This window comes from Eublepharis macularius, chromosome 3, assembly GCF_028583425.1.
Source record: "Eublepharis macularius isolate TG4126 chromosome 3, MPM_Emac_v1.0, whole genome shotgun sequence".
NCBI classification, from domain to species: domain Eukaryota; kingdom Metazoa; phylum Chordata; class Lepidosauria; order Squamata; family Eublepharidae; genus Eublepharis; species Eublepharis macularius.
In genome coordinates, this window is record NC_072792.1 from 99,503,916 (window position 1) to 99,648,094 (window position 144,179).

The 144,179-nt window shown below is 41.1% G+C and overlaps 3 protein-coding genes across 3 annotated transcripts; 2 read left to right on the plus strand and 1 right to left on the minus strand.

Annotated features, from left to right (window-relative positions):
* Positions 1–8,556: 8,556 nt before the first annotated feature.
* URB1 (URB1 ribosome biogenesis homolog) lies at positions 8,557–89,863 on the plus strand. Its single transcript, XM_054973596.1, has 39 exons — positions 8,557–8,707; positions 9,800–9,939; positions 11,490–11,641; positions 14,656–14,788; positions 15,806–15,902; positions 18,914–18,999; positions 23,209–23,334; positions 23,796–23,926; positions 26,537–26,732; positions 30,542–30,679; positions 31,846–32,019; positions 35,619–35,754; positions 45,547–45,669; positions 47,071–47,183; positions 48,177–48,296; positions 52,584–52,700; positions 54,831–54,969; positions 55,149–55,322; positions 59,300–59,493; positions 59,673–59,897; positions 60,262–60,441; positions 60,812–61,667; positions 64,073–64,274; positions 65,006–65,189; positions 66,481–66,539; positions 69,834–70,027; positions 71,040–71,150; positions 72,027–72,090; positions 73,330–73,501; positions 74,286–74,388; positions 78,340–78,500; positions 79,129–79,240; positions 79,637–79,743; positions 80,856–80,999; positions 82,652–82,761; positions 83,774–83,941; positions 85,079–85,320; positions 87,647–88,237; positions 88,911–89,863. Exons 1-39 carry the CDS (start codon positions 8,557–8,559, stop codon positions 89,126–89,128), a joined length of 6,843 nt encoding a protein of 2,280 aa, XP_054829571.1. The 3' UTR covers positions 89,129–89,863.
* A 2,448-nt stretch (positions 89,864–92,311) lies between these two features.
* Positions 92,312–97,827, minus strand: MRAP (melanocortin 2 receptor accessory protein). Its single transcript, XM_054974410.1, has 4 exons — positions 97,678–97,827; positions 96,038–96,218; positions 94,815–94,914; positions 92,312–92,456 (listed from the first exon to the last, which is right to left on the minus strand). Exons 1-4 carry the CDS (start codon positions 97,825–97,827, stop codon positions 92,312–92,314), a joined length of 576 nt encoding a protein of 191 aa, XP_054830385.1.
* A 4,055-nt stretch (positions 97,828–101,882) lies between these two features.
* Positions 101,883–111,515, plus strand: MIS18A (MIS18 kinetochore protein A). Its single transcript, XM_054975129.1, has 5 exons — positions 101,883–102,176; positions 107,179–107,245; positions 107,826–107,948; positions 109,342–109,435; positions 110,521–111,515. The coding sequence occupies exons 1-5, from the start codon at positions 101,981–101,983 to the stop codon at positions 110,599–110,601; spliced, it is 561 nt and encodes a 186-aa protein (XP_054831104.1). The 5' UTR covers positions 101,883–101,980; the 3' UTR covers positions 110,602–111,515.
* Positions 111,516–144,179: the final 32,664 nt, after the last annotated feature.

Genomic DNA, 144,179 nt, shown 5'->3' on the forward strand with positions numbered 1-144,179 from the left:
GAGAATCAAGTTCTCTTCGTCAGATGCATGGTACAGAAATTGGTCAAATATAGAAGAGGAGGGGGGAGGAGGGGAGGAGAGAGAAGATGCAATTGGGGGGGGGGAGAGGGAGGATGCAACCAAAACATTCCTTTGCTAGTAAATGTAAACATCTCCTTTTGGAGTGGAGATTAATTGGCTTGTGTGAGGCTTCAAAGGAGTTTGCCCTGTTGGTTTGTAGCAGCAAAACAACCAGACCATCCAATTCCAATGTAGTATAAGCCTTCAATAACCACAGCTCTCCCTGTCAGATGCATCTGACAAAGAGAACTGTGGTCCCCGGAAGCCCACGCCAGGTGCCACTGGGCTCCCCCAGACCCAGAAAGATGGAAGAAAGGCAGGAGGTAAATTAAAATGACGCCTATGCAATTTCAATGGAGGAAAAATAGGCACATCCTCAGGCGTACGCCACACTGTCAGCCATGACAAAAATGCACAGTGTTTCACAAATGACAGTGTACAGTTTTTTTCCAATATAGTGATTATTACTTTTTGGGAAACGCGTAATACATTAAGTGGCCAAACAATGCCCCCAGGCTCCGACGCAGTCACCCCAGAACTATTGAAGTGGCCAAACGAGATTTTTGCATCTCTCTCTCTCTCTCTCTCTCTCTCTCTCTCTCTTGGAAAAATTGAACTTTTTCAGGTACTGAAATAAATAAATTTAACTTCTTTCTCTTCCTTTTTTCTCTTCCTTTTTTTTAAACTACAGGTAACTCCTAACTTGAGAGTCTTTACTTCAGATACTACAGTACAATATATTTTGCATCTCTTCTACCTCCCTCATTAAACTGAGTCAAGCTGATGTTTGAATTTCAAAAACAACATAGGTACCAAATTCTCTGAAGTGTCACAGTGCTCAAGGGTGATACCACAGTATCGCTATCTTTCCAGGCCTCCCTAAAAACAGGTCCAGCTTGGTTTATAACCACGTCTCAAATATTGGGAATAAGTTTTTTGGAGCTGCGTGCTAAATGTATACTAGAAATGCTCCTATCAAACTATGTGGCGGAGAAGGCCTGATTTGCACTGAGGCTAATAGAGGCAGCACACTCTTCTTTTTTTACTCCTGCCATCACAGAGAAAGCCTAAGTCTTTTTTTTTCCCTTCCAGGAATGGAAAAAATTGGATGAGCTTGTCTTGGATATGAAGAAACCCAGGAGCCAGGTCAACAACAGGAATGTACAGCAGAAGGCTGTTTCTTGTTACTACAGGCCTAGAACTTAGGTCAAAAGTTCTCTCACATGTGAACAGAAGTGCCGGAACACTCTTCCTCAAAATTAGAGCTTTCCAGACCCACTAGAACCAATTCACACGGACAGGAGCAGTATTGCTGAATAAACTTGACTCCCATGAATAGATGATGTATCTGATAAGAAAGTTCTATGTATGGTAGCTAATTCACTTGATGGCTATTTCATATCACTAAGGTATCAGAAGAATGCACATTTTTAAAAATATAAGGCATTATTACAAAGACACACGAAAAAGCCAGTGAGGTATCGCAGTGCCAGACTAGAATATGGGAGACATGTGTTAAAATCCCCAATCATACGTGAAGCTCAGCTGCTACTCTGGACCAGTCATTTTCTCACAGTCCAACCTACCTCACAGGATTGTTGTAAGAATAAAATGAAGGATAGGAAAACAATCTATGTTACCTTGAGGAAAGTGAATAAATAAAATAAAGGCAATTTCACTTATTTAAACATTTGTACTGGTGCCTATTGAGGAATTAATGTTACAGGCAGTGCTTTTTTTCTAAAAAAAATGTTTAGGGGTACTCTCAGTTTGACTCAAGAAAATCACCATTTTATAGTTCAAATCGGGAAAAATAAATGCAGTCAATGGCCAAAATTACCAAGAACATGCATTACCTCATATTACACAGCTCACAATAACTTCCAGATTGGCATGAAACACTTGCTTCCATCTGAGACTCGGGAAACACCATGAAAGGATATGACGTCAGAAGATTGTCGGTGATGAGAATTATGGATATCAATATTGCCAACCAAGCCCCTCTATTGTTACACGTGCGCACAACCAAAGAGTTTCAGTATAGACAAACTCTTTGCACTCTTTGTGTAAAATGTACACAGATACACAAATTGGTCGCCGCCATTGGGGGTAGCAACAAGACTGACCAATCACCGTGCTCTATTCCAACTACCAGAGCTCCAAGTGGCTTAGAGAAGACTTGTTTGTATTTGTGTGCACCCTAACGATCACCGATTATGCCAGCGATCTCAGCGTGTTCGATGCTCAAAGACGTTCCATTTTTTGTAAGATGAACAGCGCTCCTAGTGAGTTTAAATATAACTAAACATCTTTGTTGCTAACACACGCTACATAAAACTTAACAAATCACATAAATATCCATAATAATACGTTTGGAGTTGTTTTAGCGGGAATTCCAACATTTTAAAAAATTTTCTCTCTCTCGTTAGATTCACAAAATGTTTAGGGGTATGTGTACCCCTGCGTCCCCCCAGAAAAAAAGCACTGGTTACAGGTATAGAGATGTAACATGCAATGATCCTGTGTCTATACCTATGTATAGACACATGAAGCAGGGGTCACTGGGGCAGTTGGGGGTAGTTGTAAATTTCCTGAATTGTGCAGGGGGTTGGATTAGATACCCCAAGAGGTCCTTTCCAACCCTATGATCCTACAGAATGTTAATTCTGCCTTTCATGTAGCAGTTTTGTGAGCAATAAAGTGGCTCTAATATGGTTACCAACCTCAAGGCTGTTTTGGAGGCAGCTGGAGAAAACAGCTGTTTTGGAAGGTAGGCTCTAGGGCATCACATGCTTGCTGAGGACCCTCCACAATTTCAACCCCCAAACCTCCAGGAATTTCCCAACCTGGAGCTGGCAACCATAAGCCCCAGTGCCAAAGCCAATCCACATTTATTGATGATGTATTTACTTCATTTATCCTTGCTTTTCTCCCCACTGGGGACCCAAAGAGGCTTACTTTGTTCTCCTCTCCTCCATTTTATCCTGACAACAACCCTGTGATGTAGGGTAGGCTGAGAGTATGTGGCTGCCCCCAAGGTCAGCCAGCAAGTTTCGATTTTATACTGAGATGGGGAAGGAGGCTCTGTGATAGCCAATGTTGGTATAAAATGAAATGACATCAATGAAACTTGTAACTCTTCTCAGGAGTGTCCTGTTCTTGTGCAACTGCATCTTTTGCATAAAGAGGAGTTTTTAATCATTAAACTCTATAAATGCTCTGTGGGTTTCATTTGGTATAGTGCTTAAGAGAGCAGGACTCTAATCTGGAGAACTGGGTTTGATTCCCCACTCCTCCACTTGAAGCCAGCTGGGTGACCTTGGGTCACTCACAGCTTCTAGGAGCTCTCTCAGCCCCACCCACCTCACGGGGTGTTTTGTTGTAGGGATAATACTTTGTAAACCACTCTGGGTGTTAAGTTGTCCTGAAGGGCAGTATATAAATCAAATGTTATTATTACTATTGGTAATAATTGATACATTTTAGTAACAACATTTTATGCTTTTAATTTAAGTGATAGTTTTTGTTTTTAATTGAGTTATGGGCCAGTTCACGTACCCACCAAACTCTCAAATTTATACAGTAATTGGCCTTTAAAAATTGCTTTTGCTTAAGTAGCTGTTAGTGTTTGTCTGCTAAAGTGGATTTTAAAGTGAGTTTCACAGTCCTTTACAAGGCAATCTCATTTAACGTCTAGTACATTTCATAAGCATCCTGGCACCATATTGGCAGGAGTAAGATATACAGCTTTCGTGTTTGTATTTATTCAGGTTTTGTTTTCATATTCCCCAAATTCATATTGTCATGCTGATTCAGACACGTATTAAAGGGTGACAATTTCTCAGTTTCATCAGATTCCTGACTACAGAATTAAAAACCAGAATTTGGAATCTATTAGAAGTATCTTATTTATTTAAATTACTGCCCTTAAAAATAAAACAGGAAGCAAAAATATTTTTAATATATCTGCAATGTGTAAATTTTTTAGACATCTTGTCATTATAACCCACTAGAAACTTCACAGTTATGAAACAATTTTCATATTACATGTATGTTCTTTAGTTTTTCAGTTGCTCTTTGTCTTGCAGTTTGAAACTCGTGTCACGTTTTGCTCTTTATAAATCCAAATGAAATTAATGCTGTCAGTTTGATAAAAGGAAGGCAACAGGGTGGAAAAATAGGAGGAACAAGAGACAGACTATAGTAGATAGTAAAATTTTTACAAGGGTACAATTATTGCACCATAATAGTAACAGAGCACTTTAGGTTGTGGTGGTCTCTTGTCTTTTCTTCAAAGATAGCTGATGTAGTTGCACCATTTAAAAAGTGTCTCAGCTCTTTTCTTTGTCTGAATCCAATCATGGGGCGGGGGAGCTTTCTCTCACAAGTGAGGACCTTTTAAAGCACTTTATTTTCCTGCTCTTTGACACTGAGTAAATCAAGCCAAAAAAAAGTTCTAACAACTCTAATGCCATTTCTGGGACTGTTTCTATGGAAATGAATGTTAGGCTAGTTGAAACATAGCAAGTGATTTAAATTAATCGCTATATAGTGGTTATTTAAAACAAGGCACCCCACGTTTTTAGATCCAGCCTCTTTCTCTCGGAATGGGAAAACAGCAATTCACATAACTTATATGACATGTCTGTTAACAGAGGTTCTCCAAAATCTAATTTTTATATACATTATAAGATAAAGTTGCATCAGTTGCAGTGATTGCACTCTTCATGCATAAAGCCAGACCCTTCATTTTTCAGTGAAGGAAATAGGTTTACTTTCAATTACAGCTTTTTATTAAAGGGGTGGGGAGAGATGTGGGAGGGATGTTCCTATTAAACTGGTGGGTGGAAGGGGGGAGGGAACCCTAACAAAGCAACTCTAATATGTATTTTTATTGATTTCAGCGTTCAGTGTTCTATGACTATTTGCATAAAGTGCCTCATCAAAGCTCACATTTTCTGTATGAGTCTTCGCTGTCTTCTTTGGAGTAGCAATATGGTACATGTTATGTATTGGTTTTCTGATTTTATATGAGGCATCTTCCTAACCTCAGATCCTCTGCAATCCAATTAAAGTTTTTTTTATTTACCATTCTTACTATGCACTGAAAGGCTATTGTCTTACTAATTTTATGAAGAGAATCAATGAAGTGGGAACAACAAACAGTGATCCAGTTACAGGCAATTTTCTCTTATATATACCATTTTTATTCACAATGCTCAAAATGAAGAGTATTTATACTAAAGAACCAGTTTGGTGTAGTGGTTAAGAGTGTGGGACCCTAATCTGGAGAGCCGGGTTTGATTCCCCACTCCTCCACTTGAAGTCAGCTGGGTGACCTTGGGTCACTCACAGCTTCTATGAGCTCTCTCAGCCCCACCCACCTCACAGGGTGTTTTGTTGTGGGGATAATAACGGCATACTTTGTAAACGGCTCTGAGTGGGCCTTAAGCTGTCCTGAAGGGTGGTATATAAATCAAATGTTGTTATTATTATTATTATTATAAGATTTGGATGAATTTTCTCTGTGTAGTTGGGAGATTTTCATTAATTACCCTGAGAAGTTTAGCGCTCATTCTATATTTTATTTTGAGTACATTAACATGATTCAGCCAAGGTTTTAACAGTAGTTCTAAGCAGAGTTACATTCTTCTAACCCATTAATTTCAAAAGGTGTAATAGTCTATAAAAGAAGGTTGTAATACTGTTAAGGATTCCATTGCAAGTCTCACTGATTTTGGAAGACTTATTGAAACATATACTTAATAGTACAATCTTTTTTTTTTTTAAAGAAACCCTCTTTTCCTGGAAGTAAGCCCTTTGAATTGAACCAAATAAGATTTTGAGTTGATGTGCTTAGGATTGTTCTCTACGTTTCCCATTGAAATTAACCTTCTTAACACTGGCTGTTGTTTACCCAAAGATGTTTGGGGAGCAATCCTAAGGGAGGTCTACTTGGAAGAAAAACCCATTCTATTAAATAGAACTTACTTCCAGGAAGAGCCCCGTGGCGCAGAGTGGTAAGCTGCAGTACTGCAGTCCAAGCTCTGCTCACGACCTGAGTTCGATCCCGGCGGAAGCTGGGTTCAGGTAGCTGGCTCAAGGTTGACTCAGCCTTCCATCCTTCCGAGATCGGTAAAATGAGTACCCAGTTTCCTGGGGGTAAAGTGTAGATGACTGGGGAAGGCAATGGCAAACCACCCTGTAAAAAGTCATGATGTGACGTCCCCCCGTGGGTCAGTAATGACTCGGTGCTTGCACAGGGGACTACCTTTACCTTTACTTCCAGGAAAGTATTCTTAGCATTGCCATCATTGATAGGTTGTTTTTCCTTAAAATGAGCATTTAATGGTATGAAATAACATTAAACTGTGTGGTTTATCTTAGCAATCCTTATCCACTACCAGTAGCACAATACCCTGCTATCATATAATGGATAAAGAATAGCCCTCTGCAAAACAATTTTGCTTCTGGAGCAAGGCTTGGATGGGATGCACTGAGAACAAACAAAAAAAAACACCTATAATGATTTTTTAAAATACAATTAAAAAATGAAGGTAAACAAAAAAGGCCCGGGCTCGATAAATTATGTCACTTATAAGTTATAACTATTGTTAAGGTAGAGAATCAGTAAGATGCAAAGAGCTTGTCCACTAGGGAATGACACATTTTAATGCGCATTTTGAGCAAAGGATTTACATTCATTTTGTAGGCAAATTGTTTTAAGCTCATAAAAATGACCTGATAACACACTATCCAGTTTGGTGTAGTGGTTAAGAGTGGGGGACTCTAATCTGGAGAGCCGGGTTTGATTCCCCACTTCTCCGCTTGAAGCCAGCTGGGTGACCTTGGGCTAGTCCAGTTCTCTGGAGCTCTCTCAGCCCCACCCACCTCACAGGGTGTTTTCTTGTGGAGATAATAGAATACTTTGTAAACCGCTCTGAGTAGGCATTAAGTTGTCCTGAAGGGCGGTATATAAATCTATTGTTGTTGTTGTTGTTGTTGTTGTTGTTATTATTATATGAAGTTCATCTATAGAATCAAATGATTTTTAACTTAAACCAATGGTCCCCAGCCTTTTTGGTATGGTAAATTACTCACAAATCTAAATTTACTTGGTATAGTAACCCACTGGGGGTGGGTGGGACACAGCATTCACTAATTAAACTGCAAGACCTTGGAACCCACTATACAGGCTTTGTAACTCACTTTGGGGTTTATAGGTTAGGAAACACTGACCTAGACCCTAACAGATTAGAATTAATTAACACTTGAAGAAATACACTGCCAACTTTGTTGTGCCATTACACAACTAAATATAATTTCTTAAGACTCAAGGTGGATTACACAGTATAAATCAATATGATCAACAGCTAGTGGATTTAACAAATATAATAGGGGAGACTGCACAAATTTGAAAACAAGTGTAGATCTGAATACAGATATGAAATATTGCAAATTATAATACATCATAACAGAACAGTTTAGCCTAATAAATAAATGAAATGTTTGGCAAAATGGCAGATAGCTTCTCTAATGTGCTAAGTGTTCTAGTTGTCTTGAATTAATCAGTCTTAGAGTACAAAGGTGTGTGTTGCTTTATGTATATGGTGAACATTTTAGCTAAGCATCCTCGTGCTTTCTTGTTAAACAGCAGCGCTAATAGGCATCACATACAAGCCCCTGTACAAACAGTGCAATCCTATGCAGTTATTCCAATCTACATCCATTGAAATAAATGGAATCTGCACCGGATTACGTTGCAAATCTCCCATCAGCAGTTGCCCCACAGCTAACCTCATAGAACACAGCGCTTCGAGATCACAGAACTTAAATTTTCACATTTAAGGAACATCACAGAAGAGTAGGGTTGCCATCTTCAGGTTGGGAAATTCCTGGAGATTTGGGGGGGGGGTGGAACCTGGAAAGGGCAGGATTTGGGGAGCAGAGGGACCTCAGCAGGGTATAATCCCATAGAGTCTATCCTCCAAAGCAGGCATTTTCTCCAGGGGAACTATTTTTTATGGCCTGGAGATCAACAGTAATTCAGGGAGATCTCCAGCCACCATCTGGAGGCTGGCAACCCTACAGAAGAGACATCAAGAGCAGGGTGACCTTACTAGTGAAAAACCTTTCATAGAAATGGACACTGATTTTATCTTCATGCAAATACCAGCCCTGCGCAGAAGCTCTCGAGAAGAACGTGGAGAGGGGTGCTGGGAGGGTGGTGGTGATGGCACTATACGAAGGGAACAGAATTGAATTGCTGTGCAGAATTGAAAACAATTGCTTAGTCCGGTGGAACTCTACGCTATTGGGCTCAAACCTCCTGCTTCGCTTTGGGATGCAGACCACCCATTACCGAGACTTGCACCTCTTTTGCTAGGAACCATCTCCGCCTTACTTGCAGTTTTTAGAGGGAAAAACGGGCGACGGACCGCTTCCGGCCGCGAGTGGCCGCTTCGCCTAATGCTGCCAAGCGGGCCGGCGACAACTATGGCTGCCAAGCGCAAATGCCCGGCTGCGGCCAAACACCAGGAACAGCAGCCCAAGCGAGCCCGCAAGACCGAGGCGGCGGCGGCGGCGGCGGAGTTCTCTGGCACTCAGTTCAAGGGCATGTTGCGCGAGCCCAGCACTGCTATGAAGGGTGAGGGGGACGGGCGCTGTTGGGTCTCCACGTGCTTGCTACATACGGCTGTTGCTTCCTTTGCATTTCTGCTCCCTTCTTGCCCGCACTTAAACTTACGGCCCAGGCAGTATCACTTGGGACCACGATAATGCATGCAGTGGTACTCACTTGCCCCACCAAAGCAGTATACCTTGATGTTCGTAGCTGAGCAATGATTACCTCACCTTGTCTCTGTAGCCTTGTTCACAAGCCGCATTGAACGAATGTACAATCCGCCTGTGCTTCATTTTTCTTTATGTGTACATTGAGTAATTCTCATAATACATTCTATGCATGATTGAAGCCTCACATTTATAGTGGTACTGGTCGTCGGATTCATTGGTCAAATGAACAACATGCATTGGCTTTTTCTTACAAACAGGCTGTATGTATGTTTGTTGTAACATGTTAACAGATTTAGTATTAAATATGGACTTGATACCTCCTCAATGAATTTAATCTGTCCTGCCCTACACCCAAGCAATATCATTGAAGAGCCTGAAGAGTGACCCAGGAATGCTGTCCTGCATGGGTGATGATGAACCTTTTAGACAAGCAGGAGTAGTTATTCCAACTGCTTTTTATTGGAAATTTCATACAGTAAGCGGTATGTGCATGCGTTCGCTATGTCTTGTGAACAGTGTTCCAAAATAAGCAGAGATTTTCCACATATTGCTCTTCTTGCATTGTTGGAATACACTGTTCCACATTCTTTATTGTTCCTATGAGATATCTGTTAATCTATACATGTGCATTCTATGCATGCCACATTCCTCATGCATCAGTGAGAGGTCTAGTGGACAAGTGCTAAAACTTAAAAAGGTTCAAATCCTACCTGAGCCATAGCTGAGCCAGGAGTTTTTAAAGTAGGATTTGCAGTATTTATCAATAAGCAAACAAGGCCTGTTAATAGGCAAAGTAACTGGTTAGTCAACTATAGTTGGTTCTTGAAGGCTTATGCTACAGTAAAGTTGGTTAGTCTTAAAGGTGCTGTTGGACTCTTTACTACAGTGAAGAATGAAATACTACATATTCAGCGATGAAAGTTAAAAGACCGTTGTTTTGTTCCAGGTTTGGAAACATTCATATCCATAGCTAAATTATTACCATCAGCAGAACACTACGATGTAGTGGAAGGATACATAAAAATTTCTGTTGAGTGTGCAGAAATTTTAAAACTTCTAGATGGTGAAAGAAGGCCAGAAAGTGAGGTAAGTTTTTCACTTAGTGCAGCTGAACTTCTACAATAGAAAGTGTATTAGCAGTGTATGATTTGCAGCAAGACAGCAAGAGAGAATAAAACTCTGGTACCTGGGGTTTGTTAAAATAATATTCACTGATTGTCACTTTATTGGGGTTTGTTTGTGCAAAGTACTCTACACATCTTCTCCTTCACAGTAAGCCCATAAAACAGGTCATTAAATTGTAGGGCTGGGGAAATCTGTGTAGTTGTCCCTGCTGTTATCCTGCCTCCTTTGACGCTAGGTATCTATTGCCAGAATTCTGCTGCATTTTTCCAGCAGTGCATGCATTGTACCTGGAACAATGTGATTCTTCCCCGTATGCCACAAGTGTTGCTTGTGGGATTGCTAGTTGAGATGTGATTTCCTTCTTCCTTGCAGATCATGATGAACAAAGGACACCTCTATAGGCCTGTGTCATTATGTGAATTTTTTAAAATGTTAGTGCCAGGAGGACCTTTGAAGTCTGGATTCCAAAGCACTCATTCAGAACTTAAAAAACAAAAAATCCAAGGAACAGCTTGATCAGTTATTCCTGGAACCTGTAGTTTTAACATTATGGTAGGTTAGATTCCAAGATGGGCAGATGTGAATTAAGGTATAGGTAGAATATCCTACAGTTTTCACAAATCTCCCACTTAGGAAAGTTCTGTTCCATTAACATAATTCTGTTAACAGCTCCTTAGAGATCCAAATCCATTTCTTACTAGTTTTGAAACCCCTGTGTCAAGTCTGGTAGCAGTACTCCCCCGCCCGCTTAAACCAGTTGCAAGTAGAAGCTTTGCTTTCTTGTTCCCCAGGATGGGATGTTATATTAGCAGCCCTGGGAGTACTGTGTTCCATAGAAATCAGTCAAGGCCTTCCTCTGTGTGTGATTTTAAGCATAAATAGCTTTCTCCTGAGCTGTACCTCTCTGCATGTGGGAAGACTGCAAAAGGAGGAAGGAAAGTAGATGATTCCTAGAGTTACACTGTTCTAAGTCCCTTGAAGTCAGTGGGCTTAGAACACCACTGATGTGCACCTGCTGCTAGAGGTAAAGATGCCGTGGAGGATGTGATCGCTACCCAAATGTGCTGAGAGTATGCTTCATTAAATTGTCTACTTGCCATCAAAATCTTTTTGTCTATACTTAACAGTTTCCATGCAAAGGTGGGTTGTAAGTCTCCTTTATCTGCTACTTCAGTGTGAAACAGTCTGCAAAGATCAAGTCCAGCACTGAGATTTAGTGTGGTTGCAGTCCAAAGCTACTGCCCCAAAATAGCTCGCCAGAGCACTGGAGCTTTGGTTGCCAGTTTTGACATAATACCAGAGTAGAAATTGTCTTCTTACAAATCCTCTTTCATTAAATTTTGGCTTCCTTGCTTTTATGTTCCTAATTGACCATTATAGGAAATGATCAGAGTATATCTGGAGCTTACTTTCTAGCTCTAGTATAGGATTTTGTTCACAGCTCCTTAAGTACCTTTGGCATCATTTGCTGATTTTTCTATTGTAATCTTTAAAATATTTCTGTATGGCAGATGCTGCTAATCTTTCAAGCTCTGGAAAGCATTTTGCTGCGAACAGCAAGTGATCTTTCCCATTTTCGTGTTGTGGGGATGAACATAGTAAAGAAGCTGATCAACAGCTATATGAGATTAATTTACTCTGCTCTATATTCTGAAAATCATAGGTAAGTTCATTGTCAAAAGTACAACTGATACTGTTCATCTGAGAACAGTTCCTCTACATCCGTTGAATGAGACCTTGGGATAATATGCAAAACATTGGATCCAGGTATTCCATTCTGCTAAAGGTGCATCCCTCCACTGGATGATCATGCCATGTGTCAGAGGAATGCTCCACCATTTCCGGAACAAAACCTTTGTATCCAGCCAGGGTTCCAATACACTTGAATTTTAGTTGAGACTTTTTATGTTCTGTTGTTGCTTAACTTCAGCTTCCAGATAGATTTGATTATTAAATATATAATCTGCCAACATAGATTTAAAAATGCTTCAGGGTAGGATTTTTCTGCTGTTACAGAGACCCCTGTTTCATTGGTAAAATATAATTTTAGTTCCCTTACAGTTTTAATCTCTTTTTAGTATAGTATTGGAGAGATCAGTAATGTAGCTTAAAGTTATTGTGCCAAAATGTAGTTTGGTTTCTTGGACAAAAATGATCCAAGACATTTTGTTGCTTGAAATAGAAAATCCCTACCTCCACAGTAATGGAAGTATCATAATCATAATAAAGTACATAACTGGAAACTTGCTACTTTTTAACAGCACCCCAAACTCTAGTGCTTAAAGCAGGCCACCTCACCCTGCCTTATGATAGGGACAGTCCTAAGACCAAAACTTAATGGTGTTCATCCTTCAAGACTTAAAGTCTTTGCCTATGATTTTTTTGTTATCTGTAATATAGGGTTGTTTCTTTGTAAGACTGTGATATTCATACAGGCATATGGGGAAAAAGATGGCTCTAGTTGCCAGTCTGTGGCAGTCACTAAGTTATGGAGCGGGTTTTGTTCCTGACTTTCTTGACTCGCAGTCCATGCACTGTATTGCATGATGCTATTAACAACCCTCTTTTAATGCAACTGTCATGGTTTCCCAGCACTACCATCTCTCTCTGGAGCAGAGAGAGCACACACAGAGTCCGGTGACTCTTTTAGGCAGAACTTACAAAACTGACAATGAGAGACTGTTCTCACAATTGCTCTGATTGCTGCCACCAGTCCCTTTGTTTATCCCCAGGCACTGGAGTAATGGGACAAATCTCCAAGCCTATCAGGGAACTAAAATAGAAGGTCTACCTTGCAAGGTTGGCTTGCAAGCAGAGTTCTTGAAACAAAGTTTTACTTAGTAGGTGGTCCAAGAGGTACACAAAGTAGGTTCAACAGAGGGATTGTGACTTCGAGGTTTCAGAGTCAAGAACCACAACAGAAGTAAAAATATAATTATTTATTTAAGGTGCAAAGATATTCAAAATAGACAAGACAGACTGTGGGGAATAAAATAACAAAACCTACAGCATGTAAGCACTAACTATACATACCACAGTATTTCCAGAAGGCAAAACAGGAGTTAGGAGGTTGTATAAATATCAGAGTCTCTTTCAAAGAGGCACACAAGACTTCAGATATTCATCACAGCAAAGCAGAAAGTTGGTTGCATAGGAACTTCCATCTTATAGAATCTGAACCAGAGTGGAAGCCATAGGAAGGCTGCAGCTTAGGTTGCTGAAACCAAACTAAAGCCTAATAGCTCCATGTTGGTTAGCTATTTTTATGCATTTTGGGGAACCTAAGTGGCTCAAGCCTGTTAGCCAATCAGGAGCCCAAAAGCTTATGTCACCGTTGCTAGATGCGTACACGAGGAGGAAGGAGTAAGGCCGAATCTGCAGCTTTCAGTATCACCTCCATCTCTCACAGGTGCAAATGTGCTGCTTGTTCAAGAATGTTAATTGGCTCAGAAAACCATACCACGGAGGCTCTGCTAGTGAGCTAACACATTATCTTATCTCCAAGGTCACTGCGTACTGAGAGCTTCTGAAGCTCTGCAACTTTCTCAAGCAGGTTTCCCAGAAAGACCTCTGAGCCTTGACCAAAGTTTTAGAAACATGGCTACAGTTTGAATAATTTTCTTCACAGCATCTCAGGAACCAATGGATTGAGAAAGTAGGAGACATGTGAATGCAAAAGGGCTATCTTCTTCACAAGTCTCTGGGTCAAATCCTTGAAAAAGTATGAGATTCCTGTACTTTCCTGCAAAGCAATGTATTTTTTTGCTATTGTAAAAGTACCACCTTTTTGATGTATCAAATTTTTAGTACAAGTGCTGAAGTATTTATAAACATTTATGAATAGTGTTTTGCTTGTTGCTAATGTGTAGTTTCTCTTTTGCTAACTGTGCAATTTGTTTGCCCCTATGAAAATATGGAAAGCTTGCTGTAGATATACTTCCTTGAAAAAGTCTTGTAGTTGGTCCAAAACCTGAACACATTACAGAATTTGGTGTCCCTGATGCTTATCCAAGTTTATGCTCTACCTGGAAATGGAGAGTAGAAATCACATTTCACTGCATTTGACAGCAAAAATTAGAAATGGATTAATGATTATGCTTAGTATTTTTAGAGTGTTCTGATTGCTTCATTTTCATTTACTTTGGTAATCCTTAGAACAAAGGTACTATCATGTATTGCAAGCGGCGGGCTGGCACAGAAAGTATGGCTTGGTCAAGCCTTCCTGGGAAATACATGCCAGAAATGTATAGAATTGGGCTGCTTGTTGCTGTGGTTGCTTTTTGGCACTTGATAATTAAGGTTCTCCACTTGTGGAATCTTTTGATTGAAAATCAAATTATATAATTTTAATAAAGTAAGGGCAGCTAGACTTCTGTCTGTGTTAAAGGAAGTATGGCTTTCCTGCTTGCAATTTATGTAGGTATGCATGTTAGAGACAGTTTATTTAATTTCTTGTTCATGCTAGCCTTTTATACATGAGAGAAATGGGATATGTGTCATATGGTTAGTTAAGTTGGTTATGTTCAGACTGACAATGAATACTACTAAGCGCCTGCTGCCTTATTGACATACCCTGCACCACTTTTATACTAAAAATGTCAGTTCTTAATTTTTCCATTGGTTTGTTTGCTGATGTATTGTTTGAACAGTACCCTCTTTCCCTTTTTATTTGTGCAGAATGTCCCGTGTATGCCTCACATTGCTGTCCGCAATGGTGACACAGGGGCCAGATGCAGCAAGGGATGTCTACAGCCACTTTGATTTCAATAATAAGTTCTTGTCTGGATTGGTGAAAAAGAGAGATTATAAGGTAAGAGGAAAATATCTGCAGTCAGTGAACAGTGATTCGCTGTTTTTTTCAAAATACTTCTCTGCTGGTAGTTTCAGGTGGATAGCAGCCGTGTTGGTCTGTAGCAGAAGAGGAAGCTTTGGGTCTAGTAGCACATTAAAGACCAACTACTGGATTTGAATCTTACTCAGCTGCTGTTTCCCTCCATGTATTACAGAGTGTCTTGTATATATGGATGAGAGGTAATTTTCAGCTTCTCCTTGGCCTTCCTGTAATAATGATACCCTTGGAAAAATCTTTCATAGTTGCCCATTCGGGGATAATTATTGTGCTTTCTTTTGCTGGTATAACTGCTGCCTCCACAGCTGCTCCTTTGCTTGTCCAGGTGCATGTAAACATTTTTTACTTCCATGGTTTGTGTTCTTCGCATAATGATATAACAGGTAAATTAGTGGCACTCACTCTGTGGCACATGGTGAGCCACATTTGTAATTACATGAGTTGAAAAAGCCACCTTCCATCCCTAGCTCGAGGCCTGTAACTCAGGGAGATTCCCAGCATACCCATTCCTCTGGTGGCTATTTCAAAGTGTGAACTACCTGCCAATCACAAGCCCCACCAGCAATGTCTTTGTTCACTTTCCTGAAATATGAGTCAGATGCCACTTTAGTGGCTTCCAAGCCACTGAGGGAGTATCACTCAGGTAAGTGATGTCTTCCCTCCTGAGAGGTGTGTTGCTGCATTTTATGTAAATATGCAAGGAAGGCATCAGTGGAATTCTTTGTATATATACGCAGACTGATCAGAGAAGACAGCAGCACTAGTCAATATACATGTAAAGGGGGTCTGTGTTAAAACAGGAGAACTAGCCCACCTGACCCAATGTATGTTAAGTGTAAAAAGTAGTTTTAATGATGATGAATTGTCTGATTGAAATTATAAACATATCCTTTTATATGTTTTTAGCATTTCATTTTTCACTAACAGATATGCATTTGCCTAAAATATATTCTGAATGCCTCTTTAACATTTACCTAGGGCAAGCCTGATGTCCGTATGGCATACATACAGTATGCTCTCTCCTTCTTAATTACTGGTGACAGCATGACCATGGTACACATTCTGGAGTTGAAAGGTATTTGACAAATATATTACTTTTTCTTAAAGGCTTAAATCATTCCCTCTTAGTAAACCGAGATGCCCATATTTGGATGTCTTGGTGGCTTAAATAAGAAGAAAGGCAGGGCAGTATTAGATAACTCTACTCTAACAGAGGGGAATAGTAAGTGGTCAAAAAGAGCATCTCCCTGTTTCTTTTGATAAACCCTGGCAACATTGGCTTTGTCCGTGAGCCACGTCAGCTCAAATGGAGAAGACAGTTGTGTGATGAGTACCAGAGACTTCAGCAGAGAGTTGCACGCGCCCATAAGCCTGACGCTTATTGCACACATCGGATTCAGCAGCTGAGATGCTTAAAAGGAGAATTTGGCAAAGCCTCTGCCACTGTTCATGGAAGGGATGGAAGAACTCTTATCATGTGTCTTGTAGTTTGTAGCTGAAGGCCTGATTTAAAAGTGACACTGACTGCAGCAAGACACTTGCCCAAAGGGAATTCGTTCATGCACTGAGTCTCAGCTAAGCTCTTATACCCATACAAAACAGTGTGTGAGTCATTTTGGCTCAGCCAGTGCTGCATTAAAATCAGACTTAAGTTACATAATGTTACTGTTATTTCTGGGGACAGCCCCTTGTCTGTGTCTTAGCTAACTGGGTAAAGTGACTGTGTACATAAATGGGCCACAATTACTTATTTATTTGTTTCATTTATAGTCCACCTTTCTCACTGAGACTCAAGGCAGATTACATAGAGTGAGATTAGCATAGACAATATCAGGGACATTTTAATAAACAATGCCAATAAGATAAATAAATGCAAGTTTACAGAGAAAGAACTTTAGCAAAAATTCAATGCAAAGTTGAAAAAATGCTGAAACAGAGCAGCCCCCCCCTGCCTCGAGGCCAGCCACGAACTGTGTCTGAGTTCTACACTAAAAGATTGCCTTGTACGTGTGCCTCTAATACATGTGTCAGTTTCATATCTGATGCTGCAACAGACTGTGTCAGTTTCCTGGACAATTGCTTTCAGGACCCTTGTGTGGCACAGCCCTGTTCAAGCTTATATTTGGACTTTCCCTTGTGGTTCTACCCTGCTACCAATCACGGACTGTGTCTTAGACGCTGCTTCCTCGCCTACCACGAGAGCTTGCCTTACCCTGGGCCCCAACCACGATGCTAGCAGCCAGGGAGATCTTCAGCGAGCCTGACCAGGCGCCTCCTGGCCAGCTCCCACTGGGAGCCACCCGCGGGCTGGATGCCAAGCTCGCCCTCGCCACCGGGCAGCCTGCTAGTAAGCCCTATCCGTGCCCAACCGGCAATCATGTTCTCAGGCAGCCAGGAAACCGAGGGGAACTGCCTGCTTTGGGAAGCCATTTCGAAGAAGCGAGCTGACCACGTACACAGAGAGAGAGCTCCACTCTCCTCTGCATATCTTAACACCTATCCAGAATGAAGATTGATCACCTGTCAGCCAGGGCAATCAACAAGCGCACATCAAAGCAACCTCTGCACTCCGGACTTGATGGCACCAGGATGAGCGCTGTTAACGTGCAAACCGCCCGGATCCCCTTCCTTCCCCCATCCCCTCTCCCAAAAGGTGTCATAATATCAATCAGACTTCAAACAATGTCCAACCAAGGCTATTCCGATAGCCCCAAATCCTTTGATTAAGTCGTGAGAACCACTGAACGGGGCGTCAGCCCCTGGGTAAGTTGAAAGTATATAAGCTGGTCTCCCAGCCCACATGGTGCGCGCGCCATCCCCATCCCGATCCCCTTGCTGTCTCTCCGTACGTGGTTCTAGTGCGGGCACTAGACCACCTCACTGCTAGAGCTCTGATCCACCCCAGGATTGTAAGTATGCCTTTGTCATCATGGGGCTCCTGCTCATGCATCCGTCTCTAATTTTCCTACTCTGTATTTCTTAGCTCTTGTATGTAATCTTGTATGTATGTGTAAGTCAGGCATACGCCACACTATTAGAAAATACACCTTATTGATTGAATAATTGTAGTCTGCCTCTTTGTCATGTGAGTCTCTGGAAAAAGGACCTTGGTATACATTGGTTGGATCCCCGCTAATTTCAGTTCTGGACTGCTAGCTAACTCCCCATCCAAAGAGAGAGCAGTTCCGGTAACAAGAGTGAGATTAGCATAGACAATATCAGGGACATTTTAATAAACAATGCCAATAAGATAAATGCAAGTTTACAGAGAAAGAACTTTAGCAAAAATTCAATGCAAAGTTGAAAAAATGCTGAAACAGAGCATAAGCAATTCTAGGACTGACATTAGACAACATAGAACTACCCAGCAGGGTCATAGTTAAAGTTACAGGTGGTACATAGGAGCAAATACAGATAGTACGTATGGCAACATAGTGGTGAAGTCTATAGTCCCTAACCCGTTAGTGAAGCATCTCTTTGAGACCACCTCCCTCCAGTACAGCCCTCCTATCTGAGTAAAAAAGCCATTTTGAATAATTCAATCTTGCATCGTTTGTGAAAAGCCAGAAGAGTTGGGGCTCTCTTGAATTCCTCAGGCGGGGCTGTTCCATAGGGCAGGGGCTGCCATGGAGAATGCACATGTTTGGGCAGCTGTTGACATGTGCAGGGTGGCACCTGCAGGAGACCCTGTTCAGATGAGCAAAGCTGCCATGAAGGGACATAGGGAGAGAGGCAGTCCTGTAGGTATGCCGGACTGAGGCCATGAAGAGCCTTGTATGTAATAGCTAATATCTTGAACTGAACATGGTAACTGATAGGTAGCCAGTGGAAAGAGGGCTAAAGTACAGGCCAGACAGGAGGCAGATTGAGGCTCCAAACTGCCAGTTTTGCATATTCCTGATATCTGTGTTGTAATTAAGTAAGTTCTTAATACCAACCATCCTTTACACATGTTCATTGTTTATTCTGAGCATTGCCACTTTACAATTTAATGTACACTTTTATGCACCAGCGACACTGAGTTTATTTTTCAAAACACTTTCCATCTACCAGTTGCAGTTTATAACATTTTATATTGTCTTATAGATTTCATTCCTGATATTTTTAGAACTGGATTGAAGGAAGATAGAATTTCTACAATTAGCCTTCTGCTTTCCACATTGACTGCAAAGGTATATCTTTGAAATGGCTTTGTCCTCCAACATTGTCTTGGATTTCTGAAAATAGCTTTACTGTGGCTTTCCAAAGAATTTCCTGTTACTGATTGCTGCAATCTTTTGTTGCAGTTTAGGATTATCACTCTGTTATGGACTCTTTGTTGAATCATAAAGCACTCTAAGAGCTGGAAACCTATAATTCAAAGTTGCTTAAAGTTTGGTGTAGTGGTTAAGAGCAGTGGGACTTTAATCTGGAGAACTGGGTTTGATTCCCCATTCTTCCATTTAAAGCCAGCTGGGTGACCTTCGGTCAGTCACATCTCTTCCAGAGCTCTCTCAGCCCCACCCACCTCACAGGGTGATTGTTGTGGGGATAATAATAACGTACTTTGTAAACCGCTTTCAGTGGATGTTAAGTTGTCCTGAAGGGCGTTATACGAATCAAATGTTGTTATTATTTTAGGCAACCAGGACACTGATACTGCAGTTCAGTAGTTAGGAAGCTGTGAATACTTTATACATATGCAAACATCTTTTGTGTGATGAAGGGGAGATTGTAATGATGGCACTGGATTTAGTTAGCTGTGGTGTGGATCTTTTCTCTCTGGAATTTTCTCTAACTGGAATTTAGTGAGAGTTTTGTGTAGAAATCTTTTCCTCCTGCCTTCTGTTGAGTGAGTGTTTTCTTTGGGAGGCGCTATAGCTGGGTGCTAGATGGTCTGCTTTGCATGTTAAACAGTCTCAGGTTCAAACTCCAGCATCTCCAGTAAGGTTGAACTGTACAATCCTATACAGAGTTTAAGTCCATCTATTTCAATAGGCAAGCCTGCATCAACTCTGTATAGAATTACTCTGTTAAACTGTTTTAATTTTAATTTTTAATTTGAACACCCAATTATATATTATTGTGTTTTTTTTATAGTGTTCTCCTCTTTCCTGAGAGTAAGCCCATTCATTAGACCTGAGTAGGATTTTGAGTAGAGATGTTTAAGATTGCTCTGTTAGGAACTTTTCACACAGCCTTTGTAACCTGGTTGTTAGCCTCCATGTAAAGCAATGTGAGGACAACTTTTTCAAACAGCATTTACGTCCTTTTTGAATTGTACGTGAATTACTGTGGCCATTTCAAACAGCTCCACTTTTTTGGGAGGTGGCATCACACTTTTTTAAAACAGTTTGAACTTTAGTGCTATAGCAACAATGTACTAATATGGTGATACTATACCATAGGTGCAGTGCCACTGTGCACTGCTGTGGCGCTATAGCACTATTTCAAATATCACTGTTCATTTAAAAAAAAGAATGTGCTGCACATGGGTGAGAATATAAAAAGCTGACACTGGAGGAAGTTACAGACTTTTCACACAGTACACTGCAGCGGCTCAAAAGGCATAGAAGACTTAAGAATGGGAGAAAGGGGTTTAAAAACCCCTGGCTCTATCCCACATTATAAATGGAACAGGAGTGACTTGGTGTGAAAGGGGAAGATCTGCAACTGGCAGTCAAACTGGTTGTGTCTGTAATGGCACAAAAATCCACTAGCAACCAGCAGCCAAACTGATTTACAAAGGTTGCATGGGGAAAAAATTAGAGAAAACCCGAATCCCAAAGGGACAAGCCCTTCAGGTTCAGGTAGTTAAACCACTTTGGGATTGTTGTTGGGGGTTTTCCGGGCTGTATTGCCGTGGTCTTGGCATTGTAGTTCCTGACGTTTCGCCAGCAGCTGTGGCTGGCATCTTCAGAGGTGTAGCACCAAAAGATAGAGATCTCTCAGTGTCACAGTGTGAAAAAGATGTAGGTCATTTGTATCTACTCAGGAGGGGTGGGGTTGAGCTGAGTCATTCTGTAAGAGTTTCCCAGGGTGTGGAATGCTAATGGCGGGAGGCTTCACTGAATCCTGAGGAGGTTCTTTTGCATATGGATTGGTGCTTGATGTGCTAATCTTCTCTGCAGGGCTATTGTCGGGTGTGGAGTGTTTTGTTGGCCTGGTGTTTTTCAGAACTGGAGCCCATGCTCTGTTCATTCTTAAGGTTTCTTCTTTCCTGTTGAAGTTTTGCTTATGCTTGTGAATTTCAATGGCTTCCCTGTGCAGTCTGACAAAGTAGTTGGAAGTGTTGTCCAGTATTTTGGTGTCCTGGAATAAGATACTGTGCCCTGTTTGAGTTAGGCTATGTTCAGCCACTGCTGATTTTTCAGGCTGTCCAAGTCTGCAGTGTCTTTCATGTTCTTTTATCCTTGTCTGGATGCTACGCTTTGTGGTCCCGATGTAAACTTGTCCACAGCTGCAGGGTATACGGTATACTCCTGCAGAGGTGAGGGGGTCTCTGCTGTCTTTTGCTGATCGTAGCATCTGTTGCTACGATCAGCAAAAGACAGCAGAGACCCCCTCACCTCTGCAGGAGTATACCGTATACCCTGCAGCTGTGGACAAGTTTACATCGGGACCACAAAGCGTAGCATCCAGACAAGGATAAAAGAACATGAAAGACACTGCAGACTTGGACAGCCTGAAAAATCAGCAGTGGCTGAACATAGCCTAACTCAAACAGGGCACAGTATCTTATTCCAGGACACCAAAATACTGGACAACACTTCCAACTACTTTGTCAGACTGCACAGGGAAGCCATTGAAATTCACAAGCATAAGCAAAACTTCAACAGGAAAGAAGAAACCTTAAGAATGAACAGAGCATGGGCTCCAGTTCTGAAAAACACCAGGCCAACAAAACACTCCACACCCGACAATAGCCCTGCAGAGAAGATTAGCACATCAAGCACCAATCCATATGCAAAAGAACCTCCTCAGGATTCAGTGAAGCCTCCCGCCATTAGCATTCCACACCCTGGGAAACTCTTACAGAATGACTCAGCTCAACCCCACCCCTCCTGAGTAGATACAAATGACCTACATCTTTTTCACACTGTGACACTGAGAGATCTCTATCTTTTGGTGCTACACCTCTGAAGATGCCAGCCACAGCTGCTGGCGAAACGTCAGGAACTACAATGCCAAGACCACGGCAATACAGCCCGGAAAACCCCCAACAACCATCGTTCTCCGGCCGTGAAAGCCTTCGACAACACTTTGGGATTATTAGGGACGATTCAGCCATTGTTTCTAATGGGAAACACCACTCCCGGCTATCCGGGATACTGGGGGGCATTTTCTTTCCCAATAATCCCAAAGTTGCTGAGGATCTTCTCCTAGCTCTCCTCTCACAACCCCCCAAGTTTCAGAAAGATTGTACTTCAGGGGACCATGTTATGCCCCCCCCAAGAAGTTGCCCCTATCCACCTCCAACCTCCATTATTCCCTATGGGGAAAACTAGGGGGGCTTTCTAGGAGGCTGGGGGTGGCATTTTGCAAGCAAAATGCACAAAATTAGCCAGGGGCCTACCTGTCCTCTGAAGAACCCCCAAGTATAGGGATATTGGACCCTAGGGGGCCATTTTATGGCCCCTCCAAAGAAGGTGACCCCAGCCACCCCATTTGTTTCTACTGTGGGAAAAACCAGACTCCCACAGCAGGAACATACGGATTGTGGCATGGCCACAGGCACACTTCCACTTATTGTCTACAGCCCAACAGAACCAAACTGAAGCCCCCCCCCCCTCAGAGCAGGCTGGCCAGCCATTCCCCATTGTTCTCTATGATGAAAACGTTGAAAATGTCTTTCCCAGGAGCATTTATGCACAGGGCAAGGATGCCACAGCTGAGGCACGCTCCTGAATGCAAGATCATCCCTGGGAAAACCCAACAGAACCAAACACACATGCCCCCAAAATCCCCAGCATCCCCAGAGCAGGCTTCTCAGCCATTCTCCATTGTTCCCTATGAAGACCAACCTTCACATCAGAGAATCACACTAACAAAAAATTAATTTAAACAAATTTTATTTATTTAGATTTCTTGCACGCCTTCCTCACAAGTGGGCTCAGGGTGGGTAACAGTATTAATGTTACATTTACATTACATGGACCTTATACATAGGAAGGTGTTCTTAGTGTTGCAGACTAAAAGTGAAATCTTAAGAACTCTATCCTAGAAGCAAGGCCCATGAAATAAAATTGGATTTACTTCTGAGTAGACCCACTTTTGATTGGTCCCTTAGTAAGTGATTTTTATTCCTGTTCTACTTTGTTAAATGAGAGAAACAAAAATTAAAGAAGTGTCAATCTTCTGTGTTCCGCTTAAAAACATTGAGACTGTTGTATTTTTTGTAGGTGGTTCACAACAGAAGTATCAATAAGACCCAGAAGGTGCGTTTTTTTACTGTAGATGTGTTGAACAACATTGCTTCTCTGTACCGCTGGAATGGAATCACTGATGTCAGCACTGAAGATGTCAAGGTATATCTCTGTTGTATTATCTCCAGAAAGAAAGGTCTGGCCCTGTAGGTGTGGTGAAATGATTTTATATGGGGTAAGGAGTAGTTTTGATCAGTGCAATTTTTGATTTGCATGTGTGGGGTTAGGATTTGTGTTAGAGTTAGGCAGGTTTGTTCAGTGTATGTGTCGGCCCATATTGTTTAGAGATGGAAATGCTAAGGGAATTTGTCCTCATCTTTCTCTTCTCTGACTGATAGGAATGTTTTGATTTTTTTCCTCTCTGTTTATGGGCTGGTGCAGTTACTATATGTATAATATCATACTGATTTCTTTTAGGCCCTCTCATAGCTTATTACCAAGTATAAGGGTATAACTCAGCAGGGACTCACACACTGATCCTTATTACTGCTGTACTAGTGGTACAAAAAGGCTAGTTAAATCCTAATTCCTCCCCCCCCCCCAATTCTTTCTGTTCTGTACAGGCAACCCAAGACCCTGAAGAGGCAGGCAAAGTCATGATAAGGGAATTGGTTCATAACTTCTTAATAAATCTCTGTTGTTCTCTGAAGCATGGCATTAACTTCTATGATCCAAGTCTTGGCACAGCCGGCAGGTAAAGTATTCAAGTTGCTCAGGTGCTTAAGATCTGTGAAACTCCCCCCCCCCCACTCACAATTTTTAAGGCTAGAGTTTAATCTTTTGATTCTGAATTGAAGTATTTTCTTCAGCTTTGTCTGATGAATTGTGGGCTGGAATTGTGGCTCTACCTGGTAGACTTCATGTAAAGTTAAGGGGTTGAAGGTATACCTGAGACTTCCATATCCTCAGTCAGAGGCACAACTCACTCGGAGACACAACGCTGAAGTCTGGCCAGGGTCACATACATGGTATTCACTGCCACCCTTCTGCACTGGGTTTGACAACACTTGGCAGCTTCCTGGCCAACCTCTCACACTTTGCTTCATTCCCTCAACTTCCTGGCAAGTACCTGCAGATTGGGCAGTGTGGCTTGCATATGAAACCAATGGCATTTTTGTGTAGATTCCAGGTATTTGTTAAGAATTGTGGGAAACTCTTGCTTTGATTTAATGAGAATAGATTTCCAATAATGTGTTTTCCATTGCTGGAAAATCATTGCTGTTCTCGAGTGAGGGGCTGGCTCTGAAGCTTTTATAGAGTGTGTGCAGGCAGTAGTCCTTTGAGGGAAAATAGCTGACCTGTCATCATAAGCCTTATGAATGGTCTTGTGGAGAAATGCTTGAAGGCATGAAGTTAGAAAGGTGGAAAGGTAAACAGGGTGTTCTGAGTCAGAAGATCATAGAAAGAGTAACAGAATCATTTGTCCAGAGGAGTTAGCCGTGTTAGTCTGTAGTAGCAAAATCAAAAAGAGTCCAGTAGCACCTTTAAGACTAACCAATTTTATTATAGCATAAGCTTTCGAGAATCAAGTTCTCTTCATCAGATGCCTGATCAAAACTGGGCAGATACAGAAGAGGAGGGGGAAAGAGAGGGAAGGAAGGGGGCATAAATCACAAGAAGGCAGAATGCAATTAGCATAGAGGCAATCAAAACATTCCTTTGCTTGGAAATGTAAACATCTCCTTTTGGTGTGCAGTCAGTTTGTAGCAGTGAAGGTATCCAATTCCTATGTAGTATAAGCCTTCGGTAACCACAGCTCTCCCTGCCAGTTGCATCTGACAAAGAGAACTGTGGTCCCCGAAAGCCCACACCAGGCGTCACTGGGCTCCCCCAGATCACGCCTCTGTAAAGAGAATCTGTTACCTGTGGTAATGTGATAACCATTCATAGTCTCTATTCAGTCCCCGCTTGACAGAGTCAAATTTGCATATGAATTCCAATTCAGCAGCCTCCCGTTGGATTTTGTTTTTGAAAGGTTTCTGTTGAACCACAGCGACCTTTCAAAAACAAAATCCAACGGGAGGCTGCTGAATTGGAATTCATATGCAAATTTGACTCTGTCAAGCGGGGACTGAATAGAGACTATGAATGGTTATCACATTACCACAGGTAACAGATTCTCTTTACAGAGGCGTGATCTGGGGGAGCCCAGTGACGCCTGGTGTGGGCTTTCGGGGACCACAGTTCTCTTTGTCAGATGCAACTGGCAGGGAGAGCTGTGGTTACCGAAGGCTTATACTACATAGGAATTGGATACCTTCACTGCTACAAACTGACTGCACACCAAAAGGAGATGTTTACATTTCCAAGCAAAGGAATGTTTTGATTGCCTCTATGCTAATTGCATTCTGCCTTCTTGTGATTTATGCCCCCTTCCTTCCCTCTCTTTCCCCCTCCTCTTCTGTATCTGCCCAGTTTTGATCAGGCATCTGATGAAGAGAACTTGATTCTCGAAAGCTTATGCTATAATAAAATTGGTTAGTCTTAAAGGTGCTACTGGACTCTTTTTGAGAATCATTTGTGTCTGATAGTAACCATGTCACCTGGGCTCTCATATTAGGCAGTTCCATATTTTTTAGTAAAGGGATGATTAAGCTAGCCCCCTCAACTCATTAAATATAGGACACTCTGTAATAGAGATGGGCACGAACCAGAAAAAAAATGAACCGTGTGGTTCATGGTTCATTGCATTTCACAAACCACGAACTTTCATGAACCTGCCCCGATTCACAAACTGTTTTGTTTGGTTCATGAAAACGTCACATCCAGGTCAGCAAATTGTGACTTCCAGATCAGCAGAAGGTCACTTCCGGGCCAGCAGAAGGTTTGCAGGAAGTCCATCCCCTGTTGCCTAGGAAACTGATTGATTGTCGCCAGGCTGTCTGCAGTGATGAACCAAAAAAATGAAACTAATGAACCAGCCTAAAGTTCGTCAGAAATGGGCTCTGATGAACCGCTGGTTCACGAACCATGAACCACCCGGTTCATCATGAACTTTGGTTCGTATTTCGGTTCGTGCCCATCTCTACTCTGTAATCATATGTTCAAAGGTTTCAGTTTTATCATGGGCATCTGCATGTTCTGTTAACATATGGTACTTTCATGCATCTACCCTCCAAAACGGGAGGGACCACGGTAACTTGATCAAAATCTGTATTCTGAGTTTCCCCTATCATTCTGTGTTCCACTTAAAACCATTGGCAGAATCTAATCCCTTATTTATAATACTGTTAGCATTTGTGTCATGAATGTAACTTGATAGATGCTACCATGGTGATTTTTTCCCTCTGTTTGTTTGTATTAGAGGAGGGAATTTGGTGCTTCTGCATTTTCTCCTGTGTTTAAAGACTGCTGTGGAGGATGAGATGGTTGCTGACCTTATGGTGAACATTTTCAAAGTATGCCCAGATTTACTGAACAGATTCTTTAAGGAGTCTCAATATTCTTTTATACCCAGACAGAAATCAGCTTGGCTGCACAATATTAAATTGTTAAGGAAGGTAAGAACTATGCAAAAAGTTACCAATATTCTGCATTATTAAGATCATGATAATGTATTGCAAGTGCCCCCATTTGACCATCTACCTTTTTCCCATAGTTGTATTTTTTGAGAAATTGTTAAGGAGTTTGCCTTTGTTCAGGCTTGTTCAGACATTTGTTTTTGGAGATAAATCTCAGACTTTGGGCTCTCGTGTTCTTTCACTATAGGGAGAAAATATTGCCCGGTCCAGGCTATATTGCATTTATTGGAATTAGGTTATCCCAAAGAGAAACAGGCACATCCTACCTCTGAAAACAACTGAAACTTTTGGTTGTGGCATCTGGGAGATACTGTTGTTAGATGAGTTTCTCTTAGCAGGTTGAGAGATCGGTTGCTATAGTTAAGGCTGCAAGTCTAAAAACACTTTCCTGGGAGTGATCCTCACTGAAACAAATGGTACTTCTAAGTAGATGTGCTTCAGTAATGTCTAGTAGGTCCTAAGTTTATGAATGTCACTGTGTTGAAAACTTCTTGTTTAGTTGCTATTTTATACCAAATTTACTGGATACAGTATAGGAGAATCTGTTTAGCAACCTACATGGTAGGTAATCAATGCTAAAGATAATGAATAAAGAATTCTGCTATGTCTGAATATTTTATGCTCCTTTTGCTTTATTTTATTTACTTGTGTTAGTCCTGAGTAGAGATGGGCATGAACTGAAATATGAACCAAAATTCGTGACGAACCAGGCTGGTTCATGGTTCGTGGACCAGCGGTTCATCAGATCCCATTCGCTTGGTTCGTTTTTCAGTTCATCATTGCAGACAGCCTGGCGCCGATCAATCAGTTTTCTAGGCAACAGGGGATGAACTTCCCGCAGACCTTCTGCTGACCCAGAAGTAGTGATTTGCTGGCCTGGCAGTGACATTTTCATGAACCAAAACTAACCAATTGGTGAACTGGGGCAGGTTCGTGAAAGTTCATGGTTCGTGAAACGTGACGAACCATGAACCGCATGGTTCATTTTTTTTCTGGTTCGTGTCCATCTCTAGTCCTGAGAGGGACAAGAAATCATGCAGAGATGACTGCTACCATTGGAAACTCTAGTAACAACTGTTAAAAAAATGAAAGCTAATGTTTTCATGTTACTAAACTTTGGATTTAACACCCTATTCTATGCTGTTGCATTGCTTGTGTATAATATGCACACTGACATGAAGCATGAAAAAATAAGGTGATGCTCTTGCCCTTTTTCTGTGAATAATTGCTGTTATGTGCATTGTATTATTCAGAATGACTAGGTTATCAGAGATGAAATGTAATTGAAGTATTTTTTTCCTTGTATTTATTGAATTTCTGCAACAGTAGACAATTCTCTATAGGCTTCTAAATAGACAATAGTGGGACTTGGCTTTTGATTAAATCTTCCTTAGCTGGTATACATTTAATGCTAGATATTTGGGACAAATGTTTAAAAGAAAATAATCAACTTTCATCCTAAATGAGTTGGATTGATATTCTTAGATTCTTTATTCCTTGTACCTTACTTTTGATAATTGCCAAAGGATGATTCAGAAAAGTAACAAACAAACGTGTGGTTTTATAAAAGAAGTAGATCAATAAATAATAATAATAATAACATAATAATAATAACATTCAATTTATATACTGCCCTTCAGGACAACTTAATGCCCACTCAGAGCAGTTTACAAAGTGTTATTATTACCCCACAACAATCACCCTGTGAGGTGGGTGGGGCTGAGAGAGCTCCAGAGAACTGTGACTCGCTCAAGGTCACCCAGCTGGCTTCGTGGAGGAGTGGGAAATCAAACCTGGCTCTCCAGATTAGAGTCCCATGCTCTTTAACCACTGCACCAAACTGGCTCTTTTAGAGACTGAGCTTGATTTTAGAAAAATTAGCGGTTGAATTATCCAACGCTTATTACTAGCTTTTCTATTAATAAAGATATTCAGATATACTGTTAGGGTAGTTTAACAGGAAGAACTTTTAAGTCATTCTTACAGCAACACATTTGTTAGAAAAGTAAGAAGAAAACTAAATGCTGAAGATGAGAGACAGAATGGAATCTTGGAGTTTTTTAAATAACATGAATATAGAGTATCTACCCTGGAAAAAATAGAGGTAGAAACAAGAAATTTGAAAAGATAGTAAATATTTAGCTGATCTGGAAAAAAGTAGATTATGATAGTGCTAATCTAGGGAAAAGATGCCACCAAGGGTGGGCTTGTGGACTCATAAAAGGTCTCTGGAGAATCCTCTATTCTTTTCATGTGCTTCTTGGCTTAAAACATTTTAGCAATGTATATTGTTAGTAGTTGCATGAATAAAGGGCTGTATAAACTGTTTGTCCAAAACATTTCTTTTCAAGTGTATATGTCATTAATCTGATCTGAATAGGCCTCCCCCCCCCCACAATACATTAAAACATTGCAGACAGTTAAAAAGATGAAGGGCCATGACATACAAAACTATAAAATAGCAAAAATGTCAAAGATAAGCCACTGGTTCTGGTCCTTTTTATTAACTCATTGCTTTAGCTTTTTGGTTAGTGTATTATTCTGAGAAAACATATAAAATGTTGTAGAAGTGGTATTTAAAATCCTTTTAAGATTTATTAGAATTTGTAAAAACAATGCTACATGTTGCTGGTTTTGCAGGGAAGATAGTGTTTTTCTTGCACATGTGGTGGAAATAGGTGAGGACTAGTAGTTTTTGGTATATGGTGACAAGATTGTTGTCACGTTCTTTTGGCTTTAATTCATATTTTTTTACTATGTTGTTAAAATCCCCCAAAGGTGTTGGATAATTGCCCTGTACCTAATCACAATGGTAAAACTAACCTTTGCAGAATATTTGAAATCTATGTTACTTCCTAAAAAAAAAAAGGGTAGGATAAATAAATCCAGGAAAGTTTTTGTGCTATTTAAGTTAACCACTTTGCAAAAAGCTTGGGATATTAAATGAATAGTCTTTAGTTGGAATCTTGCACTTGACAAAATAGAAACATCTCAATCTGTTATGTGATATGAATTTACTGCTCTTTTTCTATGTTCTTCATTTTTTGCAATTTTTTAGAGTTGTGTCTTGATTTACTTCTGTACTTTCAAACATTGGCAATAAAATATTATTTTAAAAGATATGTCACTGGGAAAATGACACTGATTTTTAAAATCAAGCTAAGGAAAAGCTTTGAACTGCAACCAACTACAAGTGGCATTCTGCCCTAATGAAATGAAGTTGCGTTATTTAGCTACACCTTGTATACAAATCCCACCAAGACTTTTTAGGCTACCCCCCCCCCCAGTGAGGGCAGGGGTAGGGGTGGATAGGCATGTGTATTTGCTTTTAGGAAGATGACATAATGGCCTCCCCTTCCATCTTTCTTGCTTAGCATTGTTGTGTCATATTTCCCTCTAATATAGCTATGCTGATCGTTGCTCTGGCAGAGTGGGCAGGGCAGCCTTCCAATGCCACATCAAGGGGAAGAGGGCCCCTTAGGAGCCTGACATTGGATAATGTGCTGCTCACTGCTCTTTCAAAGAGCTGTTGCTTAGAGTTGTTTAATGATGGCTTTAAGGCCGTACTTAGACTTTTCTAATTCTGTTAAAATTTATGGCAAAATTCCTATTTTAATAGAGGTAGCTGGCATATGATACTTGTTTTTAAATACCAGACAATATTTATTCTCTGTGTAATTGAACATATGTCTCAGATAATACCCTATTTGTATTGGTGCTGTTGGATTGGACCCAGTGTCCCATGATTATAGCTGTAGCAGTTAAAAATGTGTTTGGTTTAATTTCAGATCTATGATGCTCAGCCAGAGGTTTCCCACTGTTTTAAAACGGCAGAGTTTATTCCACTTCCTAGATTGCTTTCAATGGTGATGGTGACAACTGTTCCAGCAGTATGCAATAAAGTAATGTTCACCCAGGGATTAAATGTAAGAGCATTTATCATCTATATGTGCATAGAGAGGAGGGATCTTTCCCAAACAGACAGGGAGCTGGTGTAGCATAGGGAATGACTACCAGTGGAACCTAAAACAGATTTATACCCCTCTAAACACATTGTTTACAAATTGTTACAAATTGTCTGTTGTTACACCACCCTGAGCCTGTCTGATGGGGAGGGCGGTCTAGAAATGCAATAAATGAATAAATAAATAAATAAAATAAAAATTAGGCTTAGAAAAGGGTACAGCTGTTTAGGATTGCACTGTATTTTATAGAGTCCCCTGGTTCCTGAATTCATTCGCTGTTATTAGGTAAACCACTCTCCATCTGAAATTCTTTTAGTTCACCACATTGACTGCAGCAAATAGGAGATGCAAAATAAGTAAATGTATATTTTATTAGACCAACTTACTGCAGGGGTATGCAATGTTTAAGAAAACTTTTTGTCACAGTCTAAATCAATTTAAATCCACCCAACATAGTCAGTTTACATACTTTGTATCTTCTGTCTTCTTTTTTAAAAATAATTTCATTAGCTAGTTAGGGAAGGATGTATTGAACCTGGCCTTGTCTCTTGAGTCTTTACTAGTTCGCTAGCATACTTGACCATACTTTTTCATTGTAACAACTGGAGAAACATAATAATAATAACATTCGATTTATATACTGCCATTCAGGACAACTTAATGCCCACTCAGAGCGGTTTACAAAGTATGTCATTATTATCCCCACAACAAACACCCTGTGAGGTGGGTGGGGCTGAGAGAGCTTCAGAGAACTGTGACTGGCCCAAGGTCACCCAGCTGGCTTCAAGCGGAGGAGTGGGGAATCAAACCCAGCTCTCCAGATCTGAGTCCCGCACATAGACAAGCTTTTCCTTTTCATGCATATTCTAAACACAGTGGGTACCTCTGGCATATTCTCAGTTAAAAAAGGGAATGTGATGCATGGTGGGAGAAAAAATGTGAAGGAACCAAATTAGTCTCAGAACCACTTGCATGAAGGTAGCATGCAAGTGGTTTATTACCTGTCTTTAAATAACCACTTTCTGTCCCGTAAGTGCTTGTAAGTAAACTTGAATATGAGTTGAGTTTGAATATGAAAGATGATATAGAAGCAAAGTAACAGTTTGATTCTCTTTTTAAAATTATAGATAGCCAATAAAACTGTGAAACATACAATCTTTTCACTTCTGTCAACAATACTGAAAAGAACACTGAAGAACATTGAATACTGTTTGAATGAGAAGATATGGGAGAAGTCAGAAATCTACACTCCATCTATGATGCAGGAATTTGTTCAGCAATACAGGGAAGCATTAGGCAAGGTACGAAGTGTTGAAACTGAATGGTATACAATCATAATTTATTTAACAAATGTACCAGGATGCTGAGGATCTAGACCTCTTTTTTGTAGAAGCTAAACAGTCAGAGGTATTCTAGGGACATTTGTCCATATTAAATATTGGTGCTGTGTTTTTTTCATTTTTTCATTTTTTAATATTTTATTTTCAATTCAAGGGGGGGTACAGAAAAAAGGGGTAAACACGGGGATGAAAATTAAAACAGATATATAACTTTGTGCTACAAAGATTATAAAAATACAAAGTTTATAACTGAAAGTTTTCCCATTATTAAGATGGAATTAATTATTAACCTTAGCTAATATATATTTTCCAACTATTCTACACAAGCATAGTTTAAGCGTATTCCTGCTTATTTTTAGTATTAATAATACTAATAATAAAAAGAAAAACTTCATTATTCCATTGTTGCTCCTTACTAACTATTCCTTTTAAGTAATTACAATTAATAGCAGGATCTCTAATTATTTCTTAATACAACTGTTTACCACAACCTTTAATATAAATATAGATTGCTATAAACAATGTTAGCCTCTTTCTATCCTTTACCTTGTACAGAAGGATATTCTCTTCTCCTGTATCTCTTTACCTTGTAATAATTCTGTACTTTCTATTAGACATGTTACTTCTATGCTGGTATTTTCACATTATACAGTTTGTTTTACTGACTATTTACTTAAACAATCAGTTATCTTTATATAATTACATCAATATACAATTATTTCCCAGTTTCCAAAATTGACCTCAAAATTTTATTCACTATAAACAAAATATCTTCCCCATTTCTCTTCAAATTTATCAGCGGGCCTTCTATTAACATAGTTCGTCAATTTTGCCATCTCCGCATATTCTGACATTTTATCCTTCCATAACTCTCTAGTAGGGCATTCTTCTTCTTTCCATTTGCTTGCCATCACTACTCTTGCTGCAATTAACAAGTACAGTAATAGTTCATGTAAGTTTATATCGATATTATCTGGAATCATTCCTAGCAGCATAATCTGGGGTTTCATAGCAAAGTTAATTGCTAAGATCTTCTGGATCTCAGCATGTATATCTTTCCAATTTTTTTTGCTTTCTTTACATGTCCACCACATATGAAAAAAGGACCCATCTGCTTCTTTACACTTCCAGCATGATCCTATATCTTTCTTGTCAATTTTTTCAATGTCCTTTGGAGTGATATACCATCTATAAAACATTTTATACTAATTTTCCCTAAGTGATTGACATGCGGTAAATTTTATTCCTTTAGTCCATAGGTTTTCCCATTGTTGAAATATGCTTTCTCCAAAATTCTGCATCTATTTTATCATACAATTTTTAACTTGTTCTGTTTCTGTGTCATATTGAAGTAAGAGTTTGTAGATTTGGCCTAGCATATGATTCTTTTTCTGTGTAATTATCTTCTCAAACTTGGTGAGATCTCTCAGTTGGCCTCTGTGAGCCGTTAGGGCTTCTTTTAATCTGGAAACTGCCTGAAAATATATCAACCATTGTACTTTCTTTGCCTTGTCACAAATTTCTTGCCATGATTTTATCTTACCTTGTAAATTTATCATATCTTAATAAGTTAAAAAATAATTATCTTTCCTCTGATTTTTATCGCAAAAAGCGTCAATTGCTGTAAACATCGGAGAGGTCGTAGGGCTTATTCTCATTTTAACCGAATCCCAGATTTGGATCAAACTGTCCCTTATCACATGGGCATTTTGTTTTGTCCTTGCTCTTCTTTTCACCCAAAGGCAAATCGTATTATTCTGTCCTTAGGGTTTTTAATCCAGTCTATAGTCCAGACTAAGCCAGCTGCTTCATAGTAATAGTTTAATATTTGGGAAGGCCAATCCTCCCCTGCTTCTTTGGTCTTGCAGTATCTTGAATCTTACCCTTGGCTTTTTGCTATTCCAGATGAATTGGTTTATCTGTCTCTGCCAGCCTTTCAGTGTCTTATCCTGAATGCTAATCAGCAGCATTTGAAACAAAAAATTAATTTTCAGTAGAATGTTCATTTTAATTATGGAAATTTTTCCTAGCCATGACAATTACAGCCCAGACCATCTTTCTAAGTCTTTTTGGATTGTCTTCCGTAATGTTTCATAGTTATCTTTAAACCATGTTTCTTTTTGTCCTGTTAAATTTATACCCAGATATTTTACTGGATTTGCTGCTATTTCACATCCCAATAATTTCTGAATTTCCTCCTCTTCTTGTCTTGTTAGAAACATGGAGATTATTTTAGTTTTTTTCCTGTTAACTTTGAATCCCGAATATTTTCCAGAACTCACAAGGTGTACCGTAACGTATTGTAGTGTCTCCTGCGGGTTCAAAATGGTCAAAACCACATCATCTACATAACATTTTAGTTTAAATTCTTCATCATCAACTTTTAGACCTTTAATTTTAGGGTCTTGCCTTAATCTTGAAGCAAAAATTTCCATTGCTAGTATAAATAATTGTGGTGACAATGGGCAGCCTTGTCTGGTGCCCTTTTTAATCTGTAGTCCTTCAGTTAATACTCCATTAACTAGAATCTTGGCTTTTTGCTTTGTGTAAATTCCTTATATCCAATTCTCAAATTTTAGACTGCAGTTTAGATTTTGTATTACTCTAAGCAGAAAATATTGGTGCTGTTTTTGAATCCAGGATGCTTAGAATATTGAGAGGCTGTTGAGGGAGTCACTAAAATAGATTTCATGTTAAGCCACGTGGGAGACTTAAAAGCCTGACTGTGGAAAAAGGAGCACAAGGACGATGAGTTAGGAGAATTTATACTTGACTTGAAAGTGTATGGTTGGAACAGTACTGACAACACATTAACTGGTGGCTGTACTGTACTGCTAGAAGAGGGATGGTGGTTTTCTGCTTTCCTGAGGTAAAACTGAAGCCTCTCAGCAAGAGTGCTGAGTAAAAATCTTTGAAAACTTTTTGAACTAAACAAATTCTGTTCTGAATTAAATACATGAATTGTATTCATGTATTGACTACTGCTGAGTAAGCAGTTTAATAACAATAACAACAACAAAACAACAACATTCAGTTTATATACCGCCCTTCAGGACAACTTAATGTCCACTCAGAGTGGTTTACAAAGTATGTCATTATTATCCCCACAACAAACACCCTGTGACGTGGGTGGGGCTGAGAGAGCTCCAGAGAACTGTGACTAGCCCAAGGTCACCCAGCTGGCTTCAAGTGGAGGAGTGGGGAATCAAACCCAGCTCTCCAGATTAGAGTCCCGCGTTCTTAACCACTACACCAAGCAACCTCAACAAAATTCAGCACTAACAGTGCATTGATTAAGCCCACTGATTTCAATGGAATTAAACTGAAGTAACTCTTTTTAGGATTGCACTATAAGTTAACTAAAGTAGCTTCTACAGGTGATGCTGTTTAAATTTAAAATATTTGATACTTTGTTCACAAAAGATAATGACGGGGAACTTTTCTTATGTAAGAAATGATCCATATCTTCCTGTGTTTCTATTTTATAAATCACCTTTTATAGCACGGAAAGGATTATATAACTGTTTATTAGCTGATGCTAGCCTTTTTCAAAAACTTAGCTTTTACCAGATATGACTAATATAGTAGCAGTCTGGCAGTCCCTTCTAAAGCAAGAGAAGGAACATGATGGACAGAGGAGAGAAGACAAAGATGCTGCTTCCATGGTGGAGGAAATGACTGAGGACATGGAGCATGGTAAGAAAATGGTATTGTTACCTGACATTCATGTGAATGGTGTCCATAATTCAAATCTGATGACCCCTTTTGTGATGATTTTCAGTTGCTTTGATCAGTTGCTGATGAGCTCTTATGGTGGAAAGAGTTTGATGCTTTTTAATGGCATTTGAGAATATTCTTAAAGCTGAGCTCTTGTTCAAAGGCACTTCATGACTTGTTGTGATTTGCCATATGTGTATTCTGTTATTCTGCACAAATACTGTGCATGTTCCAAACTTGTACCATGCACAAAATTCAGCATCCAAAAATCTTCACTTAAAAAGAAAAGAATTCCGGCCTTTATAGCAATAAAAATGGACTTGATTAAATATCAGAAAGAGGCCAGGAATTCTGTTGTTTGGAAGCCATGCCAGGAACGGGCTTCTGCTCAGGGCCCCCCCCCCTCCTCCTCCACCTGGTCGGGATGGAGAGGAGACTGTGAGCTGAAGCCAGTTCCCAGCGCGGCTTGGAAGCTACGCCGGGAACGAGCTTTGGCTCAGAGTCCTCCTCCTCTACCCAGTTGGGATGGGGGGGAGACTTTGAGCTGAAGATCAGCTGTTTGTTGGAAACACCGACAAACAGCTGATCCTTGGTTTAAATGTCCCTCTCCCTCCTGCTGTACAGCGGCATGGAGAGGGACATTTTCAACCCCTTGCCCCGAAGCTTCCCAAAACTATACAAATAGCTTTGAGAATCTTTGATTTGGGGTTTCCGAAACGGCCTGGGCGTACTGGGGCTACTTTGGAAAACCTGAATCTTTGTGAATCGGGTCCGATTGGGGTATTTTTCCCAAATCGGAAACCCGAAGCGCACATCCCTAATTACAACATGTCATAATGAAAATATTTAAAATAGTCAGTATTCCAGTTTATAATAATGGTTGCTTCATGATTCCTCCCTCATAGACATAAATGAGATCTCAGGATCTGAGGCTTTCCTTAGGGCAATTTTGAAATTATTTTGAAACGGGAAATTGAGAGATCTCTCTTATCTTCCAGGTAGTGCAGGAAATTAAAGTGATATGTTAAATTCATGTTTATATTTTTGTTGAATGCAATAGTAACATATGGAAGTGCCAAATACTGAACATAACCATTGGTCGATGTTCGCTTTGAATGGCAGTAGATCTCTAGGGTCTTGGGCAGAGGCCCAGGTTTTGTACTGGCAGCCATTACTAAGACTAAGATTGTGGTGACCCCTGCTTACAAAAAATTATTTCTATCCCAGGCCTTGTTCTGTGTCTTTGCACTGATTTCAACATTGTAATTTGATTATTCTGGTCCTAAACACATTTAATTGAAAGTAGTTAAATAGTTCAAATTCTCCTGAAAGCTACTTCCATAAATTAAAATCCTGTCCTACAGTTAGGTGCAAGCAGAAATGTGACTGATCATCAGTCTTTATGGTTTAGATTGCATAATCTTTTCCTAATTTTCTTTCTGTATTGAGTAGGTTTCCTACTCTTGCCTATCATGATTTTGGGTAGTTGTTTGAAATAGAATGTAAGCAAATAAAACTCAACATGGATAGGATTGAACAGCACAATTAATAGCACAATTCCTGTAACTGGTGTGATGGATTTTGCACAAGAGTACCTTATTCAAAAATTATGTCCACATATGGGTGTTCAGATGTCTGAAGTTGGTGGCAGGCTATGCATTGTCTTGCTTCCCTACCGTATAGGTGGACGATTGTTTGAATGGCCCCAATGTCTCTAACCCATTGAAATAATTTGCAGAAGCACTGTGGGTACTTTACTTTCTAGGTAGATGAAGAGGCAAGAGAGTTCCTTTTCAGGCTCTTTGTTAAAATATGGAGATTTGGACCTGTTACATGTCAAGAATTTTCCTCCAGGACATACTGGCCGGGGATCCTGGTGGTTTTTTTGCCTTCCTCTGAGCAATGAGCAGGGGTGACTGGGGGAGGTGAGGGGAGGGATTGCTGTGAATTTCCTGCATTGTGCAGGGAGTTGGACAATCCGTCTATATTTCTATGTTTCTAAGAGATAGACTTGTTATGCCCCCCCAACGAAGGTGCCCCCATCCATCTCCAATCTCCATTATTACCTTTGCGAAAAACCCAGGGGGGCTTTCTAGGTGGCTGGGGGTGGCATTTTGCAAGCAAAATGCACCAAATTTTCAGGAGATCTACTCCTACCAGTCCTCTCACAACCTCCCTAGTTTCAGGGAGATTGGATTTCAGGGGGCCATTCTATAGCCCCCCTCCAAAGAAGGTGCCCTTATCCTCCTCCAATCTCCATTATTCTCTATGGGAAAAACTTGGGGGGCGAACCAAGGAGCTCTCTAGGGAAGCCAGATTGGGGGCTAGAGTGGCATTTTGCAAGCAAAATCTACTCAATTTGCAGGAGATCTACTCCTACCTGCCCTCTCATGACCTTGCAAGTTTCCGGGAGATTGACCCCCCAAAGGGAGTGTCCCCAGCCACCCCATTTGTTTCTACTATGGGGAAAACCAGACTCCCACAGCAGCAGCACATGGATCAAAGCTGCCAGTGGCCACAGCCACACTCCCACTTACAAGGTACACCCCAGGCAGCCCAACAGAACCAAACTGCACCCCTTCCCAAAAAAACCCAAGCACCCAAGTTGTGGGGAAAACTGCACCCCTTCCCAAAGTTGTGGGGAAAACTGCACCCCTTCCCAAAAAACCCCAAGCACCCAAGTTGTGGGGAAAAAACAGACTCCCATAGCAGAAGCACATGGATTGTGGCATCCATGGCCACAAGCAGACTCCCCCTTACAATCTACAACTACAGCCCAACAGAACCAAAGACACACAGTCCGAAAAACCTCAGCACCCCCAGAGCAGGCTCGCCAGCCACTCTCAATTGTTTCCTATGCTGATAACTTCTACAGTTTCTCTCCCCGGGGCCCTCATGCACAGGGCAAGGGTGCCCCAGCAGAGGCACGCTCCTGAATGCAAGCTCATCCCTGGGAAAGCCCAACAGAACCAAACACATACGCCTCAAAATACCCCAGCACCCCCAGAGCAGGCTGGCCAGCCACTCTCCATTGTTCCCTATGCGGGCCAACCATCACACCAGAGAATCACACAAACCAAGAAATTATTTCAAATAATTTTATTTATTAGATTTCTTGTCTGCCCTCCACATAAGCGGGCTCAGGGCAGGTACCAGCATTAAAGTTACATCACAGTAATACAAAACCTCAACATACACTGCAGTTGGTAACATATAATTAACAAAAATTACAAAATGCACAAATAAAACCCTATAAAGAAAGGGACACTCTTGCAGATAGAAGTAAACTGAAGCCAGGGACTGGATCCCCACTCCAACAGAATCAAACTGAAGCCCCCTCAGAAAACACCAAGCACCCCCTGAGCAGGCTGGCTCAGCTCCATCGTTCCCTATGAGGGCTAACTATCACACCAGAGAATCACACACAAAAAAATTAATTTTAAAAAATTATTATATTTCTTGCCTGCCTTCCACATAAGCAGGCTTAGGGCAGGCAACAGTATACAACATAAAGTTACAACACAGATTAAACAAAAATACAAAATTGAATCCTATGAAGCAAGGGTCACTCCTGCAACCAGAATTAAACTGAAGCAAGGGACTGCACCCGCAACAGAACCAAAGTGATGCAAAGGGAACAACTGTACAGCAGAGTATCACATCCATTCCACTCAAACCAAACTGAACCAAGGGACACTCTTGCAACTTAGTCCAGCAGAACCAGTGTCATTCTCTTAGCCAGTGAGGAAACACCACAGAACAGAACCAAACAGTACCCAGCCACAAACACAACACAATGGCATTAGCTGAGCACAGCTGCAGAAGATGTCCCTCTCCCACCAGCTTCAGGCTGAAACTGCCTGAGACAGTGTTGGAAAAGCCCAAGTAATTCTCTAGCCTTCTTCATCAGCAGCCAGTGGCATTCCACCCAGCTCCCACCCCTGCGATGAGTACAGTTAACACTTAACAGCAATGCAACAACATATAACAACATGCGGTGAGTAAACTTGAATTTACTCAACATAGCTTCATTTGGCTGCTTTTCTGGGTTTCCTGTGACACACGGTGTGTGTCCTTCTCTGCTTTCCCTAACCTGTCTCTCTCACTCTTCCCATTCCAGTAGCAATATGACAACATTTCTGGGGCCTCTGTTCTCAGATATCTGCAGAAATTTGTGCCTACAGGGATTGACAGTTTTACAGTGTATGTGTGTGGTTGGGGGGCGGCCAAATTGCAGGGTGCATTCTTTTTGCCACTGAATCCACTCTCCTCCTGCTGGATTTTCTACCTTCATTTAGTTTTGGGAAGAGTGCTATTCCTCAGATTATAGACTCGCAGAGGATGCAGGCCGCAAGGAGGGCTCACCTCATTCACTCTGAAGTTCACTCCCAAGAAATCGAAGAGCTGCATGTTGACCTTCAGGAAGACCAACTGCTCAACTCTCCATGGGAGAAGGCGAGTGTGATGTGGGCAGACAGTATCGCCCGCATAAGAAAAGATGTGCTTGCTCTTCACACTCGTCAGAGGGCATGAGAGGAACTTCTGTGTCTCGAGGGAAAAGTCTGGCCAGACTACCTCCTTCTTGGCCCAGTAGCTCAGCGGATCAGTGGACAGCAACTTGCAGGGCTCCACAAGTCCCTGACCATTGCCTCCACCAAATCCTGTCTCACACGCCTCATGTTCCCAGAGGGGCTGAGGGGCCACTGGAGCATCTCCATCTCCATGGACGTCCCGGCAGTGGCCACAGGAGGAGCCTGCTGAGAAGGGGCGTGACGGGGACCTGCAGAGGTGCCCCGTCCCCTTTGCTGGCAGGAGGCCTCTCTTGGCCAGCTGTTAACTGGCCTTCTATGGCCAAGTTAAGCCATTGCCTGCAAGAGAGGATCTTTTACTAGTTTGGCATGGGAAGATACCTCCAATGGAGAAGAAAAGAAACCAGACAGCCAATTCATAAGGTTATAAAATTTATTCAGATCAAGCCTCTTCAAAATTCATAATACAGAGCTCTAAGAAGCCAGGTTGTAACATATGGAAAAGTATGAATTACATAGAGTAGAAATCTAGGACTCAGTTTATTTCTATTCATAAAAGGCCAGCAGAAGCAAATGTAGCAGTACTTAAGAAATAGATTGTCATAGCATAGCAGCAGTACATATAGCAATATTGTCATAGCATAGCAGAGTATCTCACCAATCCAAGATTTCTGTATTGAGGAGAGAGAGTTTCACCTTTCCTTCTGGACAGTGTACCTGCAAAATAGAGGTGAAGTGGAGAGGAAAGTAGTTTCTTTCCCTTCCCCCTTCTTACCTCCATCATGCTTCTCATGTCGATCTTTATACTCTTTTGGGCACATCTGTCCTCCTCTCTCAACCAATCAGATCTCTTGCATTCTATCTCATCTTTGACAGAAAAAATCCCGTGCTTTGCAAAAATCTGCAAAATAACTGGGTCACTTTAACCTGTCTCAGAATTTGCTGTTGGTGACCAAATTATGACAACTCATCTCAAATACATCAGCATAAATTCTCTGGGTTAATCTGACCTGTTCCTTAAGTCAAGTATGTTCCATTGGAATATCCATTGCACCATCTGTCCCTACTTTAGATGTGACTGTGTAAATACCCTATCATGACTCCATTTACTTATATAACTACTATCTTGGCAGCTTATATGACTAAGTATGAATATACCTTTATATGGATATATGATTACTGTATGATTCTGTATTAATAAGTATATGTGTAATGTTTAAGTGAATGGTAGCATTTATAACTTGTATTAATGAACATAACTAACTCTAAATGAAGTTTAGGAACCTGTAAACTTCTCTCTCCATTATGAGTTCGGACTAAAGTCAAGTTTGCTTTGGTTTAAAGAAAGGATCTTAAACTGTTTCTATCAGAAAGAGATACTCTCTATAATTTTGAGGCTTTCCTAACAATAATAAATGACCGTTTAGCTATTCCACTCCTTTCCTGTGTATGTGTGTGTCAGCAAACAAACTGGGGACTTCCAGCAGAATAGATTGTATTGAATATGCAACTTTAATAAGTATGAATCTTAAAAACTGCACAGAGTGAAAAACAAACTGTTAAAATTGTCCTTATCTTCTAATCCCCTCAGCCACCATTTGGGGTCTCTCCATAACTCTATTAAAGTAAGGTCTGTTTTCCAGAAATCATTAACTCTGTTTGGAGTTTAAGCTCAAAGTTCTTCCAGGCTGTTCACCAAAGCAATTCAAGCTACTTCACATTGCAACGGTGACCATGGTTCTCTGCCAGGTTACAGCAACCTTTCTAGCTGAGTCTTCTGTCAATAACATTCACAACTGTTTGCACAACCTGTTTTCCAGAGCAAAGGTTGCTTACAGAGTGAAAGTTTCTCCTTGTGCACCAAAAATCAGCTCCACAAAGCAGCATATTGAAGATATACCAAAATCTATAGGCTTTGAGCATTAGGCCTCGTCCATAGGGTCTACGTCTCACCTGCAGACAGAGGGCATCTCTGGTGCTTGTGAGGTTCCCGTCCCGCTCGGTGAAAGTGCCCTTGATGTGCGGGTCGCACATTGTCACCAATATGTAAGGCTCCTTCTCGATGAGAGGCTTTAACCTGGCAGTGATGCCCTGCTGCAGCCTTTTCACAAGCGCATGCACTTCTGGAACAAAGTCTGCATGTGGTGTGTCTGGGTCCATGAAGGAGGTCATGGCACTCTGGAGCGTATGCGCCAGAGGAATGACCAGACCCAGGATCACCGTGTCGGACGAGACTGCCACAGTGAAGTCCTTGAAGGGCTTCAGGACCTCCACTGTCTGGGAGGTGGTGAACCAATCCTCTCAACTGAACTCACCCTTCCACCTCCAAACGTCACTCTCCAAGATCCACAACTTGTAGGCAGCCTGCTGCTCCACCAAGCGCTCAAGCATGGCACAGATGGAGTTCCAGTGAGTGACAATGTCAGAGATCAGGCAGTGCTCCAGCACACCTGTCCTGGCCTGCTTCTGGTGCAGTTTGTGAGTGGACTTCACACTGCTCAAGAAGTGACTCGTGAGTCTCATGACATTTCTACAGCAGACAATGGAGCTCACAAGTTGCAGGGTCCTGGGGTTCCTTGGAGGAGCCCATACCAAGCATATCCTTAACCAGGAGGTGAAATTTGTGGGCCGCACAGTACTCATGGTCCACTTGCACCACCGCTGCCCTCATGTTCCTACCACCATCTGTCACCATGCATCCCATGGCGATGCTGTCCTCGCTTACTCAGTCTTCTGACTGCCTCCTCAAGGTGGCTGCGATGTTCTCTACTGTGTGTGACACATCAAGAACCTCAGTGTGGAGCGGATCCTTGAAGTAGTTGTCCCAGTGATCTCCCATTCGTCATTTCCCGACACTGGGCATCCCACTCCCGCCTTGAAGGTCTTTGGGTTGCCACCAGTGTGCAGTAAGCAACAAGTATGCATGCTGCACAGTAGGACAGGTCCATATGTCGGATGTGAAGTGCACAGCTCACTCAGCAGCACGGGACAACTGTGCCTTCACGTGGTCCCTGACAGCCCTGTAAAATGAGGGTACCATGGTCCTGCTCAACATCGTGCAAGCGGAGATTGTGTACCAAGGAGCAAGATAATGGAGCAGCCATACAGCTGAATTCCTCTTCAGGAATCAAGCTTGCCCTGAACCCCAATATGCAGGTAAGCCGATAACAAAAAAATGAGTAGTAATGGGCAGCTTATTTATGAATAGAATTTGAAAAGAACTCGAACTCTTACTAAATCCTTTTCTGCACCAGCCTATTAACAGGGGAAAGTAGCCTTTGGTTGCTAACAGCTAACAATTTAGTTTAGAGGGCAAATGCACAATAAGACAAGCCTACAACTACCCTACCTTAAAAAACACTTTTTAGAACTAAGAACACTCTCAGAAACCCAAAATACACAACCCAAATATTGCTATCCATATAAACACCCCCCCAACCAACAAAAAACGTTAACAACAACCCCAAACTGTACAACACCAACTCTAAACACCAACTCCAAACACCAACTGTAAAATTAAACAACAACAGCCTCCCCACAAAAGAACTAGCAAAAAAAACAGAAAAAGGAACAGGAAAAATCTGCAAAGCCCCCCCCCCAAGCAAGGCTCCCAACTCAAGCAAAGCAAATCAGTTAGCGAAGCCCCCCCCCACTCAGGCAAAGCCTGCCAAGCAAGCCCCTCCCCACATACAGCAAAAACCTTCAACAAGCAAACAAAATTAATACAAAATTAACAACAAACTCTAGCCAAGCAAAAAAACCCTACAAACACCCCGGCCACTCAAGCCAAGAAAGGCCCCACACCACACACTCAAGCCAAGGAAGGCCACCACCACCACACACTCAAGCCAGCAAGAACAAACAGAAACAAGCACTTAAGCAACAAAAAATGTAAAAAAATTAAAATGCAAACTTTAAAATTCTCCTTTCCCTTCCCCTCTGCCCACCAAGACAACCACCCCCTCCCCCCAAAGAGAACCCTGTGAGTCAGTAGTGACTCTCCTACTAGTCTCCAGGTGCATGTCCAGTGAGGACTAGAAGCACAGCAGGTCCAGCAGTGAGTGCAATCCACACAGTCCAGATGAATCCAATCCACACAGTCCAGATGAATCCAGATGCAGGCAGACCAGCCAAGTTACAGCCCAGACCACCACAGAGACAAAGGCAAGCCATCAGGAAGCAGGCACCAGTCTCGCTTTCTCAAGTCAGGGCAAAACAGAAGCTAGCTAAAAGGCAAGACTCCAATTTAAATCCCTGCAGCATTTTAAAAAAGGCACTCCTTCCAGAGAATCCCCATTGGCTGGAAGGATGCTGCTGCTGCAGGGATTGGACACTCCCTGACTCGCCCCTCCCTTCTCTGGTCCCCCTCCCTCCTCCCCCTTCTGCCTAGTCACTCACTAAAACCCCTTCTTCCCCCCTCCCATTGGATAAAAAAGGTGGGAAGCTCAAAGCAGCACTTTTCTTGCTGTTTGCAAACAGTAAGAAATAGTGCTGCAGTTTCTGCTGCTCTACTCAAAGCTTTCCAAAGCACTTCAGAAAGCTTTGCTTTGGTATTTCCGAATCATCTCAGCCATGTTGGGGTCAATTTGGAAATACCAAATCTTTCTGAATTGGGCCCAATTCAGGTTAAAACCCCAAATTGGAAACCTGAAGCGCACACCCCTAAACAGGAATACTCTGAAGGCCTCAGAAACCTGGCCACAGAAGCAGTCTCTCTCTCTTTCTCTCCTTTTGTTGATATCCCCTATGCTGTCCTCTTACATAATACTGAGATTTCTGTACAACACTAGCATTATTCATTTAAATATATTTCTAAAACCATCTTTCTTCTACATAGCTGGAACCCAAAGCAGGTAACAATGTATCAATACAAATAACAATAAAACAATTAGATCAGTATCATCACCAAAACATTCTTTACAAACAACACTATAAACAGCCTGCAAAACATTTAGCCTCCCAATTGAATGTTCCCTTGCAGTACTGCTGATGGCTTCTGTCCAAGTACTGGGGCAGACTCAGTTGTTGTCGCCAGAACGGGAGGACTAGGATCAAGCTTTTAAATCTGACAATTTCGTTCCATGATAATGGCTTAATTTTGTTACATTTCAAATTACCTGTGACCCTATTGTTTATACTGTTGCTATCAGAAGAAAAAGAATATGTAACAAGTCACAGCTTTGTTTAGGGCACATTGTGTTTTTTTAACTTTGTTTTTAAAAAAATGTTAATTTTTTTAAAGGTTCAGATGATGCAGAGACCACTCTTCTGAAAGCTGCATTACTTCATGTTATATGTCTCTATCAGCAAGTTGTTCCACACTTGGTAGCACAAAGCAACTTCGATTTTAGTAAACTAATCAAAGGTAATAGAAATTTACTTTAAAATGATCATCACTGGGTCAGATTTCTACGGGTGCAAAGAGGGGAGGAGCAGATTTCACTGTTTCCTCCCTCCCTCAGCAACCCCAAATAACCCTATAAATGCTGTATCTCAGGGATAGGAGACCCCCAGGAATAGCTTGGGAAGGAAATAGAGGTTTCCTCTGGGAAGGAAATTGATTACATTTGCCCTCTTCCTTTGCACCTGTGGAAATCTTGCAAGGATCCAAGCAAATAGAAACTATGTATAAAACAGGGTTTGCTTTTCTAGTGAAGGGAATAATGTTCTCTGATAATATCTTGCAGATTTTTCATTACAACAACTCTTGCAATATTATTTTAGAGAATGCTGAAAACTATAGCCTTAGTACGCAGGAGACTTTTAATATCTATAATCAAAACTTAAAATTGTTTTGGAAAGGTTATTAGCTTTTTGGCTAAGATCTTAACCTCACAGTGTTAAGGATGAATTACTAAGCAATATAAATAATCACAGCTTTATTTCACATGATAAGCAATAAACTTGTTATGTTTAGTCTGGAGAAGGGAACACTGAAGAAAGGAGTCTTCAAGTACCTGAAGGGCTGTTCTCTCCTTCCCCAGAAAGTAGACCTAGTGAGTTATAACAAATTACATGAAAGTAGATTTTGGTTAAACATTAGGAAAAATTGGACAATGGTAAGAGCAATTTGACAACAGAGCCAATTACTTGTGAAGAGGGTGGGCTCCTGCTTGCTTGAAATCTTCAAGCAGAGGCTAGATATCTGTCAGGGTACTCTAGCTTTGAATTTCCTGCACAGAGTAGGAGGTTGGTCTAGAATGGTCTAGAAGGCCCCTTGCAACTGCGTGATTCTATATTAGCTATCACTTAAGTGGAAGAACATCATTGTTTTCAAATTAAAAACTGATCACTTCAGGCATCATGGCGTTTTGGGGCTTGTGGAGTGTTGCAGTCCTTAAACCGCATGTTATCACACAAAGGCCTATGAGGCCTGTAGTAACCAATGAACAGAAAAAAAATGAGCCTGGCCTACTCCGTAACAGGAAATTAATGTGTGTAAATCAGTGGGTAAAGCTTGTCAAAGTTTGGAGATGAACATTGTTGTCAATAATGCCTATCCATCAAGCTGCATTTAAATCCCCAGCTACAACAACTAGATGAACAGTACGGTACTCTAATGGGACAAGAGTGTTTTCAACACTGCAATAGAACATACTGTATTGAAAATTAATTTTAGTATTCTAGAAAACTCTTAGTTGGAACCCCCTGAAATTTCTCCTAAGTTTATAAATGTGAATGATATTTTATTACAATTTCTGGGTGAAATCTCATTTCTTGAGATTAAAGGGAAATACTAAGCAATACTTGCATTTTCAAACCCTAGGTATCGTTACTGAAAAAGGATTGCGGCAGGAGATTCCTCCTGTTCTACAACATCATATTCTAAAAGTAGCTCTGGAGTTGCCTGCAAATAAGTTTTCATGGTTTAAAATTCAAGTAAGTGTGCATGTCTCTCAGAGAGAGGTCTCCTATTTTAAGAGCAACCACGTGCTTCATTCATTGTTTTGCCAGTTTTCCTAGGTCTTTATCACTGATACTGCTGATCTCTAAGGTCATTCTGGATATTTTGCTTATAAATAATTTCTGAAGAGCAGAATTGAGAAAGTTACATATTTACAAAATTTGTAGTTATGTACAAATAACAACAAAATTAAGAAATATCAGAAAATTAAAATATTCTTTACATATTATAATTACAAACAGAAAGTGGCTAAAATAGAGCTCGAACAGGCCATGGGTGAGGTCAGTTAAATCCATTAAAACAGTCTATTATAAACACGCTCTGAAATGGGTACACTTAAACCATTCTATGAAAAGCCGCCATAGGTGGAGCTGTGCAGGTTGATTAACTGCCTGAGACTGGAAGGAAGAGAGGCCTGCAAATTATGGGAAAGGTTTCTACTTTCCCCCACCTTGGTTCTTTCCATTTGTGGGTTCTTACTGTTCTGTTCTTACTGTTCTTACTGTTTATAGTTTGCTTATTTTTATTCCATTTTAATCCTGTCCTCCTTCCAAGGAGCTCAGTGTGATGTCTGGAGTTTGTCCTCCCATTGTACCCTTCAATAACCCTAATCTCATACCTTGAGCTGTTGCACTCTTCTATGAACATACATTGGTTGCATAATATAGCAGTATGAGATTAGAATGACCCAGGTTCAAGTCTCCACTCATCCCTAAAACTTAGTGAATCTTACCTTCGTGAAGTAACATTCTCTTTCCACTTAACCTACCTATTAGAAATATTGTGTGAATAAAAGGGAGAAGGAAAGAACACGTGTGCTGCCCTGAGCACCGTAGAGAAAGGTCCAGGTAACTATTGAATAAATAGATTACATGGTGGTTGCCCATTAGAAAATTTTGGAAGGCTTTAATGTTTGTGGACACTCTGAAAAACATTTATCAACAAAGCAATACAATATTTTCTTTTAGGCTGAATCTGCAGCTGAGAAAGCTTGCACTGAAAGATCGGTATTTTATTTATTGATGAAAATGTTTGTTACAAGTAATCACCCACATCTCAAAACAATAACAAGGAAATTGATTATTAAGGTGAGTTCTGCATTATTTTTTATGTCATCAGAAAAATGGTTGACATTGAGCTGAGGGGGCTTGGCAATATAAATGAACATCGTATTTTGCATTATTTTCTGTTCTACGCCACTCACACTATGCTTACTCAAGCCAAATAAATATTTTCAATCAGTTCAGTGAGGGGTCCCCAACTTTTTGGAGTCTTTGGACACCTTTGGAATTCTGACATGGTAAGTGCAACTACAAAATGGCTGCTGCGGGAGATGGAGCAACACACACATAGATAGGACTAAGTGAATCTGCCACCCAGCCCTTGGAACTGGGTGCCTGCAGCAGCAATAGCTTGGAAAGCACTGAGCTTTGTGCCTGGTGGGCAGGACCAAGGAACCAGCACTGACAGCCTTGGTGAAGCAGCAGCAGTGGTGGCGCATGAGTATATCATGCTGTGGTTTGCTTAGTAGGGGAGAAGGTAGGCAGGACAGAGAGAAGGCTATTGCCACTATGGAGAAACTGAGGGAAGGAAAGAAAACCTGGCAATGATGGTAGGGAGAGCAGGGAAGCTAGTGTGACTCTGTGACCCTTCCTCCCCACTCTGTGATTCTCGTGGGCCCCTCATGTCAGTTTATCTAGTTCTCAACACAACCAAATATGAGGTTACCTTGGCGCCATGAATAGACAAGACACATCTTTCTACAAACCTGCAAAATGCCCCAGATCTGCAGAAAAATCTGCAGACCCTTTAGAAAAAAATCTTTCTACAAACCTGCAAGATGCCTCAGATCTTGCAAAAAACAATCTGCAGACCCTTTAGAAAAAAAATGAGGAGATGAAAAACCTCCAAAATGATACAAGCATCACCTGTAGCTTTAAAATACAAATGCCCTCAGTGTATATTGCTAGGCGATGATAACAGTATTGCCACCCTTCATGATTTGGTTTCTGTCAGTAAAAGCCAGGGGGAGGGGGCAGGGCCTATTCCGCAGTTGTTTTTGGACTTTGAGGTAGGACTCATCAGGACTAAGCCTGGCAGCAGGGAGCAACTATCAGGCAACATTACCATAGAACTTGCATTGCTTGTCCAGGCCTAGCTGCTTGCTACTTTTAAATAGCAGCCACCCCACAAAAGCCTGTGGTGCATACTGATTAGTTTCAGACTAGAATCTGGGCATTCTTGGTTTGAATACCATCTCTGCCATGGTGCTCACTGATTTGGGGCCTCGACTAACCTACTTCTTGGTTGTTGTGAGAGTAAAATGAATGAGAGAATGATACAAGCAGCTTTGGGACTTCATTGTGGAAAAAGACAGAGTATACTTGAAGTAAACAATAATAAATATAGCTGAAGATGGGGGGGCAGATAAAAGGTATATTGATTGGTGGGTGGAAAGAAGGAAGCAGGGAAAGTTGAGGTTATGGGGGCTGCGCTGCCCCCCACAAGTTCTTGCTGGTTTCCTACTATGCAACTGGGCCCAGCTTGGCTGCACTGTGTAATTAGGTCCAGCCTTTTTACTGGCACCACACAACTTGGCTGTCGGGGGAGGGAAAGAGGAAAATGTAAAGATGAAGGCAGATAAAGGTAGGTTGGCTGGTGGGTGCAAAGAAGAGAAGGAAGCAGGAAAAGAGTTGAACTATGGAGATTTTCAGGAAAGGGAAATTAATCCCCCCCCCCTCCAAGTTCTTGTAGGTCCTCTACTTGTAGCATAGTAACATCATGATTACATAAATTGATATGTGGTTTTTCTTTTTAGCCCCACTACTTAAAGTTTATCCTCACCTGATCTAAATGTGTAGTTGATAAATCTATTGATTGAATAGAGTAAAGCTTGCATCCTTAACATAACAATACAGGTACTTCTCAACATTTTGCCCTTCTCTGCCTTTTTTAAATGAATGCTAGTAAGAATTATTTGATCAGTGTTATTGTTTTCAACCAAGGACCATAACAACCAGCACCTATTTACGAATGCACATTTGAATGAGGAAAATTATTCAAAATACAGCAATTACTCAAAGAAGTTATGGTCTAAGTTTCTTACAAATGATTGTCAAGGCAACATATTACATTTGCTATGATAAACTACGTTTGACTTGAGCATCTGCCAGCATTAATTACTTTGCACTTACAGTTCTCTGAAAACTTTACATAACAGTGAGCCCTATCAGCTATCCTGTCCAGAAGGGAGATGTGGATCTTTTCAGGTGTTTGTGTAGTTTGAGAGTGTCAAATAATAAATAATGTCTTCCACCCCTCCAGCTTCACAAGAGCCTGTCAGTCTTCAGTAGCAATTGTGAGTCCTGAAAGTGATGGGTTGTGAAAACGTTTTTTAGTTTACACATTCAGTTGAAGAGTCTTCTTGACAGAGTAGTTAACATACTTAAATTAGGGTGAGAAATTTAACATTTGCACAGCTGCCAGATCTGACTTGGCATCAGCATATTGAATCCACAGGATGAGCCAAATCTTGAGAGAGTTTTATGAAAACGAGTGCTTTTTGATCTTTTGAGGAGCTTTTTTAAAATGCATTTTCCCTAGAGAGAGGTACTACAGAGAACAAGGACAATGTTACTATGATAAAGAAATCCCCAAGAAGTAACCATGTTAATCTGTTTTAGCACAATGTTGTCCTTAAGACTAAGAACATGGTTCCGACAAAAATTGGTTCCAAAACTGCAGTTCAACATAGCTGCTGATACCGATGAACTGGAGCAAAGAAGTTAGATTTGTCTTTAGGGAAAAATTCCAAGCCTCACCTCCCTTTTGTACAAGAAATGCTTGTCTAGAACGTATGGCTCAGCCCTAGATTTTTTATATTTGTAATAGGGGTTCCCAAACTTTTTTTTGGAATTCTGACATAGCATCGTGGGTGCAATCTCAAAATGGCTACTGCTGTTTACCTTCAGTCACACAGAGAAGATCGTTGTGATGTTGTGGCAACTGTTGCCAAAGCAATGTTTAAAAAAATCTGCACTGCCAGTAAAATCTCCAGTGGCCAATCAGAAGGTGGCTTGCTGGGCAAAAGCTCCACTTGGCCCCACCCACATTCTAAGAACACTTGGCAGGTGCCAGGGGAAGTTTCAGCAGGCACCATGTCATCCATGGACACCAATTTGGAGATCCCTGCTAAATAGGAAAGCTTTTTTTAATATGTCTTGATATGTTATTATATATCCTTTATTTTTTCTGAGATTGCCTTTCAGTGCCTTTTTTCCATCCAAAGACTGTAATAACAAAGCCTAACAAAAATATTAATGAGTCCAGTTGCACCTTTAAGACTTACATGGCTAACTCCTCTAAAAATATTAATGACTTGAATTTTGAGTGCTTTTACTGGACATCAGAAATTGTTAATTTATAAAATGTTTAACCCAGAACAAGGTTATGCAAAATCCCTAATGAGAATGCTCTCATTTTAAAGAGAATAATGCTTTGCTAGTAAAGATATGTCCCTGTTGATGCCTACTGTCATACAATTGTCTACTAATTCTGGTATAAGAGGGAGGCATTGTTCATGCTGGGGTTATTTTTGGAAGTTTATGTGACTTATTCATAGTCTGTCATGCTTAGATTACTCAGACAAAGGGAGCTTTGACTCTCAAAAGCTCCTACCCTGGCAATCTCATTTTAGAATAATAATTCTAAAACAGCCCTGACCCATTTATGTATGTATGTATATAGCTGCATTTATGTAAAATCAGTTGCAATTCTGCTTCATCCTCTATTGGGAAGTGAGGTGTTAGAAGGTAGAACTATTTACACTCCTCAACTCCTCCTAAACTGTGATTGCAGTTTATTTTAATGGGTAGGATGTTCAGCATCCTGGCTTCTGGATGGGCTGAAGAATCTGCACATGGCACCTGACTGTGCGTGTGATTCCATGTCCTGCAAGGGGTGTGTCTGAATGGAAGGCTGCATCTGGTTGCATGTTGTTGACCCGAGCTAGATTGGAACCGATAGCAGTGTCTGCATTCGATATTAGCAGTACACCTACTATTTTTAGCATTAGTGGATGGAATGGGAAGGGGATGGGAATAGAAGTTTCTTATAAAAGTGGCCTTTTGAATTGCTGTATGTAAAGAAAATCTTGAGGGGAAAGAAACAAAGAAAGCTTGTATACTTTTAAAAGCATTTTAGGTAGCTTGTATTTCTATTTTAATATAATGTACCTTTAAATAGGTGGTGTATAATTAAAAGGCAACTAACTATCCCACCATCTGTTGCTGTGGTGTATTCATATCAAGTAGCAAAAATTAGAAATACTGTTTAAAAAAAGTAGCCAAAAGCCTTATATAATTGTTTTCTGACAGGTTTTGCACGACAGTGGGGTATTTGAGTATACCTGGAAAGAACTTGAACTGTGGTTTGAACATTTGGAGAACACAGCAGAAGCCAAAAAGGAAGCAGTGATTCAGTTTTTGGAAAGGGTAATAAATGTACAAATTAGTCATATGAACAGTGCCAAGAATAACATTAGCGGAAACTTATTACCTTTTGTTATTGTTGTGTACCATGTTTCAAAGAATTATGAATGAATTCTGAGAACTCACATCTGCTAGACATGGAAAGGGAACAAAGGAAATGAGATGTAGGAAAGGCTTTTGTTAGAGACTTCCACTACAGTGATAGCATTGACATAGTATGAGGCTGTTGCTATAGCTGAATGAACAGAAAGGAAAAGCAGACTATGTACCTTCCGTTTAACTCAATTCTCCCAATGATACTCTCAGAACCCAGAGTGCTTTCTTCTCTTATCGCAACATTAAGTAAAGCAGGAATCATGATCCAACATTAAGTAAAGCAGGAATCCTGATCCAGAAAGATTACTTACCATGCAGTTCATGGAAAAAAATCTTGATTCCAAGAATCGCTGTGGGTTGGATCCTAAGATTCCTGTTTGCCCAGTGGAGACCATCTCTCACTCATTGGATGAGAAAGTTGAATCTAACCTTATTCTTATTTAGCAGAACAGGAAGGAGCAAAGATGATAAACTGTAGTCATATTTAAGAATAAAATATTTTAGAAAGACAAGGGATTTTTTTAAAAATGTGTTTTAATGAGATCTGATATTGATAGTCATGACATCTTTGCCTGCCTGTTAAAGTACATCTTTTTTAAAATATTTGCATCAGTTAGAATTTTGATCATACATTACAAAAATGGAGTCTTCGTAAGCAAGAATCCAGAAGTGCTTACAACATACATTTTATTTACTCGCTTACCTGTTTATATTCTGCCTTTCCTGCAAATCATAATGGCTCAAAGTAGTTTACAAAGGGCCAACCAGTGGGCAGCAATCAAAACCAAACAATCAGTTAAGAAGAAAAATTAGCTACCTTACCTTCATCATAATACAACTCCAGATTAATGATCTGTCAAACTACTATCTAAAAAAGGATGGCTTTGCACCTTTTCTGAAAACATGGGACCCTTCACACATCCTCAGGGATGGCTTTCCTCGAAGCCAGAGCCAGTACTGAGAATGAGCAGGCCTGAGCAATGGCTAACGATCCAACTTGGATGGAGAGGTCAACCAGGAGGTGGCTCTGAAAAGTTGTGAGGTGGCATACGAGCTCAGCAGGGAAGAGACGGCTGACTCCTGTGCCATTTGAATAGAAATGTGACCCAGTGCATAAAATATATACCAGTTGTAGGATCACAAAATATTTATTTCACAGATGATGTTTTAATGAATGCAAATGTGTGCACCAAATACTGCTGGTTGCCATGGAAATCTTGCATTTTAAATTGTAGGGCAGAGATCTATTTCATATTTGGGGTATTTAGGCCAATAGATTTTCTGATTTGTTGTTTGTTTACTAATCCTTTTTATGAATTGCATTAAAATTTTATGGGGTATGAAGAGCTGTGCGTGCATATTCTCTGTTGATCTGACAGTGAAATAAACTGCATCACTTGATATTATTCTTTAGCATGCCTAAAGAAGCAGTGAGAACTGCCAGTGAGTCTGTATGCCCACAAATTCCTTAATGGTTCGTGTACATACATGTAACATACCATATGTTGCAATAGATGCCTTTTATCAGGTAGCCAAACACTGATTGTAGGACTACAAGCAGTCATAAAAATATCAGGAAGCACGCATAAAAGTCTTTTAAAAATGTTATTACTGTGATCTTCTTTCCCTACATATTAATTCAATAAGTAATTGAATTCAATAAGTAATTTAATGTCTTAAAAAAATTATTACCTTTTGATTTCACCCTGAGCTGCCCAAACCAGTGGGATATGCAGATGTATAACTCTGCTCAGGAGTTGTACCCTTTAGCCATAGAAACAAAATGTACAAGTTCAATAAACATACTATGCCCAGTATGAACTTTGATTTTCATTGTAACAATTCCCACTATTGAAAAGACATGCTGCTATTCTATTGCAAATTACTTTGACTTTTTTGGCAGTGAGAACTTCTTTAGCAAAAATAATTGTATTGCATGCATTGTTCTCCTCTGGGAGCATATTGTGTCATCTTTATGCTTCCAATTGCATTACTATCCATTAGCACCTTATGCCTCATGTTACTTTTTCTTTGCAGGTCTTGGTAAAATTGGTGACCAATCCCTATCCTTACACTGATAAGGCAGCAGATCTTGTTCAAGAAGCCAGTATTCTCCAGGTCAACCTGTTTAAACAAGATGTTGATAATATCAGCATACCCATCTCTCACATTGATGGTATGCCCTAAACTTTGGAGTCCATGAGGTCTTTCTGCAGATCTTCCATTGATGTTCTTGAGAATTTTCTGGAGTCAGCTTTACAGAAATAGGATAACCAGTTATATGCTTGAAAAGTTAAAACTTAAGCCATTAAGTTGTTTATCTTCATGCCCTAAGGTTTTTCTTTTTTAAACCAGATGCTCTGGATATGATTGATGTCCTTGTGGAAGGCAATGAAGGCTTAGATGAAGAAACTGGATCCACGTTAAGTGAAGACATGGTTGTGAGCACTTTTCCATTCAGCGCTGTTGTTCCAGCTGCTTTAGAAGCCAGGAATAAGTTCCTTGACCAGTGTGACGAAAATGCAGAGGGTACACTGTTCTTATATTTATTTTTTATTTTGACTAGTAAAATCTGCAAAGGGTTCTCCCTGACTTCCAGATGGAAATATTGGTTGTAACCTTTATTTTATTTATTTATTTTATTTATTTCAGATTTCTATTCCGCCCTCCCCATGAGCGGGCTCAGGGCGGATGACAACATATTAAAAATGCAATTAAGAAATTAATGTACATTAAAAGCAACACATTTAAAACAGGGTGGTGGACAGCCTTCACAGGGAGGGGTTAAGATTTATACACCCCTTTTTTTTCTGGACGGCGGAGGTCCAGCCTCAGCCATATGCCTGGTGGAACAACTCTGTCTTGCAGGCCCAGCGAAAAGATAGTAGGTCCTGCCGGGCCCTGATTTCAGCAGACAGCTGAAATCACCCCCAGGCTCTTAATCCTCGGAACTGGCACTAATGGTGCCCCATTGAGGGCCAGGAGCCAGAGTCCTGAACCTAATCCCCCGTGGCTCAAGTACAGGACCTCCAAATGATAAATGTATCATCCACAAACCGGAACCAGACACTCGGTTTGTGGGGTGCTGATTCTAGAGCTGTTTTTTCAAAATGTTCCATGTAGAAGTTTGCTACAACTGAGCTGAGAGGGCTTCCCCTGGGCTCAGCCCAGTTATAGCAAACTTCTACATGGAACATTTTGAAAAATGTTTGCGGATGATACATTTATCATTTGGAGCCATGGTGAAGAAGAATTGATGGAGTTTTTAAACCACCTCAACAATATCCACCCGAACATACAATTCACCATGGAAAAGGAAATTGAGGGTAAACTCCCATTTCTAGATACCTTGGTCATCCGCAAAGCAAATTTTCAATTAGGTCACAAGGTCTACAGGAAACCAACTCACATGGATCAGTACTTAAGCAAAAACTCCAATCACCACCTGCAACAGAAAAGAGGCATAATGAAAACATTAGTAGACCGTGCAAGACGGATATGTGAGCCGCACTTTCTCAGTGAGGAAATTAATCATCTAAACCATGCACTTCAAGCAAATGGCTACTCCAGAAATGAAATCAGAAGAGCAATTAAACCCAGGATAAATCAAACAACTAAGGAAAAACAGTATCCTACAGGAAAAGTGTTTTTTGCCATGTATCAAAGGAATCACGGATCAGATGGGAAAGCTTATGAAACAGCGCAACCTACAAACAGTATTCCGACCCACCAGAAAAATACAACAGATGCTACGATCAGCAAAAGACAGTAGAGACCCTCTCACCTCTGCAGGAGTATACCGTATACCCTGCAGCTGTGGACAAGTTTACATTGGGACCACACAGCGCAGCATCCAGACAAGAATAAAAGAACATGAAAGACACTGCAGACTTGGCCAACCTGAAAAATCAGCGGAGGCTGAACATAGCCTAACTCAAACAGGACACAGTATCTTATTCCAGGACACCAAAATACTGGACAACACTTCCAACTACTTTGTCAGATTGCACAGGGAAGCCATTGAAATTCACATGCATAAGCAAAACTTCAACAGGAAAGAAAAGACTTTAAGAATGAATAGAGCATGGTTTCCAGTTCTGAAAAACACCAGGCTAACAAAAGACTCTACAACCCACAATAGCCCTGCAGAGAAGATTAGCATATCAAGCACCAATCCATATGCAAAAAAACCTCCTCAGGATACAGTGAAGCATTAGCACTCCATTAGCATTCCACACCCTGGGAAACCCTTACAGGATGACACAACCCAACCCACCTTTTTGAGTAGATATAAATCACCTGCAAACATCTCCTCCACAGTTTGACACTGAGAGATCCCTATCTTTCGGTGCTACACCTCTGAAGATGCCAGTCACAGCTGCTGGTGAAACGTCAGGAACTACAATGCCAAGACCATGGCAATACAGCCCGGAAAATCCACAATAACCATCGTTCTCCAGCCGTGAAAGCCTTCGACAATATAATGGGGAGAGTATTGCTCCTTGTGGGACCCCGCACACCAAAGGGTGGCGGGATGACAGTTTCTCCCCAAGCGCCACCCTCTGTCCCTGACCATGGAGAAAAGAGACAAGCCACTGTAAGGCAGTCCCTCGTATCCCCACATGGGCGAGGCGGTGAGTCAGAAGATCATAATCGACTGCATCGAACGCTGCTGACAGATCCAATAATATCAGCAGTGCCGAGGCGCCTCGATCCAGATGTCTATGAAGATCATCTGTGAGGGCGACCAGCAACGTCTCTGTCCCATGTCCCAGACAGTACCCAGACTGGAAGGGGTCTAGGGCTGAGACATCCTTAAGGAAGCCCTGCAGCTGTTCCACCACTGCCTGCTCAATCACCTTTCCCAGAAATGGGAGGTTTGAAACTGGGTGGTAATTGACCAGGTCAGTAGGGTCCAGTGATGGTTTCTTTAAAAGAGGCCTCGCCACAGCCTCTTTTATGGAAAAGATCTTAAAGCCATGAGGTAGTGAAGAGCTCCTGTTGGCTATGGTTTCTTGCCTAATAACGTCATTAAAACATGCATTTAATTTTAGAAATATTTTTGTGTTTTATCAATTTTTGGCATATTAGAATTAAGAAGACTCACTTTCTGTCTTGCTAGTCAGGAACTCCCCAACTATAGCTTGGATAAAGACTCTGAAGTTCAAGATAAAGAGTGTAAGGACAGCACAAATGAGGAGATAGACGAAGTTTAGGAAACAACGTGGTGGCACAGACCACCTTTCCCTATGCAAATCACCTGGTTCCATGGAGAACTAGTTATCTGACAGTGAAAGTCAAATATCTGTGTTTTGCCAGGCAAGGGGAAATAGCAGGATGATGTAGTTCAGTGATTTTCCTTACATACCAGATTTCTCTAATATCCAAATAGATTGTTTGGGGGAAAGTTCATTATAAAAAAGTCTCCTGTGCATTACTTGACTCATTGAAATTCAACAAATTGTACTTCCTAAATATCTTACTTATTTTTAAATAGTCCGATGACCCAATAGTCCTGGACAGAACCAATCTTATAAAGATAATCCTCTATTACAATCCTTGAATAGAAACCACTACTGCAAGAAATTTAGCTGCAACCAAAGTAATACCAGGGTCACTATTATTGGCTAGCAGGGAAGACATAGTAACAAGGTGAACCTCAAAAGCTATCACTAGCTGTATCCACAGATCTCAAAGGGTCAATAAGCATACAAACAAAGTGTGAGATAATCTTCCACTTGCTCATACACATAATCTGTCTGAGTAGGGCATTCTTTCAAATCTACTCACCAGGACAGCAGAAAGGAAAGCACAACCACAAAATGGCTGCTGCAGGAAGCAGAGTCTCACACAGAGGAAGCCTAAGTACAGGGGAGAAGAGGGATAACTTAAGGTGTGAGAGAGGATAGTCAACACTGTAGTGGCATGCCAAAATAATGTTATTTTAATCTGCCTGGATCTCTAGTCATCAGTCAGAATCCTTGTTAACCTTGCTTATATCTGATCCCATCCACTTTCTAAAAATACTTGGCACCGGAAAAGGTTTGATGGGCAGCCTGGCACCCATGGGCACCATGTTGAGGACCCCTGGTCTACTTCAAAAACCTGTTTCACAGACGAGCCAGCCAGTATAGCAGGAGGGTCAATGGGGCATAGAGTTAAAGGCCTAGAGATTGCCTGAGTGATATAGACCACAGTGTTCCCAGTGTTATTCATGATGCTTAAAGTCATCAACAGTGTAATGGCTGTTGGATGTCTTTGTCAGTTTGAGGGGATAATATTAATGCTGGAATTGTTTTGAAGTGTAACAACTGACTGCTGTAACAATGTTAGAATCAGCTTAGACTCTGTGCACTTGATTCAGTTAAGTACGTCTGACTTGCTCATTGTGAAGTCACAGATATAGAAGTTTCTTTTTTTAAATTAAGAAGAACTAGCTTTGAAAATTCCAAGTTAATAAGTTACTTATAACATTCGATCTAAGATTATTATTTTTGTTTCTGCAGGAGAAAACATAGTGGATTATCTCATCAATGTCTGCACTGACCTGCTGCATTCTCAAAGAGACCCCTTAGCTCTTTGTTTGATGTTTCATCTCTATGATAGGGAACTTCAGTCACTGAGTTCTAACTATCCTCAACTCTACCAGTTCAACCAATATTACAGTCTTTGGATCCCACAGCAAACTAAGGAAGCTTTGGTAGGTGAATCCCTTAAAAGCAACCTGGAGGATTCAGGGACAGAAGAGGTCAGTAGGAGCCAGAATGGGCCTCTAGTAGCATGCTTTTTAGGTTTTGCAGTCCTTAGTGTTGATTAAACCATGATTTACATGCTGTTTTTGTGTTTTTCTATTTCTCGTTATATGGATTTTTAAAATAGTTCCAGCTAATCAGCAATGAGTCTGAAGACCAGTTCCTGTCACTGGATTCATCGTTTTCCTCTTTATTGAAGAATAGTTACAAGACAGGGGCTGCCACTCTCTTGGAAGAGGGTGTTAAGGAGAAGTTGAATGAGGCAATTTTATATCTCCAGCCTCAGAAGCTCTTGTTGGCGTCAAAGCATGTTCTGTTATACCTCAAAACCACAGTGGAAAATTTCAGCAGTGTAAGAAATTTTGTTCTCTATCCTGCCTCCCTTTTCTAAGCTACCTTAAAATATTAACTACAAAATTACTTCGTTTAATATTTTATTCCTATGCTAAGAGCAACATTGTGTTATATGGCAGTAAATTTGTGTTTGCTACCACAAGTATGAGCAACTGAAAGCTAAAGACAATCTTGACTCATTGGCTTACTTATTTTGTTGAATATATATTTTGTAGTTTTATGGATATACATAAAATACTTTCCATATACCTGTAAAAACTATAGTGTGATGTGGCCACAAGGTAACATTACAAATATGTAGTTTCATTACTGATTCCTTTCTCCTACTCTTTTTCTCATCCTGGAATGTCTTTCCCCAGCAGTTCAGCAGGAACTCTGGTCTTTCCTTTCTCACTGTCCTTGTGGACCTGCTGAAGAATATACTGCTCAGAGTTAATGACATAGAACTGCATAATCAGCAGGAAAAGGAAAATGCCCAAACAAATTCTGATCTTTTTATGGATATGGAGTCTCTGACTGCAGTGGAAACTTCAAATGACAAGGTATTAACTTTGGCCTTTCAGCAGTTTTGCACATCCATTTTGTTTTCTGCAGTGGGCCATTTCAGTTCTTCTGAACAGTGGACTGTTCTTCAGCTCTTTCTAGCTTCCGGAAGCAGTTCTAAGAGAAAGTGGCCTTCAGCTAGCTGGAACCTAAATTGGAAGGAAAGGGGAGGAGCCAGTAGTAGCAATTCATTCTGTGTGCCTCTACTTTTGTAATTGTCTGACAAAGAAGCCAGTTCAGTGTCTGTGTTAGGTGTAAGCGTTAGAAGGGATATAATGAACACATAGTGTGGATAAAAGTACAGGATTATTTGTCCTATAACAATCACCTACGTAATGGTATCTTTTATTGTAACCCTGTCCACTGCAGATACTGGAAGTCTTTTTCACTTTGATCTTCAAACACCCTACACTGGAGAGTTGGTTCCTGGCTGTAGAACAACATTCTCTTCCACATCACAAGTTAAGTCCCCTGGCAGTGAAGCAGCTCTCTGCTCACCTGAACAATTGTATACTTGAGTTATTGAAGGTGAGCTGTTCATTGTTACAGTGCAGGAATCAACTGCATGTGCTGTCTGGATATTTTGAAGCTGTCACTAAGACTGTCTTGAAAGAACTGCACACTGGGAGAAGAGGAGGAAGCAAAACATATCTCACAGGGTCACAGCAACTAGAGGCATTGCAAGATCTGCACAAATACATGGACTCTCAACAGCTAAAAGAAGTCATACTGGCTATGCTGCAGGTTCCTAAAGCAAATCTAGCTGCTAAGAAATCTGAAACTTCCTCTGGCAAAAAATCATGCCTGAATGCTTACGGAAGGACTCTAGTACAGCTTCTCACAGAGAGCTACCAAAGAGGATCCCTGAAGGGAGACGTCTTTTTTTCAAGAGAGCACATTCAAGGGATGGGAATTCTTTTGTCCACAGCAGCCACGGAAGAGTTGGAGAAGGTCTTCATGCATGCTATAGAGAAGGAGCCTGTCTTTGTCCAGGCAGTCGGAGTTGACATTCAGATGTTCTGTCTTAATCATGCAACAGAGACTTCCCTCTCCGTTGCAGCTTTGCTGATTCGTTATTGCCAGACTCATCTGCTGCAGTTTGAGCTGTGGTGTCTGATGCATGGGACCAGCAAGTACTTGAAAAAGAACATTGGCCTTTTCCTGCCACTCATCAATACATATTTGCAGTGCCAAGAGCATCACAGTTTTACACGCCTATCAAAAGGTAACAACAGACAACTTATTGAATGGTTCTCCCATCAGTGCTTGATTGGTTCTTTAGGCGTTATAAATAATTTGTGTCTAAGGCCTGGTTCACATATGGATGGGATGGAGGTGATTGACCAAAGGTGGCAGAATGAACTGTCTCTCTTCAGAATGCAAATAGAAAGTCAAATTTATTACAGTCCTAGACCAGCAGAGAGATTACAAAAATAAAAACAGAGCATACAGTTTGAAAGATAAATCAATATAATAATAAATTACATTGCCTTACATTATGCTAAAAATTTAATATTTAGAATTTAGTATATCATAAAACCATATACAAGACTATATTAATTAGTGATAAACAATCTCCTGTTCTTCGTTGCTATCCATCCAAATTTGGCAACCATATATGTTATGTCCTGGGATCTATCCGAAAGCATTTTGAAAGGAGAAAAGCTCTATGTCTTTCTGGATGGGCAGAAAGTATAGGCCTTATGTAATCTTCTCGTAGCTGTGTGTATATCTTACAATCAAAGATGACATGTTTTAGTGATTCTATTTTCCCATCACCACAGGGACACAAACATTCTTCTAGTGGCATTCATTTGTATCTACCTTCAAGTACGACAGGGCAAAATGTCCCATCGCATTAACATGAAGGTTCTCCTGTGTTCATGATTAGCCAGATTATAAAGAAGGCATAGGGGTTAGATTAATCATGGGGTCAAGGTCAAATAGTACATTTTGGTTCTATTTTGCTGCGTTAAACCATAAGAGGCTAGTTTGCTATCTGTCTTTCTAGCCCAGGATGGAGTGCAGGGATCAGTTAGCATTAAATTGATAAGTCCTTTGGGGAAATAGATTAACTTTAACCCATGGAGTATTGCCGCAATCCATAATCTGGCTTCCACTGTTATCAGGCCTGCATCCAGTCAAATTGCAGCATTTGTGGTACAAGAGAGGACCTGGAAGATACCTCTCAGGAATTTTTATGTTATTTCCATTGAGGTACAGCACATATACTAAAACTGGAACAAATGGAAAGTCTTAGAGGATCACATTGTGAAGAGGTCTCCTACATTAAAACTTCCTTACAAACAGGAAATCAGGATAGCCAGCAAAGAGAGGGGTGTATCTACTATTAAACAAAGGAGTCAGCTCATGACACAGAACAGAATAGTGTGGTGAAGGGGATACAGGGAAAAGTGAAGTAGCTCCTGCAAATCCTTGCAGGTTTCCCACCATGAAACTGGGCCATAGGAGAGAGGCTGTTTGGGGGAGGGGGGTGAAGATGGTGAACAGGCAAAGGCAGGTGGGAGGGAGAGCAGGAAGCAGGAAAAGGAGGAGAGACTATTGGGGTTAGGGAAGGGAAAGAGGACGGGGTAGCGGAGAGGAAATGAGACGCCTCCTGTAAGTCCTTGCGGGTTCCCCACTTTCAACATTATCTAATTTGTTCAGATGATTTCTCATGTCCTAAGATCTGTATGTCTCAGCTACTATCCTTCAACCTTTTAGAATATTTTTTTTCGTGATTTTAGGTAAATCCAGCAATCTGCTCATACAAGAATCACAGATCTTCCCCATTTCCCCTCCCAAGAGCATCACCTTCTGTCCTTGGGAAAGTTGATTCCAGGGGTCAGAGGACCCGTGTGGAATGATACAGGTTAATAGACTACTTATAGGGAAGGCAAAAGAGGCATAATCACTCCCTCCTCTTTCTCCCTCCCACAATCAGTAAAGCTCCACAGACACAAAAAGAACATTTTACTATGAAAGCAATTCATAAGATGGTTTAAGATTATTATGCAAAAAGCGTTTTGAATGAATGTTTATGGCTGAGCTTATGTACTGATTTTTAAAAATTTTTTTGAATAACCTTGTCAGCTACCAGCTTACTGCCTGCTTCTTGTTCGTTAATTTTTTTTTTTTGCCTGATACAAAGTCTGTGTTTATTGGTGCAAGGTACCAGGTAATGGCTATAATTATCACATGAAAAAAATGATTTTACATATTACATTTACATATTACATTTCTCCATTGGTGGTAGAGGGGTGTTTTTTAGGTGGGTTATTTCTATTGCATGGTCCACTTGGATGGCTAGTTTGTCCCATCCAGTAGGATGAGGCCCCTCCCAGCTCCACTAAGCACTGAATATTATACGCATAGCTCTTGACCAAGTTTTGCTTGGTGCAGCCTGTTTAGAATCCTTGCATTGTTGGATATTACATCTTTTGGTAAAGGATATTCACCAAGGTTAGTGATGTCTCTCTTGACATGGATAGATCCACTGCTGTTCAAAACAGGAATCTAGGAATATTTGTATAATGTTGTTACTTTCTGTGTGGAGTACACCTCTTTGCTAGTCTGTAGGCATACAAAATGCCATCCTATATAGCTGTTTTTCATCATTCTTTCCTGCAGTCTCTTCAGCTGTTGCGTGTGTTCTAAGAGAATCTTTGTGGGCAGAACTGTTGGATGTGTTCTTGAATACAGATGCATCAAAGCCATTGACAGAGGAGTGTCAAGTTCTTTCCAAGTTACTGCCATTTTTACAAATGGAAGACTTGACAAATCTAATGGAAATGTTACCTGTAGCTCTTCAGGCATCGCGAAGTCTTGAGCAGTAAGTCTGTTTAATTTTTAAGTCTACAATGGGACTACCGTTTAAATAGTTATTATAATTGTCATGCACAAATAAGATTTATAGTATATTGACACTAGCATTGAATTAAGCAGCCTCTTGTTTCAAAGGTATAAAAGATCAATAAATGCAAGGTAAAAATGTTAAAAATACCAAATAAATTTGGTCGCCACTTGACTTCAAGGTCCTTCAGCTTTTCTCAAACCTAGGAAAGAGGCTTTCCAAACTCAGTCAGACTAAATTCACCATTTCTGTCTTTTTGGGGAAGTGGCATTTTTTTAAAAAAAAAACAGTTTATATAAAAACTTTGTGGATACTTTGAAAACCTAATGCCCAAAGATTTAAACTGGAAGTTGGCTAAATCAGTAAATGGAGATTTCTTTCTTGAGTGCTGTTCATTGTCAGTTATTGAAGAGAAAACTGTGACACTTTCTTATTCCTGTACCAGAACAGAGGCCTACACCCTTTGTACTGAACAACTGAACCAGCAGAATCTTGTGGTCATTGTTAAACCCAATAGAGGGTCTGTAGTTAATTATGTAAAACTATCTCATAGCTCTAAGCATCTACAATCTTTCTGGCATGGCTGACCTCCCTTACCCACCCTGTAAAAATGCTATCCAGTATTTCCTTTCTTTGCAGACTTTACACACTGGCATTAAAACAACAGTACAACAACAACAGAATTATTGCCCTATTCATATCTCTTGCAGCTGGGTGGTTGCAGATGCTATATCAACAACACTGGAGAGCTCTGAAGAGAAGCTGAATTCCTGGCAGAAACACTTATTAGATGTCTGTATAAAATGGTTAACCCTCACTTACAGCAACAGCAAAGAGCAAGAAACTCATTCAGAAATGGAGAATTCTATGCTGTCAAGACTAGAAAAATTATTGGTGAGGCCTGGGGTTTTTTTGCTTGTGTGTGTTTTCTTTTTTGTCTGTATATTGCATAGGATGGTGAGTTATAAGCACAACAGAGGCTGAGGAGTGCCATAAAAAAACAAAACAGAAGTCCAGTGGCACCTTAAAGACCAGCAACATTTATTCTAGTATGAGCTTTCATGAGACAGAGCTTACTTCAGATATAGTAGAAGTGCCATGAATTTCAGTGTTTGCCCACTAGGGAGCACAAAAGCACAGGAAGTTGGTTGCATATTTATGTGCATGCTTCCTTACACTCAGCTCCATCTTCTATCGCACAGCATCCTTAAATATAGATCCAGCTGAGAAACCGATAGCAATAACATAAAAATAGTGATACTAAATACAAGATATAGCCAGCTGAGTGCAACAAAGTAAACAGCAACAAGTAAAATCCATTATATTGACTTTTCATTAGAAACTTAAAAGCAAAACAAAAACAAAAATAGCATCAAGCACAAATAAAAATGTCAAAACCATATAACTTTTTAAAAAGTTAATTTTGGGGGGGAGTTCGTTTAGGCTCACTCCAGTGCACCCGGTGAAGTTGATGGGCAGTAGATTTAAGATAGACCAAAGGAAATAATTTTTTACTCAGTGAGTAGTTAAATTGTGAAAGTCACTGCTGGTGGATGTAGTGATGGTGAAAAACCATGGATGGCTTTAAAAGGGGGTTAGACAGATTCATGAAGAAGTGGTCCATTAATGGTCTATTAGCCACGGCAACTAAAGAGAGCCTCTATATTTAGAGGTAGTAAACCTCTGAATACCAGTGTTAGGAGATAACAGGGGGAAGGCCTTGGCCTCTATATCCTGTTTCTTATCTCTCCAGGCAACTAGTTGACCATTGTGTGAAATAGGGTTCTGGGCTAGATGGACTTCTTGACTGATCAGCAAGGCTGCTGTTATGTTTTTCTGTACATGAATATGCCTTGCTGGAGCAGGCTCATATTGTTTGGTTTAGACAGCTGCTGGACTTTGAATGTTTTTACTTGTAGGGAAATCCAGTTGGTATTAATGAAACTTAGTTGTAAGAAAAAAACTGAAGTTGGGAGAGAAATGCAGAGTTGAAAATGGTGTATCCAACTTCCTTGGGAGTTAGATCGTTTAACCAATTATGCATTGGGGCATTTCACTCTAATGGTGTTACTTTTGGGAATCTGGAATTTCAAAATAAGAGGAAAAGTTACTGAAATTTTTAGTGCTTTATCCCTTGAAACATAGTATATGTTAAATGTTGTGTTGCTGTTTCCTACCAATCAAGCATTCAGTAACTGAAGTGGTTCCAGAGGACTGGCATAATTTTGTGAAAATGGGACTCAGGTAAGCAATTTTATGATCTAACTGTGATGCATTAAACATTTGGTGCTTTTACAAAGAGCTAATTATTCAGACAGAACTCTGCCATCATCCTCTTATATAGAAATAGGAATACTTGTAGCTATGCAAGTCATCTAATTAAAATTTGGCTAAAGTTGTGAGTAGTGATGTCAAAGAAAGTCACAGTTACTTGGTTCAGAATACAAATTTGCATACTTTGTTTGTAATGTTGGGATGTATAAAAAAAATCCAACGTAATTTCTCTGAGTGTTCATAGTGTACAACTGGACTCTGCATATACAGAATATGGTGGGCAAGCCCAAAGAAATATCAGTGTGCAAGGGAAAAGATGATGTGTGATTCCTGAGCTTGACTAGCCAAGCTTCCTAACATAGATTTTAAAGCTATAGGCTAAGGCTTTTTATTGTATCATATATCTAATTCCCAAGTGGCCCCAACATGTAGATACTTAAACCCATGGATCAGGGCTGCTTGGGAACAAAAAAGATAATTCTGCAACCTTGGGGAACCCTCCTTAAGGATTGCAGAAAAATATCAAACCTTAAAAAACACAATGTTTTTTTTTAAAAAAAATAATCCAGACCAGATCAGAGGAGCTGTTGTCTGTGCTTGCACCCAATGCACCTCCGTTGGCCTAACAGTATCCACCTTTCTCACCATGTTCACAAGATGTTGGAGCCACCTGAGCCTTCCCTCATCAGTGGCAGAGCTGATGCAGCTTCCCCCCTGCCCCCAACCAACACTGTCAAGGGGGTTGGGCGGGAGATAGGTACGCAGGGCTTTTATCTGCTGCCTGCTCCTTGGAACAAAGCAACAGGCAGTGGCAGGCCAATGCCTTTGGTGGCAGAGGACAGTCTTGAGGCTGGCTGCTGTGACAGTTCTGCTGGCCGCCTTTCTCCAGGTGTGGAGCTCACAAGCAGTCCAGTGACTGGCATATTGAGCTGACACTAGTGCTACAAGAGGCACTGGAACTACCCATGTTCTTAGTGCAACATCCATGGTCACAGCTGCAAGTGAGTACCGTGTTCTTGTAGCACAGCAGCTCTGCTTTGGCCAGTGCAGCCTCTACAGTCTTGTGCTGGCTTCGTGCTGTGCCAGGCGCTGTTAGAGGGCAAGTGACTGCTGCAGCCCAGCAAGCCCGAAGAGCACCCTGCCACTGCATGCCTGCCACCACATGCCAGTATTGCCCTTCTTCAAACACAAAGCAGCCACAAAGAAAGATGGCTTGTGGCCGTGTGAAGAGAAGAGCGGCAGGGGTGCCAGCAGGCAGGATCCAAGTGATGGGGGGAAGAGTGAAACAGACAGAGGTAATTTCAGTTAAGTTCCAATAAATGCATAAGAAAGAGAATCAGAAAATTTCTTTAACCCTTCACATTACAAATACACACATAGGATCATACCCTAAACAAACAAACAAAAAACAATACTTGCTGAAAATAAACCACAACACCATTTGCAACATTTTGTTGTGAGTCCCCGCTTGTTTATTATATTGTCTGTTTTTCTTCTATAGTTTTTTCTCAACTTTCTTGGTCTTTGTTGTTCATGTGGTGGGGAGGGAGGAAGAGACAAAAAGTGTTCTTCCCTCAAGCTTCATTCAGCCCATTTTCAGGGTATCATTTTAAACTAAGTCAATACTAGAATTCCCAGGGAAAGGCATGTTTCTTTCAGAAAGCTCTCTGATTATGCTTGTAACTGCTGACTCCGTTACAAGTAGAGCTGAGGGAAATGGCCAGTTACAAGATACCATTGAATGTTGATTTTGATGTTTCCTGTTGCAAGTACCAATGTTTTTGGTGCAAGACGTGTAAAATTAGAACCCCCAGTTTAAATGGGTACCTTTCTGTTTATCCAAACAGAAGATGCTTTCTTTGTAAGCTGACATGAGCATGGAGTTAATGCTTATTGAAATAGTCCATGAGAGTTACTTGGATGTTTGGAGAAGATACTTAAGCAAATCTTGCATGATGCTGTATTATATACAACCTGAATATTGTGTATTACCCAAATATTGTTTATTACCTGAATGCATATGTGAGAGTGCTACACAAGCACTGAATTTATTTTCTGTTGCAGAACTACACCTATACTCTTGTATCTTGCTGTAGCCCTTTTGGCTTTCCTTCAGTCATATAGGAGGTATTAGGAAACATTGTTCAAGGAAGTGTAGTGCTGAGTAGGACATCCAGCTCTCAAGAAATGGAATTTCAGTATTCTAGCTGGCCCAGAAATCTATCCCTTCTCAGTCTTCATGTCCTTGCTGCCTTGGTCATTGACAAACAAAATCCCAAATCTTTGAAAAACAGCTGTTAGAAGCGGGATAAATTATGTGAAATAAGCAAACGCAGACACATTTTGCGTGATGAGGTCATTGTCCTGTAGTTTGCAGGTTTGCCTGTTCAGGGCTTCTCAGGAGTAGGGCCACTGGCTGGGCTGGTGACACTTGGGAGTGTGGAGCTACAGGAGCTTGGAGCTGGAACATAAGACTTGCCCCTAGTGGACGGGTTGATCCAACAACACAGCTTTCTCAAGTCTCAGCCTAAACTGGCTTTGAGCTAGACAGGTTCAGCTGCATTTGCTGGCAGGTATTGGAGCTCAGGAGGTGGCGCTGTGCTCTAGGCAGGATCCTGCAAGGAAGCATCACTCTCAGTACTTTGTTCTAAGTCTGCAGGGAAGTGGCATGCTGCCAGCCTTACACTTTGCCTCCTTTGCCCCCCTCTGCTTGGGCCTTTCGCCATCACCATTATTGCAGTGTGGGAGAGGGCTCAGAGGGACTATGGTCCCAGGTTTGTGTCCTACCTGGGAGGAGCCTAGTGGGCAGGTGGCAAGGACTTTCTTGCAGACTGTGGCTGGGTGTTCTTTGGCACAGCTGGAGTGTAGTCAGTCAGTACCTCTGCAGCATCAGACCCACCCTGACCCTGCTGGTCCCCCTGGTTCCCTGGCCCTGATTCCTCAGGTTCCTCTTCTGAGCCCTTCAGGTAAGAGTCACTGGCAGGATCTGAGAGCTGGTCAGAGGAGGTCATGACAGTCATAAGATTTAGGCTTCCAGTTGAGAATCCACATGGCTAAATTTGGCATAAAGCATGTTAAAGATAATGTGAAATTATCCCTTTTTAGTCTTCATTTAATCCCTGTTAAAGCAAGCATAATCATCTAAAGTACAACTAGATCACTCATAAGTCAAACCAGGATCTGAGTATAATTATTTTCTTCATTAGCTTTACAAGCTAAGTGTGGTATTTTTGGCTTACCATCTTTTTAATCTCTTTCTCAAAGGTACCGTTATAAAGACCAAGCTTTTATGAAAACTCTAAATTCAGCTATAAATTTATTGTACCAGAAAGAGAACGATTTTAGTCAGAGATTAGTCAAGCTATCCATCCTTTATATGATGATCACGCAGCACTCTTTATTTTTGTCAACAATGCTGAGGTCAAGAGAAGACGCTGACACGAATGTTCATGCAAGAGGTATCTGTCCCTTTTGTTTCCTTTCACGTCTATATATAACCCAAGTGTCTTTCAAATGTTGTTTTTAATCTTTCCAGTTATCAGCCCACCTACGTATTTTCAGATCTGTTCTATCTTGAACATGATTATTTTAGCGCTGGATCTAAGCAGTTTACCTCCCCTCATTCATTAGCATGGTATTCTTTCTCTGGATGACTTCTCTGGATGAGTTCAGATACTTCCTCTTATCATGATTCTGAATGCCAAAATCATTTGAAGTACCCAAAGGGAGGAAGAAATGCTGTTTACTGAGATATTTACAAGGAAACTTTGCACTGTATTTACATACCACTACATTACACATACCACAGAGGCACAGGAAACAACAGAAGTCCAACAAGCACAGAAGACCCATTTATTGATATTGATGAAATAAATCCCACTACTCTTTAAGCCCTAAGCTATTTATCAAAGAAGTATCAAAAATATATGATCAGTAATTAGATAGAAGTAATTAACTACACCAAACTCACATGGAGAGCCAGCGTTGTGTTTTGAATGGTGAACTCCGATCTGGAAGGCCAAGGTGTGAATCCCCCACTCTGTCACGGAGGTTTCCTGGTTGCCCTTGAGCCAGTCACTTTCTCTCAGCCCAACTTACCTTACAGGGTGTTTGAGGATAAAATGGGGAAACCTTACGAGCACAAATTTTGTGAACTGAAAATATCTGCTAGCCTTATTCTTAAAAACTGTGCAAACAGGATTATTATAAAAAGTTACTCACAATACATCTTGCATTTTGCTGCTGACAGCTGGAAATCACTAAGAAATTTTCCTGCTTGGCCCAAGTGAATGAAAGGGGGGCTGTGCAAGGAAAGATTTTAGGTTGTCTATGCACAGGAAAATTTTCTGAGTATTCATGCCAAACCTTATTGCCCCAAGGAGCTACTGAAACAGCCTTTTCAAATTATTAGATAAAAGGAGAGACTAAGACATTTGAAAGATAGGAAACATGTTTTCTGTTTTGTTTCAGAGGCATTAGTGGATATACTGTTGACTCTTGTAAAATGCTGCCCTGAAGTGTGTGAGAGTAATCATTTTGCTGTGCTACTTGGAGCCTATGGCGCAACTCTGAGTATTGTAGGTAAGTCTCTTTGTTCTTGGAATGTATGTGGGTTTTGCTGAAAGCATTTTTTAAAATTCAGAATGTAGAATTAGAATGGCTATCCTGTGGCTTATGTAGCACAGGCAGCTCCAGTTCCTGTATGTTTCAAGAAAATGAGCAGAAGTAGAAGAATCCATTCATGTGCACTTGTTCTTAGGGATGCATGTGAACGGAATCCTTCCTCATTCCAGTTCTGTTCTGTCCAAGTAAAAATGAAAGGAGAAGCAAAGAATCTTGGGAAGTTGTGCGTGCCAAGAAGGAGCAGGCCTCCTAGCTGGAAAGACTCAGTATTTGGGGTCTCTAAGAGGAATGGATTTGGGAACTCGGGCTAATTAGAGAAAGGGTAGGCAGAAGAGGAGCTTGGTAGACATTGGGTGGAGTGTTGTGTGCCTTTTGTGGCATTCACTCACACATAGTCTTTTGCGTGTGGCTTTCTGTGCTGATTCAGATTGGCTGGTAAACGATGATGTCTCATCAGTAAACCATGTTTGCTGACTTCACTGAAGAGTAATGTAGTGATTATATTAACACTCTGCTGAGTTTAAGCTGCGAGACCTCTTTAACAGGGCAGTGATCAACTAATGTAAATCCATCTATGAACTCTCTCTGAGACTTGGGATGCACTCACACATCATTGGATATTGTGCTGTCATTTCACTATAACAATCAAGGGTTTCCTGGATTGTCTAGTTCATACAAAAAATCCAGTTGTGAATTAGCACTGTAGTGCAATGATGGAGGCAGTTGTCACTTGGAGAGACACGTTTTGAGAAGTATCCATCAGGGTATGGATGTAACCCAGTGAACATTGGCCTCCTATATGCCATATTTATCATCTTCTCTTCCTCCTTTTAGACCAGAAGATATTGCTGCTGCTGAAGCTGTATGAAAAGAGTGGTCTAAGCCTTATAAACTTCAGGTTCGATTATCAGCATCTTGATCAATGTATTATATGGCTAATGTGCTTGCAGTGTGCCCATTTAATTTTACTGTGGATTATTTGCTACATCCTAAAAATCCTATTAAATGAAAGGCATTTTGTGTTGTGATAAAGAATTAAGTCTGAGCATAGGAAAAAGACATTCTTTGGACTAGTAGTGTTTATGATGGCATCAGTAGCTTGCTCTTGCATTACTTCAGTACAGTACTACCTGTAATTTAACAGTACGTTACTGCTGTAATTGAAGCAGCATAAGGGATGATTCCTTAGTCTTTCTTTAAAGATTCCTGCTGCTGCCCTCACTGGTCATGGCCACTAGCTGAAAGCAAACTGGACTCCCTAGTGCAAAGAGTTATGCAAGTAATCTGGGTTGCCATCTCCCAAGGTGGTGGAATTGGGACCTCCCAGCTCTTATCCCAAACCCATCTTATTGTGCTTCTGCCTGAGGTTGGTGGTAACAAGAGATAAGTCTTGTTGAATGGGGGCACCTTGCCTTTGAAATGCCCTCCCTCTTGAGGTTCAGATGATGCCTACTTTACTTCTGCTGAAAGTGGACCACTCCAATGGTCAAGGCAAACAATTGTGGGACATATCTCCCCTAGAGGTAGGAAGAGATTGTTGGTTGACTGTCATGAATATTGTTGCACTGCTGGAGCATGTTGCCTGTTTTGCAGCCAAGGCAGGTGGCAGTAGTTAAGGAGAGGCAATTTTTGAGGACCATTCCAGGTCCTGGCAACTTGTTTAGAGCAGTAGAAGAAGGATTCTTCAGTGTCTCCAGGGCAAGCTTTGTCTTGTTTTGCTTTTCTGTCTCTCAGATAAACAGCCTAGTCAATAAAATTGAATTGAATGGTGAAGGCATTGTGGCAGCTACAGAAAACAACTGTGTATCTGACTTGATGATAGTAACTAAAATGCTTTACAGAAATCTGTTAGGTTACATGTCAAAAGCAGAGTTGTACCTTTTTCTTTAGATTAGTAGCTGGTGAACAGGAAACACTCAAAATGAATTTTGCTTCATTGTTCTATACTGTTAGAAAGTGCTTTGAAAGAAAAGTGGTGTTGTCATGGAAACAGATTCTAGCTTTGGGTTCTCAGGTAATAAAAAGAAGTGAGGGGAAAGTCAATGCAGCTATACAATTTATAAATCAAAATTACTTTGACACCTTCTCCAGCTATAACTTTAGAAAACAAATTACTTCCTCACTAATCTAATTGCAGAATACTTCTTTGGGGTCCTGCTGCTGTGGAACACCACAAGACATGCAAGAGTTTAGGAAAGTCACTGTGGCAGCAGCCAAGCATGGAAGAAATTCTGAGCCTGCTAGACCGTGAGATGATGTTGAGGACCATTCTCCATTTCCCTCAGCAGCGACATCTTCTGCTTCATGAGGTGTCTTGAATGAATTGCAGATTACTGTCCTTTTTTATATATAGGGGTTACGTTTTGATTTTAGCCACTCAGTCACATTCTGAGGGTAGCGCTTGGCATGACAGTAATGACTTCTAGTTGATTTTGGTTTCATATATATGGCTGAATAATCTTTTCTCCAGTTACATTTTGTATAAAACTGCAACAACCTTTAAATTCACTGAGGTTTCAGATTTGGAGCTACTTACACTTTTGCCACTCAGGGTTTGTTAGACCTTTTAACTTCTGGTAAATTTCCCTGTGTGCTGCTGCCCAGGAGGGCCACTGGCAGTCAAGAGAAAGCTGAGCCAAGGGGTCCCTGCATTGTTCACAGTATCATGGAGGCTGCTTTTTGGTCCTGGGTTATGGAGACAATGGCAACAGGTTGCACCCATTGCCCTTGTTGCTGTGCCCCAGATCTGAGCTGAGCAGCCCCAGTGATATTGCCTGCTCTGCAGGGGCCACTTGGCCATGCTTTGTGCAGAGCTGAATTAATGTTCCAGTCTGCTCCTGCAGGGATTAACCACCATGCAAATATCACTGTCAGGTCACAAACCTTCAATATTGTTCTTCTGTGAAGAATTCAGTTCACATTAAGCTAAAGGAAGCCATAAGAATCAAAGCAACAACAATAACTCTGCTATGGGGATTGCATTCAAGCTCACAATAATGGCATGCTAGTGACAGCAAGGAACCATCACAACAGTCAAAGTTCAACATATTGTTTGAAATTACGCCTTCTGTTATTTTATGTCCTTTGTTTTAGGAAGAACCGATGCTGCAAAGCAAAGGCAAAAGCAAGGTGGATCTTCAAGATCTCTATGATCCCTGTTTCCTCCTTCAGCTGTTCAGTGAATTGTTGAGACCAGGTACAGGAAATCATCTTGCATTCAGTAAAACATTTGCATTCAGTAAAACAGACTATAATTAACCAAATATATTTGGACTGTAGTCTGATGGGGTCTTGGAAGCAGGGATCCTCCTTGAAATGTTTGGGGCAGGTACTAGTACTTATGCTTTACAAACTCTAGTCTTCTCTTACTGACCTGTGCCACTTAGAAAGAGGTCTGTGTTGTCTAGACATTTAGAATTTTGGTTAAATTCTTGCTTTTGATGTATTTCTTACAAGACTAATAACAGCCATCTTCCTCCACTGAGAAACTTTGGCCTTTTGAACCCATTGGTAATAACATACTTTGTAAACCACTCTGAGTGGGAGTTATGTTGTCCTGAAGGGCAGTATATAGGGGTGTGCAGCAAAAAAAGATTCGGTTTTCCCGCTTCCCACCAGTGGGCAAATGGAGGGCCCAGCGGTAGGGTGCAGGCTTAAGCCTACCTCCCCTCCACCGCCTTTGCCCGCTGGTGACAGGGCCAGGGAATCTTTTCAGAGCATTTTGAAGCAGGCCAAGAAGCAATTTCCGAAGTGGCTTGCCACTTTGGAAATTGCTTATTTCTGACTCTTTTCCCCGCTTCATAATTTACGGAACGGGAAAACCGAATCTTTTTTTGCTGCACACCCAAGGAGTTCCCTGGCCCCATCACTAGTGGGCGAATGGAGGGCCCAGCGGTAGGGTGCAGGCTTAAGCCTACCTCCCCTCCATTGCCTTTGCCTGCTGGTGACGGGGCCAGGGAATCTTTTCGGAGCATTTTGAAGCAGACCAAGAAGCAATTTCCGAAGTGGCTTGCCACTTTGGAAATTGCTTATTTCTGACTCTTTTCCCCGCTTCATAATTTACGAAACGGGAAAACCAAATCTTTTTTTGCTGCACACCCAAGGAGTTCCCTGGCCCCATCACCAGTGGGCGAATGGAGGGCCCAGTGGTAGGGTGCAGGCTTAAGCCTACCTCCCCTCCACTGCCTTTGCCTGCTGGTGACGCTGCACACCCAAGGAGTTCCCTGGCCCCATCACCAGCGGGCAAACAGAGCGCCCGGCGGCAGGGTGCCAGCTTAAGCCTACTGCCTCGCCGTTCTCTTCACTCAGTGCGAGAAGGGTGAATCTCCTCATCCCTCTTGCCTCGGGAGAGTGGCGCTGTTGGGCCGCTGCACCCAGAGCAAGAGGGGTAGGGAGATTATCCCATCCCTCTTGAATCAGGAGAGCGGGCACCGCTGTGCTTGCTGCACCCAGTGCCAGAGGGGCGAGAGAATCTCCCCATACCTCTTGCCTCGGGAGAGCGGGCGCAGCCGGGTTGCTGTGCCTGGTGTGAGAGGGGTAGGGAGATTCCCTCGCCCCTCTCACACCGGTGCAGTAAGCGCAGCGGTGCCCACTCAGGCGCAGTGGTGCCCCTGACGAGCAGCTGATTGGGGGTCTAAATGCCTCTTTCCATGCCACTGCACAGCGGCACGGAAAGGGGCATTTTAAGCCCCGCAGCCTGCATTCAGCCACTCATCGGGGAAACCCTCAACAAGCAGCTGATTCAGGGGTTTAAATTCCCCTTTCTGTGCCGCTGCACAGTGGCAGGGAAACAAGCATTTAACCTCCTTGACCCAAAGCTTCCTGAAGCTATGCAAATAGCTTTGGGAATCGGGGTTTCCGAAATGGACCCAGCATTTGCAAGGGTATTTAGGGTGGTTTCAGGAGGAATGGATCTATGAAAATCTGTGATTTGATAACTGTTTGTTTGTTTGTTTGTTTGTTTGTTTGTTTGTTTGTTTGTTTGTTTGTTTGTTTGTTTGTTTGTTTGTTTGAAATTTGTATTCTGCCCTCCCCACATGCAGGCTCAGGGCAGATAACAACATATTAAAAATACAATGAAAAAATCATGTTCATTAAAAACAACACATTTAAAACAGGATGGTGGACAGCCTTCACAGGGAGGGTTAAGATTTATACACCCCGTTTTTTCCAGGCCAGCAGAGGCCCAGCCTCAGCCATATGCCTGGCGGAACAACTCTGTCTTGCAGGCCCAGCAAAAAGATAGTAGGTCCTGCCGGGCCCTGATTTCAGCACATTTCAAATTATAACTTGAATCATTAGCTTTGTATTTCATTACAGTCTTTTGCTGCAAGTGATATCCTGCAATTTCCAGATCGGGCCCAAGAGCAGACCTGTATAGATGCTGTTTTGGTGGGAAGGCATGACCCCATTATGTGACTTGGTTTTGTGATTCTGCATTGTGAGCCTTATCCCTACACTTAGCAATAGTTAGTACTGAATCCCATTCCCTTGGACTTATTCCTCTTTCCATGTTCCCAGGTCAAATTTCCTACTCCCAAGTGGAAAAGAACAATTTGCTTTTAGTATTGAGTTTTCTGCACCTCTCTTACTCTAGACTGCTCTAACTTGTTCTTCCATTTCTAGAAGTTTGGGAGAGAGGGTGTTTGAGATTTGCCCTTTGGTAACCATTTGTTGGTTGCTGCTGGGTAGGTTGTGTGGAATTTGGGGGACCTTAGAAATCTACAGTGACTAAGAAAGATGCTTAGCAGGTAGGATGGCAAGCTCAGAATTTCCCAGCTTCTCAAATTCTATAGTTAGTGTACAAGGGTCTAAGGGTTTGACCAACAAATGAACTACCATACTTTTAGTCCCCTATCAGAATTTTGAAGCTACAGATTGTTTTTGAGTTGTATTCTTCATCAGGGAGTTTAAAGGACCTTTCTCCTTCCTTTTTTCATTTTTTGGTCTCACCTGAAATTTCATCACTTTCCATAACTACTCAAGCTACGCTTTCGCCTTGGCTGTTCTTAGAAATCCATCCAGCTTTGCCTCTGTTGCTGCCTTCCTATGTTTGTCAGATTATAAAGTGTTACTCCCACTTACTCCATGCTTCAATGCTTCTTTTTATCCTGTGAAGAATTTTTTCAAAACCTCCTGCTTCCAAGGAATCTTTTGCAGTCCCACTACCATTATTCTGAACATGCTCTGTGGAACAATCCTGAGCATGCTGGGCTATATTAGCATGTGGTCCAAAGGACTTTTGTTACATTTTTGCTTCCTGTATCCTGTGAATAAATGTTCCATAATTGCTTCTCATTGCATTATGCACAAAAGGAAAAAAATATCCCTCTGGTAATATCTACAAGTGATAGTTATCTCAGCAGTTATTTTCCCCTGATCTTTCCAAGGTTCTACAAACAAACTGCATGTCCAACATAAATCAAACCTACCCCACATACCAACAGTTGGCTTCATTTCACAAGGTCAGATGTTGTTAAAAATGTTTCCTTCAATGACCTATGTTCAGGTTTTCACATTAGTCTTCTATTGGTCAATTACACATTAACCATAAAACAGGATGAGATTCTTTGTTGCCAGTGTCCCTTTTATCATGCGAAATGGTAATGGAGGGAAGTGTGGGATTAACTCTGAACAGTTCTGCTCTCTGATTCCATATTCACAACCACTACCTTGGATTAGAATCACTGTTCTACAAATACATTTTCATTGATTGAAAAGAAAAACAAAACCTTTAACCAAACTGTTTTCATCACTGCGGGGGTGGGGGGAGTGTTAGGGTCAATTATTCCTTTTTCAGTGATCTTGAATATGCACCCTGAGATATTTGAACAGGGTTAAGGGAGAAAGGTGTTCAAAAGGAAGGGGTGTGTGTGTACCAGAATGCAAGCCCTTTAGAAAATAGGATATACAAGAGCCTCATGTCCAGTGGGCCTTGCATTGTGTGAAGAGGTATTCATTTAAGCAGAGGCATCTCAGTGAGTGAATTCTGCTGGAGGAATGCTACAAAAGGTCAGTTCCTTAATCAAGCTTCTGTTTAACTGGCGACTTCTATAGTTTTGTGCTCAGATCCATAACTTATTCTCACTATAAATGACCTTTTAAAGGATTTTGAAAGAACTTCCTTTACAAACATTTTTTTTTCCAGAATGTGTTGTAGGATGTCCAAAGTTTGTTGAAATCAATGCTTTGGGGCTGACAGTAGCTGCCCTAAGTAGCTATGACCAGAACATGCGAGCAGCAGCATACTATGTCCTGGGCTCTTTTCGCTTTCACCTTGAAGGGGCTCGATTTCGAGAACAAAAGCAGGTAAGACTATATTAACTTTTACTACTGTGAGTACACAGTGGTTTGGACTCCAACTCTTGCAAAAGTAAAACTTTTGGTGGAAACATCTGTCAAGACACTGTCTTGCTAATTTTCTTTTGTAATCTATGTGAATGTACATCTGTCCCTAAATGTGCAGTTTCTGTAGTGACCTAACATATACATGTTATTTTCATATTAGAATATGAACTTGTATCAAATTTGTACCTTTCACCTCGCCACTTTACCTGATTTGTGATACAAGAGCATTCTTTTGTAGTTGGGTTTGTATTATAACTTTTAGACCATGGCTTGGGCCTGCCTGTATTTCTGTGAGTGCTCAGGGGCGCAATTTTTGCCCTATCTTCAAAGAACAGCATTTGAGGGGATATTTAGGGTGGCTTTAGGAGGAAGAGATCTGTGAAAATTACCTTCTCACCTTGCACCTGCAGAAATCTAGGCAAGGTGATCATGAAAGTATATGATTAACTTCTCTTCTGCTGCAGTTTCTATGAGGAAAGTCTTGTGTTGTCATGCAAAGATGGATTCTGTGGATGAAATCTGACAGCTGCCAGTGGGATTCTAAAACCTGTTTTCTAATTTTTTTAATTCTTTTGCTCTCATGTTACAGTTGCTTTACCTTATGGATGTTGTGCAAAATGGAATCATACAACCAAATTTCAGATTTACTTTCCCTTTAACACTCTATATTGCTAGAGTAGCCCAACACATGCTGAAGCCAGGTACTGTAGAACAAGCTATACTTTGTTTCTCAATCAATGATTATCTAAGGAAGTACGAAATATTAGGCTGTGGAGGGATGTTAACTTTTTTGTTTGAACAAACAACAATGGCTTGTAATGAATGGTACTTTTCTAGTCAGTTTTTCATGCCAGCATCTACTCTGTGTGTATGTGTGTAAGATTGCATAATTTTAATGAAAATTAGATTTAATGAGAAAATGAAAATGAACATTCATTTATGTGATTTGTTTTATAAGAATTTTAGAGTTTGCTATGCAGTAAAAGATGTAAAAATGAGAATATAAAATTCAATTTCTTCTGTGTACATAATTGAATTTGCATATTTGCATACTTATTTTTCCTCATGCTACAATAATTACTCTGTCTTCTTCACAGAAGAGCATATGTACACAAAGCTGAACAAGTTCCTTCTTTCACACCAAGACTTGGATTTGAAGAAAGTGCCAGGATTTTTTCGGCTTTTCTACAGTTTTGATGTAGAGGTAATGTAATTGTCCTATCTTGCTTTATCCTTCCCTTCTTCCAAAGGTGGTATGTATTGTTCTCTCCTCCACCATTTTATCTTTGTGAAAAACCTGGCCGGGGGTAGGGTATCTGAGAGAGTGGGTGCTGATTCTAGCTACTCAGTGAGGTTCAAGGCAGAGAGGAGATTTTAATTTGAGTGTCATCAGCCCTAGGCTGACATGTTAAATACTATACCACACTGGCTGGCTTTGCTGCATGAATGGCCATTCCTAAATACTGTGATTGTTTGCGTACTATTCCATGTACAGATAATTTTGTACTGAAAATATATCTGTCAAGAGGTTTTGAAAATCTTGGTGTAATTCATACCATTAAAGCCCAACATTACTTGTCTTCATGCTTAAATATTATCCTCACTAATTTTCTCCTTCTGCTACTGCACTGCTGCTTGCAAAATATAATTCAATATTCTGTAAGTCACATTGAATTTGTTTTAAAAATCATGAAAATTGAGTATGTTTCTTTATGTGTTTAGTTTTGAATCGCATAAACCAACATGCAACCAAATTTTATCATTGTGGTCCAAAATATGAACATCTCCAATCATATGCCAAGTGCAGATTGACCAGAAGCCCTTGGAATCCTAGTGAGGGCATTGTACAAAAAGTGCTACTGCAGCTGGGATCCCTGGCTTTAGATTGTGAGATGCTCTTAGTAAAAAGTTTGGGCTTCACCACTGTAACCTCCTACTGGGTCTCGTGATACTATCTTAAACAAAATTTAGTTTTTTGTATGCATTTGCAACATATTTTTCTGTCATCTTTTCCCCCCTTCTCCTACCTTCTGAAACATCTGTTCATTGGAGATATGAATCTGGTGAGCAGTTGAAATAAAATGGAAAAGAAGTACAGTACAATGTGTTTGGTTTTTATATGTTTGTATTCCTATTTGAATATTGTATTACAAATTTTAATATTTATATTTATACTATTTTGATAGTGTTTTTATATGTGTGCTGTATACACCCTTGAGCACTGAATATGGCAGAGAGGCGGTGTATAAGTTAAATAACATAAATAAATAAAAATTTATTGTTTCATCTTCTTGATTGTTTTTCTCTGTCCTCCAGCACAAATTGGAACGGAAATGGGTTCTAGCAATTATTGGGGAAGGACTCCGAGATAAATACTGCTATACGCTGTATGATTATCAGAGGATTTTCCATGTCATTCTTTCTTTCTTCCACAGTCCACTGTGTGATGAAGCTACCCAGGTAAAATATAACAGAAACACATAGACACCTCAAAATCAGCTTTTCATTTAAAACAAAAGGGGTATTGGGTAATTGTTTTTCTATTATTTCATTCAACCAGATATGGGAGACTGAATTTGATTAGATCCTCTTTATATCTTGCCAAATTTGAGACTGAGATCTCATATTTATTTATAGGAATTTAAGATAGAACCCAACTATTATATCAGATTTAGTTTTCCTATAAACCAATGAAAGAATTTGCAAATCAGATACAGATTTAGTGCTGAATATTAATAATAGTAGCCTAAATCATGATAACATTTTTTTAAAAAAGAGTCTGTATATCAGTGATGAAATCATCGGGGCATTCCAATTATGAGAAAAAGGAGGGGGTCTCATTACATTTAAAAGGGGGGGTTCTTTACGCTAAACTGTAAATTATTTTCTTTTAGGAATGAATGATTTAACTCTGTAAGTATAGTGTCACCCTGATATTGTAATTATAAATAGGTAATTAGGCTGTGTGTACTGGACATAGACTTTGGAAATCTATATGCTGAGAATGTGCAAGATATAAATATTTTAAATAAGTGATGACTTAAATTCAACAACCTGTCAGCAGAAGGTGTTGATTATTGTGCATGTTCTCCTTCTCCCATCAGTCCTTCTGACCCCAAGAAAGGTGCTTCCTAGGATCATGGAACCTTTGTGGACTAATACATGTGGGCCAGGGGATGGCAGTGAGGAGGAGGGAAGAGGCAAAATTGAGTCAGCAGAGCTGATATTTTCAGGAGAGAAGTGATTTCTCCTTCCCCCTCCGTGGTGCAGCCTCTCAATCTGCAGGGCTATATGTCCACATGGTTGACTGAGGTCAGAAAGAACTGATGGGTAGAAAGGAAAAATCTGCATTCCTTGCACAATGAATCCCTGGATCCATGCCAAATATTGTGTCTTTAATTATGAAGTAAAAACACACTTGTGTCTTGCAAAATGCACACCGGCCTTTACCTTGCCTGGTTTCTTTTTGTTAGAAATGAGAGGCACGGCTTAGCTCCAGCAAAATGGGATGTGGAAGGCATGACTTCATTTATACCCAAGTACATTAGGTGATAGTAAGAACAGGCACACACATGATCCAGTTCAGAGCATGCACAGAGTTTTCCCATGGTTGTGCTTGGCATGACATGGCAAGGATCCCTGCCTCTCACATGTGTATCCAGCAGCTGGACTGTTGTATACAGGTTGCTAACATCCAGATTAAGTAAGACTGCAGCTGAATGGGAACTACTAGTTGAGGTATCCAGGAGGCCACTATTCAGACGTCCTTCTACTTTTCTTGGTATGTTGCCTGATAGGATTGGGGGGGGGGGGACACCACTGTCTTTCTCCTAGAAGCTATGATTGAACAGAAGTTAGGGCATGTGTGCCAAGCTATATTTCCCAGGCCTTGTGCATAAGGCTGGATTATGCCCATACTTGCAAGATAATTGGGTAACAATTCCAGAGTGATAGCCTTTGTTGCAGGAGAAACAATGACAAGTCTTGTAGTACTTGGATTTGCAGATCATTAGATGTAATTGCACTGCTTTTAAAGGTTTTAAAAGCTTAAAAGTTTGGCTTTGTCTAAGTAGATGTTTAATGTAACAGAATGAACCTGTTTTCTGTTTCAGTATCAGATTCTGGGAATACTACAAAATGCTGCCTGCATCTCCAAAGCTGCCTATGAGCTAATAAGAGACCACAGCCTTTTAACATGGCTATTATTCATTCTACAGAAAAGGTACATATCTTGGTAAACTGAGATTTCCTAGGCTAGTAAGGCATGATCAGGATACAGTTGGAATGTTCCCTATTTTCCTGATGAACTTGAGGATGAGAGAGAGAGGAGAAAATGTAGAGAACTGGCACCCTGTCCAGGAGAAGAGGAACAATGTCCAAAGCCTGCTCTGATACAGAATTTTTGGTGCTAGGTATTTCTTGCAAAGAGTACGAGTGCCACTTCTGGAGTGTCCCTGACAGCTGGAGTGGTACAAATTTTTAAAGGACCATTCATGGGCAGTCATTCGATCGTGATGATTGGGATGTAGTTTTGTGTAGCCCAAAATGTGAGCAGATACAGTTGTAAACTCCATTACTATGCTTACTTTTTTAACTTCCTAGAGTGACTTTCCAACCCCTGTTGTATTTTTTGGGGCAGAATGTATAGAGAAGTGGCTGTATAACTTTGTCCTCTTAAGACTGCCACCTGTGCAATAGTAAATAGTGTCCTCCAAGTACAGCCAGTTCCTACTTAGTTTGCTTTCTGTAAATAAAAAGTATTTAGGGTATAAAGCGACCCCAAAAATCTATGCATTTTGCCATTCGGGTACTTTTTTTATCACAAAAAAAAATATCACAAGTTTATTAAGAAAACACTAATGTAGGAAACTATTTTTAGGCTCTGGAAAGATACAGCCCCTTCATTTAAAAAAAAGTTTTGTAAAGAAACCATATTGGTGTGAGTTATTAAATATGCAAATGGGGAGGGGTGGATGAATGCAAAAGAAACATCTTGCCTCACATCAAAATGTCTTTTCAAGCTCTGCATGTTTTAGTCCTATGAAACACAATTTCTGCAACCACAATTTTGTGTGTGTGTGGAATTCTGCTTCCCAAAGATGCATTGGAATTTGGCTTGGAATAGTAATGTGGCTCAAATGCAATATGTATAAAGTTTTTTTAAACAGAGTATTCGAGGAGTAATGCCCCCCATACTATATGTATTTGTGTGTGTGTTAATTTATATTTTTCAGGTTTTTAGAAAACAAGATGTTAAACAATGTAATCTTGTTAGTCCATACCCTGTGGGTTACTAATTTGGGAGACAAACAAAAGAGACTTCTAGAGAATCAGAAGTTCCTTCCCCTCCAACTTATCAATGAATTTCTACATGTTCTAATAACGTTACTGAAATACATCCGGCAAGTATCATCACTGTGTTTTAAATTGAAATGTAGTTGCATTGTTGTTTGATATTGTTGTATTAAATGTTTTAATACCTAGCATGAGCTCTGTATATGGCAATGGCAAATCACCTCTGCTCATCACTTGCCTTCAGAACCATGACTTGACTGCACACTTTACCTTATGAGCACTGATCAATTAATCTTTTGCTCTTAATTATTAATATCAATAAACCACCATCCTTATTTATTTAGAAAGTTTTGCTGCTGAGTAATTTGCAAAGATCTAAGTATCCTAGTGTTCATTTTAGTTTTATGTTATTAACAATTTCCTACTCAGTTGGAGCCTGACTTCATGCATTTTCTGAGCATTAAATGCGGAGAATTCCCTTTTGGACTGGTCTGTTATCTTCTCAAAATATGCATCACCTAGTGTAGTTTCTGAACTTCTTTGTTCTCAGTAGATTTTAACTGTTGCTTATTCCAGATCTGTTTTCCTTGGAGTAATTCTAATAATAGCAAAATATTGCATCTGATGTTGTTTCTTTTCACTGTCCAGCATTTCAATTAGTCCGATCCTACACACACTTATATTTACTTGTCATCTGAGGTTATTGCTGTCCAAAAAACCAATTACTGGTAAAACACACATGTAGCTTTTTATATTTGTTTTCCATATTTCTGCACTCCAGCAAAGGTACCACACAGTGATAAAACCTGATGTGAGCCTTCTTTAGGCAAAAAAGAATATGTATCTAGCACTTGAATAGCCCTGGCTTGGTAAACTACGTGTAGAGCAGAAAAAGAATGTCTTCAAAAGTGATAAATCTGGATTAACAACTTGTGCCAAACTAGTAAATGAGCTGATTTTTTGTGAAAAGCAGCTCCTACCAAATCTGTGATTTGATAACAAATTATAACTTGAATCATTAGCTTTATATTTCATTACTGTCTTTTGCTGTAAGTGATATCCTTTAGTTTGTCTTGTTTTCAACAAGTATGAAATTAACCACCATGTTGCTTCCTAACAAACAAAAATGGTATCTGTTGAAAAAAATGAATTGAAGTTTAAAGTTTTTGCTGCTATTTTAGTTGAGGTCTTTGAGTAACATTTGATCATGTAAATTTTTTTTAAAATGTCTTTCTGCCAAGTAGAACCAACTTGGATTTTGCCCAGCTGATTCAGTTTTTCAACGTATTAAGTTCCATATTAGAATACCGTGCAGTAGTGATTGAGGCCTTCAAAGAAATGGGCAGATTTACTGTGAATGAGCATGTCCTTTCCAACAAAGATATTCTGTTACTCTTGCACAAGTGGAGCATAATTAGTAAAGATGTGAAACTTCAAGATGATCTGCAAACAATTGCTCAACAATACCAAGTTAAAGAATTGCTTAGTAAGTTGCAAACATATTCTTGGTCTGCAGTTTTCTACTGAATTCTAATTTGAAATATTGAGAGTTTCTGAGCCAGATTCCTAAGAACATCAGAAGAGCCCTTCTGGATCAGACCAGTCATCTGTCTAGTTCACCATTGGTACTCTCAGGTTTGGTACTGTGCATATGGAGACTCCATTTAGTCATGGTTTGTGGCAGTCGCTACATTCATGGGTGGGGAATGCCACAATTTAAAGTTCTATCTTCAGCCGAGTTACACCCTTCTAAATTCAAGCTTGCTTAGGATGGTGCTGTTAATTACTCAGCAGCACTTCCTTTTGTTTGTCTTGAATCTCTTGTCCATGAATTTCATGGGGTGTCCCTGAGTTCCAGCATTTTGGAAGAGGGAGTCCCTAACCTGTTACCTCCATGCTTTCAGGTTTGGTGGGAGAGGGAGGATTGAAAAAGGACTGAGAAAACCTAACTTGGTTTTACAGAGGTACATTTCGCACTCGGTTTTTAGAGCGCGTTTGTACCTGTTCCACATCCCATGTTTGCAAGGTTTTCACACTTAAAAGCAGTCATGGGATGCAGTCCCGCTTTTTGTCCGCTGTATCCCCGATTTTTCCCCCTGCGGACATACCCCGATGTTTTTTTAAGTTCACTGCCGACTGGCAGCTGGCCCGCATTTTGCTAATGTGAACACTTTTGCCCCCTTTTTGCTTCTCTCCCCCCCCTCTCCGTTTCCCTGGGAGCTGATTGGTTTGTGCAGAATTAACCACTCCCACCCTCCTCAGCTCTCTGAACTCCTTGTCCACCATTTTTTTTAGTAAAGCGAGCTGAGGGTCATAAGGCTGCTTCTTCGTTGGTTTCCTTCCTCCCGGTATGCATGCTGTTTTATTTTTTTTCAAAAGCCAGGAATGATTCCTAAGCTTGCTGCTAATTCCCTGCTAGCTTTAAAATCAAGGAAAGTGTTAAATAGCTGCTTTCTCCTTCCTCCCTTAGGGTATGCACACACATTCTTTTTTTTTTTTAAAGACAAGAATGGGTTGCAACGTTGTAATGTTCCTGCACTTTCTTCCGGGCTTTAAAATCAAGGAACGTGTTAAATAGCTGCTTTCTCCTTCCTCCCTTAGGGTATGCACACATTTTTTTTTTTTTAAAGACAAGAATGGGTTGCAACGTTGTAATGTTCCTGCACTTTCTTCCTGGCTTTAAAAGCCAGGAAAGGATTAAATGGCTGCTTTTCCCTCCCTCCCAGGCATGGTTCAGACTTTGCCAAAGAGGGGAAAAAAACCCAAGCATTTTGCACAGCCCTTTGTAAACAAGCCTCTGCTTCCTGGGAGGAGATGAATCGGCAGCATTTTAACCCTTTCCTGGCTTGATTTAAAAAAATGAGAGTGGTACATGTTTTCCCCCAGAACTCTGCCACCAATTGCCTCTCCAGTGGGCAGGGGACAGCCCAATCAGCAAAAAGGGGAGAAGGGTTCCAACATTGCAACGTTACTACGCATGCTCAATTTTTTTTAAAAAAGTGTGATGTGAATTGCAAAGCCCCAAAAGCCCAAAATTGCACCGAGGTTTTGAAATGAAGCACAGACACCAAATCGAAATTGCAGTGGACAGTGTGAAATGAACAGGTGCAATGCCGAAGCCACTGCGATTGGGGCGAATGCTCATAAATGGCGGTTTAAACCGTAAGTGCGAAAAGGGCCAGAGAGTGTGCATATAAGCCAGCTCATTTCTGAACTTCCTTAAAAAAAAAAAAGCCTTTCCTGAGAGGAAAAGGGAGTAAGACTTGTTGAGTTATTAATGTTAGTTTAAAATACTTGGTCTGAGACTGAAGGTAAATATTATTTGTTGGTGGCACCTGATGTAAAATCTATGAAGTTATAGTAATATGAAGACCAATATTAGCTTAAACTCAAATGTTTTCCAGATCTGATGTGGAATTTTCAGTGATTGAGTTATAGTTGATGAATTGGGATTTCATAAAATACTTTTCAGAACTTCTGTCACATTTGTTTCAGATTTCTATAATCCTATTCCTATTATACTGTTTATTAGTTTTCTCATCCTATTGACTGCATTGACTTACATTGTCTAATCTCCCTCAAGTCTTGGTGAGAAAGGCAGATTATAAATAAATAAGGTTGAATTTTTAACCCAATACTTGATAGGTTATGATCATAAACTACTACAGTCTCCCCTCCCCTCCCATTTTTTAAAATAAATAAATACAGGGTTCATTCCCATTTCTTTAAAAAAAATACATTTCATTGCTTCGTTATCCAGAAAGATTTCTTACAATCTTTTTAAAAATTGTGGGTTTTTTTTTCCACTGCAGAAAATATTAAAGAGAAAAACAAAGCACAAGTACCTTTTCGAACATCATCAGAATTTGTTCAGAAGATGAATGATGCTGAAACAGACCCAGATCCAGCTTTTCAGTGCAATCCACTTGATTTAGTGGAATGCAGATCTCCCATGAGATTGGTTCTGATACACTGGAAGCCTGTGTTTCCAAATATTTCAGGAAAACTTTCAAAAGAGCACAGTGGATATGGCAATCCTGGTCTTTCATGTAAGATTGCTTACTTAGTATTCAGATGGTTGGTGAAGTCCCTGGTTGACAGCCACTCCCACAAACAAGATGTACTTTTGACTTTCAAGTGGTTTAAAAATTGCATTTTAGCAAATACCACTGTGGTACAAGAGATTATTAAGGATGACGCTCTGAAAAGCAGTATATTTAAGCTTTACTGCAACTTTCATGATCCCAGTGAAGACAAGACTTTGGACCTGAATGACCTCTCTCTGCTTAATACAATCATGCTTCATTTAATGGATTCTCAGGTCCTGATGAAAAATAAATTTCTTGTGACTGTGAAAAGGTTCTGCCTCTCTGCAATGGAAGAGAATGACACAATGAAGAAAGGTAAATTTTGGCACAAAAGTAGAAGGGAAGCTGTGCTCCATTAAATTTTTGGGAAACTGCCCTTTACTTATAATACAGAATTAACTAATGATAAAGAACAGGGAACCCCAGGATTGTTGAATCTGTGGGCACTGGCTGAGTTTAATCACAAAATGTTGGGAGGTTCCAAACCAGGGGTTTTCCATGAGGAAGGCAGCAGTTTCTAAATGGGTGATCCCAGCAGATACAAAGGCATCCTGGGCTTCTCTGAAGTACCTCCTACTCCAGTGAAATGGACAGGATAGGTTCTTTGCTTTAGGGAATAAGGTAATGGACGCTAGGAAATACTTTAGAGTTATAGCCCCCCTCGGCACCATGTTGAAGACCACTGATTTTAGAACATTGATTTGAGGAAATTAAATAAACCTGTGCTGGCTGGCACAGAGTGTAGTTGGTAATAATAAAGTTTGTGCTATTGATGTTAATTTTTTTCTGTATTAATATATTCTAACTATCTCAGGCACCTATTAAAGAAAATGGTACAGATCCCTCTATGAAACACTAGTGTCATGAAAGATGATAAAATCCCTGCCATTTGAAAAGATGCCAAGTAAAAGAATAATAGAGATATGTCTTCATTACTTTGTTGAAACAGAACTCTTCTGATTGTGACTATGTTTTTCTTATTTCCTAGCTGCAGGCATATTCCTCACATCTCTGTATATTAGAGATATTTGGCTGGGAGCACAGCAATTAGATATGTTTATAACTCATGTTAAACTGATCTGTGGAGCAAGCAATGGAGAACAAAATGGTGACAGTCACAGAATGGGAGAACCTGAAGAAGCTATGGTTTCTCTGTGTAAAAACATTTATTCATATTTAATTCTTCCTAATTCCTTGCAATCTTAAATATCTGGTTTCTAAGCTATCCTGTATGCATCTACATAGATTCAAAGGATTTTTTAAAATTCTCCTGTAAAAAGTAAGTTTTGAGCTGCCTTAAAACGATGCCATATATAAGACAATGCTGGATTTTGAAAAAATATTTTTGGCTACTTTTTTCATAAGGTATCAAAAGTAACATATTATGGCTGTTTTATATATTACTACTAGTGAGCAAAATTTCACTTACTTAAAGATAGACAAGTTAATTGCAGTTGTGCCTGTACTAAAACTAAAACCAAAATGGCATGGACTAACAAAGTGTTGGTAACACCCAAAAACTTTTAAATGATGTCTTGACATCAGTAAAATGTTACCATTTCCTTGAACAGAGTTGTTTTGTATGTGAATAAATTACCATTAAAGCTTTCATTCTGTGATATCCTGAGAATTAAGGGGCTGGGCTTTCTTATATGTTCTAATTATTTCAGTGGAGTTTAGATAGAAAGCTTTCAGTGGATCATTCAAATAGGGTGTTGTTATATGGGAATATTATTTCTAGGCACAGTTTAATGTGGGAACAGAGGGTTATATGGGAATATTGTTTCTAGGCACAATTTAATGTGGAAACAGAGAACATTGTATGGACAGAAGAGTGTATTTGATCCATGTTGAGTCTTCAACTCTGATTAATGGGTTTAAGAATGTGAATTTAACCTTGTATATATATATGTATTTATATGCTTTTTCAATAAATTATGGTAAAACCCAATGCGTAAACCAGTTTTCCTTTGATAGTACTACATTCAGTAATAGACTTGTATAGCTGACATTGTACAACTGTTTTAACATTATTTTAATGTCAGAGTTCTAGCCTGTATCACAGGGCTTACAATCTAAAGGCTGTGTTGTTGGAGGAAAGACATCAAAACCACACAGAAATATATTCCTTTATGTGTAAAATGCTCAGTATCAGCAATAATTGCCCCAGCTCAGCCAAAAGATGTGCCCTTCTGCAAGTGGAAAACGAGGTTTAGACTCAGATAATTAAATCAACCATTTAAAGCAAAGTTTCTATACATTAGGATTCTTACCTGAATTAGGAAATTAGGATTCTTTCCTGAAACTCTAACACCAGCCTAGTTTAACAAAAAAACCCACACAAATATGAAAATAAAACCTAGAAAGACCTGTTTTAAAAATCTTTTTAAAAAAGAATTTTTAAAGACCATGGTGCTAAGCAAATAAACAGCAGCAGCCCAATTCTTGCAGTCATAGCAGGTGGCCAGTAAGACAAGCTTGGCTATGATTTTCTACAGGACTAGGTTGCAAGTGATCTTTTGCTCTTGCTAACAAATTGCAGTATAACAAAATAGACATGATAAGCTGGCACAATTGCATTCTTGATTGAACGAGATCCGAAGAATAGTCGAGGTCACGAAGTCCGAAGTCAAAAGCCAAGCAATCAGTCAGAATAAAGCACGAAGCACAAAAAAGCACAGAGCAACGAAGCTCACGTTCTCTCCAAGCGGCGGCAAGGGAGAACTGAGGGAAGGGGCCGTTGGTCGCTGGAGGATCACGTGACCGTTTGGGCGGGAAAACGGTCGCTGAGGCGCGCGACAAACGGCCCCTTCGGAGCCATGGAAGCTCTAGAAAATTCTCCGGCGGCTGGCCTGCGCCTGCGCAGTCCCATGTGTGGAGGCACAGAAGAACGAAGATGAACATTTAATTGTAGTCAAAAATAGACTGTCAATAATTTGACTTGTCAATCGACCAGCATGCCAATTTGAATGGGTGAAGAAAAAGGAAAAAATATGTGGGGTCTACTTAAGCCCCTAAACACTAAGGGCTTATTTTGAGGGGGAACGCCCCAGAACAGTGTTCCAGCAGCTCTGAAATCTGCCCATGTAATTCCTTCCTCCTTCGGCCCTGAAGGCTCTGCAGAGGATGCTAAGCTGCTTTGAGTTCATTCAGCTTTCTTTTCATTCCTCTGTGTGTGTGTGTGAGAGAGAGAGAGAGAGAGAGAGCAGACAGTGCTCAGGCCTGGCGTGGGTTCTGCAGAGGAGGCTAAGCTGCTTTGAGTTCATTCTACTTTCTTTTCATGGGGGTGGGAGCTGTGTGTTCTGCTTTAAGTTCATTCTGCTCTCTTTTCATTGGGGGTGTGTGTGTGGTGTGTGTGTGTGTCTCTCTCTCTCTCTCTCTCTCTCTCTCTCTTTTATTCTTTAGTTGACTGAAGTTGACATTGTTATGGTTCCCACAGCTGTTGAATGCAGATTGGTTCTGTGTTAGTTAAATATATCAGTTATGGTTATTTGCATTCGTTAAAATATCAGTTATGGTTATTCCAGTTTTATGCTAGGAATGCATAGCTGTGTCCAAGTGACAGAAGGCTTTCATCAATATATTAATCAGCATATAGGTGTTCTTATGTCTTAATAGCTGTAACTCAAATGGTTCTCCCCACTCTCAGCTGATTAACATCACTGAAATTTCAGTGGACATATGGGTGTCTGGAACATTGGAATATTTATGAGCATTTCACAACGTCACAACAACTTAGCCATTGGTAAGGTAGAGTTGGCAGGCAACATAAAAAAGCCATTTTAAACTAAGTATAAATCTAATGCATCTAAAGTTGAGTATCTTCTTTTGAATTGTTCCAGTAAAGCAAAACCACTGAAAATTTGAAAATTCAATATTCATTAGATTAGGCATTTCAGACTCTACGGAATTTTCAGAAAGAATTTTTGATTTTTTTTTCTACACTGGCAGAGGGAATCTGTTAGAATTTAGATTTGTGAGATGGGTTTTGGATTTTTAGAGGCCCCCTCCTTGCATATTTTAAAATATGATTCCAAAGAAATGAAATGTTTGGGAAAGGGAATGGAAGATTTCACTTTTTGTAGAAGATACAGAAAGGAAAAAAAACCTTTCTCATAACAGTGTAATTTTCCAAGCTTACATTTATCTTGTCGTAATGCATTGCACTGGGTTCTGGCAGGTGGTGTCACTTCCGGAAGTGATGTCATCACGCATTTCCAGGAGCGCGCACATGTGGTAATAGAGAGTTCCACCACCTCTTTTCCCAGAAAAAAGCCTTGCATATAGTAACATGTTGAATGAGCTTTTCATCTGTGAGGGAGAATTTCGAAATCATTCTCCACTCCCATCCCTCCCACAATTTCTCCCAGGCCACCAGTTTCTGCCATTCTATTTCTGTACACGACTTAAACTTGAATCTTCTGTTTCTTCCACTTGGTTTTCTGTAAGGGTTCGTCCAGCATGGTTAGTAACCACATCTTGATGTTTATTTTTTGAATAATTCCATGGAAATGTTTTGTGTGGTCTTCCATTCCTGTGAAGAAAAATTTGCTAAGCTGAGTTTGAATATTCGTTATTAGGGACTACCCAAGATCAATAATGGCTACCAACTCACAGCTTATCTGCCACAAATGCTCTTTCCCCGCAATGTATACCTGCAAGAGAGCATGTTCTAAAGTGAAGTATTGGGGTGGAGGGACAGATCAACACCAACTATGCTTAAAAAACCTCTGTCGTATATAGAAATTCCATAACAGACATAAATAAATTACCAGACATGTTAACATCTAGATTAAACTACTTCAATGTGCTCTATGCAGAGCTCCCCTTCTGGTATGGAATCCTATTGAGTAGATGACAGGGACCATATCCTTCCAGTTTTGTTCCACTACACAGGCTCCCAATCAGCTTCCAGACCCAAGTCAAAGTGCTAGTACTGACTTTTAAAGTAATAGGCTAGATGAGGATGAACAAGCTAAAGCTTAATCCTGACAAGACAAAGATTCTCTGGGTTAAAAGAGAGGCTGACCAGTGATGTGAGATCTCTCCTGTCTTGGATGTGGTTACCCTTGCCTGAAAAGTCAGGTTCACCGCTTAGGGAGTACTGCTTGACTCAGCGATCACTTTAGAAAGCCAGCGAGCATTTGCTCAGCTGCATCTATTCCTGGTTCAGTCGGATCTAGCCACAGTGATCCACGCTTTAGTTACATCTCAATTGGACTATTGCAATGCACTCTATTTGGGCTACCCTTGAAGACTGTTCTGAAGCTGCAGCTAGTGCAGTCTAATGCTAGACTGCCGGTTGGGGTCAGCTATCAGGAATATGTGACCCCAAATATTACAGCAATTACACTGGCTACCAAAATGCTCCTGAGCCTAGTTCGTGTTGGTTCTATCCTTTAAAGCCCTACATGGCTTGGGATCAGGGTGTCTGAAAGACCATTTTCTCCTATACATTCCTGCCAAGGAAGGAGTTAAGATTACAGGGAGAGGTCCTCCTGATTATCCCATCAACCAAAGAAACTTAGTTGTTGGCACATGGGAGAGGGCCTTTTTGCTGACAGCCCCACAATTATGGAACAATTCCCACATGGAAGTGCACCTCCCCCCCCCCACACACACACATGTTCAGGAGGCAGCTGAAGAATTTTTACTTGGAATAGCTTTTGTTTAGCTGCTTTTTAATGTATGGATAGTTTTAAACTGTGTTTTTAATGTAATTTTATGTTTGTTTTTGTTTTATATTGTAAACTGTCTTGAGTACATCTAGGTGGAAAGCCAGCTAATAAATGCCTTAAATAAATATACAGCTTGGGACCTTAAGGACCATCTACTACCATATGAACCTATTTGATCACTCTGGTCATCTTCAGGGGCCCTTCTTTGGGTACTGTCAGGGGAAAATCTGAACATGGGCCTTCTCAATTGTGATACCAAAACTACGAAGAGTAATCTGTTCCCTTCATCATTATTTTCTGCCAGCAGGTGAAGATATATTTGTTTGGCGTTCTCTCACTGACCCTTCTTCTATGTATTTTAATTGTGTTTAATTGTTCTATTCAATTGGTGTATAATGTGTATTTTTAAAAGCTATTTTAATGGTTTTGAATGTCTGCTACCCTGTGACGCTGTTGGGTAGAAAAGCAGCATTAAAATGGGCTAAATAAATTATGTATCAGCTGAGCTGAGGGTTTCCTAGTTACAGGAATTTGGAAAAACATCAGTCTAAAGCAGTGGTTCTCAAACTTAAAGGTTGTGACCAAAAAGCTGGGCCATGACTTTCTTGCAGGTGAATCACAAGATCAGGAGTAAGGAAGAGTGTAGTATGTTTCCTCCATACACAGAAATTCCAGTTTCAGTAGGAGAGGGTGGTATTAAGTGGCTGCCAAAAGCCTTTGGGGAAATGGCAAGATTTTATGACTGATTTTTAAAAGGAGAGTTCGCATCAGGCTGCAGGTAGTGGAGCTAGCGAAGCAAAGGTCATGGACAGCAATGTATTAGCATGCATGAGATAAGAGGGGGTGCTGTGGAAGAGTTTGAAAGTAAGACAAGGAATATGTACTGCATCCAAGAGCAGACAGGAAGCCAGGGTAGGGAAGGAGGGATGCTGCATGGTCAGAGCAACGAAAGGGGTGAAATAGTAGTTTGACTCTGAGGAAGTGTGTGCAAGATGGATTATATAAGACAAACATGGTAAACTGCAAACATCTAAAACGCAGCCAAGTGTAATGGGGTAAAATCTAAAGTATGATAGTAATAACATAGCCAGAGCATTTTTGTTCCTAAATTATTCAAGTTAGCTAGGGTGCTTCATAAACCAAATTCAGTATTTCTTAGGCTCCTACAAGCTTGGGCTTTCTCTCGTATACAGTACAAAAAGCTCCTTACTTACTTTATTGATGTATAACCAGTCTGAGAGATGCAGAACAAAATAAAGAAGAGAAATGCCACAAAAGCAGCAAGTCCAATCCAAAAGGCTATAACAATTGAATCTGTTGAAATAAATATAGCATGTAGTGTATCTGGTTGATCTAAGAGCATTTAAAATGCTTTTTTAAACTAAAAATTGCAGCATCTACAGAAAGCTTTTTTTCATTTTGTACACAGCTGAACTACAGTGGGATGTACGTGGGAAGACGTCTTGGCAAATATACTCTTTCCAAAAATCCTACCTAAGATGACATTTATTTTGGTATTTCACAGCCTTCGCAAGATTGTCAGTAGTCTGTTAATCAATCACTCATCCCTCTTAATAAACAAATATTTATGCAACATAATTAATGCCACCTTTGAAAAACTAAAACCTAGGACTGTTCAGATGAATACCAATATATTACTTTAGTTTAACATGTATAAGTGGTTGATATTATTTAAAATTTAATATTTAATTTATATATTTACAGTATTTATAATCCACCTTGTCACTGAGACTCAAGGCAGATTACACAGTGTAGTTCAATGCAATCAACAGTTGAGGTATTCAATAAACAATACTATAGAGTATAGATTGAAGAAATTTGAAAACAAAGCTGATACAGCTGAAACAATGCTGAAGCAAAACAAGCAATTTGACATAACATAATAAATGATAGTAGGAGGCAAGCTTTCATTTACTACAATTATTTAAAATTTCAAATCTAGTTATTTTATACCAAATGCAATAAAATATTGCATTTTAGAAATGTCAATTTGGCATTGTGTGTTAATAAAAGCTATGATGTGACTCATTATCACAAAACCCAGTCTAGAGGAGCCAGCCTGCATACACATGTATATAGACTGAATGATCAGAAAAAGGCTCTAGCAGAAACGGGGGAGGGTGGAGCACAATTCTTTGTAAAATGTGTTTAAAATTAATGGACTTAGACTGGAGAAACTCTGCATAGGGTTGCACAGACAATCCTGCATCAGCCGTAAAAACAGCTCTCCTCAAGCTGTTGGCATATCATAGGTGGGTGTAGAAAGATTAATGCTGTGGGTTCACAGATCTATATTACATAATTCCCTATAGTTAATCCCTATGATAAAACTGTTTTATATTTGAAAGAGTTAGGACTTTTTCCTCTTTTTGTCTAACTTTTCATCTATGAATAAGAAGCATGAAGTAATACTTACATCTGTGCGCCTTCAGCTTTGTTGCATCAACTGAGGGTAAATCGAGATAGCCCATGTAATATTCGTACGACCAAACATAATCCAGTGAATTTGTTGTGTTAGCCATTTCAGTAGTGCATCTCAGCCAGTTCAGAACTCTAACATGAACATATCTTTTTGTGAAACTGTTTTTGGGTATTGCCTAAATGGATTGTGTAAAGTTGCAGAATGTTTCTTTCATCTAGTGATTCTCAAGGACTGCTTAGACACCAGATACCATTCAGCAGCAGCGAGGGTCAGCCTATGATGACAGCTGATTGATGACAAAATGACAAATGTAATTATCTTTTGCCTATGTACTAGCTGTAGCTCATTCTATAAAAAAGCACTATAAAAGATACCAAAAAAACCCAGCGAAGATGTGAAAGAAAATCTTTGCAATAAATAACTAGCAGCATAACCAGGTGTGGTGTAGTGCTTAAAGAATTGGATTAGGATTTAGGTTCCAATCCCTGCTCATCATCAAACCCAAGGGTGTCCTTGGGCCAATCATTCTCTCTTAGCTTAACTGGTTGTTGTAAGGATAAAATGGATAACTGTGGAACCATGTACACCACCTTGGGCTCCTTCAAAGAAAAGCAGGCTAAAGAGTAATAAACAATGAAGTACTTAAGAGGACAGGGAAGTACAAAGGCATGGTATAGCCATCTCATCAGATCTCAAAAGCTATGTGGGGTCAGTACTTGGATGGGTGACAACCACCAAGGAAGACTCTACAGAGAAAGGCAATGGCAAGTGGATGGGTTGGGGGCCCAATTGGAGGCTATTATTAATCAATCAATGAGCTCCAGAGTTTTCCCTGGAGCGCTAAAGGAAGCTGTGGTGAGGCCTCCTGAAAAAAACCATCTTTGGACCCCACCGATCCATCCAGTTACTGACCAGTCTCGAACTTCATGTTTCTGGGGAAGGTGATTGAGTGGGCGGTGGCGGAACAGCTGCAGGTTTTCCAGAAGGATTCTTCCATCCTGGACCCATTCCAGTCTGGTTTCTGCCCGGGACATGGGATGAAGACAGTGCCGGTCGCCCTCATGGACGAGCTTTGCAGACGCCTGGATCGAGGCGGGTCAGTGCTGCTGATCGTTGGATCTTTCAGCAGCGTTTGACACAGTTGACTATGAACTGTTGACCCACCGCCTCATCGAGGTGGGGATCCGATGGGCTGCCTTGCAGTGGTTTGTCTCCTTTCTCCACGGTCGGGGACAGAAGGTGGCGCTTGGGGAGAGCTTATCTGCACATCCTTGGTGTGCGGCATTCCACAAAGAGTGATACTTTCCCCTTTGTTATTCAACCTGTACATGCGCCCCCTTGCCCAGTTGGTGCGAAGTTTCGGACTGGGTTGTCACCAATATGCAGATGACACCCAGTTGTATCTGCTGATGGGCGGCCAGCCTGACTCTGTCCTTGATGTCCTAGTAAAAGCTTTGGAGGCTGTAGCTGGAGGGTAAAGCAGAGCCGGCTGAAGTTGAACCCGGTAAAGACGGAGGTCCTGTACTTGGGCTGGGGATTGCCAGATTTGGGAATCCAGCCCCTGGCCTTTGATGGGGCACCGCTAGTGCCTGCTTCATCAGTCTGGAGTAGAGATAGCCACAGAACAAAAAAACCTGAACCATATTATTCATGGTTCGTAGCATTCCATGGAACATTGAACCATGAACTTCGGACCTTTTCCCAGTTCGTGGTTCGTTGTTCCGTGGCATATCTCTACAGAGCTGTTCCACCAGGCGTTCGGTGGTTGAAGGGGGCGATGCCATGTCGGCCTTCCACCTTTGGGGGGGGGGTTCTCCCCACCATTGCACTTGGTTAATTTATTTCAATATTGTTTTGTATGTTGATTTTAGTATTGTTGTTTTCTTGTTTTTATTGATTTTAACTTGTTCACTGCCCAGAGCCCCTGAGGATGGGTGGCATATAAATTGAAATATAAATAAATAGAATAAAATTTCAATCGCCTTGCACTGACTGCTGAAGCTGATGCGGGGCGTTTGAAACAGACAGCTTCTTTCTTCTGCTGCCTGGTAGCAGAAGAAAGAATCTGTCATTTCACAGCCCCCACGCTGGTTCCAGCAAGGGGTCTATGAAATGACAGCTTCTTTCTCCTGCTGCTGGGGCTGTCAGTTTGACAGCCCCCGCACTGTTCCAGCACAGGGTCTGTGAAACAGACAAACTGATAGCCTGGGCAGCAGGAGAACGAGGCTGTCAGTTTCATAGACCCCGTGCCGGTTTCAGCCCATCAGCGGAACCCCACACAGGGTCTGTGAAACTGACAGCCCCTTTCTCCTGTGCAGGGGCTGTCAGTTTCACAGACCCCCACACTGGGTTCAACCAATGGGCTAAAACTGGCGCGGAGTCTGTGAAACTCCAAACCCAGCCATGGAATGGCTGGAAAAACTCGTTTGTCCCGTAAACATGCGTTCCCACGGAATGCGTGTTTCGGTGCAAACAAACCAGCCATTCCGTATGGAATTTTGTTCCATGGTTCGTTTTGTGCCCATCTCTAGTCTGGAGTCTCGGATACTGGATTCCTCCTTATCAATGGAGGGCCAGGTCACAGCAGCTGCCCAGTCTGCATTTTTCCATCTTCGACAGGCCAGACAGCTTGCGCCCTATCTGTCGACCCATGACCTAACTACAGTGATCCATGCAACAGTTACCTCCAGAATAGGCTACTGTAACTCGCTCTATGCAGGGCTTCCCTTGGGTCTAACCCGGAAATTAGTGGGTCCAGAATGCTGCTGCAAGTGTCCTGATGGGCTCACCATACAGGGCACATTACTTCCATCCTGCAACAGCTGCACGGGCTCATCAAATTCTAGATTAGGTTAAAGGTTTAATGCCCTAAATGGACTGGGACCAGCATACCTGCAGGACCGTCTCTCCCCGGAGAGCATTAAGATCAGCAAATAAGAACTTACTGGTGGTCCCTGGCCCCAGGGAGGCCCGGCTAGCCTCGACCAGGGCCAGGGCATTTTCAGTCCTGGCCGCAACCTGGTGGAACTCTCTGTCAGAGGACTCCCATGCCCACCAGGATCTTATATTCTTTTGGCAGGCCTGTAAGACAGATGTTCCGCCAAGTCTATGTTTGAGGCCAGTCTTTGATCGTTTAGAAGCTTTGCTACTGGTCTCTCGCCAGGGGAGCAACGTAATCATCTGCCTCCCTGTAAGTGCAATCACCAGTTTATGATAAACTGTGCCCCCACCCCACCCCTTTGTCCTGCTTTGTTTATATTATGGAGGGGGTCCACCATCTGTATATATTTGTGGTGGTTTTTGGTTTTAAATGTATTTCATATGTTTTAATGCTCATTGAGCATTTTATTGTAACCCGCCCTGAGCCTGTTTCATGGTGAGGACTGGCTAGAAATAAAATGAATGAGTGAATGAATGAGTAAATAAATGAATGAAGAAAGCCACCTTGGCTTCTCACTTGCCTTGACAGCCCCTTGCTGGGGTCACTATAAGCTGATTGTGACTTAACGGCACACACACACACTTAAGAGAACAGTCAGTACTTTTTAAGGGAGCTTCAGTAGCCTGAAAGCTCTGAATACAGTGTGTATAGGTGCACACAGATGCATGCAATATACACTAAATTCCCCCATACCTTTGCACATTCAGAATAATATTGGCAAAGAGCTTAAGTGCATACTAACTGTATGTGCATAGCAGAATTTATTTTTTAATTTATTTTTATTTATAGCCCCTTCTTTTCTCACTGAGACTCAAGGCAGATTACACAGTAATTTAAAAACAAGTATTAAGTCCAATACAGAAATGAAACAGCAGAAACAAGTAAATTGACATATTGAATGATGTGGAAACTCCCAGGAACATATCGGTATCAACAGTATGCAGTATTATTCTAGTTTCCACCCCTCTACCAAAACATCTCTCTGAGCCATTTTTTACAATACAGTTGCCACAAACCCACGTCAAACTCAGGCTTGGGCAGAGCTTCCCCCTACCCCGAGGTAACATCTTCTCCTCTGTAAGCCTATGAAGTTGTATACTGGGCTGGGCAGCCTTTGGTAGCGTGTTTGATTTTAGGCTTCAGAAGTTCTTCTTTGTCCCACCCTTATGAATATTACCATTGGTTACCTAGCCAAGTCTTCATAGGGGATAGATCAAGGGTTTGTGCTTCCCTTTATCAGAAACTGGCACACGAGGCTTGGGGAGATTCAAAAATGTAATTGAAGGTTTATTAACAGAAGTTGAACTTAAAAGGCAGGTAGGCACGTATTTGAACGAAATGACAGAAAGGTTTTGGTATAACAACTTCACTGGTGTGAGGCACAACACATTTGGTTACAGGCTGCTTTTAGAGGTTCACACTGCTTCACAGATGTTACACTTGTCAAGTAAAAGCACAACACGACTTTCCCTCCTCTCTAGACTTATGGGCGCTCCTCAGAGATAGACCCTTCCCAGATCTTGGGCAGGTGTTATAGCTGTGAACTATAATCCGGTTTCTGGCACTGAAGGGGAGACTCCTTGCTACCTCCTTCCATGGCCCTCTATACTTCCCAGATCTATTGAGTCTATGTAGGAGGTTTATGCTGGTTTTCCCCACTTTAGTCCTAGGACTGTAAGTGCTTCACAAAACACACGGGACTTTCTGGCTGACCCTCACTGGTCAAAAGCCAGGCTCCAACCCCCTTCTCACTTAGCAGTTTTTCTCTCTCCAACTCCCAACTGACAGCTTCTCCCAACATTCCATCCCCAACTGCCATTCCAGGCCAGCCACAAGGGGGGAGGAAACCTGTCAATCACAACCCTCTGACTAGGAATCCCAGCATGTAACGCTGAGTTCGTCACAACAGTCCTACTGGGACAGTTTGTATGCAGGTACATTCTTTATGTTAAGGCTATCAGGTGCCATCCCTTTGTCCCCCATTATCTGTGTTCAGTATACACACAAATAAGAGTATACAAGGCTAGGGTTTTACTAAACTGTTGTCCCTCCTTTTCTGCAAGGAGTTCAGGACACTGCATGTTCCTACTCCCACCACATTTTATCCTTGCAACATTCCCGTGAGATAAATTAGGCTGGAGAAAGATGGCCTCCCATAGTCACATTCAGCACAATCTCATTTGGCTCCATGTCTTCAAGTCCAACACTCTCACCACTATAATTATTTTTATTTATTTAGTGTATTTTTATCCCACTCTCCCTCTAAGCAGCTTTGGGGAGTATACACCATTCTTCCCTTCTTCCTTTTATTCTGTCACAACAGCCTAATCAATGGCGCAAGGGCACTTTACAGCAGAGTGACGATTTGAAGCACTTTCCCTTATCGTAGTCTCAAACCACTGTACCAAATAACATCGTATAAAATTAGCAACGATGTTCATTATAAGAACTTTAACTCCCTAACAAGAAATACTGCCTACGTCCAGTCTAAGAAGCTATGGGAATAACTAGCTAAACTTTTATTATTTTACATGTATACTAAATCCTCCAGTACTTTCCACTGCTAGCCTGTTTTTTTTAAAAGTATGTACGGAAGCGCGCGTGGTATACCAGATTTACACACAATCTGTTAATAAACCGCCTCAATAGAATCAAATCCTATAAAGGCTTATTCAGAAACAAGTCCTACTGAACTTGAACGCCCTTGTAAGGCAGCAGCCCTAAAACAGCGACCTTCAGCCAATAGCACGAGGCAGCCTCGGAGCTCATCCGGCTCTGTGCGCCTTCCTTCCCCTCACCAATTCGACGAGCACTCGGCAGGCCAAAGCGCCACACGCCGAAGCAAGGAGACGACGCAGGCGCAGAGCAAACCCAACGCCCGGGCGTCTCCTCGGCCCTTCTAGCGGCACGGAGCCATAGAGGAAGTTTATTTTGCCTCCTAGAGCGGTGTCGTCACAGAGGAGGCGCAGAGTGGGGCGCGGGGCGCTTGAAAGAGAATGGAGGCTCTGCCGACAGAGGAGACATTCTGGTTGCTGAGTTGCTCTCCAGGTAGTCTGGAGGACGGAGGCCAAGAAGCCCCCCAGTCGGAAGAGCCGCCCATGGTGTTCTTGTGCGCCGGCTGCAAACGACCGGTGGGAGACACGCTCAGCTGGGAGGCCAGCGACAAGACCACCAACTGTATCCTGCTGAAGAGTGAGCCAGCTGAAGCGCGCGCCTACCTCCCGGGCGCGTGTATGAGCGCGTCGTTCCTTTCCTCCTGCGCGGCGCGCGCTCGTTTGCGTTCCACCCTTCGTCGGGTTTTCTTTCTCGGTCTTCCCCTCCGCTTTTATATTTAGGAAGCATCCAGTGGTTTGTGTGGGCCGCTGTTTTCTTTCTGCTGGGATCGGCCTTTTATCCTTCCTTACCTCAGGTTCGGCTTTAATAACGAGACTTCTTAAGAAGTAAGCCTCCTTGAGTTCAGGGGATGATGGGAAGCCAGTAAAGAAAGGACATTTTGATTTTTTTGTACGGAAATTGGTCTGCTTGTTTGCATAAGGGGGTTCCTCAAATGAAAGTACAGTGGTGGGCTAGTGCTCTACTTGGCTGCTGCTTAGTGGTGTGCCCAAGGTATGTTTGAGGTTTGCAATCAGCATCACCCCTATAAAGGGGGGATCACTGTTTCTCTTACATATTTCCTTCTCGACTGTTGTAGCTGCTAATACAATAAAAATACTAACTGCACCTTACAAAGCTAATTCAGTGGAATTTAACAAACGTATTTTATTAGTTTTCTAGATAAGTTAAAAACAAACATGAATAAGAAACTGGTGTTTATACGCCAGTAAACAAGAATATTAAGGTAAATCATACAAAATGATAAGGATGATCTTGGGAACTACAGGCCAGTCAGCCTGACCTCTGTCCCAGGGAAGTTACTGGAACAGCTATGAAGGATGTCAGTCTGCAAGCATCTGATGGACAGCATGTTGATATGGGGAAGTCAGCATGGATTTGTCCTCAACAGGTCCTGCTAGACCATCTCCTTTTATGATCAAGTGACAGGCTTACTGGCTTTTGGAAATGCTGTCGTAGTTCATCTGGATTTCAGTAAAACTTTTGACAAGGTTTCTCATGATGTTCTGTTGGGTAAACTGGTGGACTGTGGACTGGACTCTAGGATAGTTAGATGGATAGGGAACTAGCTGGATAACTGCACCCAAAGGCCTCACTTCAAAAACAATGTGAACAAATTGGAACAGGTGTAGAGGAGACCAACCAAGATGATCAAGGGCCTGGAGACCAAGCCCAGGGAAGAAAGACTGAGGGACATGGGAATGTTCAGTTTGGAGAAGAGGAGGTTGAGGGGAGACATGCTTAAAAGGCTGTCGCTTAGAGGAGGGAAGAGCTGTTTCTGTGGGCAACAGAGTATAAGACTCAAAACAATGGGTTTAAAATACAGGAGGGAAGGTACAGGCTGGACATTAAGAAAAACTTCACATTAAGAGTAATTCGGGGATGTGTGTTCCCCCTCACTGGCAGTCCTCAAGGAGCAGCTGGTTGAATACTTGTTAGAGATGCTTTAGGCTGTTCCTACATTGGCCAGGGGGTTGGACTTGGTGGTCTGTAAGACCCTTTCCAACTCAATGATTTTCTGATTATTTCCTTCCTCCTGGCAACTCCTATATCCTCACATTTCTCTGCTTCCTTCTCTCTTTCCCATCCACCCACCTAGCTATTATAATTATTAACTAATTATTAACTAATTATTATTTACTTTATTTATACCCCACCTTTCTCCACAATGGAGACCCAATGCAGCTTACATCATTCTCCTCTCTACCACTTATTCTTACAAGAACTCAGTAAGGTAGGTTAAACTGGGAATGTGTGACTGGCCCAAAGATACCCAGCAAACTTCCATGGCAAAGTGCGGATTCAAACCTGAGTCTCCTAGATCCTTGTGTGAAATTCTGCTGACTAAACCTCACTGTCTTTCATTGGGTGGCTGCTGTTGAACAGTAGCAAGCATCTGGGCCTGGGTAAGTCATGCAAGTCACATGGTATCAAGTCACTCAGTGGTTGCTGCCAGGCCTGGTCTCAATGAGTCCTTTCAAAATAGGCCTGGAAAAGGCCCTGCCCCTCTCCAGCTTTTACTGACAGAAACCAAGGTTTGAAGGCTAGCAACCCCCCCCCCCTGGCCACCAAGGGTGTTTGTTTCCTTTTAAAAAAAAAATTTTAAATTTATTGGAAAAATTGTATTGTGAAAAACTCACTACAGAAGGTAACAGAATTCCAAAATCGAGTTGCATAAAAATATACATCGCATTATACAAATCTTAATCATTAAGTTAATAAAATGTAATTAAAATAATGAAGATTACAAACGGAATATGGAGAATTTTCATTCTTTAAAAGTTTTTCCAATACCGAATACCGCTTACTCAGGAAATTTGACTCTGACATAGGATACTCATATGACCTCCTAACATCTGCTATTTTGTTGAAGATTATATAATCCCACAGGCACATGTACCACTCCTTTATCTCTGGTAACTGGGGGGGCCTTCCAATGAGAGTCTATTACTTTTTTAGCTACCAATAGTAGCATTATATTGTTGAAGGCTTTCACGGCCAGAGAACGATGGTTGTTGTGGATTTTCCAGGCTGTATCGCCGTGGTCTTGGCATTGTGGTTCCTGACGTTTCGCCAGCAGCTGTGACTGGCATCTTCAGAGGTGTAGCACCGAAAGACAGAGATCCCACAATGCCAAGACCACGGCGATACATCCCGGAAAATCCACAACAACCAACAGTAGCATTGCCATTACATTTTTCCATATATTAGGGATGTCTAAATCCCCAAAAATATTCAGCAATATTGATTGTATCGTGATGGAATTGTATGTCCAGTAATTTAAGTTATTTGTTGCACAGTCTTTTCCCAAAATTTAACAACCACTGGACAAGACCACCAACAATGAATTTAAGCTCTCTTCCCTCCACGACCTCACCAACAATGAGAACTATATCTCGGGTTAATATGCGCTATTTTAGTTGGAGTAGAGTACCATCTAGCAAAAAATGTATATGCTTGATATACCGAATTTAAAGAGCTAGTATGGAGGGGATGAGATGACCAAATACTTTCCCAAATTGAATCTGTTAAAAAATTCTCACAATCACGCATCCAAGTTTTATGAAAAGATAATGAATTAGGCCTGCCATAACTAATTAATAACATATACATTTTAGAGATCAAACCTTAAGCAGGCCCACTGGTATAAAAGCCAAAAATCCTTGAAGATTTTAGCATGGAAAGTTAAAAAGCAGAGAGCTACTAGATTTATATATAGTATCTGGGATGATCAGGATCAAATACATTGTGATAATTTTCATATTATGCAGGAGTTCAAAAAGTATTATAGAAACCTCTGTTCTTCTTCCAGTCCTCAAAATATTGATATTCAACAATTTCTAAATAGTTGTAGTTCCCTCCCAACACTTGGTCTCCACCATAGAGAACTTTTAGAGGCACTAATTACGATATAAGTATTGGAAGTTACTATATCTCTGAAGCCCGGTAAAGTTCCAGGGCATGATGGGTATCCTAGCGAGTACTACAAAAAATTTGCAGGGTTATTGGCCCTGTATTTGGTCAAAATCTGTAATGGTGTTATGGAATCTGGCATGCCAGCCTCGTGGAATTCAGCAGATATAGTCGTGATACACAAAGAAAGTAAAGATCCACTAAGCACCGAATCCTATAGACTGATCTCCTTACTTAACTGCGTTTATAAAATATTTGTCTCAGTATTGGCCCATAGACTTAATATTCACTATGCTAGACATCATGGTTTATCCTCAACATTTATCTTAGCTATCAATATAGAAAAAGCTTTCGATTGTGTAGAGAAAAACTATTGTTGGTTGTTGTGGATTTTCCGGGTTGTATCGCTGTGATCTTGGCATTGTAGTTCCTGATGGGGCACTATACAGGGTTGCCCCCTATTGCCATTGCTCTTTGCACTGACAATGGAACCCTTGGCTTCCTTGATCCATCAGATTGAGTCAACTTGTGGCATCATAATCGGGGGGAAATCTATGAAAATTAGTATGTTTGCTGATGACCTCACTATGTATTTGACAGACCCTAAGGCTACACTCCCTGCAGTTCTGGATTTATTGGCACAATTTGGGAGGGTTTCTGGTTTGAAAGTTAATGCAAACAAAACAATCCTTTATTCAATTACTTTGTCGGAGCTAGATAAAATTTATTTTAATAGTAATTTTAATTTTGTTTGGGCCAATAACAATTGGAAATGCCTCGTAGTAATAATTCCCTCAAAATTGACAGATCTTATAAAATACAATCATTTGAATGTAGTAAAATCCATTCAATCTATAATACAGAATTGGAAAACAATGCATTTATCTTGGCCTGAAAGGGTTTCTCTTATAAAAATCCTTTTTATTTCCAAGATTATTATACATCTTGAGGGCCTTACCTGTTAATATACATATATTATTGTTATCAAGATGGCAAGCTTTATTACTTAAATTTATGTGGACTTATAAGGCTGCAAGGATTGCTTTTAAGACATTAAGGCAGCCAATAGAATCAGGAGGTTTGTCAATTCCCGATATTAAAACTTATCATGAGGCCATTATTCTTACAAATGTACTTAAATATAATGAGGTCGGAATGTGCACTGATTGGAAATATATTGAGGAAACCTTTACTGCTCCTTTTCAACTGAGAAATTCTGTGGATACCACATAGTCAGAGACCAAAGTTAACCAATGCGAATCCATATTTAGAGACCATTTTGAAGGTGTGGAATAACTTTAGGAAAAGGCATTTCCCAAAGGTTTCTATTTTTACCAACCTGGTGTGGTTTCCCCCTGTGCTGAGAAGTACCTCATATAAGCTTTGGAAAGAAACAAACAACATAAGATTTAGCAATATTGTTAATAATAGAATAATATGCCATAAATTGCAATTAGAATCTAAACTTCAAGAGAAAATCCCCTGGATAGAATATCTCCAATTACAGCATTTATGTAATACACCAGAGATTAAGCCAGTGGTTTGGTGGTTAATAACAATGTTGGGCAAGGCCTCTTATGATTTTTATATGTTTCACTTTGCTGGAATGTCCAACCTGCTCATAATAATAATTGGGTTTTTTGTTTATGTGTTTCCCCTCCTATTTCAGGTGTTACTCACAATGTTTCAGTGGACAAAGAACAAAGACTTTCAAGCCAGGCAGGTGAATATGGCTGGTAAGGAATATCATCAAGTGAAAATTAGATGTTCAAAGATCCAGTTCATCCTTTTGATAAAAAACCTTTGACTTAAAATACTCATGTAGACTAACAGAAATCCTGTTATTTAGAGGCAAGGTTAAGAGGAAGTCACTGTTACCCGTCCTGAAACTTTTGAGGTCAAATAGGATAATATGTGTATAATATAATTTTGGTAATATTAAAAATTGTATTTTTCAGTCCATTTTCTCTGATTAAGCAAGACAGCTAACTTAGTCTATATTACAGCCCACAAGCCATACAGAGGCAGAAAGCACAGGAAAAGTGCACTTCATTCTGAGAATTTATCTACTGCATCATTAAGTCATTACCTATTTGAGAAAGAAGAAGCTGTTTTGTAAGAATAAAGTATGCAGAAGCTATACTTTTTCTGCTTACCTGTTCAGCACAATTTATTTCATTTGTACAGAAAATAATATGTAACCTTGAAGAACAGTAATAGGCAACACTGTGTAGGGTTAGTTGCTAAATATTTTAAGAACTAATTAGTAAATGTTAAATATTTGTTAGCTAAGTTGTTAAATATTTTGCTTTACAGCTTATTTGAAACCTTGTTTTGCTCTGGGTGCAAAATGACGCTTGGAAGCATCTACCGATGCACCCCAAGACATCTTGATTATAAACGAGATTTATTTTGTTTAAATGTTGATACCCTTGAAAGGTAAGAAAAATATTAGCTAGATCAATTTTCTTAATAAATTCGATTATTGGAATGTTCTGAATTCTAGACACTTGTCCTCAAACTTGAAACCATTTCTCATGTACAAGGAATTTGGAAAACATTGATTTTTATGCTCTTTTCAAGACTTCTTTGATTTTAGTGCATGTTTATCCTTCTTACATCAGAAATGGCACTTGCTCTCATGAGCATTCAAGCAGTAGCAAGAGAACTGCTCCAATCCCTCCTATGTTCACCTTTCTCTTTATGTATATGCTCTCTGGAAACCAATCTATTCATTAGCACTAAAAGAAAACACACATTTCCAAAGAGATTATAGTCTTGTGTTGTACCATCTATGGAAATTTCAGTTGTTTACTTGCCAACCATTGAAATACAAAACTGTACCTTAAGTATGTTTTGGGAAACTAGTCTTTTTTTAATATCACGTGAAGGCCTTCAACTTCTGCCAGTAAAACTGATGAAAGATTTTCAGTTGGATTGCTCTCTTTACTAAAGACAGTGTCTGGGGAATGGGAAATTAGGGAAAGGTCTACTTCTGTCAAGAGAGAACTTATAGGTCATACTCATTTGATAAGATCATCTAAAATTCTTATAATATGCATTGAACACAATTCAGATATTCCTGTAGGATTATACAAATTAGTGTAAGCATGAGAAGACAAAAGAGAGTATAGGAGTAGTTATGGTCATTGTGATCATAGCTACTGCACTGAATTAATAAATTTTGTTACTGCTTTTAAGATGTGACAGTTCTTTAATTTACAATTTTTAAATATACAAACTACATAAAATATAAAATTATATTATTTCAATGAAAGTGGAAAGAAGTTATGTATAAAGCCTATAAGCTATATTAAGTGCTAAGTAAAATCTATTGCTAAACATTTGACTCCAATAACTAATAAAGGAATACCATTGTTTTGTAAACATTTCTTGCCTATCATTTTTCCCCCTTACTTAACATCTTCTCACTGCTGCAAACATACTTAGTGTCATTGTTCTAGATGTGTGACCCTTTCATATACATTGTCCCATTACTATTAATTTTAGGCATGGTTCTTATAGAATTCTACTGGTCAAGTTGTCATAAGCCTACTTGAAATCCCCCATGAGTCCAGCCCTACTGTGATAGCTCTGCCTTTTCTGGTGGAGGTTGACCTAGGCAAACTGGTAAACTCTACCTAGTACAAACCCTCATGATTTCCAAAAAACTATTGGGTAGGATTGACCAACCTGTTAAGTATATACTTTGCAATAAGTATTGTTTACATAACTACGTGATGCTAAATGGCACTTGATTTGATATGTTTCAGGCTTATGGCTCTTTTTGAGTCATAGCCATCATACTACTTATAACTGTTCACTGTTGAAGTTATACTCTAGGATCCTCGGAACAAAAAGCTAACATTAACGAGGAACCCCTCACCCTTGAAAGTCGAGCAGGTTTAGAAGAGTCATTAGAGAGGGTAAGATGATTATTCTGTGTTCACATGTTGCTGTTTTTCAGACTAGAAATATATGAGAGCCAGTTTGGTGTAGTAATTAAAAGTGCGGAACTCTAATCTAGAGAACCAGTTTGATTCCTCACTCCTCCACTTGAAGCCAGCTGGGTGACCTTGGGTCAGTCACAGCTTCTAGCCGTCTCAGCCCCACCCACCTCACAAAGTGTTTTGTTGTGGGGATAATAATAACATACTTTGTAAACCTCTCTGAGTGGGTGTTAAGTCATCCTGAAGGGCGGTATATAAATCGAATGTGGTGATGATGATGATAATGATGACTGATGATGATGATTCCTTCTTAAAACCCTCTTGTATGTCAATAAGTGAGGTCCTCATTTCAGTAAAACTTGAGAGGAAATAGGTTAAAAAAAAGATGGACATCTTTTGGTTCCTCTGTGTATGCTTCTGCTCAAGACAATAACTATCTCGAAGTACTGCAAATATGCTAAATTCTAACATGCCTCTACTGAGCTCTGTAGTCAGTGCTTTCAGCCTTTAACAGTATCATTCACTTGTTAGGCATGGATGAGGCCTTTGGGAACCTTCTGTTATGTGATAACTAGAGGTGGGCACGAACCGAAATATGAAACAGGCCGGTGCATGGTTCGCGAACCAACAGTTTGTGGGAGCTCATTTCTCATGAACCGTGATGAATTTTAGCCCAGTTTGTTTGGTTCATATTTCAGTTCGTCGTTGCAGTCTGGCGCCGATCAATCAGTTTCCTAGGCAATGGGGGTGGGTGGGCTCTGCAGACCTTCTGCTGACCCAGAAGTGACGTTTTCATGAATTGGTTCGTGAACTGGGGCAAGTTCGTGAAAGTTCATGGTTCATGAAATACGATGAACTGCATGGTGTGGAATTTTCCTGGTTCATACCTATCTCTAGTGATAACCACTGTCCTCTTACCATACTGTTAACATTTTGAAGGGGAAAGGAGAATCATTAAACAACATGTTATGACCTTGCAGTTTATTCATGGGTTCCTAGAACTGGGACATGTATCTTATAAATGAATTAATTTAAATGATGTATTTTATTTTGGTTAACAGGCAGAAACAATATTGAAAGCACTGGAGCAACGATTATCAGTAGTTGAATCAAGTTTTGCATCTCTTCATAATACTGGTTGAAAAATTATGAATATTATTTGTGCACACACTTCTATTATTGGCTCTTGGAAACAATGTTGAATCATTGTGAGAGATTTCTTGCTAAAACCATAAAAACTGACCTTTTTTGTACAGTTTTTGTGGGGAGGGAGAGACACTGCAGTAGAGTTAGAGATTATTTGGGCATCTTGTTTTGTTGTTTTATTACAATTCATTTTTAGTTTTCTAAACATTAGTGAAATACAAATATATTGATACTCATAACTTCGTTTTTACTTTATGTAGCTTCTGACACGATTTCAGCAAATATCAATAGGGTTAACCTGCTTCTTCAGAAGAAAATAATATTTGAAGGGTTGGTGCTTCTTAGCTGCTAGGCACAGTACTTGAATACTTCTTACATTATGGGCAGTTGTTTATTCCTCTGATGTCATATATATGTATAGTACTAATGGCTATATCCCTGCTTTTTCGTTAGCTTGTCTTGAACTTGCTTCAATCATCTGTCTGAATTTTTGTTAATCTGCTTGGCCTACATTTAAAAAGATTCAAGACTAACTCTGAAATCCTAAGCGGAGTTACTCCAGTCTAAGCCCATTGAAATCAATGGGCCTAGACTGGAATAACTCTGCTTAGGATTTCACATTAAGATTTCAGTCTTCTAGAAAACTGTACATGTGGGCTGAGGAGACATTCGGAACACAAAAAATCCTTAAGCAATGTTTTGACCATGATAAATATTTTTGAAAACAAAGTGAAAAGATAGTAGATCTTAAACTGAGTTTTGCAAAAGCATTTGTGTACAAGTTATTGCCATGTCTTTTAATGATGTGTGTTCATTTTGAAAGCAAAATACTTGAATTGCTCGTGATGTCACTGCTTCAATAAAATTGAAATGATAATTCTGCCATTAAACTGGAAGTTGAAAGGTAAAAGTGTTTATATTGTAAATCTTTGGCTTTATTCTCAAACACCTCCAAATCCAAAATTAACGCTTCATATAATTTGCCAGACTTAAATGTCTTTTATGTTTCAAATAACCTAGATGGCATTAGTCATCACAGATTTCTCATTATGTTCACTTCTAATTGGGGCACACCATTCTATTTCATCCTTATTTTCTCTTTAAAAATGAAAAAAAAATATCCGCTGTTTATTAGCAAAAGAAGTTTGGAATAGATGCTGAAATATAGTTGTTTCAAGCTATAATGCAGCTTGAAGTTCAAGCAAGCATTCTTTACCAGCTGTTTTGGTAGGCTATTTTTCTTGATAGCTTCAATAACATTGGTAAGAATGACTCTGCAGCCTGGGGCAGGGGGTGGGCAAATCCTTGAATGGTGATAGGTACCTGAAACCCCAAAGTCTCAAGAAGAGTTTTGGAGAACAATTGTGATAAATGGTTGAGATTCCTGATAAACACATTCCCAGACAACTGAGCTCTGTCTTGGCAACTAGCTGTTTTAGAGTAAGTGACAGGAGGGGGAAAAATGATAAGGGACACCCCAGGTGATCGTGATAGAAGACTCCACTGTTAGAAGAATGGAAAATTCAGATCCAAACCTTTGTTGTGTTAACTTTAAAGGGATATTTTTGTGTAATGTGAAATAACAGGGTTGGATCCAGACGAAACTGGTCATTTCTACTGATTCACCCTTCCTGCTACAAACACCCCTTGTGTCATTCTTCCAGGTCTCCTATCACCCAGAAGTAGCATTTTGTGGAAATCAGTTTGGGGGGGGGGCGGGGGTATTCTGCCATTGGAAAATTTAGTCTGGATCCAAGTATGGGCAGTCCAAGATATAGGACATACAGGGCAGCTTCCCCACATGGGGACCCTTTGATCACTGACTGCCATAGCGGACCAGGGCTGGGAAGCTGCCTCCACCTGCTCACTTGCTATAGGCTCCATGGCCAAAAGGATGGAGGCTGCCGCTCAGGCTAGGGAAAGTGGTTGACTCGGTTGCGCCTGTCTTTTCCAATCCCTCTCCTCCAATGCCAGCCAGCCTGGGAAGCTGGGCTGCCCTGGGAAGAACAGCCAGTGGAATGGAAATCCAAGCAAGGCTGGGATGAGAGGAATGCTGCTGCAGGTTTGAATTAGAGGTAGGCGGCTGCAGAACAGGGCTGCTAGAGCTACAAGAATACCAAGCAGTTTCCCTGGGAAATAGATAGCCCCATTCATCCTCCTCTCAGTGCCAGCCCCAAGCCAATAATCCTATCATTTCCCTCTCTTCTCTAAAGATCCAAATCCAAGGCAGATTCTTGCTCAACTCTGACCCCATTAGTGGGGTCAATTGACATCAATGAACTGAACAAAACTGAAGTAGATAGACATTAAACAAGGATGGATCCAGCAAGCACCAAACTGGAGACAAACAAGCAGATTCAAAGCTTACTTTGATGGTGGCTGATGCTGCTCAGGCTGGAGGACGGAGTGCCTCTTCCTGCCCCTTGCGCCTGGTATCGGGAGACAGCATATGCATCACGTCCTCGTTCTTGCCTGTATTGCAACCCAGCAGCAACAGCCTGCCCTGTCTTTTGTCATCCTCCTCCTCATCTTAGTAAGTTAGTAAGAAAGCTGAGATTAAGGCTGGATGTTTTGGGGTGTCCTTCAAATTATATTTTGTATTGCATTGATAAGTCATGATACAATTTTTTATTTTTTTTATATGATTTTTATTTTTTAGATAGAAAATAGGGAATAGAAAGTAAAAGGAGGGGGGATAGAAAGAGAAGAAAAAACAAGAAAAAAAATTACATATCTATTACATTGCACCATTCATTCTAATACATGTCTTCGTATTCTGCTAATCAGCTCTCTATTTGCAAATTTTTCCATTTATCTTCTATAATGTCCATAAAGGACCACATCTTAGTTGAAAATTAAATTTCTCCAAACTTATCTTGTATCCATTTGTAAAAAGGCTCCCAAATGTCATTATAGGTTGTAATGTCCAATTCTTTGAATAAACTCGACAATTTGTCCATTTCAGCCGTCTCAAGTATTTTTTCGACCAGGTTTTCTTGTGTTGGGATAGTTGTCATTTTCCAAAGTCTCACTTATGCAATCCTAGCTGTTGTAATTATATTCAACATCAAATGCTTTTGCCCTTTATTGTCCGGGACCAATACGTGGTTCAATAAAAAAAAGTTCTGGTTTCAAAGGTAGTGGAGTCATGACTATCTGTTGTAACATTGTATGTACCATCTTCCAGAACTCCACTGCTTTTTTGCATGTCTACCACATATGATAATAAGATCCTGGTATTTTCACACACTTCCAACAATTGTTTGACATATTTAAGCGAGATTTAGCTAACCTAATTGGGCTTAAGTGCCACCTATAAAACATTTTATATACATTTTCCTTCAGTGAGGCCAATTTTGTCATCTTTAAATTACTTTTCCACATTTGTGACCATTGCTCTAAATCTATTGTATGTCCCACATTCTCGGCCCATTTTATCATAGTATCTTTGACCTCCGCCCCCTGTAATTTTGCCTCTATAAGTATAGCATATATTTATCATTTTAACATTAGTACCACTTAGTATCACATCAATATTTTAATCCTTTTCGTAAAAACCCACTGTTTTGTCTTTTTTATATCTAGATTCCAGTTGTGCCTGGCCCCACCATCCCAACTCAATGTTTAACTTTGCCATTTCTTTTGGATTTTTTAATAGCCCAGCTGGTTTCAGTAAGATCTTATAGGTAGGAGTTTCCCCCTCTTTTTTTCAACGAAGGATGTGTAGAAGCTTCAATTAGGGAAACCCACAAAGGAATTTTCTCATAAAAAGTAGATCTTTTTCTTTCCCAGACCAGTACTAGCGCTTTCCGTATCCAGTGATTTTTAAAATATTTATGATTTCCCCATTTTTTATACCAGAGAAACGCGTGCCAGCCCATCAATAGGTCATGTCCTTCCGAGTTTAAAAGTTGTTTTCCAAAGTAATCCACTCTCTCAGCCAGGTCAGCACACAAACCTTATAATATAGAAGCCAATCTGATAGGGCAAAGCCTGCTTTTTCCTTAGTATCTTGTAGGGCTTTCAGCTTAATTCGTGGTTTTTTGTTCTGCCAGATAAAAGATTGTACAGCCCGGTTAAGGTCTATAAAGAATACTTGGGGTATTCCTAATGGAATATTTTGAAAGAAATAGAACTCTTGGGAGAACATTCATTTTTATCGCTGCTATTCTTCCCGTCAATGATAGCTGAAGATCTTTCCAGGTCTTCTTTGATTGTTTTTATCAGTATCCCATAATTGTCTTCATATAAGGAGCTACATCTGTTAGTCATCCAAATTCCTAAATATTTTATCTTCTTTTCAATTGCTAGTTGTGATTTTTGAGTTAATTCTTCCATCTGCCGTTTTTGGATATTTTTAGTAATTAATTTTGTCTTTTGAATATTTTTAATCCTGCCAAAGCTCCAGTCATGATACAAATTATTGCGGTTCATATAAAACCTGTGATGGACAGAGTGGGCCGCAGAGCTAAGTGTGCAAGCACTACATTTTATATGCAAGTGCTGCAATCATGAGGTCCGCTGTGGTGGTGGTGGTGGTGGTAGCATAGCTGGTCCCTATGAAAAATGTGCAGTGGGACGTAACAATGCAGGTCCCTCCATAAAACACAGACGGCATAACAACCATGTCAGAGTCCAGAGCTACCCTGGCAACATCCACCAAACAGACAGTGGCAGTCAATGATGCTTCGGTGAGTGGTACATACAGGTGCTACCAATTACTTCCCACCCATCCAGCCACTGCCTCTTGACACCACTCCTCCCATGGAGAGTCCGTGGACAGGTAGGAAAGACCCAGCAACAGTGCAACCGCAACAGAGTAATGTGGCCATAGGGGGGGAAGGGCACCCATTCAGATATGTCCAGCATTGCACATGTGCCTTTGCAAACTGTTCCCAGGGCCATGAGGAGACAAGCTGAGCTGTCCCTAGCACAGCAGTGAGGAAGGCTGCCTGAGGCAGATACTCCAGGAGCTGGGCTGGAACTGGTGACTGAGCAAAGTGACAAGGACTGCACTGGTCATGCCCCCAGGTCTCCCTGTTGAATCACCACTATCTGCATGGATACTAAACAGAAATGTGCAGTGATGGCAAACCGCACAGAGGCCATGCCTGCCACAGCCATGCTGGTGGGGCCCCATAAGGTCTGTTGTTCCACCCCCATTTGCCAGGGAACTCCCCTGAGGTTCATGCTGTAAATGCTGCTAGCTGATTCCACGAGGAAGTGCTCTGCAACTGCTCCACCTGCTGTTGCTGCTGCTACATAGGGTCTGATCCTGCAAGGCAATGTGCTCCAGGGTTGCTCAGCCAGTTGATCCTCAGCATAGTGGGGCAGTTTCCAGGCACCTCAAGTGACAGTTGTGCTCTTGTGTGGGAGCTGGCATAGTCCAGACAGCACTCAATTTGTGCGATGGGAGTCAGGTGTGGACACTGGGCCAGGGCAGCTGGATTCCCGACCCTGCTCCCTTGTATGTTCACTACTTTGGGTTAAGCCTCCAGAGATGGGCTGGTAGAAGTGAGACATGTTAGTCACACAGCATGGACTTTGCTCTCCCCTCTTTGCCCTTGGGTGTTAGTACTACATGCTCCCCCAGTGGTGCTAAGTTTTATTTTTGCCACCAAAGTGCAATATTGTGTGCTCTGTCTGCACAGGAGGGACCTCTGAGACTCAGTCCTGTGCCGCATATCTTATGATTGAGCTATGGGGCATCCTGGCTGGAGTTTATGTAGTGTGGGGAGGAAGGGGGCTGTAATTGGGTGCAGGGGAGGAGGTTGGCTGCTGCTGGGAAGGGGATAATTGGTTGCAGCTGTGGATGGCATCCTGTGTTCTGCTGGGGTTTGTGGGCAGGGCTGCACCTGGCCGGGGGGGGGGGGCTGTGGCTGTATAGCTTGTCCTGTTGTATGGATGCCTATGGGCTATACCGTGGATTTGGGTGGCACAACTTTCTGCCAGTTTGGGGGAGGGGCATTTTTAGGCTAGGGCGGCTGACTCTTGCCACATCTCTAGATCTGCTCCTTTCCCTTCCAGTGCAGCAGCTTGCACTGGGGTTACTCTTTGATGAGCCATACCAGTACCCAGCCAGGATGCAGCACTGCCTGGCACTCCACCAGCACATCTCAGAGATACACCAACTTTTGAGGGGGGGGGGCATTGTGCCTTCAGTCTAGCACACAGTCACTGTTTCAAGTGCATGTAGATCAAAAATGTGATTTTTAAAAAAGATCATACAATGTTTTAATGCTTCTGGAAAACAGAGGCTTCGTTTTAGGTCTCTGAGCAATCCTTTTTTAAATAGTTATCTACAATAGTGGACATCAAAACAATTTGGGGTCAGTAAATTCTGTTTGGCAGTGCAGTTCTATGCATAGTTACTCCAGTCTAAGCTTACACCAGAATAATTCTGCATAGGTATGCACTGTTAATCATGTCTTTGTTGTCTGGCAGGCTTCCATTTCTTTCTTGACTCCATTTGTCATTAGTACTAATTTATATAGCATTTTATTACAAAGAATACATTACAACTTGTATTTTGTTTGCTTTTGAACAGCCTTGAGAAGTAAGCTATAATTATTCCCATGTGAGATATTTGAGAATTGACAGATTAAGTGATTTGTGATTAAGTACAAATAATCTTCAAGGAAGATATGCATAAAAGATCAAAAATGAAGGCTGTAATATCCGGATATTATTAACAGGATGCTTTTATATGTGCATTTTAAATTAAACTGAGGAACTCAAGCTTTAGGTGGTTCTTCAGAACTGGTATATGATATGGTAGTTGGACTAGGAGCACCAAACCCAAGTTCTAATTCACATTTGTCATGGAACCCACTTAACCTTGGGCCAGTCATTCTCCCTCAACCATCCTTTGCTGTATGTTAGGCTGAGTGTGTGGGACTCACCCAGCAAGCTTCCATGGCAGGGTAGGGGTTCAAAGCTGGGTCTCCCAGATCCTAGTCTGATGCTGTAACCACTACACAATGATGGCATGACAATTGTGTGATGTTTTCTGTGAGGTGTGTTTTTGGAAGTCAGATTTTGGTTTTGAAATGCAACCTGTTTGTAAATTAAGAATTATTGTTTCTTATTCAGAATGAGTTGGGTGGGAATAAAGGGGATTTACAGTGAAAACCTAAATAGAATTACTCCAGTCTAAGTCCATTGATTAGAATGGGCTTAGACTGGAGGATCCCCAAATCACTAAGACTGCCTTAGATCCAGACTACATTATGTAAACAAGTACCTGTAGGTATTATTTCTAAGTGAAGGAGGAATCTTATTAGAGAGCCAGTTAGGTCTAGTGGTTAAAAGTGGCAGGATTCTAATATGGAGAACCAGGTTTGATTCCCCACTCCTTTGCTTAAAGCCAGCTAGGCGACCCTGAGTCAGTCACAGCTTCTCAGAGCTCTCTCAGCTCCACCCACCACACAGGGTGATTGTCATGAGGATAATAATAACACACTTTGTAAACTGCTCTGAGTGGGCGTTAAGTTCTGAAGGCAGTATATAAATTGAATGTTGTATTCTTATTTTTGAAAGATAAAAAATCCTTGTACAGGACTCAGGGGAAAGCATTTGTTATATTGCTTTTTATATGTACTCCAATACATGTAGGTTTATTTTATTTGCCTGTGATCTGTAGGTTTTACTATAGACGGTGGTACTTATCTCACTTAGAGACACTTTAGAGAGGAAGTGTCAATATTTCTGTCTGAACCTTATTCAATTCTTATACTAATTCTTATAGGAAATTAAAAATAGTTTAGACACTAATACAAAAAGGAAAATCACATTTTGTGATGCAACCACACTGGTAGGTTAGGAATGAGGTGCCATTTTACACGTTTTAAAGTGGGATCACACTCCTAGTGCAATTTTTCAACACTGTCACACATTTGCTTGTTAGAGTACTGATGATGTATGTTGGATAATGAATTTGTAAGGAAGTACAGTATAGAGACCTAATTGTCTTGAACTGTGTAGCACTGAGAAGGCAAGAAGCAGGATGAGATGACCCCACTGCTCTTTTGATCATGTGAATTCATTTTAATTCTTACAAATGTAAAACTCTGTAGTGACTGATAGCATGGTTGAACACACACAATAGTCCAGAAGCAAAAGAAAAACAGACATGACCAACCCCATCCCTACATCAAATCATTTTTTTAAAAATCCTGATGGAAAGATTTGCAGCCCCCAACTAATGGAAATGGCCTGCCTGATAATTTTAGAAAAAATCCCACTGTCCTGGCTTTTTGAAAACTGCAAAACTGAATTATATAAGAGAACTTTTCTAGACAGATAGGAGAGCTGTATTATAAAGAAATGGCCCAGAAAGATGCTTTGGTAAAGAGACAGGAATATAGACTATACTACTGTATACTGCCTGTTGCTGTAAGTATGCTCCATGGAAGATATTTTCTGCATCATTTAACATGCCATGTTTTAATTGCTTAAGCTTTGTTTCAGGATTGTTTCAACTCTATATTAGATTTCTGCTTGTTTTCAGGTATTGTATTTACTTGCACTGTGTAATCCGCCTTGACTCTCAGTGAGAAAGGTAGACTATAAGTGATGTAAATTAATTAATTAATTTTTAAAAATACTAGACAGGTGACAACTCAAACCATTGCTGGAAATCTTTTCATTCACATATTGGAAGCAAGACCCTTGTGGCTCTATTCTCCAAGGCATAATAATCAATACAAAGCCCAACTTGGACAGTGAAAGGCCAAACAATTTTTTGGGGTTAGCTTCTTATTGCATCTTCCTTTTATTTCCTCTTTAAGCCTTAAGGCAAAATTGTAGCTCCCGTTTCTTCTCTTCCCTTTTTCTGTGTATGACATGTTACTGGCTAATGAGCTATTCGTGTTAGAACCAGAAAGTGGATTCCAGCAGAAGAGTTCATGGAAGGAGCTGGTCCTTGCTATCCCCCTTCCCTGACCAGCCTGTTCTTTGTCCCAAGTCGTCTCTCTGAGGACCAGGAAAGCCTCACAAGCAAAATGTGCCACAGGGTGGGGGTGCTGCCATGATGAGAGAGAGCCAGATAAAATCCCTCCCTCCCCTCCACTGCTGGAAGAGGAAAGAAGAGGCTAGTTTTACCTGAGTCTTTGTGATGTGCCCCATTCTTCAGCACATTTTGTTTGAGAGGCTTTTCTGATCCACAGAGACTTTCAAGACTCTAATCTTAGGCTTATACTCACCAAAAAAAGACACTCCTAAAATACTATTTTACCTATGGCTCTGAGCCATAACCAGGAACAATGCTAATGCATGCCCGTCCACTTCAGTCCATTATTTTGCCTCACTATAGAAATTTGGTTCAGAGCCAAAAAGTTTGGTTTTTTTACTTTCTTGTCAGATAGCATTGTGCTGAATTTTTAAAATGACAAAAATATTTATAAAGAATAAGACAGAAACTTAGTTAAGCAGGACTCCCAGGTAATTGTATGTATGGTATTATAGCATGTATAATTTACTTTTGAACAATTTTGATGTTTTATTGTTATTGTATTCCCCTTAGATCAATTCAAATTTTAGTTTAGAAATTGAATAAAAATACCTTTAATATTTGAATTCCATATAAGTGAGTGTCTCAAAAATACACAAATAATATATAATTATAAATGCTAATTAAAAATATATAATGATGGATTGAATTTCAGAGAGAGGTCCCTCACCCCCTCCACCTCTCAGTAACCCCCAAATGTTACAAACTGCTTTGCAATGTTTTTTCCAAACTCAGGCTAACTTCATATGACTGCTCTGCAGTATAACATGACTTTCACCATCATCCTGATGTGAGAAACACCCTGAAGGTGCCAGTTCACTTAAATCATGTATCATCATGCAACTAGAAAGGCAAATTTTGAAACTCAGTGGAACATATCATGGAACTTAGTGAGTGTTTAACCCCCTTCACAAAATCAGCCTCCTGTTTGTGAGGCAGCCACGGGGGTAGGAAAGTAAGATCCGGCCTTACTGTGATTTATCTGGGAGCAGATTCTTTACAAGTACTTCCATGTGTTCCATGTGTTTGATACTTGAACACTGGTGTATTTGTTTTTAATTCTGCCACAAGGTGGTGTTTTATGCTACCTAAATTTTCTCTTTTGCCTTCATGCTATATTTCTTCATTGTCTTAAACTACATATTTAATCCATTTTTTAAACTAGGAGGATTACCTCCTCAATTTTCCAGGAAAATCCAAACTGAAAACAGAGCATTTTGTTTGTTTTTGTTTACAGTGCTTGAGATCTCAGGTTTTATGAGACATTCCCTTTCAATTTAGTAGAGCCAATTAACGTTTGTCCTCAATAGATTAATTTTTATGGCTCAGATTCATGCCATTTTTTTATTCTTTAACAATGCTGAGTTATTAATAAATTGCTAGATACTGTATTTACTTCAGCACAACACTATTTTTCCAGGTATGCCATTAAAAGGGGGGTTGGTTCTTACGTTCATATACAAGCTACAGTTATGTCCAGTAAAAAAAAAAAGGTATAACATTTTTAGGGGGAGGGAGTTGTCTTACATTCAGGGTTGCCTTCATTTCAGGTAAATATGGTACTTTGTCCTGCTATGACTAGGATGCAGCTACAGGACTGATTGCATGCATGAAACTGTATTATTATTTATTACTTTTTATTAAAATATTTGCACCCCATCTTTCTTCTGGTCTCAAGGTAATTATGAGCCAGGCACAGTTCTCACAAACAGCTGATAAATAGATCCTGTTCTCATAGAGTTGCCAACTCTGGATTGAGAAGTTCCTGGAGATTTGGAAGTGGAGCCTGGGGAAGACAAGGTATGGAGAGGGGAGAGAACTCAGTGGGGTATAGTGCATATAGTCCACCCTCCAAAGCTGCCATTTTTTCCAGAGGAAATTATCTCTGTTGCCTAAAGCTGAGTTGTAAATCTGGGAGGATGGCAAACCTAATTATAAGGCCCTAGTAACAAATTCCTATGTATTCCTTGTCCCTATGTATGGGACAAGCTCTAGAGACCGAGGGATCACATGCTTCCATGTTCTTTGATACCTGCCCCTCAAAAAATCCTATTAGTAAACTGGATGTCAAGAGAAGGCTCCTCACAGATACACTAGCTTTCTATGTCTGGATACTTTGTTCTATGTAGGAGCTTTCAATCATATAACACTCACACATACAGCAATGAAGTGATATAATCCTGTACATTTGATGAAGAGTGCTCTATCCATTTAAGTTTATGCTGGAATTTTTAAGAAGTGTTATTCTGTGCTGTAAGTTTTTTAAATTGTTTTTGCTGCAATACAGCTTACCTCTCTAGAATCAAGATGGCATTTATCATCTTGAGCTGTTTGTGATTACCCAGGAATCTGGGCTTTTCTGGTAGGGTTTGCAGTTTCTCCTTTGAAAAATTCTTCTGTGCTGCAATTTTTCTACATGTAGGCATGTAATTTGCTTCACTATTCATTTCAGGGGAAGGGGTGCACATATAATAGGTTTACTAGTCCCCCAGTGGCAGTGGGGGAATCCCTTGCTCCCAACCTCTGCCCCCCCCCACCACTCACCTGGCTGCTGGGGGGGGAGCATGGGGAATGGACCCAGGAGCTCTGGAGCATGCAGGACATGCTCCGGATCTCTTCCTTGTTGCACCAGGAATGATGTCATTCCCAAAAGTGACAAGGAAGAGAAGCAAGTGGGGAGGTCTACTTGGGCAGGATTCCTATGTTCATTAAAGTGCATAGGCAGAGTCGGGGATCAAATACCCTAGTAATAAAAGACTCTAATAATAAAAGTAAAGTTTTTTCAGATTTTCAGCAAGAGATTAACATCGTGTGTGCAATTCAACCCTTGCTGTAGCCCACTTTCCCCGGGGGAGTTTCTTCAAAAGGGCTTTTGCAATAATGTATGTAGACTGCAAAACTTTGTGAATTGTTTGTAAGAAGTAAGGTCTTCCCTCACTAGCAAGCCAATATTAACATTTGCTGCTACTGTTATTTTGTGATGTTAACTTCAATAGTGCTGCCATCTTTTTTTTTTCCTGAAAAAAGATCTTTCTGACTGGAAGAAATTCAACCTATGCCATCTTTCCTTCCTATCTCTACATTGCCATCATGGAAAAAGTAGAACTTTGTGTGCCTATTTAACACAGGAGGCATCCCCAACTTTGTTGATCCTGTGGGCAGTATTGAGATTTTGAGAAAAGGTAGTTGATGCCACAAAATGTCTGTCATAAGGTGGGGCCAATCTCAAAATGGCTGCCAGGGGTGAGATTGGGGATCTTTGCTTTGGGAAGAGAGTCTATTTGGTTTTAGCTTCCAGAGAAAGGAAGTGGGAGCTTCCTTTCTAAGTCAAGGGCACACAGCTGTACACATCTGCCTGGGATAAACTCACTGCATTTCTGATCAATCTGCTGATAGGGAGCAACACAAATCTCCCTGGGTTTTTTTGTGTTTCACTCAAGACTAAAGAAGCAAGCATATGCCAGAAAACATATTGGCAGGTGCCATTTTGGGGACTATCAACGGTACAGATAATACACAAATACAATTGCTCCTGCATATATCTTTGTATTATAAATAATGCACACTCACACCTCTGCGTTTGAATGAATGAATGAATGAATTTATTTGTGGTCAGAGACCATAACAATGACAATACATCCTTATCAATCAATAAAATAATTAAATCCAGCGTAAAAATGTAAAGGACATTAAAAAATACATTTAGCATTTAAAATCTTATCTTAAAATGTATATAGTTCTCTGGGAAGGGCAGGAATTCTAATATTTAAAACACTGACATTAAAATAGTTAAAATCGTAAAAAGAGCAGGACAAACTATGTATGGCTATTCTTTTTATTATGCAAGTTAACCAAATAGAGACAGAATTTGGCTATTTGCCTGGAGATAGTTGGATTTTCATCAATTAGGAGTTTCTCCCGGCACGCCTTATTTGCCTCTGCAATTGGTGTGCCTAAGAGTGAGGAAATAAACTTGTCCCTATAGACTTGATGGAAAGGACAATAAAAGAACATATGAATACGTGATTCCACTTCACCAATGGAGCAACGGCAGCGTCTATCCTCGTATGGGATCTTTCTATATTTCTGTATATGGTCATTGAAGGGATAACTTCACATCGGGCCAGGGTGAAAGCTCTTCTATAAGATGGGACATCCAAATGAGTGAGATATCTGGCCATACCCATAACATATCTAGATTCCCTAGGAGCCATAAAATGAGGAGATTGAGCTAAATCTCATTGGCGCTCTGTCTCTCACCCTTTGTTTAACAATTCTTTTTGTCTGGTCACTGCCCTGAGTCAGTAGGTCGGCAGGCAAGAGTCCCAATCTTTCTAGGTTGCTCTTAACCATCCGCATCCACCTAGGCTGGTAAGGATCTTGGTTTATTAGAGGGAGAAGGCCTTTTTGATTGTTATATATCTTGAGCCACTGATAAACAGAAGATACCAATATTCTGGCTTCAATTCTTATTTGGCCTGTTTCTAGCCGTAAGAGGGCATTTGGCACTCCTGGGGGTACCTGTAAGACGGCACGGATAAATTTGGACTGAATCTTCTTGAGAATTAGCAAATTATCAACGGATATGCCCAAATTAATACCATATAGGAGTTGTGCAAGGGCTTTAGCTTGATACAGCTTCAGTGCTGCCGGGACATATAAGCCCCCCTTAGATCGAAAAAAATTTAATGCAAACCTCTGTGTTTGCATTTTCATATAACACTTGAATACCTGAAGCTGCCTTATACTGCTGAGTTAGACCATGGATCTATCAAAGTCAGTATTGTCTACTCTGACTGGCAGTGGCTTCCCAAATCTCAAGAAGAGGAGATATTTCATAGAACCTTGCCCTGCTGTAGCGTAGAGCAGAACCACAAGTGACAAAAGGCACAGATTGGACACTTGTCTGCTTCCCTCAAGTTTTGATGGGAAATGTAGGCATCCTGGTCTCGCAGCTTCGCTCTCTGACTGCTGTCCAGTGGACTTTTCAACTGTCACTTGTCCAACATTCCGCCAAGTTGCCTACATTTCCCATCAAAACTTGAGGGAAGCAGACAAGTGTCCAATCTGTGCCTTTTGTCACTTGTGGTTCTGCTCGTAGTGGTTAAGTAGTTGGGTTGTGAATAAGCACTCTGCTGGTTTGAATCCCATTACTGCTCAGTCGGTGGCCTTGGGTAATCTACTCTTCTCAGCCCCAGCTCCCCAGCTGTATTGTGGGGGAATAATAACACTGACTTCGTTCACCACTCTGACTGGGGCTCTAATCTGTCTGGAAGAGCAGTATATAAGCCCTATTATTGTTGTTGTTGCTGTTATTAATTTGTAATGCCTGGGTTTGAAACTGGGATGCTCTACCACTAAGCCACCACTCTCTTAAAATTACACAAGGTATTTGTGGTTCTAATATAGGCAAAAATGTAAGAGATCTAGATTCAAGCTTACGCTGCCAAAGTAATACCTTCTTAAAATACTGAGGATTTAAAAAAATCTTTTAAATTTTTTTGTATATTATATGACTAGCACACTACTCTTCAATCCCAACCAAAAGCAGAATAATTAACAAGCACTAATCTTCTACAATGCAAGTAAAAATAAATAAATAAATCATGAATATAGTTTTTTGAAGTTCAAACATTTTCAGAATTCATCCTTTTAAATGAGTTGCTATATAATACTATGGATATATGCAATTATTTTCCTATTGCTAAATAAACGTTTCTGTTTTATAATGAAGATGCTAAATTCCAGAGTCCAGAAGAAAATATATTTTACTTCCTGCAGAATTCTGATTATTCCTGGTATTCGAATAATAAGCAAGTTGTTAGGTAATTGTGAAGATTGAGTAACTGGAGCCTGTTTTAAAGTAAGAACCTTCAATTAACATTCCAGACTAATTAGTTGTGTTGCTTAACTTTAAAGTTACAGCAACCCTTAGTAAGGGAACCACAATTCTTTCAAAAGGCTTAGATCAGCCCCAAATGATTCATGTTGTATAATTCTGTGAGACAGAATACACATTTTAAAATACAAAGTGCAGGAACATTCCATGGCCCTGCATGATGATGTTGCACTGCCCTGGCAGTGCTCCTGTACTCCACAGCAAGCACAAGAACACTGCCAGTAGGGCCCTAGAGAACTCCTGTGCTTCACCATGGGCCAATAAGGGCCCCAAATGAGCCTGATTCAGCCCAAAATCAGTCCGCTGAGGAGTGCAGGAGTGCTTCTAGGGGCAGCATGATGCCCTGTACGATGACATCACTTCCTGGAAGTGACATCATCATGCAGCCCAGGAGCCTGAGGTCTTCAAGAAAGGTGAGTGCCAGGTCTCCCACCTCCCATAGGGAGGGTAAGAGGACCTGGCAACTCTAGGGTGACCAGCCACTATTGCTGGAATAAATGTAACTCCTTTTTAAAAAATTCACAGATCAATACATCTAATTCTCAGTATGGTCCCATCTGTGGCTATTTAACAGACAAGCTAGATCTTTCTACAAGCCCGAGAAAAGGTCCATGTTTGGAGAAAAATCTGGGGGGAAAGAGGGATTAACCCCCCCCATAGAAGTGCCTATAGCTTTAAGAATTGGATGGTGTCTGAAGGGGCATGCCAGCTTTCAAGCTCTGGTTTCAGTCTCTGAAAGGTGGGGAGAGGGAAAGCCTCTTTGAGGGCTGTTTTGGGCTTTGAGGGGAGGTCTCATCCAGACCAGGCTCAGCAGTAACCACCAAGTGACTTACTACCATGTGAGTTCCATGACTTGCCCAGGACTGGCTGCTTGCTACTGTTCAATAACAGCCACCTCTGGAAGTCAGTGTGGTATATTGGTTAAAGTTTCAGACTAGGATCTGGGAGACCCAGGTTCAAATCACTGGGTGGAAGTTCACTGGTTGACCTTGAGCCAGTTACACATTCTCAACCTATCTTACCTCACAGGGTTGTTGTAAGGATAATTTTTTTTTACAGAATCACAGAGTTGGAAGGGACCATACAGACCTTCCAGTCCAACCCCCCACCCAATGCAGGATGAGCCTAAAGCATCCCTGACAAATATTCATCCAGCCTCTTCTTGAAAACTGCCAGTGAAGGGAAGCTCACCACCTCCTTAGGCAGCTGATTCTGCCTTTGAACTACTCTAACCATGAAAAAGTTTTTCCTAATATTCAGCCAGTACCTTTCTGCATGAAATTTAAGCCCATTTAAGCTTCGAGTCCTATCCTCTGCTGCCAATTGGAACAGCGCCTTGTCCTCCTCCAAATGACAGCCTTCCAAATATTTAAAGAGAGCAATCATGTTCCTCCTCAATCTCCTCTTCTCCAAACTGAACATTCCCAAGGCCCTCAGCCATTCCTCATAGGGCTCAGTCTCCAGACCCCTGATCATCCTTGTCGCTCTCCTCTGCACCCTCTCGATTTTGTCCACATCCTTTTTGTAGTGAGGCCTCCAGAACTGCACACAATACTCCAGGTGCGGCCTGACCAAGGCAGTATAGAGAGGGACTATGACCTCCTGCAATTTCGATGCAATGGCTCTGCAATTTCAATGCAATTGCCTCCTGCAATTTCGATGCAAGACGGAGTTTGCCTTTTTTGCCACCACATCACACTGACTGCTCATATTTAGTTTACAGTCCACTCTTACTCCAAGATCTCTTTCGTATACACTACTACCCAGAAGTGTATCCCCCATCCTTTATTTGTGCTTCACATTTTTGTGGCCCAGATGTAATACTGTGTACTTATCTATGTTGAATTGCATCTTGTTCACAACCGCCCACTTCTCCAGAGTATTCAGGTCTTGTTGAATTTTAACTCTTATCTTCTTGAGTGTTTGCCACTCCTCCCAATTTGGTATTATCAGCAAATTTAATGAGCAGCCCGTTTACCCCTTCATCCAGAGCATTGATAAAAATATTGAAAAGTACCGGGCCCAAAACTGAGCCCTGTGGCACCCCACTGGACACCTCACTCCAGTCTGATGAAACACCATTGACCACCACTCTTTGGATGCAGGCTTCTAAACCAGTTCCCTATACACCTAACTGTCCTATAGTCCAGTCCACAGTTTTCCAGTTTACCCATTAGAATGTCATGGGGAACCTTATCAAAAGCTTTACTGAAATTCAGGTAAATCACGTCGACAGAGTTCCCACAATCCAGTAAGCTCGTCACTTGATCAAAGAAGGAAACCAGGTTGGTCTGACAAGATCTATTGGGGACAAAACCATATTGACTTCCCCAGATCACTAAGTGGTCCTTCAGATGCTTACAGATCGATCCCTTTAAAATCTGCTCTAATATCTTCCCAGCAACAGAAGTCAGACTGACCAGCCTGTAGTTTCCCAAGTCATCCTTCTTCCCTTTTTTAAAGATTGGGATAACATTAGCTCTTCTCCAATCTTGTGGCACATCCCCAGTCCTCTAGGAGGCCTTGAAGATGATGGACAGCGGCTCTGCAAGCTCTCTAGAAAGTTCTTTGAGCACTCTTGGGTGCACACCATCCATCCCAGGGGATTTGTATTCATCCAGTGCAGCCAGGTGCCTCTCCACAACCTCTCTGTCAATGTCAACTAGCCCCCCCAAGTGGCCTGTCATATCTAGATGTGCTCAAGTTCTTCAGGAAGAAAACAGAGGCAAAAAAGTCATTAAGCCTGTCTGCTTTTTCTCTGTCCTCCATCAGAGTTTCTCCTTCCACTCCCAACAGCGGTCCAATTGCCTCTTTATCTTGCATTCGCTTCTTACATATCTGTAGAGGTTTTTCTTATTTTAGCGAGCCCTCCTGGCCAGACCCAGCTCATACTGAGCTTTGGCTTCTCTGATGGCTGATCTGCAGTACCTAGTAACCCTCATATATTCCTCTTTAGAGGTCTGTCCTTCTCTCCATTTCCTGAACATTTCCTTATTCTGGAGCTTATTCTGGATCTCTCTGTTCATCCACATCAGTTTCTTGGAGCCCTTACCATGTTTCCGTCTTGCTGGAATAGTGAGGGCTTGAGCTTGCAAAAGCTCATGTTTGAGAAGAGCCCGCCCTTCACTCGCTCCTTTCCCTTCCAGCACACTCCCCCCAGAATGACTCTCATCAAGCCTCTGAGTTCATTCAAGTCGGCCCTACAAAAATCTAACCTATCTGGCTACAAATTTCCTTGCCACCCCCCCCCCCCCACAGCAACTGGAATTCAAGGAGGACATAGTCACTTCCCCCTAAGGTCCCTACCACCTTCACCCCATCTACCAATTCTTCCCTGTTGGTTAATATTAAGTCTAGTATGGCCTAGCCCCTTGTTACTTCCTCCACCTTTTGAAAAAGGAAGTTATCGGCCAGGAAGGTCAGGAAGTCCCCCAACGGGAGAATCCTCTACTCTCACCTGCTGCCTCCACCACCAGTCACCAGGCTGGTAGGGGGGAAAGGCAGGGGAATGGGCTTCCTGGGGTGCGCACCTGGCGCTGGGCAACAACATCACTTTCAGGAGTGACATCATTCTGCAGGCCGCAGAAGTGCCCCAACACTTTCCACTTGGCCAATTTGCAACCCAAATTGGCCCAGTGCGAAACACAAATGCACTCCTGCAGCCTGCACAACGACTTCACTCCCGGAAGTGATGTGATTGCATTGCTGTCGGGAGCATGTACCTGTTTTGCCCACGTGTGAAGATTTACTCAAGGTGAGTGCCTGGTCCCCCACCCTAATCCCCTCCTATGAGTCCTTACAAGCCTCCCACTTGTTATATCCAATTCCGAAGTGCACTGCATAGGATTTGCTTAATAGATCCACAAAATAATGCTAGGGACAGACAAGATTTCTCTGAAAACCTGACAGAAGTCTCAGGTTTGCAGAAAATCTGAAATATTACCATCACCACCATCTGGGGATTAAAAACCCCCCAAATAATAGGAACAATATGTGTAGCTTTAAGAAAAGAATGCCAGCTGGTAATTTTAGAGGTAGCTAGGTAACCACAACAATATTGCTGAGCCTTCTAAGCCTTAGTTTCTGTAAAGCAAAGTCCTGTGGGGGGAGCACTTGGAGGCCAAAACAGCCCTGCAAAGGTCCTGCCACATGCCCTGATGGAGGAGGACTCACTGGGAACAAGCCCTGTGGTGACCACTGGAGACTCGCTACCCACATGACTGGGCCTAGACTGGCCTGGCTGGTACCGTGGAACTAGGCCAGAGTTTTCCTAGGTTGAGCCTGCCTGGAGGAGGAAAGGAGGGAAAGCTGAAGGCAGAGGAGCAAATAAAGGTAGGTTATCTGGTGAATACTGAGACAAGAAGGAAGCAGGAAAAAGCAAGGGGCTATGGAGGCTTTCAAGGAAGGGAAGGAGAAAAGGAGAATTCCTCTTGTCAGTCTTTGTATTATACTATTGACCAATGCTAGCAGAACCCGGATTGCCAGATGGTCCCTGCAAAAATGCTGGTCCCAAGGGGGGGGCAGCACTCATATGAGAAATTATCTTTGTGTGCGTGTAAAGCATGCGTGCTCTCCGGGCCCCAGCGTTATGATGGCACTTCCAGAAATGACGTCATTATGTTGTTCCACACAATCCATGGTCTGAATGTCCTGTGAATGAAGCAAGTCTACAATCGTTTATTTAAACGTGGAGGAGCATCAGTTACACAGAGAGTAAAATCATGCCTTGTGCCCAATGCTCGTCAGTGCTACAATAGCTTGTGCAAGGCATTTTGTACCCTTTGGTTTATTACAATGGCCAAAGCTTTATTCTGGACCCCATTTGCCAAAGCTTTATTCTGGACCCCATTGGTCCCTTCTGGTGTCCACCTCTGATAATTCAGTGGTCACCTATTGGCAGAACAATTCTGATAAAAGATAATATTCATATTTCCAATTAACATCACTTATCACCTTATAACATTGTTTTTATCTTTCAGAAACAATGTTATTTCTCACTCCTATCTCACACTTTCCCATCCATTGAGTTAACAGAAGTTCTGGCTCTTCGTTGCCATTGTTACAATTGCCATGAGCATCTTAGTGCAGCATTGGAAACTTTTCGCTATAAAGAGAAATATAGTTTCCTTGGCCCCTTTGATGGGAGGGGGAGAGCAATCTCCCCTTTCCCTTTGGAATGTGTTGCAGCTGCTTTAGCACCCCGCTTGCTGTGCCTGGGGGCTACCTTTGACCTTGGTAGACTCTATGTCTAGTGGAGGTGTTACTTTTCTCCTTCAAGTGGTCTATAGCCCACTTTTTTGATCTCCCTCCGTTCTCCTTATTCTTTGTCACTGTTTCTCTTCTGCTGCTGCTGCTTTTTCTAGACTAAAGTTCAACTTTCGTTTCTGGTTGCTTCTGAAAGTTACCTTTCTCTACTTCACCCCCATCTGCAGCTGGCTTAATTCTAGCATAGGTTTTCTTATCAGCCTATGAATAGTTCATGCTGTGTAGTGCCTAACGATGCAGGTGTCTACTTCTGCTAATAATTCTGTTGCTTCTTGTGCCTATACTGGTGGCGTAAGCTGCAAATGTCTAGTATTTCTCACATTGACTAGTATACATTCGCATGTCTTCTCTGCTTCTCTAATTTGCATAGTAATAATACAGTATAAGCACTTGAGAGTACAGTAAAATTGCATAGAGACAGGAAAGGCACATGAAAATATTCTAGTACATTAAATTCACTTCCATCAATGTCAACCATGGCTGGGGACCTTGCTGGGGTGGAAGCACAGGGGGAAGGGAGAGGAGGCAGGAGGAGGCTCTCCCACACACAGCAGTGTAGCATGGGTTGAAGTGCACCCTGGGCAAGGCAACTATTGGGGCTTTTTTTGGCTCTACATCACAGACACATGTGTGTGCTCCCCCGGGCCCACACAATGACATCACTTCCAGTGACATCATCATGCAGGGCATGCCGCCCCCCTCTGCTGCAGTTGCCCACACCACTGAAGCCAGCTCAGCTGCTGCAGGAAGGCCAGCTTGGCACCCAGTGAGTCAGCCACCCTGTCAGCGCCCCAAGGGCATGGTGCAGCTGGGTGCTGAGCTGGCCTTCCTGCAGCAGCCGAGCTGGCTGCGGTGGTGTGGGCAGTTGTGGCAGAGGGGGTGCGAAGACTGCTTCGCGCCCATGGGAAGGCTGCCCGCACCATCTGTGCACTGATGGAGCAGCCAGCTCACTGGGCACTGAGCTGGCTGCAGCGGTGCGGAGGGGGGTGGAGATGAGCCAGCTGCCCCGTTGGCACAATGGTGGTGTGGGCTTCCTCCTCAAGGGTGCAGAGCAGTCTCTTGCACCCCCATAAATTTTGTGCCTGGGGCAACTGCCCCTCTGGCCCCCCATGCTACACCACTGCCCACACACAGCTTCTGAAGCCATGTCTAGGGAAGTCACTACAAGAGCTCAACAGAGCCATTGACATCCAGAGGCACACTTGGCCAGTAGGCAGCTCCCTGGGTGACCAGGTCAGTCCCATGCTCTCAGCCTCTCCTCCCTCGTGAGGCTGTTGCAAGGAGGAAACAAAGATGTGGAGATGGTGAGAGACACTTCAGGCCATGCTGGGAAGAAGCTAAGGAATGCAGCAGCTGAACTGCCTGTGACCCCTGGGCATTTAAAGGGCTTATTTTACAAGGTGGAGAATCTTCGAGCATAAGAAATCCAACTGGGATGGTGGGATGTGAGGTGGTGATGATTCTTCAGATAAACTCTATATAAATACTTTTAAAAAATAAAATAAAACCCTAGAGTTCAGCTAAGAATGGGAAGGGAAGCTATTTTATTATATTAAAGTCCATAAAGGGTGCAAGGAGCATGTTCTCATTCCCCAAACTACAACTCCCAGAAGGGAATACCAGTAGAAGTGTGCAAAGGGGTGTTCAAACTCCTCTTCTGCACAGGTCTCTCTTGCAGCCTTGAGCCCTTTGTTTGCACAGGTTGTAATTGAGTTTGCTGAACTGAGCTATGCTTTGCACTGGGTGAGATACGCTCTGCAGGAGAGGCATGCTTTGCAGAAGTTGGTCCATTGCAGAGAGCTGGTCACTTACCAACTGCTCTGGAGCTTGTAAATTACAGATCTGAAACTGATCAGGGCTGTTTCTACACGGCGTACCTTGTTCCGGAAAACAGTGAAATCTCGCATGAAGACGTGATAACAGTGTCTTCTCATGCGATTTCACTGTTTTCCGGAACAAGGTAAGCCGTGTGGAAACGGCCCTGGTCTTTTCAAACCCTGTTTTTTCCCTATGGTCACGCCCCTCCTCTGCTTCTTCAAATCATTGTAAGGGAAGAGCCAAGTTCAGGTTATACAGAAAATACTTTTTTCTGTATGAGTGTCAATCCTTTAAAGGGTTACAGTCTCTTATTGAACTACCAAAGTGTAGCATTTCATTAAACTGTATTCCAGATGTTCTTATAGTTCATTTATGACAGCATAAATAAATTCCTTTCTGTCAGTAACGCTGGATATGAACTAACCAAATTAAGGACTTTAAGGCCTTCTGGTGTCTTAACTGTGTGAATCCTGTTGCATAAAGGGCTGAACCCCCACACCCCTTTCCCATTGAGAGGAGAACCTAAGGGGACTCTTGAGGAACCTGATTTTGTTTATTGCAACAAACAAGGGAGCACCACAAGCAATAGTGCAAAAGGGTATGCTCCAATCTTACAGCACCAAGCTCAGGTTTTATACACTTATCAAAACAATGTATGTCATTTCCCTTACCTGGCTGACTTATACATCATTAATTGGTTATAGCTTCTTCCTAAGCGAGATGTCTGTTTCTGATTGCTTTCCCTGAGTTCACATGGTTAGTTGCTCAATAGTAAGCGTAAATTACTCAAGCATATTATACCTTTTCCTGTTTGGGGGATTTCTAACAACTGTTACTTTCCCTATAAGATTAAGAAGCCTTTTCTTAGCACTTCAAAATGTCAGAGGCTTTGTTTGCTAAGGCCAGGGTTTTGTCTGCTGACTTTGGCATTTCAGCAAGAGGGATACCTACATTGCTCACTCTAGTATTTTAGTCTGAGCCTGTTTGGTATTTTTCCACAATCCCAATGGCAATTTAGCTCAGAGATAATGACCCCAATCCCAATCAAACAGGTGCCTGTATCCTAGGGACATTTATTCATTTGTACTGAACAAAAATCCCTTTCTCACTCTGTGTGGGAAGGCATCCTTACATGGGTTATTCCTCTCATCAGGTCAGGAAGCGGGATCTATCTTCATCACTCCGTCTCCGCAAGTGGAAATAATCCATGCCTTGGTTCATTTCTCTTTCCAACTTTGACATTTTTTGACTTACAGTTTTTTACCTCTTTATTCTTCAGCTCAGACCTTTAAAAAACCCTCAATCATCTTCTCAACCTACTGCTCCCAGCCAAAGCAATGGAAGCTCATACTTCAGGAGAGGACATTTCCAATGGTTGTCTCTTCATAATTGCCAAGAAAGAAAAATATATAGTTCTGCATCTAAAATAATCCCAGAAAAACCCTTTCAAGCAGAGCTCACTTTCATTTCCTCTTCAAATGGCTCATTTTTGTGAATGTGTAATCCCATTGTGATACAAGTTAGCCCTTTTCACAAAGAGCGTTATGTTCTCTGTAAAGAAGAGGAAGAAAGAGGGAAGCTGCCTCCATCACTGTAAAGCTTTGTATCTATAAACTAAAGCAGCTGGTTCAGTCAATAAGCTAAATAAACAGCACTCATATGGAAAGAGTTAGACATCTCTTCCAAGCAGATGGAGGTGATGGTGAAGAAATATGCATTTTGTTATATTGTGTGAACTGGAGGGTCTTTTAAAAGGCCTGGGAGGAGTATCTTAACCTTATTTGTCCATTAAGGTTGAATAGAGGCCTCCTGTTGTTTGGCTGCTTGAAATAAAACAACGTCTGTATCCTTTCATCAGTAAATGTCACAATGGAAAAATAATTCAGATCGATAAAGCAAAGAAATAAACTTATTAGTACAGAAATACTTGGCACATGTTAGGAAACAAATAGAAAGCAAGGAAAATCACAAGAAAAAATCATACTTTTTATTTGATCCTAGTATCCCAAATCGACTCAGCAAATATTTGTCTTGCTCTGGTGAGCAAATATTTTGGAAGTAATACTTTGAAATAAACATTAGTCAGTTAGGAAGCCTGCAACAAAACGTATGGATGATCAACTCCCATCTTTATTCTCTATTGCAAAAGTTAAAATACAGCCCAATTGACTTTGATGGCAGTTTACAGATAAAGATCTAATACACAAAATGTAAGTTAAATATTTAAAAATAGGATTTGTATACAAGTCAGTCAGTCTATGTCTATCTATAAAATTTCTATGCCACCTTTCTACTCAACTTAGCGTCCTCAAGGCAGCAATCAATTCAACTAGTAACAGTTTTTTTAAAAAAATACATATGATAAAAACTATTAAAAACACACAAACAATTGAACACATAAAACACATAAACAATTAAAACACATATATAGGAAGGAGAGTCCGCAAGGGAATGCCAAATGAAACAGATAAATATTCACCCACTGGTGGAAGACCGTGATGGAGAAAAACAGACAAATCTCCCTCAGACAACTGAGAAGGCCCCTTCTTGGGTTGCTACCATCTAGCCTCAGAAGATGAGGGCATCAAAATAAGATAACCATGGCTGTCATATATAGGAGTAGGTGATCATTAACGTATGTTGGTTCTAATCGATATAGGGCTTTAAAGGTCAACAGCATTACCATTAATTGGACGTGGAAGTAAATTGGGATCCAATGAGGTGGAACAAGACTGGGGTGATACGGTCCCTATGACTCACTCCAGTCAATGTTCTGGCTACAGCATTCTGTAACAACTGTAGCTTCCGAACATTCTTCTAGGGCAGCCCCACATGCAGTGCATTTCTGCAATCTAAGCTAGATGTTACCACAGCATGTATCACAGTGGCAAGAATATTTTTGCCCAGTAAAGGCCAAAGCTAGTGAAAGGCACTTCTAGCAACCATTGCCACCTGCTTATCCAACAGGAGGCCTGCATTCAGTAGCTCCCCAAAGTGATGACCCTCCTCCTTTAGGGATACTGCAACCCTATTCAGAACAGGAGACACAACAATTTCTGGGTCATTTTTTCTGCCCACCAGTGGCACTTCCATTTTTTCAGGATTAAATTTCAGCTTTTTATCCCTCATCCATTCCAAAACTGCCTCCAAACAGTGATTTGTAGTTCACTGAAATATCTCTTCCGTTCTAGGACAAATCAAGAAAATGTAGTATGTTATTGACATAGCCAAGAAGTGTTTGATTTATGACCGTATGCAATGAAAATACAACTAAATGCCATGAGATCTCACAAGTTCTGATCGCTCACCAAGCAGGTCTACTCAGAATGCTATTCAAGTTTACTCAGTGGGGGTTACTCCTGTGAATATGCTCTTCATTATATTTATCTACCTTATTTTGTCTCATCCTTCCTCCAGGAATTCTTGTTCATTTTATCTTCATAACTCTGTAAGGTAGGTTAAATTGGAAAAGGACCATGGTCAGCACTGTAGCTGAGAGCAAATCTGAGCCCAAGTCTCCCCTGTCCTAGTCCAACATTCTTGCCTCTGTACCATCATCATCATCACCACCACCACCACCACCACCACCACACCTTTATTGGCATAATAGAAACATAAAATGGCGTTCACAATCAATACAGAGATACAATACAGAGGTCATATACATAGCATAAAATTAACATAAGTCCTCATTTTAAAGCATATTTGGATTTGATCTAAAGTATTTCCTTTTCTGTACAACACCAGCTCCATTTGTTTCACGGGTACTATTAATAATCAGAGAAAGGGAGTGGACTCCATTAGAGGGCTAGAACATAATCTGTTGTCAATATACAGACTAATTTTATTCAACTGTCATTTTCCTTTCAAACACTAATCCTTCATCTGCCTAGGAAGCTGTTAACATGCAATTAAAGTGCTGGTTCTATGTCATGTTCCTGTCTGCAACATCAGTGTTCTCTGCAACATCAGGATTCTCTTAGATTCTCTCTCTCTCTCTCTCTCTCTCTCTCTCTCTCACACACACACACACACACACACACTTTGCAGTGTTGCTAATGTCTCATTTTTTCTATGCAGAGGCTTTTTGAAGAATTGCATGTTATATTCTTGCCATATAATACTGAAAGCCTATTCATACAATATTCTTATGCTAGTTAATTTTTTAAAATATATATAATACATATAAATAAATATGAAAGAAATTTCTGCGTTGGATCCAGTCTTATGTTTCTGCTGGTGAAAAAGGAAGGTTATGTCCTCTTTGACAGCAAACAAGGCTATGCTAAGAACCGTGGGGCCTGCATATGTATAATTCAACTGGGACAGACAGTGTAGTATGAAAGACAATTGGGCAAGACTGAGTGAAAAAGCTGGTTGGATCCAACCCTCTGCATGTTACTTTGTAATTACTGACAAAATTCTCAGTTTTTGCCCCCTCGGGTTTTTCCTGTCCTGTCACATCAGCATCAGTTTGTAGATATTATTCTTAAACATAACAATGATATATTCCTCTAATAGTTGTGATATATGCTCAACTATAACACTGTGCTAAAAGACATACAATAAAGAAATACAGGCTATAATTGTTGATTAAAAAATGACACAGTATATGTTTGTTTAGGATAGCATCTATTCATCAGTATCTTGTTTTTCATTGGTTTTCCAAGGGAGCAACTTAGTCCAGGACATTGATTTACTAGGAATTAGGACACGACTTGTTTACTGGATGAAAGGGTGACCCTTTTGTGTTTTTCTGCATGGCTAAGACATGTTATTAAAAGAAGAAGCTTGACTGCCTTAGAAAAAGGGTCTCCAGTCATAAGGCAGTGGGGGTGGGGCAAATGATAATCCAGATCAATCCAAGTGGAAAAACAATTACTGTTGACCCTTCCCCAGGCTAAAGGACTCATCTGGGCCCAGTCCCAGACTTGATTTCTCTTTAGTGGAAGGAGATTTTTTTCTTAAAGTCATTTGAGTTTCCAGTGCTTTTTAAATTGTGCATATTTTGCTGAGTGATATTTTTCTTTAAAAACATAATCAAGATTTAAGATTATCCTCTAGCATTTCTTACAGATCTTCTCTGACATGCTATAGAATACTTCTTAATGAGCGATCACTGTCTGGAAACCTCCACTAAAAGAACACCTTCACTTTCTTTAGGAACTCAAAGGAACAAAAGCACTCCACACTTTATTCTCTTTTTGTAATATAATATATAATCATATAATTATAATAAAGGTTCTGGATCCAGGTTCCAAGTTAAACTCATATGGCGAGTGATGCCATGGAAGTCTGGGATAGAACCTGAGGGGTGTACCACTCTGCCACGCGTCCTTTCAACACACTAATGATAATATATAGCTCACATAACCTGTATGGATGAAGGGGTGGAGGGACAGAGATAATGCAGAATTATGCAGAACAAAAGGAGGACCTGTAAGGATATAAGGGGGCATCACATTTTCCTTTTCTCCACTATTTCCTCCTTCCTTTCCCTGAAAGCCACCATAGCTTCTCCCCTTTTTCAGTTTTTTTTCAGAGAAACTGACTGACCCAAGGTCACCCAGTGAGCTTCCCTGATAACCACCATAGCTTCTGCCTTTTTTCAGCTTTTCCAGGGAGTGATTTGCCCAGGGACACCCGGTGAGCTTCCATGGCAGAGTAGGGAATTGAACTTGGGTCTCCCAGATCCTAGCGTGAAACTCTAAGCACTATACCTTACTGGCTTTCATGGAGTGGCTGCTGTTGAACAGTAGCGAGCAGGTGTGCCTGGATAAGTCATAGAAGTTGCATGGTATCAAGTTGTGGCTTCTGGTGGGCCTGGCCCCAATGAGTCATTGGTTAAAGCAGCCTTGGGAAGGCCCTTCTCCCAACCTTTACTGACAGAAACCACATCTTCAACTTGTAGTTCTGTTGTAGTGGAAAAGAACAAGAGTTCAGTAGTACCTATAAGACTAACAAACTTTATGGTAGGGAATGAGCTTTCGTGAGTCACAGCTTGGTTGCAATTCTTCTTTTATGTAAATTACAATTCCTCTTTTTTTTTTTTTTTGCTTTGTTGCCACTACAAATTCTTTTCCCAATTTCTTATTTTGTAAATACTTATTATCTTGGTCTCTAATATGGGTTTCTTGTAAACAAATTAAATTACATCTTTGTTTGGTAAGCCAATGAAATATTGCCTTGCGTTTTGAGGGTGAATTAAGTCCATTTACATTCCATGATATTAATTTGTACTCCATATTTAAAGTCTACTTGTTTTAGGTAAGTCCTTTTCGTTCTCCAACAGGAACACTTCCATTGCATGTTTTGATTTAATCGCTTGTCTCACAGATTGGAACTCAAAACTCAAACCTTCAGGTATTTCCCATCTATATCTTATATTCATAAATTTCAGTTTCTGTGTCAAATCTCTGCATTTCTTTCTCTCCTGCAACACTCTCCTCGGTAACTCCTTCATAATTCTGACCCTTGTCCCCTCAAGTACCAACGGGGATTCAAAATGCTTTCTAATAATTTCCTCCTTCATTCTCTTTGTAGTTTGCTGGACAATAACATCTCTTGGTAGATTCTTTTGCTCTGCATATCTTGAATTCACTCTGTAGGCTATATCCAGACTGGCCGCCACCTCTTCTTTTTCCTTATTTAGAAATTCTGCTATTATTGCAGTGATTTGTTTCAAGGTTGATCCTGCCATTGTCTCTGGAACGCCTCTAAAACAAAGTTGTTTTTCCGTTGCTTTGCATTCCATTACAATCATCCTGTCACTTAATGCTGATGTTTCTGCTTTTATGCCATCCGTTCTAAGTTCCACTTCCTGTACCTTCTGCTGTGTTGTTTGCAGCTTTTTAAAAATCTCATCAATATTTTTCGCCAACTCTGCCACTTCAGATTTTATAGCCTCTTTAATATCCTTCAATAAATTTTGCTGTGACTCCTGTATCTGCTTTTGCGATTCCTGTACCATTTCTTGTGTCTTTTGTATAATTTCATTTATATCTTTATTGCCCTCTGTCACTTTTTTGTCCAAGCTTTCAATCGCCATCTGCCAGTCTCTATTTTTATCTTTTTTTGCCATCGCTGGACTTGCCTTGGCACACCACGAATCCGCTCTTTCTCAACTCCATTTTCTCACCTGTCACTTTAAACTCCCATATTGTATCTTAAATTAATAGTCCAATTTTTATATCATTCAAAATGTCGGGCGTCTTTTCTCTATGGTACAGTCTATGGTAAAATTCACAACCTTCCCTTACTCAAAATGGCGAATTTCCCTTCTTCTTAAAAATATCGGGCGTTTTTTCTCTATAATATAGTCTATGGTGAAGTCTTCAACCTTTCCCACACTCAAGATGGTGAATTTCCGCTTCCTCTTCAGGTCCTCTGTCCCACGCTGTTCTCCTTCCGTTGCTCCCCCAACACACTTCCTGCCCTACTAGCCGCGGGTCGCTGCCTTTAACGAGTACACAACTTCTCGCAATCTTCCAGCCGCTTCCTATCCTCCTTTTCCCTGCGTCGTTATCTCTCAAACCACAGGTATGCAAAACAAAACGTCTTTTTCACTCTTTTTAGCTCTCTTAGGGCCAAGCTACACATGATGAATGACACTTGAACGGCAAGTGGATTGAGCGGAGGGCAAGTGAACAGGGAGAAATACACTTGCCATTCAAGTGTCATTCGTCATGTGTAGCTTGGCCCTTATATTCAAAAAGTCACAATTTCCACTCCCAATCACTTTCTTACTTCCTCCGCTTTAGGTATCTGTCTCTTTAATTCAATGTACTTTGGTCTTTGTTTAATTATCAAGTCTGTTAGGGGAGATAGCAATCTTTACTTATTTTGTTCTTCTTTGTTGTAATCTAAATGTCAAAAGCCCGTGTGCAGAGGCTCTAGATCAAAACGATCTGTATGACAGTTAGACACATCAGGTGACTGAGAGTCAGGTGGTCAAGTTCCAAAGTCAGGAGACCATGAGGGAATGACTCAGCTAAACTCACTCATGCATCTGATTGGTTGTCTATATGTATAAGTTGCTACTGTGTACATTATGGTTTGGCTTCTTTCGAGTCCAGGTGTAGGCGGAGCACTTTGTCTCTCTGGACTATAACTTGTATATATACTGCTCTTTATCCACCTGTAAATAAATTGTATTATACACCTTTACCAAACAAGCAAGGTGTGGACTCTTTCTGGATTCTCCTAAAGCTGGTGTAGTCACGCTGAACACACTGTTCAACATTCTTGGGTTGTACTCACTGTTTCTTTTGTTCAATTCTGCTTTAAATCCATTTCTGAAGCTTGGGTACGAAGGTCCTGTGCCAATTAAATGACTCCAAAAGCTGCTGCAGAGATAATAGCCGCCCTTCTACGAGGGGACCTCAAGGCAGAAAGGGAATCCTTTATTCAGAACCCCCCCCCCCTCTGCTGAGATCACTCACTCTTAGGGCCACAAAGCATTCCTGCCCGATTTCTAACTGAAATCAGGGGTTCTGCGGGTGGGCGAGGCACCGCGCCAGCCAAAAAACAGCACCTCGGATGGTCCAGCTCCCTGGACCACTTCAGACCTCCATAATCCCAAACCGGAAGTCAGAAACTCTAGTTCTGTTGCAAAATAGAAAAGAGTCCAGTAGCACCTTTAAGACTAACCAAATTTACCGTAGCATAACTGTACAGTCCATTGACAACCTACCAGATGACACCATTCTAGCAACCATGGATGTGGAGGCTCTGTACACCAATATCCCACATGTAGATGGACTGCAAGCCATCAGGAATATTATCCTGGACAAAACCACAGCACACCTTGCCACTGAACTTTGCCACTTTGTACTCACTCACAATTACTTCAAATTTGGTGACAGCTTATATCTACAGGTTAATGGCACAGCCATGGGCACATGCATGGCACCACAATATGCTAACTTATTCATGGCAGACTTGAAGTAAGGCTTCCTCAGCTCCCACCCACTGAAACCACTCCTGTACTTAAGATTCTTGGATGACATCTTCATCATTTGAACCCATAGGAAGGAAGCCCTTGAGAGATTTCATCAGGACTTCAACAACTTTCACCCTACTATCAACCTGAGCCTGGACCACTCTGCACAGCAGGTACACTTCCTGGACACCACTGTACAACCACATAATGGACAGATAAATACCACCTTATATCGGAAACCCACCGACGGATACTCATATCTACATGCCTCCAACTACCACCCTAAACATACAACTTGGTCGATTGTCTACAGCCAAGCCTTACGTTACAATCGTATCTGCTCCAATGCTCTTGATCGGGATTTCCACTTAAAAGATTTACAACAAGCATTTTTGAGGCTACAGTACCCACCAAATGAAGTGAGGAAACAAATTGACATGGCCAGACTACTACCCAGAAACAGCGTACTCCAGGACAAACCGAAAAGACCTAACAACAGAACACTACTGGTTGTCACATATATAGTTCCCAGCTCAAACCCATCCAGCGTATCATCAGTGATCTACAACCCAGCCTGGAAAACGATGCCTCTCTCTCACAAGCCCTGGGTGGAAGACCTCTCCTTGTCTATGTCAGGTTCAGAGTGCTGTATTGTACTGCTTTGCCTAACCGACTCCATTTTTAATCCTTTCAGTGTTTAAGTGCTCTCTTCACAGGTGCCAAGGTTCCAGGCAGCTATCTCACAGAAGAGGATTGTTTTGGCTACCGACGTTCCACCAAGAACCGGCCTTGGGAAACTTTCGCTATCCTGACTTCAAAGGAGTTGTTTTGAGAACTATGGGGGGAGGTTGGGCCTACTGTGATCTGTTACTTTGTACCTCATGCTTTGCGAGTCATTGGTAACAATGCATATGTACCATCCTGAATATTGCATTCAGGCTAGTGGACTATAATGAACTATTTTCCAGTAAAAGCCTTCTGGAAACAATGGACTGTTGTCTGATTGCAGGAGGTAGTCTGGAGTAAGGACATTATCTAGCCACAGTTCTGACATTTTGTTACCAATCACCTTTTCCAATGCCTAAGCCGGATCAAACGGACTCCAAAGCTGTCCCAGTCAGGGATCCTTTGTTTGACCCGTATGCCTCTCCCGGCTCTCAAGGTTTGGAAGCCCAATAACCTGTACCGCGAGGAGACGGCTCCTCGGTTACAACGATTTATACCCTCGCTCCCAGCAGCACTGATACTCGGCCTAGAGCCAGAGCCGCACCACTCTTCTCCTTGCCCACCCCGACGCAGTGGGGTGCAAGACCAAGGGAAACAAGGGACCGGAGGGCCAGCACGATGTTCACGCAGCTGCAGCTGGATAGTCGACGCAGTTTGGAATCCATACCCGAACAAACCGGTGGCCGACCGTGGCTGTTCTGGAACAGGACGACCGAACAAACGGAATGGGAAACATCCCGCCGTGGCGCCCTGAGTTGGGATTATGCGGAAGTCACCCCGTGGTCAGGGCAACAAGATGTAAGTGAGCACCAATGGGTGCAGCTCCAGAGCCGAACGATTGCCATTGATTCAGGAATATCAGCAATCACTGGCCTGGCAAAAGGAGTTTTAGCCGCGAGATCTCAAGAGGAACAAGGGGTAGAAGCACCCTTGCCGTGGCAGCAGACGCTGACCACGGGACCGCCGCCCGAAACTATGCCGACCTCACAGACTGCTGGAGCTGTGGGATACACGGAACTACGGGAGGAGGAAACTACAGATAGAGTGCAGCTGTTGGAGAACAGACTCGTAAATATGGAAGAAAGTTTGGCAAATGCCGTCCACCTGCTTTCAGTGCTAGTGGCGGGGGACAGAGGCCGTGATCCGCCAGCTGGTCTACCTGACATCAGCCAAAGTTTGGCTAACCTGCAAAATCAACTGTGGCCGCAACAGCCACCAGAGACGGGAGACGAGGATTCTGTCACCGGGGAAGGACCCTGCCCAGAAGATCCATGTCCAGATGAACCCCGTCCCGAACAACCGGTTACACCAGGAGACGACGGCGCCGGCGGGGGAGGTGGAGAACCGTGTCCGGAAGACCCTCGTCCCGATCGCCCTATTACTCCGGCTGGCAGTGGGACTGGAGGAGGATGGGGAGAACCAGGACGACCGCTAGAGCCAGCTTCCCCGATAGTACCACCACCCATGACACAAGCGAGCCAGCCCCCAAGCCTACCAGGAGGAACCACACCACCGGTCGTCCCAGGAGCGGGTAGGCCTCTTCAGACACCGGGGCCGCGAGGGGATACGGTTCCTCTCCAACCCATCTCCCCTCACCCACCTCCGTTGCGGCCGGCTCCCACTCCCCTTCAACCAGTGCCAGGGGGCCTACTGCGGGGGCGTCCGACACCTTTCCGGCCAGCACCAGTGCATCCGGCACCGAGAGGACCTCCCCAGCCGATTCCGGGAGCGCCTTCACCCTACCCTCAACCCTACCCTCAGCAACCTCTGCCTCAACCCTACCCTCAGCAACCTCCACCACAGCTACCGCCAACGCCGTGACAGCCTCGTTTACAACTCGCTCCGCTCGATGCCTACCCAATGCCAGCACCAGCTCCTAGACAAGATCTTCCCTTGGGATGGGTCAAACTGGACG

Coding starts and splice junctions, on each gene's coding strand:
- URB1 (XM_054973596.1), top strand. CDS start 8,557: ATGGCTGCCAAGCGCAAATGCCCGGCTGCGGCCAAACACCAGGAACAG. Junction 26,733..30,541: donor ATATTAAATTGTTAAGGAAG/GTAAGAACTATG, acceptor GTTTAATTTCAG/ATCTATGATGCTCAGCCAGA. Junction 47,184..48,176: donor TTTCATGGTTTAAAATTCAA/GTAAGTGTGCAT, acceptor ATTTTCTTTTAG/GCTGAATCTGCAGCTGAGAA.
- MRAP (XM_054974410.1), bottom strand. CDS start 97,827: ATGGCATCGCCCCCTTCAACCACCGAACGCCTGGTGGAACAGCTCTGT. Junction 96,219..97,677: donor CCATGAATAATATGGTTCAG/GTTTTTTTGTTC, acceptor CAATCCATTTAG/GCAATACCCAAAAACAGTTT. Junction 94,915..96,037: donor AAAGCTGAAGGCGCACAGAT/GTAAGTATTACT, acceptor TTATTTCAACAG/ATTCAATTGTTATAGCCTTT.
- MIS18A (XM_054975129.1), top strand. CDS start 101,981: ATGGAGGCTCTGCCGACAGAGGAGACATTCTGGTTGCTGAGTTGCTCT. Junction 102,177..107,178: donor CAACTGTATCCTGCTGAAGA/GTGAGCCAGCTG, acceptor CTCCTATTTCAG/GTGTTACTCACAATGTTTCA. Junction 107,246..107,825: donor CAGGCAGGTGAATATGGCTG/GTAAGGAATATC, acceptor TTTGCTTTACAG/CTTATTTGAAACCTTGTTTT.